Source organism: Perca flavescens, chromosome 6 (assembly GCF_004354835.1).
Source record: "Perca flavescens isolate YP-PL-M2 chromosome 6, PFLA_1.0, whole genome shotgun sequence".
In the NCBI taxonomy this organism is placed as follows: Eukaryota; Metazoa; Chordata; class Actinopteri; order Perciformes; family Percidae; genus Perca; species Perca flavescens.
Window position 1 is genome coordinate 27,283,510 of NC_041336.1, and position 144,179 is coordinate 27,427,688.

The 144,179-nt window shown below is 40.5% G+C and overlaps 6 protein-coding genes and 1 long non-coding RNA gene across 9 annotated transcripts in view; 3 read left to right on the forward strand and 4 right to left on the reverse strand.

The window, feature by feature from the left end:
- LOC114556664 (uncharacterized) overlaps window positions 1–1,285 on the reverse strand; it is a 4,626-nt gene extending 3,341 nt beyond the window's left edge. Inside the window, exons 1-2 of the long non-coding RNA XR_003692726.1 lie at window positions 1,066–1,285; window positions 53–107 (exon numbers count right to left, since the gene is read on the reverse strand). This is a non-coding gene — a long non-coding RNA (uncharacterized LOC114556664). The remainder of the gene's footprint in view (window positions 1–52; window positions 108–1,065) is intronic.
- The window catches only part of LOC114556662 (eukaryotic translation initiation factor 3 subunit H), a 95,949-nt gene extending 72,117 nt beyond the window's left edge, over window positions 1–23,832 (reverse strand). The window contains exons 1-2 of the mRNA XM_028579662.1: window positions 23,639–23,832; window positions 9,357–9,513 (exon numbers count right to left, since the gene is read on the reverse strand). Coding sequence (XP_028435463.1) covers window positions 9,357–9,513; window positions 23,639–23,740 — 259 coding nt within the window. The 5' untranslated portion in view covers window positions 23,741–23,832. The remainder of the gene's footprint in view (window positions 1–9,356; window positions 9,514–23,638) is intronic.
- A 5,626-nt stretch (window positions 23,833–29,458) lies between these two features.
- Window positions 29,459–41,457, reverse strand: LOC114557597 (double-strand-break repair protein rad21 homolog A). The gene is made up of 14 exons (XM_028581147.1): window positions 41,302–41,457; window positions 39,717–39,907; window positions 38,926–39,055; window positions 38,691–38,790; window positions 38,458–38,564; window positions 38,061–38,258; window positions 37,804–37,929; window positions 37,488–37,613; window positions 34,397–34,620; window positions 33,743–33,896; window positions 33,416–33,561; window positions 32,422–32,634; window positions 32,080–32,163; window positions 29,459–30,424 (listed from the first exon to the last, which is right to left on the reverse strand). The coding sequence occupies exons 2-14, from the start codon at window positions 39,858–39,860 to the stop codon at window positions 30,233–30,235; spliced, it is 1,944 nt and encodes a 647-aa protein (XP_028436948.1). The 5' UTR covers window positions 39,861–39,907; window positions 41,302–41,457; the 3' UTR covers window positions 29,459–30,232.
- A 3,392-nt stretch (window positions 41,458–44,849) lies between these two features.
- LOC114557177 (exostosin-1a) lies at window positions 44,850–90,250 on the reverse strand. The gene is made up of 11 exons (XM_028580535.1): window positions 88,326–90,250; window positions 59,445–59,538; window positions 55,846–55,953; window positions 55,295–55,414; window positions 53,285–53,417; window positions 52,521–52,639; window positions 51,215–51,310; window positions 50,186–50,275; window positions 49,867–50,027; window positions 49,581–49,752; window positions 44,850–48,139 (listed from the first exon to the last, which is right to left on the reverse strand). The coding sequence occupies exons 1-11, from the start codon at window positions 89,276–89,278 to the stop codon at window positions 47,954–47,956; spliced, it is 2,232 nt and encodes a 743-aa protein (XP_028436336.1). The 5' UTR covers window positions 89,279–90,250; the 3' UTR covers window positions 44,850–47,953.
- A 9,242-nt stretch (window positions 90,251–99,492) lies between these two features.
- washc5 (WASH complex subunit 5) lies at window positions 99,493–114,267 on the forward strand. Its single transcript, XM_028580357.1, has 28 exons — window positions 99,493–99,749; window positions 100,080–100,225; window positions 100,464–100,548; window positions 100,936–101,036; window positions 101,568–101,760; window positions 101,954–102,106; window positions 102,279–102,392; window positions 102,865–103,036; window positions 103,743–103,870; window positions 104,243–104,372; window positions 104,714–104,826; window positions 106,360–106,526; window positions 106,943–107,018; window positions 107,125–107,235; window positions 107,710–107,850; window positions 108,385–108,465; window positions 108,621–108,722; window positions 109,059–109,238; window positions 109,411–109,535; window positions 111,110–111,272; window positions 111,444–111,546; window positions 111,623–111,702; window positions 111,920–112,023; window positions 112,387–112,516; window positions 112,650–112,746; window positions 113,128–113,281; window positions 113,445–113,532; window positions 113,818–114,267. The coding sequence occupies exons 1-28, from the start codon at window positions 99,564–99,566 to the stop codon at window positions 113,872–113,874; spliced, it is 3,480 nt and encodes a 1,159-aa protein (XP_028436158.1). The 5' UTR covers window positions 99,493–99,563; the 3' UTR covers window positions 113,875–114,267.
- Window positions 114,268–114,361: 94 nt separating this feature from the next.
- Window positions 114,362–119,226, forward strand: nsmce2 (NSE2 SUMO ligase component of SMC5/6 complex). Of its 3 annotated transcripts, XM_028580359.1 has the most exons (7): window positions 114,365–114,433; window positions 114,737–114,893; window positions 115,891–116,003; window positions 117,187–117,340; window positions 117,969–118,060; window positions 118,298–118,404; window positions 118,867–119,226. In XM_028580359.1, exons 2-7 carry the CDS (start codon window positions 114,773–114,775, stop codon window positions 118,976–118,978), a joined length of 699 nt encoding a protein of 232 aa, XP_028436160.1. In that variant the 5' UTR covers window positions 114,365–114,433; window positions 114,737–114,772; the 3' UTR covers window positions 118,979–119,226. The 3 variants fall into 3 exon arrangements, with proteins under 3 accessions (XP_028436159.1, XP_028436160.1, XP_028436161.1); XM_028580358.1 differs by having other exon boundaries at window positions 114,362–114,893; XM_028580360.1 differs by lacking the exons at window positions 114,365–114,433; window positions 114,737–114,893 and adding an exon at window positions 115,006–115,105.
- Window positions 119,227–123,750: 4,524 nt separating this feature from the next.
- Window positions 123,751–125,821, forward strand: lratd2b (LRAT domain containing 2b). The gene is made up of 2 exons (XM_028580549.1): window positions 123,751–123,959; window positions 124,279–125,821. The coding sequence occupies exon 2, from the start codon at window positions 124,485–124,487 to the stop codon at window positions 125,313–125,315; it is 831 nt and encodes a 276-aa protein (XP_028436350.1). The 5' UTR covers window positions 123,751–123,959; window positions 124,279–124,484; the 3' UTR covers window positions 125,316–125,821.
- Window positions 125,822–144,179: the final 18,358 nt, after the last annotated feature.

The following is a 144,179-nucleotide window of genomic DNA, read 5'->3' on the forward strand; positions in this document are numbered from 1 at the left end:
ATCATTAAGTCAAATTCATATTACGAGTTGTCCTAATTATCACTTTACTGACCTGAAGAATTGAAAGGGCTGTCACAGTGACCATGAATGGTTGTCAAATCTTCTTCCTGCAAGTCATATCATATATCATATTAGTCACACATTTTAGCTGCATTTCTCCAGTTTATTAACAGTAGATTAGGCAGTTGTCACATGCACCATCAGAGAGGTAGTATAACACTGTATGTCCATATTTTCGATAAATTAATATGAACAAAAATTTATATTTTCAATTGGGTCTGATGAAATAATGAAAACTTTGAGTCTAAAGGGGCTTTCAACATTATACATCTTTCTTAAGCCATACTAATGCTCAATGTGTAATAAATAAATGTGCAGATTACAATACAAGATAAACCAAATAACACCACAAAACTTTCAAATATTAGTCCAGAAAACCTGATAGGATGTTTTTTTATATGGGAAAAGTACAATATATTTATCTCTCTGGAGAAAATAGTTCCCCAGCCACCTCTCCTTCTGTAGTCACCACTCCCTCTCACTCAACACCCCCCCCCCCCCCCCCCCACACACAGCACTATCTGATTCTGACTACAAGACACATGTTGCAGCACACTTCATTTCAGCTCAGTATCAGTGCATTTAACATTACTGCAGCCATCTCTCTTGATTTATACTTTTGTTTAACCCCCCCCCCACCCACACATACACACGTATGGTAAAAGTTGCAAAATGGCGACAGGTCACGGCATGTGCACGTTACTAAATGGCTGACCTGGTCCTGACAACAACACCTGCTACTGTCCTAAACTAAGGTTTCCATTTGACACGACGACGGCACAATTTACTGTAAACTAAGATGGTGTTGGTTTATAAACTGTAATGTTAGCTGCCATTAAACTAGCTAGCATTAACTTATTTGGCTGACAAGATATAAGTTAGCCTTCTAACATTTTACTTTCAAATTAATCTATAAGAGTTGCTTTACATGTGATAACAGTACAAATCTATTTTAAACAGAATTGTAAACGGTTTAAATGGCAGTAAAATCAATTTTAGACTCACCATCTCCCTGATCCATGACTCCAGCCTGCTCTCGTCCATGCAGTGAAGATCTGACGCAGAGTTCACAGCTTACGTGAGGGGAGGGGCTGGACACCATGGGGACTCCGGCACACACACTTGCCACATGGCCGGAGTGGGGGATGGGCGTGGTCGGGATGGGGACTTGAACATGACATACGTGTGTAACAGTGTTTTCTTTTAAACGGCGTCAGTAGCTCAATTTGAGACCGCAATCGAAACCAAACGAACCCTGAAATCTTTCAGCATATAAGCAGACGAAGGCTTTTGACTTAACTTGAAATAAAAATAATTATTTTTTAATTTATTATTAGTTAGTTTTTTTCCTCAAAATTAAGCCAATGACAAGTGTACATACTAAATGGATACATTTTTCCTCATTAGCAAAAATTAATAATTATAATAAATATTCATAACATTCATCAAAATATCTGTATATGCTTGTGCATGTCAGCGTGCTCTTATCTGTTCAGTTGATATTTGAGTTCACACCATGTCAAACTCACCTAATGTAAGGGGAGGGCCTGGACACGCAGGGGACCCTAAACACACCTCATGTTCGCCACATGGTAAAGGCATGGCCAGAGTGGGGGATGGGCGTGGTCAGGATGGGGACTTGAACATGACAGATTGTGTGTAACAGTGTTTTCTTTTAAATGTGGTAACATTAGCTCAATTTAAGACTACAATTTAAACCATACGCTACAAACCCTGAAAGTTTTTAGCATATAAGCAGACAAATATTTGCCATTATTTGAAATTAATTTCTTCATTATAATTGGGTTGTTTTTTATACTAAATTAATACATTTTTCTCCCCATCAATACAAAATTAATTAATAATAATTGTTATACATATTTTTATCTTGCATGTTCATAACATTTATCAAAATATATTTCATATATTGTAGTTCTGATTCTCAACTTTATAACGCAGCTCCCTCTCTTCAATCTCTCTCTAACTCGCTCCACCACAAACCCTGGTTGCAGCGCTCGTTGAGCCACCGTCTAAAACTGCCATTTCCACCAGCTGACAGTTTGTAACAGAAATAAATGCATTATGGATCATTTTATTTCTATAGTTTGTAAGCTCACTTGACCAGCTGACTTCTGTTGAAACGAAGAAGACGTCTCTAACGTTTTAAAACCAGCCTCTGGAGTCTTGACCAGCTGAGTCGCAGCAACACCATTAGCTGGTTTGTAGACTGCTGAAACTGCAATGTTCTAAAACAGTAGTGTCTAAATCGCCAATCTTTGGTCTAAACTCTTCTATAATATATTAGAAACTTCCAATTTGATAAAGTCAGTGTTTATTAGACCACAAATGAGACAATTATTAGAACAACACAGAATCTCTCACTTGTTACTCAAAATTGTCATGAAAATATGAAATACCATAAATATGTTAAAATACACTGAAAGGGGCCTTTAAGATGTCGTGTTTGATTTAGAATTTGAGTGAAAAAAATGTAATTGTGCTGAGAGCAAGCGAGCAATTCGGCAATTCTGAGAGGTGCATGATGCCAGGGGTAGAGCAGCGCCTGGTTGGGCGGCACTGCTCTCAATGGATTGGCCCGCGCAGAGCGATTTTGCCGGCTTTTATGTGTAGGCAGCTTTAAGCCGTCTGGACCATAGAAATTATAGGGTTTTGAGTATTGTTATTAATACATGAGCTTAAAGTTTTAAGAATTGTATTCATAGTTCCCTTTAGGCCTTACAGCTTTTTAAAAAGTTAATTACAAAAGTAACAATATATTCATCATCGTTAGCTTATACTATATTATCTATATGTAAATGAAATGTAGGGATAAGATACTATATTATCTATATGTAAATGAAATGTAATGGATAAGATGCAGATCTGAAGCAACATCAGAAGTATCCATGGTGAGAAAAAAGGGAGAATGGATGGCAAGCAATAAAGCTGAACTGCACCAAACCTTCAAATGAGCTTGAATATCAGGTATGATAGTCCAGCAATGAGGTGGCATAACTAAAATATCAAAACCATATTATAAAAAGGTTGCTCAAATCAAGCAAACTGATTTGTTCTGGTTCTTAATAGTGATATAATAACAACCACATACAAAAGCTATAATTAGAATTCCTTTGAACAACAAGTATCACTCCAAGTTTGAGATACATTACACAAACTGATAGCTGGTGCAACGGACAAAAGCTGTTCATCTGCACACACACTGCCATGAAACAGAGTTGGTTGGCGAAGTATCTATATACTGTATATATTTAGAATATTTTCCCCGCTTTATTTTGCCATCAGACAGCCCTTTACTAAAAGGAATTGAAGTTGTTGTCTATGCTCTCTTAAAAAGCCTTCTTCATTGATAAACACAGCAATTTTAATCTAGCAGAAAACAGGAGTTGCTCTTCTACCACTGCCGCCAGCAGTTAGTTGCTTGTCTAGTTCTGTCTCGATTGTTAAGTTAGTTTTTGTTATTGTTTGCCTTTTCATTAGCTTTATGTAAAAGAAATAGTCTGTGCAAAAAGTCTGTGCTAGGCTAACATTATCTGCCCTGCTATATGTTGTGCCTTTATCACAACATACTATGGCCTGTTGTAAGCTGTTACTTAAGTATTAAAATATCTTAATCATTTCTTAAATAACTATAAATATAATGAATACATATTTAATGCATTAGTCTTTATTGAACATGTATAGCATAAAATAACGTGAGGTTTTGTTTGGAAATAACCTCAAACTGAATTCATGCCAAACTGTCTGTTCCTCTGGGCCTCTCTGCTTCAGAGGTCACAACCAGGTCAGTTGAGACATTGGGTGGGGGAGGGAGGACTGCAATCTGCACCTGCACTACTGCTGCATTCAAGGGAATATGGAAATTGCAATTTTACTGACCCAGACTGGTCATGTTTTTTACTAAAATGGAGGACTGCTGATGTCTTTTTTTTTTTGAAGTTATTTTAAGACAATTTAGCTCTTGCTGAGTAATTCAATGCATCCTCTGACCTGGATGACTGAGAACACACTTTAAATTATGGATTTGACTTTTCTGTTTGTGAAATTTACCTCAACATGAAGACCCATAGTTCTGTAATATCCAGGCACACCTGAACACACAGTTAGAAACGTGCTTGTTTGTTTAAACCTAAACAGCCCAAGTTATGAAGGATACAGATGCAGCAGCATGATTAATCCATGTGAAACACATTAGATTTTTTAGCAAACTAGGTTGGGCTGAGTGTAAAAAAAAAAGAAAATCTGGGCTAGGGTAAGTAATGATCTTATCAAACAGAATATACAGATTTCTTTGTAAGCAATAGCAATAGCAGGGCTTAAGGTTAATAAGGGGTTTGTGGACTGCAGATGAAAATTAGCCGGTACGGCTAAATCTGGCACATTTACATGTTGGACATTGTACTCATGTTGATTAATGTGCACTGTCCCTTTTTAAATAAAGAAATCTAAAATATATATATATATATATATATATATATATATATATATATATATATATATATATATTTATAGTTAATGATGAGGGGTGAAACATAGATATGGTAGCTTTCAACCAATGATTGATTTAGCAAACTGGATAATGCAGCTGAGTCTGGCCAAGTCCTGAGTCCTGTTTAACCTTACCAGAAGCAGGAAGTATGCTCTTTCAGCCTTTTGCAGTGGTGTTGATTTTTGCATCCCACTTCAGATCCTGGGATATTGTGTATTCTTGAATGTGTGTCCCAGTGGTGACTACTGAGCCAAGAATGTTAAAGATGATAGGTAAAGGTCCCAACTTTTCCAAACTTAAATATATTACAGAAGTTATAATTACGAAATAGGCTATATATATTGATGACTACCTTTTATTTTTGCTCTCTATCAAAAGAAAAATATGTTGTATGCTGTAAATCAAGGCCCAAACGCACTGAAAGCGATAATTGACGCAGTTCTTTTGACCTGCCTTATTTGACCTGCCTCATTTGATGCTTCCATGGCGCACTGCAGGCATCAGATTTTAAGCGCCAACACCACAGAACCAGCAGTATTGTAGAAAAGGTCGCTATTTAGGCAAAGGTTTTGTGATGTTACAGATCCCCCATCAGTAGAGGCATTGTACTTTTTGTGCCATAACGGACATTTAATTTGTTATATTAAGAAATATTTAAGTTGCATTCATTCAATTTCACTTTTTTTTATAATGACTTTAAGCTACAGAACAAGTTTATAGTCCAGATTATGGATACATGACCAGAGGGACCGACCCTGCACTTACAAAACAGATGCGGATAGGGTTTTTTTTTTAATGACAGCGCAGGTCACTAAAAATTATTGTAAAAATGTATGATATAGTGCTTGTTCCTCATCCTCCACTGCATCATTCCTTCCCATTTTTTCAGCTCATTTGTAAATGCCATCACAATGATTACTGGGCTTTTAAGAGAAACTTTCACTCAGTTGCCGTGACATTTTTGAATGGTTTAGGTGCACAGAAGTATGAGCTTGATTCACACAATCATAAACATCCCCTCGTGTTTCACCATCAACAAAAATAAATAGAAGGCTGTTTGTAGAGCGGATCTGTGTGGCGTATACACACAACTATCATGCTGCTCTCACAGCTGGTGTGGCCAGTTTCACAGCAATAAACTATGATCACAGTCAGTGAGACAGCTAACAGACTAGAGTAGACTAACGCTTTTGTTGCGTATTGGCCATTTAAAACCTTGGGTGTACTTCCAAACGCGTGTCAGATGCTTTTAGTGCATTTGGAACTTTAAGCTCAAACTTTTGCCACGGAAGCTACTGTATTAGAAGGATACTCCTGAAAATTTAAAGAGTGCTGGAATGTGGAACGTCTGATACTTGTAGAATGGGATTATTATCTTGAACCTTTGCCTATCGTCTTTAAGGGCAGATGGAGGGTGCTCAGGGGGCTCTTCCTGAAGTCCGCAATCATCTCCAATGTCTTCTGAGCATTTAGTTACAGGTTGTTGTGGCTGCACCAGGATGCCAGCTGCTTGACATCATGTCTGTAAGCTGACACATCATTGTTGGATATAAGCTTTACAGGGGGTCCTGGAGGGGCAGTCAGTAGTGTATAGAGAGTAAAGCAGGGGGAGAGCACACTGCACTGTAGGGCTCCAGTGCAGAGAGACATGGTCAGTGATATGTGTGCTTTCTGAGCCTAAAATGATGTTTCCTATTCGTATTTTGAAATATGTGGCCAGATGGGAAACCCCATCTCCAGCATAACGGTTTTGGGTTAAATTCCCACTGCGATACATCAACCAATGTGTCCCTGAGCAAGACACTTAACCCCTAGTTGCTCCAGAGGCGTGCAACCTCTGACATATGTAGCAATTGGAGGTCACTTTGGAAAAAAGCGTCCTCTAAATGACATGTAATGTAATGGAACTGTAATCCACAAATCGAACCTTTGCAAGGTTACTAGGTCTGGTTATATAGTTATATTAGATGAATGAGGAAATTAAGATATTAGGCACAGGCGTTTGACATGATGAAGATGTTGCATGCATGGTTAGTAGCCTATATTACCAAGTTTCTAATGGTATGAAACAAAACTATGAAGAAATAACTGAGCAAGAACATTTAGAGATGCATCTGAAGGGCCAATATAGTGAGGTGTGTTTTTTACAGTTTCATAACCATTTGTAAATAGATTCATTAATTCACTAGTATAGTTGATGGATCATCAGGATAAAAAACATTTAGAAAATCAGTAATCCTATCTTGATAATTTAGGTCTATAAACAGGTAACTGGCAAAGTAAATACAGTTATAGTATTATAACAGAAAGATAAAATAGCTATCTGCAATATAATTACAGTAAAATGTAACATTTAACTTAACTAAGGCAACAAGATTTGTTCATAATTCTCTTGTTATGTTAGACAATGAATAGCCTCATTTTAGTTACAATTGCAAATTAAACAAAAAGAAAAAAAACACATTCTAGGAAATGTTTAAGCAGAGATAGCTTTTTCAAGTGGAATTGAATAGGCGGTTAAATTGATTTTATGTTAAACCACTAGATATTGATCAAATTGTAGGACTTTAATTTTAAGTATTCTGAGTTTGAGTTACTATGGCTGAGCTAACAGAAAGTTCAAATTGTATTATGCTGTAATACCATCTCCCACCAGGAGGGGCGCATCATTGACTGAGTTAAATTTTCATTATGCTGCAATACCATTTATTACCAGGAGGGGCGCATATGCATGAAAAGTTCACACACTTGCAATACCACCGTTTGCCAGTAGGACGTCAGCGTCTTACACACACACACATTTTTCTCATGAAAACCCCCCCAAAGAGGACTTTGGAGTTATTGATACTGGGCATATTAGGAAGCTGTTTTCTATGCTTTGAGAGGGGTCTGCCCGTGGGGACCCTGATTTTGGTCCCCACCGTGACACGAGTCCCCACCGTGTGAGTGTGTATTCCGGTCAAGGTCCTCATCGGTATAGAAATGCGAGTACACACACACACACACACACACACACACACACACACACACACACACACTAACAAGTGTAGTGAAGCGGCTCTGTTGTAAAGGCTAACAGTTCTCGGTTAGCACAATGACATCATGTTAGAAAGCACAGCCAAACGATTTATCATAAACTAGCTAGATAAGTAACAATGGTGTTAGCCACGATGCTAACGACATTAATAACTAGCTAAGCCAAACGGTGCTGTCACTACTATTTTAGTGATTTATAAGCAACCAGTTTCTCGCAGATTGTCACGTTACTAAGAATACGGCTATTAGAAGGTAATATATGAAGTTGAAGCTAACTGACAGCTGTAGGGCAGCTAACACACTTTGGCTGACTCCATGAAGCTCCCAGCTAAGCTCCTATAACTTGCGACGCAGTTAGGAAACAAGAATGAGCTAGCTAACTAATGTTAACATAAGGACTTTGGCTTTAAAGTCATGTTAAAACAATTTCCCACCCTTCTGATTTCCAGCCGCAGCCTGTCACTCCCCCCTGTACTAAGGTTATTCGGTACGTAACGTTAGCTTAGACCCCAATGCTTAGCTAGACCTCACAATGCCTTGCGTTTCTCACTCCCGCTAACTTAATGTTCATAAGACGTGACATGAGTGACACGTGCGGGTAGGCCAAGGCGAGAAGAGGGAGATCAGCTAACGTTAGCCAACATGTTTCCAAAAAAAAAAAAAAAAGTCACATTCGAATAGTGATTTCAGCATTGGAATAGTATTGATATTTTTACTATTTGAAATATTTTCGACTTTCGGTATTCGTTCCAACAGCCCTAATGGAGATTAACTGCAGGAGTGCTTTGAGTGGAAGGTAGATACTAGCTTAATAAACACGTGATTGTGCTGTAAAGTACTTGTAGAGACAATAAAAGCTGAGTCTGCAGTGTGTGTTTAGAGTACACCTCCGCCCCGCGCACAAAGACAGGCAACGAGAGAGAGAGAAAAAGAGCCTTTAATTTCTCTATAATCTTGTTTCACGCTATGGAAATCCCACTCCTTAATTTCTCAAGTAGCGATAGCAGAACCGATAACTCATTTAGAACCGGTTCCCATTTAGAACCGGGTTTCAGGGGGCATCCCTTTGTCTTTAAGGTCTGTGGCACCATAATGGGCCAAGAATGTATCTCTTAAAAATGTATCTTATGAACGAACACACAAGTTGGCACTATATTGCCTCCTGTCCAACGTTTGGTTTGGGGGTTGGAGGAAATCTTTGTTCTTTGCCACATTTTTGCTGTATTTTAAAAAGGACAATTTCCAGTAGAATTCAAGGACCAGTTGTGTGCAATTTGCAATCCGTTTGCAATTGTATTGCTTTTTTAATGTATTAGTTTGACAGAAATTATATTTTCAGTTTACCCGTCAAGGACATGGTCAAAATGAACTAACTAGCCAACCAACTACAAAATGTCCACACATTTTTACATAGAATGGTTCCAACTAATATGTTTAGGGCCATGTGGTATGTGAACTCAGGTACTCAGTGCTGATAAATAACCTCCGAATTCCATCATGGCATTCAGTCAAATTTTAATTACTAAAAAGCAGTCTTTCGTTGATTTTTATAATTTAAGAACAAGCCAAGACCAAAGCCTGTAGGTGTCTGAAGCATTCAGATATTATGTCCTAAATTTACCAGGCATTGTAGACCCCCGATCACCACAGATACTCCTTCCACAGTTATTTTGTGTGTGTGTGTGGTTGCATTTTTCCAGCCGCAAGAAAGGATGGATAGAATAAACAGAAAGGGAACACTGCTCGCATTTACCTTCATCAAAGTCTGCATCATCCTCGGTGTGCTGGGGGAAGGGGAAGCAGTTGGTGATCTCCAGCCGGTCCTCGACTACCAGGCCCAGCAGGACGCCCTGAACCACCTCACTGCCCTGGCCCTCTTCCTGGTAGTGCTTGATAATCTTTAGCACCACCTGTGAAAACAGAAAGAGCACCATCACTGAAGTATCACACTACCGCAACCAGTGTGCAATATTTACTTTTTTGTTCACCGGCCAAATGGCTAGTGAATTTTCACATTTTACTAGCCGCTCAATAGATGACCATTGTTTGTTATTTTTTTGGCTGGTGAGTAAAGCAAATCTACCAGCCACTTGCATATTTTACCAGCATTTGGCAGGTCGTTGGTGCTGATTTTGTAGCCTGACCACACCAGAAAAGAGCTAGAGAGGGACGAAAGGAGGCTTTACGCACTTTTAAATGACAGTTTCTGAAAAATGATTTCATTTTCTGAACCGGGGCTAATGTATTTATCGTGCCTATTGTGTTGTTGCATTCTGTGGCTGTTACATCATCGCTTGTTATTGTATTTTATCATCCTTGAATTTATGTTATTCAATACAATTGCTTGTCATGTTGATTTGTGCTTTTTTTTTTACAAGCCACTTGGGTTTTTTCATCCCTTCAGCTGCAGATTAGTGTTCCTTTCACTGGTCCTTTACACATTATGTTTTAGCACAGTACATAAACAAACTATTTCATTAATACCAATGGAAAACATAATATGGCTTTTCTTTCAGTGTGCCATAAAACTTCATATTCAAATGTATAAAAACATGATAAAGATAATAATGTTTATTTAGAACTTGATTAAAAAAAAAACATATGCGGGGATATGTGACTGAATTCAATAAGGACAATTTTTAATCACAAATATATTTTCATCATGAGTTTACTTTCCTCAACTCATTACACAGCCTAACAGTGACTTCAGGCCATGGTAAATATTACCACAACATATTGGAGAATCAAAATAATGAAAATATGAATAGTTAGGTGGGAGTACAAGTCATTACTATTTTATTTTGTGCAGTGGGAGGCTTAATCTTTCTTACATACTATGCGGTATGGAAGATGCCTTCTGGCGCTATCACAAACGTGTGAAGAGTTGCTCAGTATCTGGTCGCAAAAAGTTTGCTCACAGAATAGTGATTTAGTGACTAGTGAATGTGCAAATTAGATTTTTACCTAGAAATCAGTGTTTATCTTTTGCCTGTGTACAGCCCTTACAGGTGCTATTGCTTACATGGTTCAGCCCACCCATCACCAACTCCACTCTGAAAATTAGTATAAGTAAGTCATAAGTAACTCCTCCGCCACATCTTGAAGCTTTGCTTCAGTCACAATTTTGCAAAATTTCCTGCATAGTGCCCAATAGCACTGCAGCTGTCATAAACTGGACAGAAATAAGAGTTAATTTTTAAATCAGTATGTCCTTTATGTTTGGTCTGAATTGTGTTGAAATTGTAATAACCAAAACAAAGAAATGTAAGTTTTTTTTTTTTTTTTTTTTTTTTTTTTTTAAACCATGTACTGGGAACCTATGCTAACACACTACTTAGCCTGGCTTGGAGTACAAAGTTCACAGGCCCTCCTAAATGTTGAAAGTTGTAACGGACAGATGTCTTAAATCACTGCATTACTGTGGGTATTTTGTTTCAACGGTCATGGGCTACTGGGCTATGATGTGCTCCTGTCAGTAGCACGCCAGGATTGACAGAGTGTCTCCTAGCAACACTGGCCCTCAGATGTCAGTCAACTGCTGCCAAGGGCATCGTCCACTGAGGCCTCAAGCTTCGAGACGGCTTCCAAAAAATAAATAAATATATATTAAAAATGTTACGCACACTGGCTGCAACATTATGGTAATCTACATCTACATCTATGTCCTTAAACAAAAAGTGGTGGGAGGATTAAATCGTACTTCAACAGTTTTTCAGAAAACCTACCACATCAACAACACCCCTTACATTGATTTAAATTGCATAATAAATCATCAGCCACCATTCTGCACCCTTCACTGGTCACTAAGCTCTTATATAAAACCACAAAATTGCCACAAAAAAAAAAATCTGTTAAGAGGATATTCTGGGACAGGTTACTCGGGCAGGGGTTTAGTGGTAAGTTGAGTGGTAAGCACCACCTGCAGGCTCTAAACACCAGTTCATCACAATCTAGAGTGCATACAAAAGGCCAGTTAGTATTCAGCACAGCGTAGCAATCTACACTGGAGAGAGCAGAGGCGGCACACATCAAGAATAAAAACCTGAGTTTAGTGAAATTTTAAGAAAAATGCTACCCCCGTACTGCGGGAGGGTATATTTGGACTTACAGTCTGATATCCCACATCGCCGTGCCTCATCTGGACAGGGTGTCCATGCATCATCGTATGCGTTTAATATTTAACGCCAGATAAAAATGGGCCAATAGGACAAGCCTCCAAATGATTGAGGAGCTGGTTTAAGCTCTAATGCGGCATCACTGACACCGGACAGTAGGGCTCTCTCACAACACCCCCCCCCCACACACACACACACACACACACACACACACACACACACACACACACACACACACACACACACACACATACGATTTGACCAGCAAAAACAGAAAACAGACATGGCAAAGAGTAGAGAAAAAGGCAAAGTGTCTTAATGTGCAGGAAAAGGACACAAAGCTGAAAGCAGAGTTTGGAGGGGGAGAGCATAAATCACGCTGATAACAGTGTGGGTAGGTCACAGCCAGAGGCATTAATAATACACACATACACACATGCTCGCAGAAGCAGGGTGGTAGTCCTGCGGCCGTGCTCACAACAAAACACACATCACCATGAGGGAGCCCTTACTTGTCTCACTGGTGCACGCACACACATGCATACACACGCATGCATCTGTCTTGGGAGATGATTTATTTCAATAGAGTGCTGGACCTGTCATGCAACAAGTAAAAGAGCTACGGGTGGGAGAAGAGGAGATATGGGGTGGAGTGGGAAGAAAAACAAATCTCATTCCCTGCCTGCCTGTCTTTCCTGACTGAGAGGGGAGGAAGGTCTGAACAACAGGTCAAGGGGAGGGGGGAGGGGAGTTGATTTGTGGAGCAGGGCAGAGAGAGGAATGGAGGAAAAAAATGCAACTGTGAAAATGGGAGAGAGAAACCAGAAGGATAAAAGGAGATGATGGTAAGAGAGAGCAGGAAGGGGCCAGGTGAGTGCGAGCAGAGCAGCCAGGTGAACCAATGCCCGAGAGGGAGGGGATGGGGAGAAGATGGCTCCAGTGGAAGTCTAAAAAAATCAGCAGCACTGGCTGCTTTTACAAAGCCCCCTGCCTCTTTGAGCTTTGGCTCCTTTTTCTGCCAGCGAGTAGCCTTTTGTCGTCTTCCTCCATCAGTGAGCGCAGATAGCACAGATACACAATGCTCTATAACTCTTGGCAATATGTTCATCTCACCCTAAGATAGTGTCCGTCTGGAAAAGGAGGGGGTGATGGATGGACAATTGTCCAAAAACAACTCTAGGAAGGTCAAATAAATGAAGCTAAATTCAAGCAGAGCTTTAAGAACACTACTTAATCTACAGAAATCCCTAAAAGAGGGGAAGTGAAGAAGAGTCTGCAATAAAAGAAAGGGAGGACCAGGGATTCACTGGATTTGTTGTGTTGGCTTCCTGGTGCCAATTAAATGCCATCAGGTATTGTAAGCAAAGCCTTCACACACACACACGATTGATATGTGGACAGCGTGTTATAAATCAACAAGCTTAAAATTGAATTGTGCAAAATCAATTGCAGTCCAAATCCCACGTTGGCTGCCTTTAATTCTTATCATAAATCTTCTCTCTCACTCACACAAAAGAGCTCATATTCCTGCCACAACGGGGCTCAAGTTATGAGAAAGTAAAGGAAGAAAGACGATCCCGTGATGAGTTTTCTTTTAGCTCCACTGATGTGTAGACCAACTCTACACGTGGGCTGTAATATACAGTTTGAGAAATAACCTTATTTAATTTATTTTAACATTAAACATTCAGTGTGCACATAATGCAGGGCCAAGCAGATTTAACTAAGACTACTAAAAAATGTCAATATACAGGACAGTGGTTCCCAAACTTTGTCGGCTGGGGCCCCCTTTTGTAGATACAAACATTTTCAGTATTTAGCATCCCCCAGTTTTGGAACCAATGATAAAAAGGAGATTACATGGGATAGGGCTGGGCGATAAATCGATTTTATCGATTAACTCGAATGTGTAGCTAACGTGGATTTGTTTAAATGAAAAATCTATTTTCTCCTTAACATCCGCCGACGCTCCTCTGGGCTCCCGTAGCTCCGAACGGGCTCATCCCTCCCCCCGCGCGTTTGCCATAGAGATACACAAACAACATGGCAGCGATAGGGACTAACATTAATTATTTTCTTTACCAGTCGTTTCATTACTTACTTATCCGTAATCTCCGCCGAAATGACCGGCCGCTCGCGGTGCACTGTCCCCGGCTGAGAGTTACCTATTCTCGGTAACTGAACCACCAGCTACCGCTGACCTGAAGGAGCACCATGCGTTGTTGAGGATCTATTTTCCAGCGCAACACATCTACTAAATGCCGCCGATACAACCGAGCTGTGACGGAGGTCTGTAGTGGCTTAAACCACTAGCAATCGCCGCTCTGTAGCACGGAGCTCCGCTTCGACGTTTGTTTTTATCGCTACGAAGGAGCTTGCTACCAGCTTGCTACAGGTATGCTACATTCAAGAGACCATGGGATGTTAACGTACGTTACTCAGCAACAGGTGAAAATAGGGTTGCGTAATAACGTTAAAATGATTTGAACTTTTAGCGAGGAACGAGAAGTGAATTACCTGTATGTGTGAAAACAGCTTTATCTCATGCATCAGTTTTGTTGTTGTTGAATATATAACCCCACCCCCAAAAAAAAAAAAATTTAGGGTAGGGAAAACTCAAACCAATTTATATTTCCACAAAATTGGCATGAATAATCATAATGGTATACATGCCCCGTGTGTGTGTGTGTATGAGTCAAAACAAAATAAAACTTGTTTTGAACAATTTATTTGTCATCTGCAGATTGATTTTAAGTAGGGGTAGAAAAAAATCGATTTAAATCGGATTTTTTTTGAAAAAAATCAGGGATTTTATTTTTAGGCCATATCGCCCAGCCCTAACATGGGACCTAACAAAAGGACAGGAAGACATTGTGCATCATTATTGCATCACTTTTCTAGGGCTGGATCCAAATATCCGTTTGTTGGGTAGGTATTCGATATTCAATGTTGAGATTTGAATATTCGTTGTTTTTTTAAACGTGCATGAAGGCTGAAATTCACTGTAGGGACTAAGCTGCTAGCTAAATGTCCGCTACAAGCAAGCAGTCTGATGTGTGTAGAGGTCTGTATGGTTATACTGGAGCAGCCTGGCGTCGTTTCAGGCGACAAGGTGAAGATAGTACGGCCGTGTATAATGCCAATACAGCGAGGTACCGGCTGGCTGAGAATTTTTTTCACAAACACTGCGTCTGTCATCACTTGTCAGACAGTCCAGCAAAAACGCACGTCTTTCGATTTGTTTTGAATTCCTGCGACAAAAAGTTGAGTCCGATTCACCTTTTGGAGAAAAGAAACCCAACGTCTCCCTGCGGTGGACAATCATATAACGTTAACCGGCTACCAGACTCGTCAGCCCGTATCGCGGCGTGCAAGTCTTGTAAGGTTACAGTAACAGGAAATATCACAACCTCCATTGCTGCTCCAAAAAAGTGTTTTAAACACTATGCAGGCAAAAAAAACAAGCATTGAACTGCCCGGGATGACTGTGTGCTAGCTTCAGCTCTTTTCTCTCCATGAAATAAAGCTACCTTCGGTCGGAAATGTTGGTTTCCTCCGCCGCTGCCACCGAAGCGTTTTTTATATTTGCAGTTGAAAAGCACCTTTGGAGCTCAAAAAAAAAAAAAAAAAAAATATATATATATATATATATATATATATATATATATATATATATATATATATATATATATATATATATTCGGTACAGCCCTACACTTTTCAAACAGAATCGAGGCTGCTAATTCTTGTGAGCTGTTGCAGTGAGGGATTAATAGCATTTGATTGAATCTGATTACAGTATTGAAACCGCTTATTCAAATCTGGATACATTCAAATCCCTTAGCGTTCATCTTTTGAAGAATACAAAAATGACTAGGACTCTAAATATTCAGCTGAAATCTGTAGGCTGAGGAGGAGTGGCCTTAATGATGTTCACAACCTCTGGCTACAACTTGATATTGAGATTAGATCAAACTTAATACGTTGCAAAAGACATTTTTATGCCAAAGATGCTCTGTATACATAGTAAAATGTATATAAATGTTCATAGTAGCAGCAAATATTAAATTATTCTGTAACGCTTCGGTCCCCCTACAGGTTGTTTCATTGAACTACAGCTGCAGCTAAAAGTTACAGTGTTGCTTTAAAGGGTTGATTAAGTATGTATCAACTGATGTGTTACAGAGGGTAGGGCTGGGCGATATATCGATATAAAAAATATATCGATATATTTTTAAATGAGATATGGAATTAGACCATATCGCATATATCGATATAGTTCAAATGTGATCCTTGCTCCCATAGATATATACACAGATGTCACCTTGAGGTTCTAAACATACGTCAAAACCGCCGCCATCTTGGAACAGGGGTCCGAAGCATTCAGATCAACGCTAAAGATGCCGGACTTTTGTACTGCTTAATTATGTTCGATAGAGGAAATGAAAAGAACAAACCGCAATGAATAACATTTAACAGGTGACAATGTGTTTTATGATTATGTATGCCGCCTTCGACCAGCAACCTGAGCTCCGGCGGCAGCGGGAGGCGGAGAGCTCCGTGGCCAGCCGCAGCGTCTCTTCCCCCGGGAAAAACACAGCTTTGCCTCGCTGCTGCGCCGGTCCCCGCTGATCCAAATCGGACCAGCCAAAGACAGAGTGGTGATCGGTAGGATCTTACACGTAGTCCAGGGCGACCTGTATGTCGATATCGGGCGGAAAGTTCCACTAAGTTTGCGGCGGCAGGCGGACGGAGAGAAGCTACAGCGGGGCAGCAGAGACCGTCTGCGGCTGCAGGATCTGGAGCTCAGTGCCCGTTAAAATGACATGTAACGCATAAATACATACAGAAATAGATAGTGGAGGAATGAGCCTGGACATTTCAGTCTGTTTTAAACTTCACCTTGAAGCAGAAACTCTTAGTTCAGAAGGGTGAAGTTTCCGTTTGGACTCAGATCTGTGAACCGATCATAATAAATATTCTTTGTATTAACACATGAATTAGTTTCTTTGTTTTGTAGTCGATAGTTCATCTTTTAGTTTACTTAAGTGGAAGCAGTATCAAGTGGAAGAATGGGACTATAAACCTAGGCTTACAGGCATGAGGCATTACATTTTGAACAAAGTAGATTATATTAATATCAAAAGCTTAATTGACCTTTGGAACGAATCACAAATATGGAGCTTTGATTTCAAAAAAGGTACTCCTGTTATACAGTATTTAGGTTTACATTTTATTGTTATTTGAACAGCTGAGCATTTAATCATGAACCAGGTGAAGAAACCGGTTTATTATTTATTTGATTTTGCAACTGTTTCTATGAAACTACATGTGACATGTCATATTTGATTTTGGCTTTGACTGAACATTTGCTCTCACTTTGCGGAAAAAATATCGGGATATATATCGTATATCGATATTCAGCCAAAATATATCGGGATATGACTTTTGGTCCATATCGCCCAGCCCTAACAGAGGGGACGATGATCTTTGGCTGAGGCTCAGTCCTCGATGCAGCGGCTGCGGGTTCGATACCGACCTGCAGCATGTCATTCCCGCTCGCTCTCCCCTTTCATGTCTAAGCTGTCATGTCACAAATAAAGGCCTAAAATGTCACAAAAAAAAATAAATCTTTAAAAACATTAGAAAACGACACCTAGATTGGATCAGTCCACTTAAGTATGCAACTACGACTCGCGGACAAGCGCTTCACACCGCGAGCAGGTACGCGCGACACGGATGAAAAGTTGAGAGAAAGGAAACAGAGACTGTGCTGTCGCGTCCATCCGTGTGTGCGTGCGTCCTTTAGAACTGTAACTCGTATAATTTATGATGTCAGTTAATTGTAGCATTGACCGGCATGAAATCGGCATACGTCAGACTGACCTGCTGGTCATGGCAGAGCACATGAAAACCGGCCAATTCTGGTCACCGGCCGGTCTATCGGTGCATCTCTACATGTAATCCAGCGTTCTAGTTTTTAAATTGTATCTTATTGGTAACAGCCCCACAGTTTACTTTCCACTCTCCTAATGCGTATCCGAACTGTAGACGTTGCTGCTAATGTGAATCCAACATTTCATACGGCTGCTGCTTCACATTCAAAGCATTCAACTGGAGAAAATGTGAGCGGCTGTTATTGTGAAGTGGTCGCAGGAAACACAAGGGAAAAAAAAAAAAAAAAAGAACGGTAATTTTTAACATTTTCAAGGGAGTAATTGAAAAAGAAGAAAACGCAAGGTAGCCATTGTTGTGTGGAACAGTGCCCAGCATGAAATCAGATTGTGGATGCAATGATTTCCGACTGACTTACAAGGTGTTTGGCCGTGCTGTAAACACTCAGTTGCTTTTCTGTGGTATGTTTTTTTATTTTTATTTTTATTTTTTTTATTAAAGAAGCTGCTCCAGGAGGGTCTAATGAAGTATCCTTGGGTTTCACCAAAACAACCACGACTGATACAATCAAAATCTGAGGAGGACATGCTGTTGGATGCTGTCCTCCTCTTTCTTCAATGCTTAACAAATCTCTTTCTTTCTCTCCCAGTGACCCTGTCTTTCTGATTGAGCAGCACTGGTTGAAGCCTGAAAATACTGTGAACAAATTAATAACATACAGTGAGGAAAATAAGTATTTGAACACCCTGCTATTTTGCAAGTTCTCCCACTTGGAAATCATGGAGGGGTCTGAAATTGTCATCGTAGGTGCATGTCCACTGTGAGAGACATAATCTAAAAAAAAAAAAAAAAAAAAAAAAAAAAAAAAAAAAAATCACAATATATGATTTTTTAACTATTTGTATGATACAGCTGCAAATAAGTATTTGAACACCTGTCTATCAGCTAGAATCAAAGACCTGTTAGTCTGCCTTTAAAATGTCCACCTCCACTCCATTTATCATCCTAAATTAAATGCACCTGTTTAAGGTTGTTAGCTGCATAAAGACACCTGTCCACCCCATACAATCAGTAAGAATCCAACTACTAACAAGGCCAAGACCAAAGAGCTGTCCAAAGACACTAGAGACAAAATTGTACACCTCCACAAGGCTGGAAAGGGCTACGGGGAAATTGCCAAGCAGCTTGGTGAAAAAAGGTCCACGGTTGGAGCAATCATTAGAAAATGGAAGAAGCTAAACATGACTGTCAATCTCCCTCGGACTGGGGCTCCATGCAAGATCTCACCTCGTGGGGTCTCAATGATCCTAAGAAAGGTGAGAAATCAGTCCAGAACTACACGGGAGGAGCTGGTCAATGACCTGAAAAGAGCTGGGACCACAGTTTCCAAGGTTACTGTTGGTAATACACTAAGACGTCATGGTTTGAAATCATGCATGGCACGGAAGGTTCCCCTGCTTAAACCAGCACATGTCAAGGCCCGTCTTAAGTTTGCCAATGACCATTTGGATGATCCAGAGGAGTCATGGGAGAAAGTCATGTGGTCAGATGAGACCAAAATAGAACTTTTTGGTCATCATTCCACTCCGTGTTTGGAGGAAGAAGAATGATGAGTACCATCCCAAGAACACCATCCCTACTGTGAAGCATGGGGGTGGTAGCATCATGCTTTGGGGGTGTTTTTCTGCACATGGGACAGGGAGACTGCACTGTATTAAGGAGAGGATGACCGGGGCCATGTATTGCGAGATTTTGGGGAACAACCTCCTTCCCTCAGTTAGAGCATTGAAGATGGGTCGAGGCTGGGTCTTCCAACATGACAATGAGCCGAAGCACACAGCCAGGATAACCAAGGAGTGGCTCTGTAAGAACCATATCAAGGTTCTGGCGTGGCCTCGCCAGTCTCCAGACCTAAACCCAATAGAGAATCTTTGGAGGGAGCTCAAACTCTGTTTCTCAGCGACAGTCCAGAAACCTGACTGATCTAGAGAAGATCTGTGTCGAGGAGTGGGCCAAAATCCCTCCTGCAGTGTGTGCAAACCTGGTGAAAAACTACAGGAAACGTTTGACCTCTGTACTTGCAAACAAAGGCTACTGTACCAAATATTAACATTGATTTTCTCAGGTGTTCAAATACTTATTTGCAGCTGTATCATAAAAATAAATAGTTAAAAAAAATCATATATTTTTTTTTTAGATTATGTCTCTCACAGTGGACATGCACCTACGATGACAATTTCAGACCCCTCCATGATTTCTAAGTGTGAGACCTTGCAAAATAGCAGGGTGTTCAAATACTTATTTTCCTCACTGTAACTAATTACACTGGTCGGACCGATACCTCCGGTTCAGGTTGGTCCTCATCCTCAACACGTGTCTTTTTCAGTCTTACTACTAAGTACTTTTCCATACTCATCTGGATTGAAGCAGCAAACATTCAGTGTAAGAAGAAAAAAAAAAAAAAGACATTTATAATAAGCTTATTAGATTCACAGCTGCTACATATAGTGCTTTGACCTCGACAACCCAACTGCATTTTACCGCAAACTTGTGACTAGTTAACTTTCTAAAGCAGGCGCAATCGCTTGTTTGCTAAGACTCGGGTCAGGACTCCATTAACACACTGACAACATTGTATTCAGAATATAAAATATTTTTTTATAGGACTTTTTAATGTGTGATTGTGTAAAGGTTTTCACGAGATACCAACCTTTCGTGAACTGCAACTCATTTTCATAGAGACAGACGCCGACAGGCTGTGTGTGTGTGTTTTTTGTTTAACTACATTCGTGGGGTCCTAAAGCCAGGAATACAGTATACTTGTGGGATCCGGACTGCTTTGTTGTGCCAAAATGCTGGACCCCACAACTTTAAAAGGCTGTTTGAGGGTTAAGACTTGGTTTTAGGATTAGGGTTAGAATGAGGGTAAGGGTTAAGGTTAGACATTTAGTTGTGATGGTTAGGTTAGGGTAAGGGGCTAGGGAATGCATTATGTCAATAACGGGTCCCCACAAAGATAGTGAGATGCACTATGCGTGTGTGTGTGTAAGCAAGATGAAAGTTCAGAGAGACGGAGGAGAGCAGGGAAAGGAAATGCAGCTGAACGAATACGCTGTGTGTTTTAAATAGCGCTTAAAAAAAACGAAACGCAATGTGCGGCGGCCGGTGTTGATTGTGCGGCGCACCGCCACAAATTAGTCTGTGTGTGGGGAAACACTGCTGATATATGATCTCGACGCTAGATGGGAGAAATTCCTACACATTGGACCTTTAAAGGACCAGTGGCTACTGCTAACATTTTTTTTAAATAAAACTAATTTACACATACTATACTATCTGCATTTCCCCAGAACTTTCAAATCACAATGCCAAAATGTCGTGTAAAATGTGCTACAACTGTTCCTTTATTCACAGTACAGGACTAAGGCCAGCGTCTGACGTAAATCATACATCAGAATAAATGAATAAAGCCTTTTTCAAACATACAGGCAGTCGTGTGATCTCAGTAGGTGTTTAATGGAACCCTTCGCTGTGCAGCATTCCATTCTGGTGGCAACAGCAGCCACTGAAACCTCTTCAAAAGCAAGGAAACAATCCAATACTACCACACAGCAGTGGCGATGCTGTCTGTGGGCAACCCTCCAGCTAAACCTCTGACAGACGGGTCATGACGCAACACAGCAGCAACTGCTGCATATCAATGCATTCAGGTGAAACGTCTTTCATAACTCTGCCTGCAATAGTCACCTGAATCCAAATGAGGCCACACACTAAACAGCTCGCGACTGTTTTTAATTTAACTGCTGCGATTAAAAATGTTTGGTTGATAAGGCTGAGAAAATTAATTAAGAAAATCTCATTAGGAGGTCTAAATAATACACATTGAGGTGAAATATTTAGATTTTAAATTAGAGCCCGAGACTCTAGGGCAGCTTTAATGAGCAAGATAAAAAGGAAGGAAGCAGCTGGCAGGTTTATGTCCTGCTACTGCGTTCAGGCACACCAGGCAAATAGGCTGCTTTGTGTCCAGTGCAGCGTAGGGCAGGTGGAGGGACAGCATCAGTGCATGGCAGTGAAGCAAGTTTGTCCTCTGCTGCTTATACTGAGGTACTACATCCTATAAATACCACAATGTGTAGGCTGTGTGAAGTTAAATTCAAGATGTATTACAATTTACGTGTTAGAGATCACTGGTCAGAGATTAGGAACTCATAGAAGCAACAATCAGTTTAAAAGTAAAACAAGATCTGTTGAAAATGGGTAATAATACAAAAAGCAACAAACCATTAAAATTGTTTAAGAACAATAAATCCAGAGACAAATGCCTCACGCATGTATTTGTTCCTAACTGCCAAAAATAGGCTGAAAGATATCTTTGGCAATAATGTTTTACAGATGAATTTTACTAAAACAAGAGGAGTGCCATATCAGCAAAGTTGTCAGTTGTCCTGTAGTTTGAAAACATCAAATGTGACCAGGTGGGGGGAAATAAGAATCCAACCTTGTTTAATATAAACAGAGGGCAAAATTCACCAACAACCTGACAACTCTTTCGAAGTGGAATATCTGACTGAGGTAGATATCTTCTAGACTAGAGCATCAAGTACTTTTCGCCTGAAAAGCTAACGTGACACAATAGACCAGAGAACAGGAGCGATCACTGAGAAGAATGGGTTGGGTACCGTTTGGATTTTTACAATTCCAAACTGGTACTTTAAAATGATTCAGATTCCTAAAAAACTGAAAAATTACATCAAAGAAAGCCTCTTTTATGGAGTTTTTTTTTAATTATTTAAATTTAACAATATATTAACGTTTTAAAATACTTAAAAATATATATATAATAAAAATACAATATATAATAGACTTGCAGAGCAAGTGTAATATGTTTACTAGCGATCACATGCAGTGAATGGTTAATATGTTTTAACGTCCGTTTTTGTGAGCTGTCTATCAGCAGTGATTGTAGAGTGCATGTCGGACAATAGCGCGGACAAGCACTTCACACCGCGAGAGTCCGGAGCGACAGTAGGAAAATATTTCAGTCAGAATGGACAACCTGCAAACTCAGAAGGGCTAAAAAAGGTGACACGTCTAACAAATGCCTCCTATAAACATTTTTCTTTCGTGGTATATAACACTTAGGGCAGCATCGTTAATCTACGGTGCTCCCTTAGAAAATTTCACTTTGAGGTTTTTTTAACAATAATATGCGTTCCTCCAGCCTGCCTATAGTCCCCCAGTGGCTAGAAATGGTGATAGGTGTAAACCGAGCCCTGGGTATCCTGCTCTGCCTTTGAGAAAATGAAAGCTCAGATGGGCCGATCTGGAATCTGCTCCTTATGAGGTCATAAGGAGCAAGGTTACCTCCCCTTTCTCTGCTTTGCCCACCCATGAGAAAGACCGAGACATCATGGCTGCAAACAAGCGAAGCATGGCAGTTGGTCAAGCCCCCCCACCCTCCTCTCCTCCTCAATAGCTACAGACACAGAAATGGCACATCCTAAGGAAAGCTCATTGTGGGACTGGCTCTAGTGCCTGTAATTCTGCACCAAGGCTGAATTTCTATAAAGAGACTTCAGATACAGTATTAAGGGACCACTAAGGCCTAGCTATATAAAAGCATCCAAAAAGCACCATGTCATGGGACCTTTAATACAGACAAGGTCCTGGTTTTAAAATGAAACGTCCCAAAAGCTAGCTTAACACCAGCTAACTTAGCTAAAATACAACCACTGCTAGCCTATTATTAGCCGGTTGGGAGGTTGTAAACAGGAAATATGATCCGTTTGTTAGTAATGCATTTGTTTGAATAACGCAATACGTAGCTAGCTACTACAGGCATCGGCTATGGGACTCAACAGTAACGTTACAAGACACCGCTTCAGATTCGTGTCCGCCATGATGATGCTCACGCTTTAGCTGCTAGCATCCACCTCTGGCAACACTTTGGAACCAGTTTCTCCGCCGGCCGCCACCGGAATTCAGTACGTAGCTAGCTACACAGCACCGTAGTAACACTTACCAGTCCCTCGATTTGAATCTGTTTGACAGGAGAGTCCAAAGTGCCGCTTGTAGAAGCCATCACGGCGCTTGTTGCTGTACCAGACTCTTTACGTGAAGCCATCTTCAAAACGCCGCACGCGGAAAAAGGGAGGAAAGTGTTCGTTGACGGACGTTTCCGGTAAAGATGCGTCCGTTTTCCTGTCCGTATAAAAACAAGGGCTACGCGTTAAGTTCCCTCTTTAGTTGCGACCAAGGGGGTAAGCTTCGCTTGCGACCATAGACAGGATATAAGAATGCGACAAGTGGATTGCAAAAACTCAAACGGTTTGGTGGGTAAGGAGTTTATATTGATTAATTAATTAATTGGCATAATACAACAAGAATTGTATTCCATGTCAACATTCCAGTTGTTTGTGAGACATTTGTATTAGTGAAAATAAATCACGGACCACAGGAACACACAGAATGTATCCAACATAACACCTTGTGTAATATTGCTTAATTAAAGGTGCTCTTTAATTTTTTAGGCTACAACATTTTTTGTCACATACAGCAAACATCTCCTCACTATCCGCTAGCTGCCTGTCCCCTGAACACACTGTTAAAAAAAAAAAAAAAACGGTCTCTATAGACAGCCCAGGGTCCATAAACGGCAACAAAAACAAACTGCGCCAAACTATGGCAAGGCTTTATAACATTTAACAGCTAAACTGGATATGTGTTGCAGATATCTGTAATTCAGTTTTGCCTAGTCAAAAATAACATTTCAGATATCCGCAACTACATTCTTACTATCCATAATTGTCATTTCAGATATCCACAAAGACAATGGCCTCATTCACCAATATCTTCCTAAGTTTTCTCTTAAATATGTTCTTAAGAAGGTTTATAAGAAAAGTTTACGCCGGATTCATGACGTGTTCTTAAACAGCAGATTTTTTCGCACCTGTGTTCTTAGGATTGATGAATCCCACGTCTTCGTAACTGAAAGCGCGTGCCAGTTGTTCCTAATTAGCATAAGAAAACCAAAAATTCCCATATAAGGACATGACACTTCTTGTGCACCTCCTGAGAGACAGCTTGTCGGAGCCGCGGTGGAGGAAGTACTGAATCTCAGTACTTAAATAAAAGTACAAATAACCAAAGACATATTTACTTTAGTAAAAGTAGAAGGTGTCCACAACCACAAACAAGGCCTGGCTTTTAAGAAAAGTTCCTATCCTAACCATGAAACGGAAATATGTTGTTAGAATCGGAATGCGGTTGGTTTTATTCATGGATGTATTTCATTTTCTTTAACCATGCAAGTAAGCAAATAAAGTGTGTGAAGCAGCGCAAATGGGGAGATGTGAATAGGTCCAGCCAAATAAATAAGATATGAACGCGTCTTACACAGCCTGGCGGAGGAGTAAACGACGCTGTGGAGAGAAATAGATATAGCAACTTTGATTTAAAAACGGGAATAATAAAAAAACAAACGTTTTCATTTTCACTTTTACCGGGGCTGTATTACCGAGGGTCAGCGGCGCTGCGCCCGGGCTTTGGAGCACCAGAGCCGGCTTGGATCAGCGGTGCCCCATATATACAGTATCTATGGCAACCCATTTATACAGTATCTACGGCAACAAAACTTCACTGGTGAGACAAACGTGTGACGGTCAGGAAGACGTTTTGGCAGGGGGGAAACCTTATATACTGTCTATGGGGGAAACTGATCAGAAAATGTAACGGAACATTGTAGAAATGTAGTGGAGTAGAAAGTATAGATCATTGCTGCAAAATGTAACAAAGTACAAGTCAAAAGTAGGCTATGCACTATTGAGTCTACTTAAGTAAAGTACAGATACGTGAAAAATGTACTTAAGTACAGTTACGAAGAATTTGTACTTTGTTACATTCTACCACTGCATTTCGGCCGTATAAATAGCGATCAATCACCAAATAACGCAGGATTTAATCAGTTTAATTGCTGATGTAAATTGCAGTGTTAGTGTCGTTTTTGAATAATATGATTTTTTATCAACAAATGATCAGAAATACATTACAGTACAATACTATCATTGTAAACGACTGTAGAATTAAATAAAATGCAGTAAGCAATCATTTGGAGCAAATTGTCATCACTCAAATGTGCGTAAGAGTGCTATTCAGTGTTCGTAGATTTTGTTCTTAGCTAAGAACAAATCCAAGTTAAGAAAATTTTAGTGAATGCCAGAATATTCGTAAAGAAGTGCGTAAGAAGGGTTTAAGAACACATTTCTTCGTAAGAACGGTTGGTGAATGAGGCCAGAGACTCTTCCTAGGACAAATGACGTCACTTTTGACATTCATTTGTATGGGTTTTATCATTACAGATATCTACAATTCAGTTGCGGATATTCTCTATGTGAATTACGGATATCTGCAACTGAATTGTAGATATCTGTAATGCCAGTTTGAGATATCTACAATTTGATTCTGACTAGTCATAACTCCAGTTCAAGATATCTTTAATTCACCTCAATTCAAGATATCTACATCTTCATTTTGAGATATCTTAAATTAAGTTTTGACTAGGTGAAACAACGTTGTAGATATCTGTAACTGGAGTTATGACTAGTCAAAATGGAGTTGTAGATATCTCAAACTGCAGTTAGGGAAAGTCATAATTTAATTGTAGATATCTATTATCAAGTTATAGATATCTTGAAATTAATTTTGATTTGAGATATCTGTAACTTTCATTCTGCCTAGTCAAAATGTAATTACAGATATCTAGAATTTGAGTATTGACTAGGCGAAATGACGTTGCAGAAACTGCAGTTAGGGATAGTCATAATTTAATTGTAGATATCTATTATCAAGTTATAGATATCTTGAAATTAATTTTGATTTGAGATATCTGTAACTTTCATTCTGCCTAGTCAAAATGTAATTACAGATATCTAGAATTTGAGTATTGACTAGGCGAAATGACGTTGCAGATACCTGTATGCAAATTAGGCCCGCATCCCTCTAGGCGGAGCACCTGTTAACTTGTAATTAGCACTGATTGATATCTAAAATAGAGCAACGTCATGCACAATAATTTGCACTAGTCACAATGACGTTTGAGATATCTTTAATTTTCATTCTGTCTAGTCAAAACTGAATTACAGATATCCGCAATTGTCATTTCAGATGTGTGACGAGTTGAATGTCGTTTCCAATGACTTCATTGCAGATATCTGTAATTCAGTTTTGCCTAGTCAAAACGAACCACAACAAACACATTTAAAGATACAAAATAAAGACAATTCCCTCACTGGGCTCCTACTGAATTAATGGTAAAACTCCACTTCTACTATCACCACCAACACCACCACCACAGAAAAACATATAACAAGTGTTTTCTATAAATACTGGCAATTCTTTGTACAACTGCAAGATGGGCTTGAGGCCTTTTTCCGAACTACTGTGCAATCAGAACCACAAATACCACCTTAACCTCCATTATTACCAATGTTGGCCTCATAACAATAAGACCTGTATGGCTGCGCCGGCGGGAGTTAGCCTTATATATATATATATATATATATATATATATATATATATATATATATATATATATATATATATATATATATATATATATATATATATATATATATATATATATATATATATATATATATATATATATATATATATATATATATATATATATATATATATATATATATATATATATATATATATATATATATATATATATATATATATATATATATATATATATATATATATATATATATATATATATATATATATATATATATATATATATATATATATATATATATATATATATATATATATATATATATATATATATATATATATATATATATATATATATATATATATATATATATATATATATATATATATATATATATATATATATATGTATATATATATATATGTATATATATATGTATATATATATGTATATATATATATATATATATATATATATATGTATATATATATATATATATATATATATATATATATATATATATATATATATATATATATATATATATATATATATATATATATATATATATATATGTATATGTATATATATATATATATATATATATATATATATATATATGTATATATATATATATATATATATATATATATATATATATATATATATATATATATATATATATATATATATATATATATATATATATATATATATATATATATATATATATATATGTATATATATATATATGTATGTATATGTATATATATATATGTATGTATATATATATGTCAATGGAGTTAGCCCTAGACACAGACAGTAAAATTAATACTGTCTGTCTATTTGCACCCCGGTAGCAAAATTACGAATCTTACTATGACCACGCCAAGACCCACCCTACGAAGCAGCTTGATTGGTTTGGGTTAGGCATTTCACCTCAAGAGTTTAAGGTTAGGGTTAGGGGATTGGTCAGGCGATAGGACCTGTACATGTAAGCATGGACGCCTGACCAATAGTAGTGTGTGAATGCTATTGAAGGGCGGGTCTTGGCGTGGCCATAGTGGGATTCGTAATATCGCCCCCGGTACGAATAGCCTCGGCCACACAGCTGAGCTATTTACACCCTGTGACGTAACAACAAAAAAACGTCGCTCGCGTGCACCGAAATCATGGCGGACGTTCATCTTCCATGGCCGCAGAAAATGGCATATTAGGGAAGTTTTGTCTCTAAAGTTTATAACAATTGAATTTCTAGCAGAAAATGGATACTACAGTTGCGCTTTCTGTCTTCAGTGAAAGCATACAACCGTTGGTTTGTTAGTTAGTACCTATTTTTTTGTATACAGTATGGTTACCTAGCAACCGAGGCTTGAAGAAACCAAGTGGTAAACAGTTGTTCATTATCCTGAAAGAACTGCTTGGTGAGTGGTTAGTACGTTTACCTTTGGTATGGGAGTTTGGAGTTCGATTTCCCTGCGTGGTGATGTTATTTTTTAAAATTTGGATTGGATAATTTTTTTTTGCAGGGTGGTAGGGGAAGACTCATGAATATGCCTGCTCTGGTTGGGTTGGTTAGGTTTAGGCAAGAGGAGTGGGATTGATTATGGTAAGAATGTCAGGGCGATAATATCCCAAAAAGGTGTAATACATGAGTAGTATGGATAACTGTGTGTAAATATATGCCAAGGTACTGTAAATGCACAGGGGTGCAAATAGCATACATTGATATTTGTACCAGACGGGGTACTGTGTGCACCGGCAAGCACTTCTAATTACACCAGGGTACAAATACCATACACTGCTAATTGTACCAGGGGTGCAAATAGCCTCACCCAAATTAATATCCAATTTGGCTCTCTTTCCTCTTCATTTTTCTCAGCACCTGCTCATTAATGTTACGGCTGCAATTACACAAAATTTTTTGAAATGCAAGCAAAAATGCTTACTTCCTCCATAACTTTAGTACAACAGCGTGCTGCATCTGATGTCATTGTTATTGTTCTTTTGCGCATGCGGTTCAGTTTGAAACCGCAAACAGTTCACACTGGAATCTCATATAGGCCACATTTTAAAAAGGTATGTGAACAGCCACAACAAAAAGAAAAGTAAAATAAATCAGATCTGAGCAAAAAATCCAAAATTAAGCATTAAGACTTGCGGTGTGAACGTAGCCAAATGAATTTTGCACGTGGCCCTAATCCTCTTCCGCAAGACCTGCAATGAAAAGGTGACTGGCTTTAAACTACAGATCTGTCATTAAGTAAAAAAGGTGAATTTAAAAGCTATATAAACCATAAACAAAAAAAACAAAAAAAATCCAAGTACTTAAAACACTTTATTTCAAATCTTTACAGATGTATCACAACTAGAGGTTACCCGAAGACTAAAAAGGTGGGATACTGAACTTAACTGAAACAAGAACATTACCTAGTTACATAATGCAAAAAGTTGAATAAGCAAATGTAAAAAAAAAAAAAAATATTACATAAAACTTAATTGATAAACGGCCTGAATTATACATCTGAAACATGATATTTAATGCCAGGTAAGATTCACCAATAATTTGACAGACTAATCGTTTTGTTTATCATGAAAGAACAAGTGCAACGAGGAGAATACGGGAGAGGTTACACTTCTGAGCAATAAAACAGTACCTTTCCAGAAAATGTACAGAGTCAATACAGGATTCCATGTGAAAATACAGGGCTCTTTATCTAAAATCTGCAATAATTACGTTGTGAGGGGCAATGGTACAAAACTTATGGAATAAGCAGACAATGGAAATTTAACTTACAAGACAAAATAAAGAAAAGCTTACAAATTGGTGACTGAAAAAAAGGTTGATTTATAAATATACTTGTTAGACATTCTTCCTCACTCCATTTCAACCAATTGAATACTGCATGATTCCATCTGTAGTACAGTAAAATCGTGTTTTGTTTTTTTTAAAATTCCAACCCGTTCCCCACTACTCCCTCCCCTTCCCCAGAGAAAATGGAACAGGAAAACACAAAATAAAAAGGCAAAAAAGTTGAGTAATTTAAAAAGTATGTCTGTTGCAAGCAGAGTGTTTGTCTGTTCTTCCAATGTCTAAATAAGGTGGAATCTTGGTCCAGCGGTGGCAATGATGTCGCTGTAGGGCTCAGTCTGGGTGACCTCGATGGCTTGCTGCTTCTTGAGGACGAGGAAACTGTAAAACTTGGCAGCTGCCTGCTTCTTGTTGTTGTTCCGGCACAATTCAAGCAAGCTAACTGAGTCCGCACCAGTCTTAGCCATGACGCGCTTTGGGGACAGAAGCACAGTGTCAGTTTAAGTTCATGTAAAGTCAACACGTTAACATGGAAGAGGAGAGGAAAACAATACTAGGCCAGGATGCTGGGTTCCCAAAGACTGTGCTTTTCGGATTTTAACTTTTACATTAAAAAACTATTTTGCACATGGTTATGAGAGTGGAGGAATCAAAAATTAACTGGTAAAAATGGAGGGGATGAAAATTTTGCGTGAAATTTGCATGCAAATACATTTTAATTTTTGTTATTTAAACAGTGTTGCTCTGATTATCAACTGGGCTGGGTTACTGTCTACATTCACAACACCAAACCAACATTTATCCTCTCAGTTATCGTTTCTGCAGCTTTCTCCAGCACTAGTCTTGCGTTGCCAGACCTTAACAGAGCTGCAGAGTAGGGTCTGGCTAGTCCACACAGCATTTGGGATAGGAGAAAAACATGCTCTGGTTTATTGGCATTTCTTTAAACCAATCCCAATCGTCTTGGGCGGTGCTAAGTGCCGGACGGAGCCACAGTGGCGCTTTAAAATAGCCTCGGGAAGGAACTTTTTTTTGGTGGAACATTGTTACTCAAAAGTTGTTTTAGTCTTGCAAAAGAAAAGTCAGATTGGACAGATAGCCTAGCTAGCTGTCTGGATTTACCCTGCAGAGATCTGAGGAGCAGTTAACCATAGTCCTCATACTGTAAAATCGACTGGAGTTTAAAATCCCAACACAGAGAAAAGAAAAGGTAACTGACATCCGGCGGAATTTCCGCCGGCACCGGAGCAATCCCGGAAGTGGAATGTTGTGGATATAGACTACTCCAGCACCGACAGGCCGCTGTGGAGATACATCTGGCTATGAGAGACTAGCTGCTGGCTGAATTTGAGTTGCTACAGCCCAACCAGAGATGTGCTCCTGACTGCGGTTTTTGATTAATATTTAAGTGGGAGTAACAAAAATTGTGTGAATGATGAATGGTGGACAGTCACACAGCCCAGTTGATTATCCTGGCAACACCGTTTAAAATAAAATGTCAATCAAGTTTATCAAATCACTTTATACAAGTTTTCACTCCATTTTTCAATTCACATTTTCAATTACTTTGTTACTTCCACCCTTGAGGCCACTATCATTTTATGATAAATGGCAATTTTGTGTTGCGAATGATGAACAAAAAAAGACAGGAAAATTGATGAAACACGGCTCTGTACTCATATCACGACTGGTTTAATCAATTCGGCTTTAAATTAATTATTATTGTTTTTTTTTATTATTTGCATGCATTTTTTTTCTTAAGATTGTTTTGGGGCATTTCAGCCTTTAATGGAAAGAACAGATAGATATGAAAGGGGAGAGAGAGGGTGATGACATGCAGGAAATCATCTCAGGTCAGACTCAAACGCTGGACCTTCTGCGTCGAGGTATACACCTCCTCATATGTGCGCCTGCTCTACCAACTGAGCTAACCCGGCCACGCGTTTCAATTTCCATGCGTTTTCATCTCCATTTTTATCAGTTCATTTGTTACTTCCACCCCTTATACATGGCAGATAAACAAATCTAGTGTTTAAATCTCTGAAAGCAAAATTAAATCTGCACACATATCTGATTTTATTAGACAAATCCTATAAAAACTTCTGACAAGTAATAGCTTGTTTTGTACCTGGAGGCCATGGAGCATCTGCTGGGTTCTCTTGTTCCATCTCTTCTCCTCCTGATCCTGGTCTCCACCCTGACCTTCCTCATCCTGAGGACCAGAGACAACACAGTCATCAGCATCAACCGGCCCAGACACACGTACAATCAAATGAAAGCTTGTCTCTACAGAAAGGCATTTTCTAGAATCTGCTGAAGTTTGCAATTGCTTTTTGTCCTCTTGTTTTACTTACGCGTTAGGGATTTCTCCGATTGCACTATAGGCAGTTTTTAAACTAAATGCACACGGCTATCAAATGGCTACTACAAACTACTGTGTATCAGAGAAAGCAGTCATTTTCCCCCTCACCTCCTCTTCATCGCTATCATCCTTCTTGTCTTTGCCCTTTTCACCAAGCAGGTCAAGCTCGGGGACAAGCTGGGTGAGGCTGAGGCTGCTCTCCTCTGGGGGAAGATCCACCTGATGCATGTCTAACCTCTGAGACAAGACCGAGCGGTCAGCCACCTGCTGCTGCTGCTGCTGCTGCTGCTGCTGCTGCTGCTGCTGCTCCAAGGGAGCCATCTGAAACAGGGAAAGTCGGGGGCACCCAAGTTAGGACACTAACTAAGTTTCCCGTTTCTCCCATTTGATTGTTGAGCATTTCCAAAGTTTACTGCTTCAGCATTTAACAAAATAAATAAATAAATAAATAAATAAAAAAGTCATTAGATAACATAAGAGCAATGTGACCAGATTGGATTTTTAAAAATCATCAAATCTGCTCTAGACTAGAGCTGGGCAATATCAATATTATATAGATATCGTGATATGGGACTAGATATCGTCTTAGATTTTGGATATCGTAATATGACATAAGTGTTGTCTTTTCCAGGTTTTAAAGGCTGCATTACAGTAAAGTTATGCCATTTTCTGAACTTACCAGACTGTTGTAGCGGTTCTATTTTTTGCCTATACCCACTAAGTCATATCCACATTACTGATGATTATTTATCTAAAATCTCATTGTGTGAATATATTGTGATAGCACCAATAGTCAACACTACAATATCGTTGTGGTATTGGATATCGAGGTATTTGGTCAAAAATATCGTGATATTTGATTTTGTCCATATTGCCCAGCCCTACTTTAGACCAGCAAGTGGTTTAACAAATGTGAACCATTTTGTCATGAATTATGGCGCTACTGTTTAAAACACCGAAAGCAACTACCAGTAGGCATTTAAACCATAAATCACTTTTCTACATTTTGCCGCCTCCACATAAAGTGCTGAGGAAAATGTATGCAACCTCAATTCCAGTGTCTTGACAGAGAAAAAATAAAATGTAGATGTGAAGTACTCACAGGAAGGGTGCCCTCTTTGTCGAGGGTCTTGCGTTTGACACCTCGAGGGGTTGATGGAGGAGGCATGACTGTTTCATCCAGGGTCGTCCTACTGCCCTCCATTGCAGAGGCTGCCAGCATACTGGGCTCCTCCATGATAGTTTGGTCTGTGTGGTGGATAAGAAAGAATTCATAAAATGTAAAAAAGAAATATGAAAGTGAACATAGCCTTATTCAGTAACTGATAGTGTTGGTCAGATTTTCTGCTTCAAGTCTCTTTCCCGATCACACAACTCATGACATGTCTGCAGTGGGCTATGACTGCTCATCTCTTCCTGCATGACTTACCAATAACATCTCTGTTCTGACTCATGACCTCCTCTCTAGGCACCTCTGGGTTCTCCAGCTCTTTGAGGAACTCATCCAGACTGTCTGCTTCGCCGCCCTTTCTCCTCTTCCTCAGCTCGTCTGGTACCAGGGGTGTCAGGCAGCGTGTGAACATCTGACATCAGGAGATTTATTTAGACCGTTAAACTTGAAGGGACATTTTATTAAAACAAATTACCAACTATATTCCAAGTCAGTAGTACAATAACCGGGAACAGGGAGGATTGATGCTAGACAAAAGGAAAAGTAGTCTACTAAATTATGCATCTACACGTTTTCCATTCAGCATTCTGGAGGGGTAATGTGTGGGTGTGAGAGGAGAGAGAAGAGAGACAGACAAAACCAATCACGTCCTCCACCTTCTGTTGCTTCAATTTTTTCATTTTAAATCCCACAACCCAAACAGACTGTCAATGAAAGATATTATAAAGTCTACTCTCTTCTCTTCCATTAAAAAGTGCCCGAGTCGACCTACTTGGAGAACCAGACCACCGGTGTGGCTTGCTTATTATTGTTCCCCAAGTGGTAATACTGCTTGTCAGGGATTTCTGTGTCGGCAGTCCTCAAATAGTTAGGAGTGGACATGTGTACATATTTCTAACAAGCTTTTCTCACCTTGAGCAGCCTGGTGTTCCAGAGCGACTGAGCAGGCAGAGAGAAAAGCTTCTCCACTCCTCCAGTCTCCTTCCACATCATAAGCTTCTTGGTGGGAGGGGCGAGGTCCAGGGTGGTGACAATGTCCGAGTAGTCAGACAACTGGGCCCTGATGGTCTTACTGTCCAGCTCCTTTACACTGTCCACAATCAGCTTCCTCTTACGCTTTGCCTTGGTCTCTTTCACTGGAGACAGGAAGAAAATAAATGCTTCATGACTGCTTCACTGTAATTTCTCCATCGTCATTAACAGGGTTTCCGCTAGGGCTGCAACTAACGATTATTTTAATAATTGATTAATCTGTCGATTATTTTTTCGATTAAATCTCTTCGTATTTCCTCTACCCCCGCTCTGCTCTTTTTTCCTTTTCTTTCGCTCCGCGCTGCTCCTCTCTGCGCTCAACTCAATTTTTTTTTTATCTCCGCGACTAGGTTGACTAATAGTTGCGCGACACAACGTTGTTGCAGCCCTAGTTTCCGCTTAATACATTTAGCAGCAGCGCCGCTCCTTCAGCCATTTTTATGAAAAGTCATAAAGTTGTAATTACACGACTGCGGAGCCGTCTGCTCTACTGAACTCAAGCAGACGGTCATCCGCTCGCTCTCCCCTTTGATGGTGAGCAACTGGAACAGTGACGGGACGTCATCACGCACAAAGTCATAGCAACCAAATCAACAGTAGTGAGTAAAGCAGTTTCCAGGGCTTTTAAAGGGGGGACTTTATTAAAGTACAGTATCTTCCTTGAACATACGCTGCAGAAGCACCCGGCTCCCTCAAAAATGAGGCACCAAGTGCTAAACGACTTCCCGTCTCCACTATTACTGTCTATGGTCTCCACCCTTTTCCTTGTCCTCCATTCATGCCCAGCGCCATTTGTTTTCTCAACTAAAGCTGTATCTACATGCTCCAAGTTTGATAAACTTTGCCTCGATTTTTTTTTAGCCGCGTTACCATGGAGACCACACCGCACTCTTGCTTTTCGGCAAAGACCCGCCCTACTTTGCATCTGATTGGCTAGAACTCGTTTCATTGGTAGGTGGAAGTTCGAGGTTCGATGATTGGTTAAACCCAGCACATCAAAAACAAATCCCATGTGGACTTTTTAATTTTTTTATTTTTCTAAAATATTCATGTGCCAGAAATCCGGCACCAGGCCCTGCGTTAGTTAGTTAGTTATATGATTGGTATGTGAAGTCAATTGACTCGAAAATATTAAACCGCATGCAAGTTATTGTCCCCCCCCCCTTCACGGCCGCACGCCGGAGATCCGGCAAGGTGCCGGAGATACGGCAAGGTGCCGGAATACTTTAAGCTGAGTTTCTCAGTCAGAGTGACAAACAGCAATGAAAGCCTCGACATGAAAACCGCACTCACGCGGGCCCCGTGAAATATGTCAGCTACAGTATGTTGGAAAACAGCATTGTGGACGAATTTACGGTTTATCAGACCCCAGATGAGACAAGAAGCTAATGTTAAAAAACGCCGCGGTCCATCTGACTTCCCGCTTTTTTTTTTTTTTTTTTTTTTTTTATAAATGTAGTAGGGATGCACCAAAATGAAAATTCTTGGCCGAAACCGAAAGAGGAAACCAAGACCGAAACCCAAAACAAATTATGCCAATTATTAGTACCATTGCATTTATGGCTATGACTGTGTACTAACTTTACTAAAATCAAGGCATTGCAATTGTATAAATTAATATTAAAGTTTAATAAAAAAAATATCTTGCAGAAATATGGCTACAATCTGATAGTCACATACAGTATATAGTAGCCTAAGAACAGAATAGCTTACCTATTATATTATTATTAGAGGCACTTTCTTTGAATTTCACTGAACAAGACAACGAGGGTGCATGCCCCTCATCTGGTGCAGAGAGACAAGTCTTTATTTCTGCGCTCTGATCTCCTGCGCTGGGCACTGCTCCGTGCGCACTCCGTCTCAACGCGGGTTCTCCGCATCCATCGCGGCCTGGATCATTTCTCGTGCGCCCTGCTTTACTTCTGCATCCAAGTAATGGTCTTTATAACGCGGATCAAGTACAGTGGCGATGAAGTGCAGAGGATCCGAATAGATCTCACTGAAACGTGTGCTGACTCTAAGAGCGTACTTTTCATTTTTTTCACTCCGTGGTCCGTCTCAACCTCTTTGCTTAGGAGACCCTTTGCAGGTGGAACGGGTACTGACACACGTGCAGGTCGCGGTTTTGGTTTGCGTCATCACAACATTTCGGCTGCATTGTTTCGGTGATAAAAGAATTTCGTCCGAAAACGGAAAATGCCCTTTTGGGCCATTTTTGGCTGAAAATTTTCGGTGGTCGAATATTTGGTGCATCCCTAAAATGTAGTTCTGTTCCCTCAGCATTTTGTTTTGTTGCTAAACTGTGTGTAAAATGAGCGGTGACGTTAAATCACCCGTTTCAGGTAACGGTATCCTAGGGTACTGTCTATTTGCTGGATTTTTTGGAGGTAAGGGTTATGTATCTGGAATTGTTTGTTAGCTATGTGTGATATCTGTAAAGAACAGACTCGCGGTAGTACCATTAGGATAAAACAGATTTTATTCTGATCTTAAAACTCTTCTGTGAGAAAGGACAGATAAGGCACACAAACATTATATCCTGGAATGTAATTGTAAGACGTGATGCTTTTGAGAAACGATTGCAAATAAATCAAACATGTTGCTAAAAAGGAAGTACACAATGTTTTCACTTAGGTAACGTTACTATTGACGTTGATCCATCAGCATTAAATATTAAAATGTTCATAGCTACCTTGGAAAGATATAGCAAAATCTCCCCAATCATCTCACAGTGTAGATTTATTGTCTAATCAGCCAATCTTAGTCATTAGCATTCAATATGCAGAGAAATGTGTGAAGGCACTATTTCCTATGAGTGCCTTCCTATGGTGAAGCATTTAGAGAATGGATACTCTGAAAAGACTTCCTGCAAAAAATGCTAAAAAAGAATTCATTCTTAGAATTTTATACAAAAATAGAAAGAATTTTGAAAATACAGTCATCTCGACAGAAAGGTGAGGGAGTGTCTTACCAGTGATGTCAATGGGCTCCAAGGCAAAGGCCTCCTCCTCATTGTGAACCAGAGTGGTCTGTTCTGTCTGGTCAGCCATTGCTGGCAGTGGCTCTGCTGGGCCAGAGTCTGGGCTGTCTGGACCCGCTACACACAAACATGTCATTGTAACTCTCCCATAAACAGACAAGTAATAACACAACGTGACACAAGTCAAGGTAAATGCACTTTATAGAAACGTAGCAACACTATTAGAGATGAATGGAGACAATGTACAAGAAAAATCTGAATTTCCTGTTTCATAGGCTTTGCATTAAGGTAAACAAACTTTACTTACGTGACTGGAGGTTGTCAAAGTCATCCTCATCGTCGCCAGGATCTCGAGGCATCATGACACTTTCTGTGATGGCTGGAGGGTCATCAAAAATACCTCCTCCATCTTCAGAGCTCAGTAGCTTATCAACTGGGAAATAAAATATAGGGTGATAAAGTTATTGCTTACTCACACATATCTTGTAGAACAACTTCAACAGTACCTCTATATTGCTAATGCTAAGATAAACAAAAAAAACAACATAGGACAGAACAGCTCACCCAGCATTCCCCCATCACTGTTGCCCATTGAACCGTCCCCAAAGTCATCATACTCCATGTGGTTGGACTTGTCTGGGAGATTGGCTGGGCCAGGCTCAGCCTCGAGCAAAAGGTTAGAGGCTGTGGCACCGTGCATGATATCCTCCTCAAATGTGCTGGCATCACGCATCATCTCCCGGTCATCCATACCAAAGTCAGCTGAAGAGTACAGGGTAAGTCTTTGGTCAACCCAACATTTCTATTATTCTGACAATGAAATGCTATCTCTAAAATATATACCATTTAAAATTATTCTGCAATATGATACGATAATGTTGAAATTTACAATTACATTTATCCACTCATACATATGTAGCGGGTGGTACCAGTGTACATGTTAGTATATGTAGTTTCCTACCAAAGTCATTGTCCTGCAGCAGGCTGAGATTGCCAACATCTTCCCTCATGGTGATCTCTTCTACTCTGCTCTGGTTCAGGGTGAACTGTTGGGCCACATCTATGTCACTGTTTGAAGAAGAAGGAAAAAAAAAAAAAACAAACAAGACATTAAGGATGAGTACATGACAAACTCACAAAAAAAATAAAATTAAAACGAGGGGATGAAATGAGAGCAGTAAATGTAGTACTTACTCCAGATCAGGAAGTGGCTGGTCAAAGTCATGGAACTCCTCGGGTAAGGTGATGGCATTGTAGGCTGCCTCTCTATTTTCCTCAGGTAGATCCACCACACCTGAATATAGATACAAGCAGTAATGATGTCATAACACACAAATGTTCTCAACAATCCTACAAAGACCAAGTTTGAATAACTTTTTTTTTTTGGGAAAACTGATCACATATTCAGAAAGATGTTAATGTTCCTTACCTGGCCTAAAAGCCATTTTGATCTTGATGAAGGCTTCATTACAGTCAGCAAGCAGGTACTTGGCCTTCCTGTGGTAGATTCTCACCACCCCGAGGAGCAGGTGGCCTGATGTACGCAATGCCATCTTCACCTAAGAGAAAAAAGGCACGGCAAAAAAAAACAACACAGAACAAACAATGTCATGTTACATTTTTCTTGTAAAAACAAGACTGAATTGTAACATCAGTAAACATTGTACAGCAAAGACACTTTGTGAAGGAACTACACTTTGTTGTTTCAAATAAAGCAAAACACTTTTGTTAAACTGTGAAAGCTGCAAGTACTTACTCCGCTATAATAATAATAATAATTTATACTTTATTAATCCCGCGAGGGAAATTACAATGTTTTCACTCCTTTAGAATACACATTACACACAGGCCTGAAACACACACACATGCTCAGTACCTATACATGCACTAATGGAGAGATGTCAGTGAGGGGGCTGCAGCTGTCGATGGACAGGCACCCTGAGCAGTTGGGGGTTTGGTGCCTTGCTCAAGAGCACCTTGGCAGTGCATACCCAACTCCCTACGGACTGCGCTACTGTCACCCCTATAATGAGTTTCCATTTCTTCTTCTTCGGTAGTAAACATTTTCAATAGTAGTGCTCATAATTATTGGGAATCAACAATAAAAGCAGAACAAAGCTTTGAAACAACTCAGGATCTGTGCAAATCAAATCTGTACAGTAAACACAAAGCCTGCATCACGACCACCAGAATGCAGAGGCTGCACTTTTGTCTTGTTACCTTGGGTGAGATGATGCTCTCCACACTGCTCTCCAAGTTGCATTCAAACACATGGGCCTTGGTCAGCTTCTTGTCCCAATGGGCCGCTAGCCAGATCTTGGCCAGCGGCCCACGCTTGCTGAGGACAAAGTGGGCGTAGAACATTGCCCTGGTTCCCCTGGCTCACACAATCACACTGCTGTATGGTCCACCTGCAAAACATCATCGATTAGGTTAAGTAGAGGTAAAAGTTATTCTAAAAAAGGTCAGGACAAAAGAAAAAAAGTACCAAAATGCAAGACACAGACAGGCAGCACAGTACAATCCCTTAAAGAAGAGTTTGAGAAACAATGTTTTCAGCCAACTTCAGTAATAATACCCTCGATATCTCCGACAGCTCGTGAAAAGGAGTATGGGGCAGAAAATGTAACTTGACTGCTGCACAGAATCAATGCGTAGTAATTACGAACAGTTGGACGTTTTCATTAAAGTTCTGAAAAATAACAGACATCAATCTTTACTGAATATCGTGCTCAAAAATGCCAGGGGGCAGTTATAAGCAATCCTGCCGGTCCAACACGTCAGAATAACCAGGCTGTCATCACGTTATCTATAACGTTAACTGGTTTTTGAAAAATTACTGATCGCTATCTATGGGAAGTCAGGGATCTTTTTCATCTTCTTAGCAAGTTAGGCAACGATACTGCAAAGATAAGAAACGTTAAACCAAATCCCCACGGAGCGCGGATTGGTTTTAGCCAACGTTATATCAGCTAACGGTTGGGTTTTAGTAACTATTTTCCTGCTAATTATTTGACAAGGGGGGGGGTGTCTGTTCTGTTGTCTCTCGAAGGAACGATCAAACTCCCTCGAAGCACTTCTTTTGTTTCTTGCTAAGCTTAATTTGATTACGTTAACGACAACGTTAACTGTGGCACATTGCAAGTAAAAAATAAATTAAAAAAAGCAGGGCACGATATTTAGAAAAAAATATATATGTTAATCAAAACAAGCGCTTCATTGAAGTTCCGCCTATTTCCCAGTCAGGGAGGCAAACACTGGAAATGCACATGTCAGCCTAACAGACACTTTTCCCGTAAGTTACTCTACTTCAATGACTCTTGCATTGTTAAATTGCACAAAAACACTAGTTGGTCAAAAAGAAAATGTGCGTGATTAAGTAGGCACTTAATACGGTGTAATACGTTAAGAGCGCCAAGGGGTTGGTCAACGCCAGTAAATAGTCGGCGCCATCAAGTGGGATGAACTAACTTAGCCGCTAGCTTACTAACGTTACAGAAGCAGCAATTAAACAGATTTGTACAGATTTCAGTTCCTTGAAGTAAAAGTATAGCTTTTGTAAAACGGCCGTCTAAAATACAATTCGCCCATGAAAAGAAAGTGAAGCGCACCGGAACGAGGCGCCCATCCAAACCTAGCTACTCATACTTGTTTCCCTCTATCAGCACAACTGTGTCGTTAGCTGGTGGCTAACGACTCCTTGTACAGTGTAGGCCGCAGAAAGCCCACACAAACGTGCATCCTTATTTCGTCTCGTAGAACACACCAAACCACGAGCAAATATTTCTGCTGCAAACACACTTACCGACAGTACCCCTTTTACAGTGAAATTCCAAAAATTATGTTATTTCTCCCAGCGAATCCTCCCCTGTTGTACTCATTAAAACAGCCAAGATGGCGCCAGTCGCCTTCCTCCCGCTCACCGCTGTCCTTTTAAAATCGGCAGGATGTTTACAGTCAAAAATGGCGGAGGAGGAGTCTGCTGAGGCCCGCTGTGAGCACCATGCAGAGATAGGGGGCGCTGTGGTACAGTGCTTCCTAGCGCCCTTTATATAGATATATCTATATAAAGGGCGCTAGTGCTTCCCATGAGACAGGCGCTTGACTAATACATCAATAAATAAGATTATGAAAATAGTGTGTCACAAAATACGCATGCAAATGATTATAAATCCAATGTATTTATTAATATTAGTATTATTACATTGTTGTTGTTGTTGTAGTTATTATTGTTGTTGTTGTTGTTGTTGTAATATTCCTTTAATTTTTGTCATGGTTCACTTCCCACTGCACTACTCAATGGCTGCTGTATGCCTGGTATTGAATTTTTGTGGATATGATTGTCTGCCTACTCTGTTCCCATCCCCAACTGTCCCATCTGGCCCCTAATCTTTTGAAAACAACACATCCCATGTTGTAACGCTGGTTATGACCCAGGCCCATTGTGACTCACATCCGGTAAATCAACAGAGTGGTCTAAAACAAACTGTGGTCTCCTAATACACCTTTTTCACAGCCATAGACTGTATATCATTAGGCTCTGTCCATTAATATTAACAGTCTATGTTCACAGCAGACATTTTGACATGTCATAGCAGGGGTCTCAGTTGCAGGGCCCTGCTGTTGTGTATGCTCTCTTACTGGCTTAATGGCTTACCAGGACACTTAAATGGAACAGAGCCATCATCAAAGTTAATTAGGTACACCTGCACCTAATTTCTGTTATAATAAGTCAAATGTTTGATGTGAGAAAGGCCTAGTAATGACCAATTCAATTAATGTTTAATGGGTGAATTCATCAAGGGATAATTTAAATAGGCTACACAATACTTACATGGGGAGAAAACACTGAAATGACCACAACCTACCAAACAAATTCATGCCTTTGAACAGAGTACTCAGTATGGAACTGGACATTCATGCCGACTACAAAAAAAACAATTTCCAAACAGTATATTAGATATGAGAGAGATGAGGAGCATGCCTGACAGAGAGACCGAATCATCTACAATCAAATTGCAAAATTGGTATGCAGTAAAGCGGATTTGCCTCATAGGCTACAGCATCTGCTGCAGTAGAACTGCTGCCAGTTGAGCATGTTTATGATTTACTAGCAGCAGGGCTCCATGTCACTACATGGGGATGGTTGGTAGATAACTGAGGTAGTGCTCACACATCATTATATTGATGTTAAATTTAGTTCTTATTATCAGCATGGTTTGAGAATTAATTTATCATTTTAAGTCACATTAAATGAGCCCATGCATAGCTGGATATCTGCAGAGACGGTACAGATGGAAAACAAGGTAAATTCACAAGGCCCTTGAGCTGCGCGATAATGCATCCTAATCACTGGATGATAACACTGGCAATAACTATTTATCATGTTTAAGTGAAGAAGTAGTTCTCTAAATGTATATCAATGTGTGCAAATATGCTCCAAAATCAATCAGATCATCGTTCTCATTCACATTTAATCATTTCACAAAACAGGCTCATTGTGAGATGAATGAATTATTGATCCAGGCCAAATTGCTAAACATGATTCCAGAATTGAAAGCTAACAGACGTAAGAAAGACAATAATGCATTTAAAATGTTGTTTAATATTAAACTGGATGAAGCTTTTTGAGGAGTGGCCGATTTATGATCAAATTAAACAAAGCAATTTTTCTATAGCCATGTAATGTCTTGTGCAGCATACGCAGAAATGGGTATATGCCACATTTTAACACAATGCTGCAGAGCCTTTTCTAGATGGTGACACAGTTTTGGGCTGCCATCTGCTAAACCAGATAATTTGATCCAGATAGCTAATTGCTGGCTGCTGTTATCATGTGACAGACAGATCTAAACAGCCTTAGAGAGACCAGCCACTTCTATACTTTACTTTACATGAGCTAATATAAGTAAAAGGTGTGAGTCACAAAGCCTCATCTGATTATCTCTACATACCAAAACAGAAGTGCATTATTATGGGCACAGCTGTATGAAATAAAACATCTTGTGCTTTGGATTTTATGAAGCATTCTTGTATGTACACACAAACACACTCAGAGGAGATGTAAGCTGACAGATTTGTATGTAGGCAAAAACTGATTGAAGAATTAGATTTCTCTAATCCTGTGAAATGAATTATTTTTTGGCTAATAGTGCCATAATGTGCCTAATCTTACACATATTCAATTAAATCGCCACAGGGATCCCCTTTCTACTCTTCTGTAACATAGCTGCTTTTCTATGACATTCTGTTGTAGTGTCACTGCAAGGTCTCATTAAATATCTAATTTATTGGTGTATATATTATTAGATATGATTAGTGATTTTATTTTAGTTTATTTATTTCTCTTTCATATGGCCAAGTGCAACATGCAGCAATAATATCTGACGCAAAGCTGATAGATAGGGAAAGGCATTTGTCAAATTTGGCATAGAGTCACAAGTATTTAATCCAACAGTAGGGAAGAGCCCTGGCTGCAAGCATGCTGAGATCCATCTCAACTGCAGATACACATCTCATCAGCAGGATTAAGAAACGGATTAGCATACCGTTCAATCATACAAGCAGATTTTTGGCAGTGGATAGACACCACTGGTGCAGTAAAAGTTTCACTTCTTGGTTTTGTCGAAAATCACTTATTTCCTCTCACTGCATGCAACAAAGCATCTACACATCTGGATCTCTTGGGTTTTTTTTTCTTCCTGATTTGGTCCACAGAGCATTCAGAGTGGATGTGGTCTCGGTGTAACTGTCCACATGGTTTTCCTTTTGGTGTGTCACTAGATAATGTATGATGTGCACTAGGCACTGTTCCATACTGCACAGCTTTTTGCTTTAAGAGTTTTGCTCGGTTTGGTGTCTGTCCGCTGTGCGTGTGCGTGTGTTTTGGGGGTAGCAATCTCTCCTGTAGCTGTCGGTGCAGCAGATTTGGCAGCTCTCATGCACCATGGGATCATCCTGGATAGATGCTGTTATTTATGCAGCGTGTCTAAACCGATCATCCTGACACAGATTTATGTAAACACAGCAGTTTCTTGGCATAGGATGAGGTTCACACACGCACAAGGAGGAAGCTAAAGGTATTATTTAGTTTGGCTCTCCCTCAGTGGGCGCAGTGCATAAACCCAACACGCAAAATATGTTTTGGGAAGCCTGATGGGTTGCCAGCAGGTCAGAGAAGAAGAGGGATGACAAAGTGAGTATGTATACTACAGCAAAGTGTAGGTTCTAAGTATGTAATTGTAACATCTGAAGTTTGATTCAGTATTTGTTTGAAAGGCAGACACAGCAAAACATTTTTAAAAGGATGATGGTAAACGGTCAGTAAAAAAAACACACTGACAGTAATTTTATATCAAACATTTTCTTTATTGTTTTTTTTATAAACTTATTTTACAAAATCGTGATTTTTTTTCCCCCTCTATCTTTCCATTTTAATCTCTATAAAATTAGGTCTGCAGTTACGGAAGAGAGGGAAGGAAGCAGGCAGAGATTCAGCCGGGACACAATCCTGTCTGATAAATACTGTGTATGAGAGAATTATTTGTGTGTTACATGTATTACTATACTTGTGACAACCAGGAGAAGGGGCCCTCTAATGGCCCCTTGCAAATATAGTAATACAAGGCAGTACGTAAAAAAAAAAAAAAGTTCCTACAAGAGAAAAGGCAGGAATGTCAGTATCAGATGTGTGGTGATAAGTCTTAGTAGCATTCCAGTGTTAAACAATATCATTTAGGGAGTCATTCTGTGAATATTGATAAAGATAAAAAAAAAAAAAAAAACTACTATGAAATGAAAACATGGACCTGTTTTTTGCACAAGGCAGATGAGAAAAAAAAAAACTAATACGTGTATTTCTTCTGAAGGCACATAAATATATAACCCCCTGCCCTCTGAAACAACATAATGAAGGAGAAGAGAAAAAGATAGAGAAAATGTCATCTTAAATATTGCACCAAGTTCATTTCTGAAATGTGATTCTGTTTATGACCGTCTTCACTTGTCTTGATAGGACTGTTTATTTGCTCTTGAGCTGATAGCACATTCTCAGAAGTGAAAAATACCATGCAGTACCCCTTCTCTCACACACACACACTTTTCTCCCCTCCCCCTCTCTTTCTTACACATTTTACTTTCTTATATAGAGATGACATGCTTTTAATTAACCAAATATAAATGTGAATGCATGACATTCCATGTATCAGATGAAAAAAAATACAAAAGCAAAAACATATATGATCTATTGGCACATACTGTGGTGAAGGGTACAGAACAGTAAAACCTTCCCATAATGATAATTTATCTTCCTCAAACATAAAGCTGAAGCTACCAAAGGAGGTGTCAGGGCCGGTGTGGTTAGATTTCTAACGAAAAGTTGCTGGCTTTACAGGAATACTTCTTAGACAGATGCACTGTGATTTAAAAACACGCGTGCACATTCTAAATTCATCAAATTCTGTTAACATTTTCAGATAACCTGATATGACATATCGAGGCAGAAAAATAAATGAAGCTGTGATTGTTAATGAAACCAAACATTTAGAAATTGTTCAAGTAAATTAGCCTAGTGAGCCATCTGGAAGAAAAAAAAACACTTTCAATGTACCGATTTACAGTAAAAGAGATGCAAGTCTCAGATTAAGAAGACTAGCATATAGAAACTGATCAAACTAAATTCATGGAACATACCTGAACATCCTGGTTTTAAACGTTGCCTTGTGAATCTGGCCAGAGCACAATAGCACATTGCCAATCTATATCTCTCCGAGATGAATGACATCATCAATGACATGAATTAAATCTGTGATTATCAGAGATACAAATTGCCATTCTGCACATATACTGGACACTGAAAGGCTTCTAATTACATGTATTTATGTTGAAGCAATACCACAAATGAGAGATAATTAACTTCATAGCGCATATTTCCATATGTTTTCCCTACGCCATTTAACAGTGTCACAAAGGCTTGGTGAAAATTCTTGTCAATCTGGTCATATTTGTTCAAAACAAGTGGGGAAAATACAGTAGTCAATTTAGTATGATGCCAACTCTGACTCTGTAAGCATCAAGCACTACACTATATGATGCTCCTAGATGAAAGCAGTGTTAGCCCATGCCAAGTCAGCCTTCTGCAAAACTTGTCACTGGACAAAATTAAATTGGGTTTATGGCATAAAGACAATAGCCATATTTAAATATCCTTTGCTAACCAAGCCTAAAAGATCCCTAGATTTCACAGGGGTTTGTGTTTCAAACAGACCATTGCTTGACTACCTTAACCAAGGCAACTCTTGTGATCTTCTATGGTTCTTCGGGACAGCATACAAGTACCAATCGTAACTTGTCATATACGCCTTTACAAATGGAAGAAAAAAAAAAAAAAAAAAAGACACATGAACAAGACTTTTGCTTATATGAAAATAGAGAATTCCATTGAACGTTGTCTGCATGTCTATTCAGTTCCTGTGGATACCTATTCCCACATAGCAAATTTAGTAAACTCTAGCTAGTTGTGCGACACTGTTGTAGTTTTACCAGGAACGTGTTCAGAATGGCACGATTATTTTGTTTGTCAATTGAATACAAATCATTTTCATTATACTTCAGCAAGGAAAAAATCTGAATGCTGACCTGAAGAATTCACTACAAGATCCATTATCCCATCAATCATTAAGCAAATTATGAAAAAAAAAAAGAAAGCAGCTAGATCAAGGTGCTCATTCTGCACCATGTCTTTTTCTCAGACTCCAAGATCCCAACGCCATTAGATAAACATGAGGCACTGTGAATATCAGATCAACAATCAGAACTCAGTTCTGTGGTCGAGGGGTTGTCACTCCTCTCTTCACCCACCCTGCTATTGGTTTTTAATTAAGACAATACAGATAAGAGTAGTGCTGGCCATTCATTCACTGTATATATATAAAATACCTACACACAATCCCAAAATAGTGTTATCCTCTTCATAGTCATAATTATCAATACTATTCTGTCATCAAAAACTTTCATGGACCTGTGCAGAGTGTACAGAGCAGAACAGACAGGTTGGGAGTGGTTAACCACTGTTGGGACACAGAAGCAGCGAGCTAGGATTTCCAACTCCATGACTTTAACCACTTGAGTGGAGCAGTTTGAAAGTCCTCAGGTGTCCTTCAGTTGGTGGTAGTCATATGTGTGTGTATATACCGTATAGTGGGACCTGTGTGCTCAGCAATCGCCCAATACACATAAGAGAAAGGGTAGACGAGAGAAATGGACACGGAGGAGACCAATGAATGTGGTGTCCTCCACATCTGTTCCAGTTTCCTTTTCCTCCTCTCTCCCTGTACCCGATCCTATTTGCTTCTCCATCGATCCGGCCATGCAATCATGAAAAGGCTCTGCGTTTCTCTGTGTGTCCGCCCCCTCGCTCGGTCTTTGTTGTGTCCAGAGAGCGGGGGGGCTTTGGAGGGTTATAGCCTCTCGATGTCCCTGTACTTCTTCCGAAGTATGGACACCTGGTCTTTGAACAGGACTGGGTCCAGCCTCATCTGAGAATGGACCAGAGGCATGGTGCCAAACCAGCTGGCAAACTTGTTCATGCAGGTCTGACGCTGGGCAAAATGGTCGGGGTCAGCCCAGCGAGACGCACGGGAGCTCTGGGGGTTGAGGGGGTGTTAGGAGGAGGAGAGGGAAAGATACAGAAGACAGACAAAATAAATAATGCATCACAAATTATCTATAATTATTACCTTCCAGAGCCTATTGTAATTATTCATCAGTCTCTCTTTTTTATTGAAGGCCATATTGCAAAAAAAACACCTTTTAATTTGAATTTACAAATGTGTGTCTAAAGGCCATCGGCCTCGCCAATAATGAGGGAAAGCATGCGTCTCTGTCTGTTCAATACTGAGCAACATTGTGAAAAATAAAATTATAATGTGGGCTTTTATAATTCAAAGGCAGGTGTTGGCATGTTTAAAAAAGAAGCTACCAGAATTTGCAGAAAGAGAAGAAACACCTCGCTGGATATCGCCTCAAAATCGAGTGAAGTGTTCTCTCCTAACAGTAACCCCTCAGTCACATTAGCTACAAAAAACAGCGACAAAGCGGCAGGCTGCCATTCATTTTCAATGGGAGTGGCTGTTTGCCGGCAAGCTCATCGCTTGTCGCTGCCACGAGCAAGGCGGGGCCAAAATAGACAAGAAGTCTATTTTATGCAAATGCTGAGCGATGCGACAAAGTGACTGCCTATCGGAGTAAAGGCAGCGTGAGGGCAGCGTGACATATGTACGTTGGTTGCTCGAGTCGAAGAAAATCATTCAAGATGGCGGAAACGCTTCAGGACATCGTATTTCTGTATATATCGGATATGTTTGGCATTTTAGCTCATAGATTTTGTTACCCCTATCAAGAAATAAATACTTTTAAATCCAAAAACATCGTTCTCTTGACTTGACAATACCTCTGAAGTGACTTGTAAGACCTCGTGCAGATACTAGGCAACAGCATGCTACTATCGATACAGAAGCGTCACCGTAACTTTTGCCAAGCAACCAGGAGTAGGCTAGGCACGCCCAGGAACTCCCATCAAGCGAGTGCGTGTCACTGTCTTTTGTAGCTAATGTGACTGTAGGGTAAGGAATGCCTTTCATGTTTTTGAATAGCTTCTTCTTCTAGTCTAGGTGTTAAAATTGCAACTGACTATCTGCATCCTTCCGGTGTTGCACTCCACGCATCACTTCAAGAGTGTGCTTGCAGTCATTTCCCCACAATCAGTGAAAGAAAGGCAATCAAAATGTACCTTCAAGTAGAGACATTTCCACTACTTTGGCTTTTTATTGTGTATAGGGACTACAATCATTTTAAATATTAAGACCTTCGCTAAACCTGATTATGCACACGTGATGATCACAGAAGAAAACTAAAACGTAGCGCAACCATTGCGTGCCCCCAGAGAGCCGTGAAAGAAATGAGTAACTGAATTGTTTCTCTTTGAAATGGTGCCATCAATAATCCCTAACACAGTGCATGTTCTACCTTCAGGCATGATATAAAATGAACTACCGGTAGTTATACAGGATAAATATTCTGCCCCACCTGTCCCATCATGGTCTCCTTGTATTGTTTCTTCTGGGTGACTTTGATGGGTGGTAGTTTAGACACAGAGGACACCAGAAAATTCATCAGAATGTCCTCGCAGTTTGACATCTGGTCAACCATGGTCTTCAGGCTGGCTGGAAGGTAGGTGGTGTACAAATAGTGGTAGTATCTAAGGGCGAACATAAAAGAGAGTGAACTGTCTTAGTATTGAACTAAATGGAAACAGAATTGCAGTGAAGAGGAGTTAAATACAATAAAGTAGCAGCTAGGAGCGGGTCAGTACTTGTGATAGATGGCAGCCCCAGTCAGCACCATGGAATATTCGTTGGTCCATTTGGAAGTGTAGCCCCAACGCTCCTTGTTGATGTCCCAGAAGTGACTGCGGGCTGGGTAACCAACAATGCGGTCTGGGAAACTCTGCCACACTGTGAAGGCGAAGTCCACCTGGACCGGGATCAGAGAGAAACAAAGAGACAGAAAGACATGAGGCCAAGAAACCAGCAACACTGTGTCAAAAACGATACATAATAGTGATTATACAATTATTAAAAAGAAGTTCTGCAGCATGTACTCTTGATTCAAATTTAGTTTAGTAGTCTGACCTCTGTGGTGGAGAGCACAGTGTCCTCATCCAGACTGAGTACAGCATCAGTGGGGATGGTGTCGTAGGGCAGGAAACGACTGCTTATCACCTGGCATGATTTGCAAAACACAGACACACGAGCAAAATGTGATTGGTTGCTAAAAGAGAGTAAATAGTGTTACTATGCATCTCAACAAATACAACAATAGGTGTATAAACAGGCCCATATGAGCACAAGTGAGGTACATCCGCCTGACAAGCAACGCTACCGGTGTCTTAATGTCTGTCTGTGCTACAGAGTTGTTTCATCTTGCTGCGTTAACAGCAGAGTAAGTCAAATAATACAAGCTGACATAAGCCCAATGACAGCAGAAATACAGCATTTCACGGAAACCTCAGATAGAAATCTACAAGCAGCGGAGTGTGCTTTCCTCCCCCTGCTTTTTGGCATGCATCTAGGCCAATAACTAACTGGATAACAAGGGCTTATAAAGTGATTTTCAAATAATGAAATATGCGCATGTTGTTTTTCAAAATATAGTGTTAAGGGTTTCTATCCCTGACAGCACCAGCCTTGTTAGCCACATCACCATTCAACCTACAGAGCCTAGGCTAAATAACAAACACGATGAAAAAGGAGGTTAGATTTAATGTAACCAATACAGGATTGCAATCCCCGGCACATCCCTGACATATTAAATACTTCTGCAGTATTTCAGAAACTAGCACAGTATCAGAGTGGTGATTGGCAAAAATGTTCTACTGCTGACAAATGCTGTTGATTGGCAGTGACACAACTTTACAGCAGCTTTTGTAATTGTGCTTCAATTCCCATCCTTTTTGCCATTGGTCCACTTAAGAGATGGGCTGGAAACAGCAGGATACAACGTACACTTTGACCACTTTAACTACTTTGTAAGGAACTTTAGGGTGCCTGCAGTTTTACATTTACATCTTGAATTAAATTCCGCTGAAGGATTCTAGTGCCGAATGTCAAATGGTTTTAATAACATTACCTAATGAGAGAACTGACGCCATGGTTCTTTACCTTGCTTTCGCCTTCTATAACAATGACAGGGACTGAGGTGACAGGCCAGCGGTGCTTTGCAGGAAGAGGCTTGTCACAGTTCCACACAACTATCACCTGTACAAAGGGAAAAATAGGTCAAGCTTAGCCATCATCCAGAACACATGTTCATATTCATCTGCATACCTATGTATGGACACCTAATGAGAAATATGTTAAAATAGAGGCCTACTGATGTTTGACAATCAATGTCTGACTTGTCAATATATGTACAGTATTATATGTACATGTCTTGTTTTCATTTAAAGCTCTATTTTTATTTACGTGGAAGACACCAACTTCCTCATTCTACTACAGATCTATTTTCAGAACTGTCCCACCACCAACGGTTAACATGACAGCGACAAACCGTATCACTGTAAATGTTAAAAAGAAAATGTGCTGACACCTTCATGCAAGCCATGCAGTTTTAAATCCAGAAAAAAAACTGAACTCCCATGTTTGATGCATTTGCAAAATGCCAGAATAATGGGTAACATGAAAACCGCTGCTCTAAAACACAGAGTAGTTAAAAGGCTAACTACCATAAACTCATCACAGTCACCATCAATATACACTTACTGAGAAATGACAGTTCATTTTGTACACTTTTAATGTTTGACAGCAGAACAGTTGTGCATTAAATGGTTCTGCAGGTTTCCTTTATTTCCTACAGTGTGCATTAGTATAGTATACAAGTATCTGTAGAGAGAGGGTGGACCTATTGTGGCAGGAAGGTTTGAATATTGCTTGGACAGCTTCCCTTCATCTCCAGCAAGAATAAAAAAAAATTCAGGTTTAAAAGTTTTTTTTTTTTTTTTAAGATAATTTTTTGGGCATTTTAGGCCTTTATTTGACAGGACAGCTGGAGACATGAAAGGGGAGAGAGGGGGGGGGGATGACACGCAGCAAAGGGTCGCAGGTCGGAGTCTAACACGGCCCACTGTGCCGAAGAGCAAACCTCCATATATGGGCGCCAGCTCTACCAACTGAGCCATCTGGGCGTCCTTAAAAGCAGTTTTAAGCAAACACTAGTAATGTGATAAACCTGAAAACTGACACTGACACGTTGCTTTCTGTTTAAAAGCTTAAAAACACTGTGTTCGAAACTCTCAGAGTTTAATCCGTTAAACATTTTCCTCATCGGATAAATTAGCTCCATTATAGTTCTATGGAGTGTCCACTAACCTCGCATCAGCATCAAGTAGTAACCACTGCGGATCAGGTCAACCTGATCACAACGGAGTGAGGTGAGTAATATATTGTAATGTGTTGGGTGTTGAATTACCTGAGCACAGTACTGGGATTTGGCCACAACCACGAGCAGCTTCATGACTGGCTGGGACTGGGAGACCAGTGGGCTCACCACATGTACGATCGCTGTAAACTTGGTGTATGGCTTAACACCTGAAAACAGCCGGTACACATCAAAGGTAAGAAAAGAAGCAATCCAAATCTGTCAGGTAAAATTTCAAGCATGAGAATCACGACCACTGAACTGCACTAACCCTAACCCTACAGTTATATGTTCTATAAAGGAAGTAGTATTAGCATCGTTGTTTTTGGGCGTCTTTAATATCACTATTTCTAAACTGAACTGCACAAAGTAGAACTTCATCTATGAGTACTAGCTGTTTGACAGCTTTGAGCGTCTCTTAGTTTACGCTTGTTTACTTCAAGCTGTGTTTACTTGGCATAGAGTGCAACTGAACAGGTCTAATTAGGCTTGTAAAGTAAAAGGTTCCTGGTAACCAAATTCCAATGTCAACAACAAGCCCCATGTCTGCCCAATTAACCAAGCACAAATACAACATGGCAACATGGCAGGTCTAATTGGTGAGCTTCTCTGTGACAAATCATGAATTAATAAAAAGATACACAGCATAACTTGTGGCAATGTCACTGGTTCACGTTAGTTTACGAGTATTCAACAGCTGCCACGCACCAGCTGTTCCTGTGTTGTGTCATAAATGAAAATCAGTCTCTCAAAGCGTATGGAGTACCATTAATGTGGTTCTTAGCACATTGCATGTGCATGAATAATTAACTGACCCAGCTTAGCATAGTAGAAGGGGAAGTCTCCCAGGTATGTGGAGTACTGAGGCAGGGTGAAAAGGCCTCCAGGCAGACTGTTCCACATGAGGTTACTCCTCGAGGTATGCTGCAGTACCCGGTCCTGGATGATCTGCACAAACAGAGGAGCGGAAGAGATCCAAATTTATGTTCTCTGCAAAGTTGTCAATTGATTGCAATTGGTAAATATCAATCAACTGTTCACAATCCTCCTTGTTCCCGTGTGACTCATAGCAACAAAAAAAAGATCACAGGGCCAAGATACAGTATTTGTACAACTAGTGTGAACGGCAGTAAGATGTCAGCAGGAAATTAGCTTTGAGCAAAGATCTTCCATGTTTATTTACTTCAAATGAAACAATAATTATGTCAGTCTTATGTGCTGTTTGGAAATAGCGGGTAGACGCAGATCCTCTGGCACTTCTCAAGTCACTTCAAATAAACCCAAAACAACTGCAGACTACAAATGAGTGGTTTTTCTTTAGGCTGTCATGGTTTCTCATAGACAAATATAAATTCAAGAATATAATTAAACAGCAACATCATGTCAGCTGTTCCATAATCCTAAACCAAATTTACAAGTTTATTGGTTTGTTTAGCCCGATATCAATGTGTCCTTATGCTTTACGGGCTCACAGCATCAACTGTTTCCCGCTCCACCAAAGCTCTAAGAAGACTCTTACAAAGGGAGGGGATACCTTAATAAAATCTCAAGAGCCGTGGGCTAGATACAGAGCAAAGTAAACCCATTTTATTTCTTGTAGGGATTGTGGTAATAAACAGATTATTGAGGGGCAACTTACCTTGTTTAAAGTAAAATATCTAAAATCCCTTGCTAATGGCAGCTCACTTATGGCCAAAACACTGACCTCTTACCAGCCTTATACTATGGCATGTGTTGGAATAGGGTTAAAGATACTGAGAGTGTAAACAGATCGAAGATCAGCTTCTTTGTGGTGTAACGTTACCCTGACAGAGAAATCCCATCCCTGCCTTCTAGTGCCCTGACTTCCTTCCTCTTGGGACGAGGCCTCTGTAACACTATCTGTGGTGTAAACTGGAGGCATCGATAAGGGTGACGTGTAACATTCCTTAAACAAAATTAACATGATACATTTATCTTCTCTACATTCTGGTCGACCACGAGGTCCACTGTTGATAGTAGCTGGTGAATTTAGGGATGCACGAAAGACTTGGAATGCAGAGAAACATCCATCCTTACACACAGCTAGTCTTACACATCCTCTCGGTTTCTCTGTCTTGCTCCCTTATCCGTTTCCATTCCTCCCTGCTCTCATCCTTACTTGTTTGTTATTCGAGCCCAAGAGCAGTAAAAGATAGCCTGCTACTCACTAGGAAGAATATAGATAAATGGAGTCTGACAGGAACAAACTACTGACATGATTGATAGCAAAGCCACAGCAAGAAACACCCTCAAAAACATGACAGCAGTGTTTAACAATGTATATCATCCCTCTTGGTTTTCAATCTACTGTAGTCCGGAGCGGTTTCATTGTGGTTATTATGTCTGCAACTACAAAGTCTCCACTTGTCAATACAAAGTCAATAACTGGGATGAACAGAATTTAGTGACTTGAAAAATGATATGAAAAAACAATCATCAAATAGCAGAATCACAGCACGACCATCTTATATTTCCAAATTACTGGATACAAAATATACAAAATTTTTATTGTTGTAACGTGTAAAAATACTGATGCACTAATTAGTAACATTTTAAACAAGCAGACAAATTGTGGGCATTGGAATCAGATTCTGTTTTCGGTTTTGAAAAAGGATGAATACAATTCATACTAAATAGATTAACAACTTGCAAATCGTGTGTGTGTGTGTGTGTGTGTGTGTGTGTGTGTGTGTGTGTGTGTGTGTGTGTGTGTGTGTGTGTGTGTGTGTGTGTGTGTGTGTGTGTGTGTGTGTGTGTGTGTGTGTGTGTGTGTGTGTGTGTGTGTGTGTTTGTATTGTATGTACCTCCAATGTGGTCAGTACTATCTTTTCCACAGAGTTGAAATAAGCCTCCCATAGGAACTGGGTCTGGTGTCTAAGGGACAGGATCTTATCCTGGTGGATGGAGCGCACTGTTGAGGGGATCTGGGAAATAAAGAAATACACGTTATCCCAGACAGAACAAGAACAAAACCCTGTAGTCTTGTAGAATTACACTGGGTATTGTCATTTCACCCACAAAATGCTTTGTCTGCAGAACAAGTGCAAGATCTGCCTCAGCTGTCATATACAGTAAATCTGTTACACAGCTTACAGTAGCTTTAGGAGACAGTGGTCTCTGTATGTGCTGGGTGGCAAAAATGCAAACTGGAATAAGAAGCAAAGAGCACCTGCATACTGCCATTGGGTTACCAATTTTAGTTTTTAGATTAAGCCAGATAAGCTTCTGTGGTCAAGAAAATTGTGAATACAACAGCAGTGCACATATGTTCTCTTTATTTTCTTATTTTTTTTAGCAGTGTTGGCTAAACTTTAGAATACCGTTAAGTTTCTACTGTAGGAGCAGCTGTACCTACCTGTAATAGCAGCCTTTCATCCCCAATCACGGCTGCCGTATTCCAGTCGATGATTTCTGAGAAGGGCAGCTCCCAGCCATTACTTAGCATCACTGGCACACAAGCTGCCTGTAAGAGTAATACACATCATCATCATCATCACACACACACACAAAATAGATAATGATATTGTCTAAAAAAAACAAAACAAAAAAAACTGTGATGCTCATGACAGATATTGTAATTGTAAAAATGCAAACATAAGATTAACTAGAAATAAAGCATTAATAAATACATGTATTAAATCAGTGGTGTGGATAAGTTGGATGAGAGCACCATCTGTTTGCCAATGTCACGTCCCATGTGACGTTAGTCTTGAAATATTTATATTCAAAGGGAACAACCAGACATCACCCTTGTGGTACAGGTTGTATTTCTCTGGGCAATGATAAAAAGAGTGGAGAGAAGAGATAACTGAAAAATATTACTAAATAGCTTACGATCTGCAAACCCATGTTATCGCTGTACAGGGTTCATTTCCCAAGCAATCAAATCAGGCAATTTAACCAATTGAGGCAACATATCTTCCAACACATTTCCATTAAGTACAGAACTGCTGCAGTACCTCGATGACTAACTCTCAAAGTAACTAGGCAGTGCGGCTTCATAAAAATGATCATTATGTTCAGTGGAAAGGAAGATACACTTCAAAACATACTTGAACATTAAACCCCTGTGTCTGAGAGATTGAGAATGCAATTGCATTGAAGTGTGTATCCATGTTTGTAAATGTCCATGTGAATCCATTCACCCGTTTGTGGGTGTGTGCAAAACGTAAGAGCATGTTTGCGCTGCCAGAGCGCCCTGCCTGCAGTGGCCGGCACTATAATCTGTTAAGCGGTGTACTATTCACCGCCTGACCATGGTCACTCACTACACATGCACGTCCAGGCACAACCGCTCCTGCCTCAGAGTGCTGCAGTGCTCGTGTAATCTCCTTGGTGTCATTAGCAAAGACAGCAATCTGCTGAAACGCTGCCATGCTTTCCCCACCTATCTGCTCTCACAGACTAATCAACTAGAGCTCAATCTCTCTCTCTCTCACACTCACACTCACACTCACACACACACACACACACACACACACACACACACACACACACACACCCTCAATGTGACTCTACTGCTTGTTACGGGATCTGCAATGCACAACCTGATCCTACCAGATTGCACTCTACATCATCTGCCAAATCAGTCCACCCCTCCCCTCCATCCCAGCACTAGCTCAATCTCAGCTCTTGACTATTGCAATGCTTCTTCACTTGAGCCAGTGTAACTAATACAGCAGCCCCATTCTCAAGTGTCTGCCTGCCCTACTACTGTGCTCCTGCATACGGCTGTGAGTGAAGAGACACACTAATGCCTCCAGGCCATGGTCCACCCTTACTCTCTAGCCAAAATCTGCATGTTACCTCAACTGCAGCTGCACTCTCTTCCTGTGTCAACCTGGTCATCAGTCCACTGTCTGACTTTGCCTCAGTCCTGGCTCCCCAGTGGTGCAATTATCTCCCCATTCCAGCCTACTCGCTCAAAAATCTCTCTCTTCTTCTTCTCTTTCTCTACCGTTTCCCGAGGACTAGTGCTTACAGTACTTGACACAAAGCATAACTCACACAGAGGAAAGTAACACCATGACTTTGGTTGCTTTTGAAAGCCTACGCGTTAGGGCTGGGCGACAAAAGAATAACGATAGGTCTCGCGATAGACACGTAATCAATATCAATAGAAAATGCGTTTGATAAAACGTTTGATAACTTGTTTTTCTTCATTGGAAGAAACCAGAGGTTGCGAAGCAAGTTTCTCTGGTAACTTAGCAACGTAGGGAGTGACACTCTAACAGCCAATCATGTAACAGTATCAGGTTTTGTTGTGCCACAAAATCGCTGTCTCGTGTTGGGTTTATATTTAACACTTTTTTTGCACCTTAATGTTAAGAGATAATTGTTAAGTGTTCATTATGATTTTAGACTTATGTTTACATTTTAATTATTTGAGTGTTTTCCATGGTTGTGTTGACATTTCTGCTTTTATAACTGAGGGGATTATAATCAGAGGAAGGTTAAGTTTAAGATAAAAAATGTTTAAATTTAATATATTTTTCTCCTGGTCCTTATTTTAAATAGGTCATAAAAAATATCAATAATTATCGATATCAACCGATATGAAACACTTATATTGTGAAACAGTTTTCAGCCATATCGCCCAGCCTTACTACGTGTACACCACCTGATGACAACATATGTCATGCAGACCCTTGCACACAGTAAAATTTGGGCTTAAGTGTAATGTTAGAGGAGAGGATGACTCAAGGAGGGGCATGAAGAAACCCAAAGAAATGGAAAAAGCAGAACCAGAATAAAAAGTAGAATAAAATCGAGAAAGAAAATATGGCAGGCCCAGCAGTGAAGACACTGAGTCAGAGGCAGTTGTAGCAACACTGGCTGCACTTTAACAAAATGACGTGGGTGAGAGAGCTACTGGAAGTAACTCAGTACATCACTTTTTCCATTCTCCCCACACTATTAATGGCTTTATTGTTTGGTCGCCACAGCTTCAGGGCTGACGCACAGATCAACTTGGGTTTGGCCATTATGTTCAGCTGCCAACCCAAATTGCCAAAAACGTACCTTATTGATATAGACACTTCATCAAAACTGAAGCACTTTAAGCGCAAGGATCTATGTGGGTCAGACTTTGATTCAGGGTTTAATCGGGTCCACATCTTGCAGCAAATCCTTCAAAAATATTTGTGACAGATTAAGTACAGACACAGACCCAGATGTACATTGCCAGGATAAGCCTGACAAGCTTTGCCCCTCCCCTGCTGCTATCTGTGTATTAAATCCCTTCGCTACGGGAAAAGACAAGAACAACCTCAAACTAGCAACCTAATGTTACACTCTGAAAATGTAAAGTTTTGATAAAAAAATTTGGATAGTGCAATTAGGCTGGCCTGCTTGTTTATTTTTGGTGAATGACATGGAAAGATTTACAAAGAATATGTCTACGGCATTTACTATCGAACTGGGATGTTTCGGGACACATTGGTGGGATCGCTATGGACGAAGAGCACACGCTGATAGAGCAAATTATGTTTAACCATGTATCCAGTTAACTTAAATCGCATCAGCTCACATTACTATACGTTGTGAACAGTTAACTTCATTAATTATTTGATGTGTTTTTTTCTTTCGTGGGGTGCAAATGTTCCACCAAAATATTTAGCAGAGCCACCGTCGACCAAGACGATTGTGATTGGCAAACAACCCAAGCATTTATTTCTCCTATCCTAGAACGTATCTGGGGTGTAACCAGACCTTACTCCACAGCGCTGTAAAGATAGGTCTGGCAATGCGAAACTAGTTCATACCAAGCAACAGGAAAGATATGAGAGAGAGAGAGAGAGAGAGAGAGAGAGAGAGAGAGAGAGAGAGAGAGAGAGAGAGAGAGAGACCGATACATTGTATGCATCTTCTGAGTCACCATAATGCACCTACTGTGATTCCGATTTACTAACAGCTGAGCCTAGCAACAATGAGCCGCATCTGTCTGTCACTGACCTGCAAAGCCTCTAAGAAGCGAAAAGAACCCAGCCGTCGTCCTCGAGGTACCAGACAGAACGTCGAGTTGTACAGCATCTCTCTGTAGTCATACCTGTAGGATGATAGCAAAGAAGAGAAGACATTAGCAACTAAGAATGTGTACTCAAATGTTCAGTATACTAGCAGTGTCCTTCCACCAATGCATTAATGTACACATTGTGTGACGTCTCATGATAAAATCCTGACTTTAGGAACCCAGCCAATACCAGGCCCGAATTTCCTGAAACTGTCTCAGTGCAGCAGCAGAGGACAGAACAGAAAAGGTACCTCTTTTTAACGATGGAATACCTGGAAAGCACAAGTACTTTCAGGAAAAATCTCATACTTTGATCTTGACTCCTCTCTCTTCCCTTCTCCCCACCCATTTTTAAACCCCTTGCCCTCTCACCTGCTCATCTCAACATCTCTCCCCCCCATCCAATCTAAGCCTCAGTCAGCACTTGCTTGGATTAAGGAGCTGCTTGAAATTCCTTCAGTGTCAATATTACATGTGTGCGTGAGAGTGTGAAAGGGTGTGCATTTCTGTGTTACCTGGTTGTCATGCATTGGACCGGGTTTCATTAGATAGGACTGGAAGTGTGCACATTTTATTTCTCAGTGTATTCATGCAAATGTGTGCTTGTATTTAAAACCATGCGTGACCATATTTGCACAAGAATGCAAATATGGATGTAAAGGTGAGTGATAATTTGTGTACGCATAGTGTGTGCCCGCCTGGGGCTATTTTCCTATACTCCCCTTTATTGTATATAGATGTATTATGCTTAGGCTGTACTCCTGTGTCTCTAAGTATACTGCTTAATGGCAGTGTGGCAGTGCACAGCAATATAGATGTAGTTCCCCCTTAGTACATTATGATATAAATAATGACACTTTTCCATGTTATGCCATTGTGCATCAATCTGAAACACATTCTAAGCCAAGTAAAATGTATCCCAAAAAGGTTTCTGATCAGTATATACTTGTCTGTTTTTTCAATGATTCAGGTCATTTACAGAGCAATGAAGAGAAGGTCCATCTTAACCCCAATATTTTAGGGAATACTACAGACAAACAAGCCACAGCGATGTAAATGTATAATATAGAGGAATATACATAAAGACATAAGACACAATTGATTCCCTTTCATAATTTCTGGTCCATCTTACAATTAATTTAACCATGGTTGAAAAGCCTGCATGAACTATAGAGCTGTCTTTACCACATACTTCCATGTTCCATATTTAAATCAGCTGGGGTTCGTTTAGATAACGAGTGCTTGCCAAATGTCAAGCAAAGTATTTTAGTATTCATCTGCTAACAAGTGGCTCCATCTATACCTCCTTTCATTCAGCAGAGATCACAGGATGCCAAGCCAGCTGGAAATCAAGTTCTCAATAGCTTTTACATAAATAGCGGTTATGCATGATTAAACTGAGTGAAATAACGCTGACAAAAAGTCTGGTTCTCTTGTTCTTGTTCTTTTACAGAATACAGTATGGAGGTCACAAATGAACAAAATGTAAAATATCAACTGCAATGTTTGTTGAATCAACGTTGGTGTTCTATTTGGATAAACCCACTTTAGATACCATTTACAATTATCAGCCACTACAGTAACTTTAGAGATTAACAGCCATAAAAAGCACAACAGTTAAGCTTGCTGCCATCTCTAGTAATACAATGTAATGTACACAGCAATCCATTATCCACAATGCACATATTAGTAGGTTAAAATAAAGAATACTAAAGGCTAGGTAACACCACAGATGCTGCTTTGATCTGTGCATCCACTATGAATCAACAATCTGATTAACCAGATACTCCATCACAGATCATTAAGGATGATAAACAAATAATCCAGCCAGAGGCACGTAATAACTGACCGTTTTTTAAGCCTATAAAAACAAAAGTATAGGTCCATATCTGGGCCTGGCTGGGTGTAAATCTCCCATCCATCCCATTTCCTGACAGTGCAAACTCAGAAAAGAACACAATATGTAAACATTGTAAGAAAAAAATGCCGTATACCGCGGCTAACACGAGCACTATGCAAAAACACTTACAGCACCACCACAGCTCTCTACTAACTACTGCACCTGCGTAGTAGTACGGCATTTTTTTCTTACATTGTTTACATATTGCGTTCGTCTGGTCTGTCACTCTTTCGCCGTTTATTTCCGCAGGAAAACCAAAATGTTGCCACACAAATGATTTAAAAGTGGCAGGGGGATCTTCAATAGTAATTTCACGCTCCATCACGCTGACATCACATCGCCTCACGAGACAACTTTTCACCTCGACGAGAAATCTCGTCACGTTTTAATCTCGCGATATCTCGTACAACGAGATCTCGTCACACCCCTACTGCATACCTCCATTCTTCTCTACTCTTCCAGATGGCTGCCTGTGGGGAGGAGCAGTCTCACAGTATGCTACCGCATGTCAGTGGAAATGTTAAGGATGAGTGTTAAAAAAATATCTTCTACATGAACCCAACTCCTGTGCATTTTCGGTTTTATTTTCCCCAGATTTTAAAAGTGCACATGCACGTAGGTGTTCAACAGATCGGTCTCATTGGAAAGAAATCAGGATAGATGTCAGCGAGGAGTTAGTCACAGCAACGTCCGCTATTAACTCGACATGATAAGAGGTAAATCCTGCCGAGTCCCATATTTCCCATAACATGCAGATGGCTGCTGGTGAGCAGTCTCACAGTAGCAGATTGGTCATCACTGGATAATCACACCATTGAGCTTGAATATTCTTTTTTTGCCACCTCCCTATAATGATATAGTGCAAAATACTAGAATAAACTTGCTTTACTATTAAAGTTATTATTAAAACAACAGGACTAATATGGAGAAACTACTGTCCAACAAAAGGCTTTAAAAATGGCACAGCACCATCATACTCTACTGTAGCATCGTCATTGCCCTTGAAAAATAGGGTATTTATGCACATCATCATGAATAAATAAAGTGATCATCTCAATCTCATCTCAATAAATTAAGATCTAAACAGCCAAACTGCTAAACAATGTATCCTCCTGTAGAGCTGTGCACTAGAGCAGCTTCAGCCCGAGAGAATGTATGTAGTGGACACATTCACTGAGGATTTAACCTCAACCAACTGTTCAAACAGAGTGACCACACTGTTGACATTTCCTGACCATGCAGTTGCTCTTGGTTAGAAACTACCATCTTTTAGAAATTATGGTTCTTTTATTTGACCACTTTATGCAAACCCTGTATGCGTTTGTAAGTGCGAGAGTGAGGGAGAAAGATACATTGAAACAACTAAAAATAACTTTAAAGTCCTCTGTGTTTTAGAGGGGTAACAGCTTTTAGGAGCTTAATTTCCAGTGGCATAAGAAAGTCATTCTCATACTGTGTTGACTGGAGACAGTGACTGGAAGAAGCGGGTATCATTCAAAAACTTATTCCACCAACAATATCAATTGTGCTCAGACTAGTCCAGAATATCTCTATAGCAAGCAAGAGAAACTTCAGCCATAAACTCTTTCCATGCACCCTCTGCAAGTCAAGTAAAAGTTGGCAGGACCAGATCACTGTCAGCTGGACCATGTATCAAAGAGGAGATACATATTGTACATTTTAAGGGTATATTTAAAGTCCATTAGAGGGGCTACGCATGGCATTACTCATAGAATTGGAGTTACTTAGATCCAAGTAACATTTTGGCATTATGACATTGAGATATGACCATGATGAAAAAATGGACGCTGACTCACTGCGACTTGTTTGCTATAAATTGCAACATATTTTCAACTGACATGGGAAAAGTATATAGTGACCACATTCTCATTTAAATGCAAATCTACAAGAAAAGGTTTGAGTGAATAATATGTAAGTGTACTATCGCGTGCATCATCACGTCAACACCACAACGCAGATCAATAATAAACCAGTCTATTCTGGTATTCAGTTTTCTAGGTCTCTCATTGGGGAAAAGAGAAAAGACAGTAAAATGGTAAACCATCACCTTTTGTTTTGGTGCTGTGTGAGATCTACTGTTATGCAATTCTTATGTAAACCTATTCATTCATGGATATAATTAAATGGCATTCATTAATACTGCAGGAAAGGAACAAAGTATGAATCACCGAAAGAGAAAAGGATAACAAGAAGTGAGTTGGGTCCTAAAATAAAAAAATCAACCAGTCTCCTAGCAACAAGAATGGATGGCAAGACTCAGAAGAACAGCCTAAGTCTTTGCCTCCCATAATCTGTGTGGACCACACACATTTACAACATGACACATCATAGAGAGGACTGCAATCAAAGGAGGCATTGCTTCAGCTGCTCTATGACAGGCCACAGTACTCATGTAGGTCTTCTGTGCTGGGATAGCGTGTCTATCAGGGACTATGGATCCATTTTATTTAATTCATCCAATTAGATTAAGTTTAAGTGATACTTTATTAATCCCGCAAGGGGAAATTACATTTTTCACTTTGTTGTAAGTTATTACACACCTTCATCTGCTTTTTGTTCTTAGAACATCTTGTCCTGATTTCTTTTTATACATGTTACAAATTATCCAAAACAAGAGGGATTCTAACTAAAGGTATTACAATGATAAGATAAAAGAATGTCAATGTAACTTTACTAAATCATGATCAAAACAAACTTACACCAGAATGAGGATACTTGGTAGTTATTGTAATTCAACAAAGATTACATCATACAGCAAGCTGGACTAATTATTGGAAAAAGAGCAAGTAATCGGACCCCGTGCGGTCAATCATCATCAAAAGATTACCCTCTATGAAAGCTCAGCTGTGGCCTTATTGCATGTGCCTTCCTCTGTAACCGGGGGGCCTAAGTACTTTAGTTGAGTTAAACATTATGCTTTTTAAACGGTCACCTGAATAATCCAAAATGCATACTTTAAAAATATTGCCTCCAGTTCATTGTGTAGCCATCACTCATCTTGGTCAGAATCCTCAACAACCAGGAATTCCCAAACATGAGCTTCAGAGGGGAAAACATGGCAGTATTGTACTATCCTGCTCTCTCACCCTTCTCCCATCCCTTACTAACTTCATATCTCATTTTCTGCTTCCTCTTCTCTGTCACAGTTAGGCCGAGTAGATCGGCAGTTGGCTGTTGCCAGGACTATGAGTTCAAGCCAGAGGAATTTCAGCCTGAAAGGCACCGAGTGAAAGTGACTGTCATCGGATGAGAAATGGAAAGATGAAAAAACTGCAGTTGACAACTGCATGCAGTATTAAAAAGCCCCACACAGCCAGAGCCACCCATGGCAAGAATGTCACACAAACATGCACATAAAGCCCGATTTTGATCTCGACACACATCAGAGCGAATTCAATAGGTCAAGACACTGCCAGACCCTCTTAGACGCAGCTGCTTTCTTTCCCCTGACATGACAGCGCACCAAGAGGTAGACATGTACAACACATAGTGACAGGCCCAAGGAGGGGATGCTAGCATGTTTTACTCATGCTGGCAAACCCCCCAAAAAAAAAAACACTGACATCAAATAAAACCAAATACACTCTTTTTTGGAAGACCTGCATATGTAAAAATGAACACACATACAATGTGTTTTCAGGCATGAGCGCAATCATTACATGCCTGTCTTGATCGCCAAGAGGCAGCCGCTTGTAATGTGGGGTTAATGAGCACCCCTCATATTCATGGCCATCGAGATGAATATTAGAAAGCAAAGTGGCCTCTGGTATAGAAGGAGTTCATCAGAACTCTGTGGAAAGTGATCCTGGAGAATTGCAAGATTCCCTTCAGAGAATGTTAGATTTCTCACTCTGTGTGTGTGGGGCCAATCACAGGTCATTTCAGAGAGGGAGAGAGAGAGGGAGGGAGGGAGAGAGAGAGAGAGAGAGAGAGAGAGAGAGAGAGAGAGAGAGAGAGAGAGAGAGAGAGAGAGAGAGAGAGAGAGAGAGAGAGAGAGAGAGAGAGAGAGAGAGAGAGAGAGAGAGAGCATTCATATTGGCTTTTCTGTGCGACAGAGGGGAAATCTGCAGGAAGAGGTCTCACTCTACTTCAAATCCTGGCGTTTTGCTTTCAACCCACCGCAGCTTTAAGAAGCACCACCTGCTCCACCCTGAGTTATTAGAGCAAAGATGATGTTTATACCAATACGACTTTTTGAAAAACGAAGCCTTTACTTATTTCCCCAAGGCACCTTTGGCTCACTCCTCTTCCTCTGGTTAATGAGTTCAAAGAATGCTTTATAAAACATTTACAGACACACAGAGGGGGGTCTCAAGTTCTACCACAGTTCTATATGACCTCAGGTTAATTCACCTAATTACTATACTTTGAATCTTACATCACACTTCTTTTTCTTGTTCCCCTTCTGTCTCCTTCCATTTTAAGCCCTCTCTCAACAGGAGAACCAGAAACCTTTTATCTCTACAAATGTCCCTCCTCAAAATGGAGTCATGCACACCCTTGACTTTGTTCCAGCAACAGTACTGATCCAAACACAAAGATTTATCAACATCTATCCAGAAAATGTTTGTGTCATAAAAAAGAGCTGCTGAATTTCAATGAATCCTTTAAGAATTTGGAAGAAGCTACCGACATCTCTAATCAGCCATCCGTCAACTTGATGAGGTTGATGGGAAGGATGCTTTGAAGTGCTCTCTCAGGATACCAAAAACCAGAAGAAGGGAGTGTTGGAGATAATGAAATGACTGTTGTTAATGGAACAGCCATTAGCGCTGGAATGTCAAGGCTGACTTGACAACACAGGCAACATCAAGATGAAAGATCAGACAGTTCAGGTCAAATTATTTGACTGCAGCGACCAGGGAGAAACTTGCCCTCTTTTGGCAATAGCGGTTAATAATTGTAAAGGGTTATACATTACTTAGAATGAAATCATGTATTCCCAAACAGGTCTGAGTAATATGGTGTAGTCCTTAATGTTTTTATAGCCTGCCCTTAGCCCTGCTCCACCTTTGACACAACTTTTGAATCTCTCCCTTGACACAGATGGAATCACCTTTGCTTAGAGTTTTTAACCAACAATATTTTATCTGATTTTCAATCAGGTTTTAGGAAAAAACAGCACAACTACAGCACCATTAACAGTAGTAAACGATTTTATCTAATCTTTAGACAACAAGCAACACTGTGCTGCCATTTGTATTGACTTGTCTAAGGCTTTTGATACTGTGGGTCATGTGATACTGAAACAAAGACTTGTTAGTAAAGGGCTGTCAGAGCAAAGTGGTTTGAAAATGATTTATCAGGCAGATGGTTTCACTTCTAGCTCCCTTAGTGTATCAAAGGTCGTGCCCCAGTGATCGGTCCTATGACCACTACTATTTTATTTATTTATTTATTTATTTATTTATATAAATAAAATATATATATATATATATATATATATATATATATATATATATATATATATATATATATATATATATATATATTTTTTTTTTAGTTAGTTATATTTTATTTCTGTGTCATGCCAAACATCTTGGCCCATCCCACATGGGATTACAAGACACCACAAATTCACTTATTTAACAAACATCTTCCCGTTGCATATACAAATCCTTCGAACAAATACATGAATACAAATATATAGACATACACATACATACATGTATATACACGTACACACATACCACACACAAACAACTAGTTCTCATCGACACTCGATAAAGAGCTTTTTTCCTCTTCTCCCAGGCTTTATCTAAATAATTAGCCAATCTATATGTTTCATATGTGAACAGCCATCTCAATCTTTGAGCATCATCCATATTTACCAAATCAATCTCTGCTTTTATCCTACAAAACAAACAAAAACAAAAAATCACGCTGCTCACAATAAAAAGGACAATAGAAAACAAAATGGAACTCATTTTCTACATCATTCAAACAGCACATAGGACAGATACGTTTTTCCTCTTCTACATTAACATATCGTCCTGTTTCAATAGTCAAAGGCAAAACACCAGATCTCACTTGAGCACATAAGGATCTTTGCCTTTTTGACAAATTATAACAACATAATTCTCAGTGCCATATTCTGGTTTTATCATTACAAAAATACGCAATTTTGGCTTAGCCCATATATCATCAGCCCACTGCTTTTTGTCTTTAGCAAACACAGATTCTTTAAACAAACCGATATTCAGCTTTTCATTATTAAGAAACAAATCCCCAAAACCATAATTACAAAACAATTTGCATATGTCGTTAGACCAAAGACCAAGAATGTGTTCATCCCAGAGAAATATTTTCCTTGACAACCTATTTGCGTCCATATCTAATAGACGATTCCATAACTGGGCCATACATATCTTCCAGCGAGCCTCACATGATTCCCATCCCATGTCTCCCACTATCGCCAATGTAGGGGTATACTTATGCACACCCAGAAAATATCTTATAGCACTATTTTGCACTAATTCACAATTAGATATATTCCTAAGTCCTCTAACACCCACAATATAATCAAGTATAGGGCACACACAGGCTTGAAACAATTTAGAATACGTTTGAAAACTTATGTCTTTCAGATTCCTGCTTTTACCAATAATTCCTCCCAAAGCTCTACGTGCTGAATCAGCAAGAACCTTAACACCATTTCTAAAATTCATATGTTCATCAATATAAAAACCTAGATATTTATGAGTCTACAAAGTTCAGCTTGTGTGACCCAATTTTAAACTCATAAGTGCTGCGAGTAGTTAAAGGTTTTCTAAAGTGAATTATTTCCGTTTTCTTTCTATTGATGAACAATCTCCATTTATTACACCTTTCATCAATATAAGAGAGCATGCGCTGCAGATTATCTTCAGATGGAGACAGTAGCACTATATCATCCGCGTACAAAAGAATACTTATTTCATTTCCACATCTTATCCCACAATTCAATGCTTTAATTTCCTTTGCCAAATCATTTATTTAAATTGCAAATAATGTGGGAGACAAAGCATCGCCCTGTTTTACCCCTGATGATGCTGGAAACCAGTTGGTATGGAGTTCATTCAATCTTACACATGCTATGGGCTTGTGATAAACAGACTTTAGTGCCATATAAAAATTTCCATTTACCCTATAAGCTTATATGCCAACAGATTGCTATTGATCATATCAAAAGCTTTGTGAAAATCGATAAAGCACGAATATGTTGGCATAAAAAAAAAATATATATATAAGGAGCTGTCAATCGATTAAAAAAATTAACTATTTAATTGCACAATTTGCTGTAATTAATCACGATTAATCTCTTTTTAAATTGAGACTGAAGCTTGTAATAATGGATATTTAAATGCTAAATCACTTAACTTTGCAAATATGAAGAAAAAAACAAACAAGGAAAGGTTCTGCTAAGTTCAGAATGTTTAACATCTTTCAGAACAACAGCAGCAACAATTTGGCTTATTTAGTCCTGCTGAAGGCTGCTGGAAACGGCTAGAAACTGTCTGACTTGAGGGCAGATTTTTGTCACCGTCCCCGGCTGCTGTCGCGAGGCGCAGTTCATCTCCAACGAGCCGAGAGTTCAGTTCATCTCCAACGAGCCGAGAGTTCAGTTCATCTCCAACGAGCCTATGTTCAGTCGCCGGCAGGGGAGTCGGGACTCACCCGGAAATGGCGAGCGGAATGAGGTGACTAGTCTCTCAAAATCTGACGAAAATCTTCTAAACTGACCTTTGTTGAGCTGAAATGAAGACAGATTCAGCAAATGCACTGCCTTTTTCTCGCTTAAAATGTTTTCAGAAACATGTTCAGTGAACTATTTTAGTACAATATGAGATCGTATTCTGAACGGCCGCCATGACAGTTTGGCTCTCAATATCCGGAGAAAACAAACCCATGTGACGCGTTCGTCCAATCAGCTGCCGGTTTTTATTACTTGGGCAACAATACAGAGTAACGCCGCCTGCTGTTATGTAGACATATTACGTTTCTCAGCCGCCACATGAAGTAAACAAACACAGCTGCGTTAATTTCGTAAATTTTTTTTAACGAGTTAAATATTAAAAAATTAACGCAAAAATTAACGCAAAAATTAACGCGTTAATTTTGACAGCCCTAATAAATTTTATATATATATATTAGGGCTGCGCGATATGGTTGAAAACTGTATCACGATATAAGTTTTTCATATCGGTCGATATCGATAATTATTGATATTTTTTATTACCTATTTCAAATAAGGACCAGGAGAAAAATATATTAAATTTAAACATTTTTATTTTAAACTTAACCCTGCTATGATTATAATCCCCTCAGTTGTAAAAGCAGAAATGTCAACACAACCATGGAAAACACTCAAATAATTAAAATAATTCAAATGTAAACAGGTCTAAAATCACAATGAACACTTAACAATTATCTCTTAACATTAAGGTGCAAAATTAAAGAATAAGTAAGAAGTGCTTAATAAAGTGTCATAAAATAGTGCAAAGTGTTAGCTAAATATAAGAAACCTGAGAAGGAACTATTTTCTGCAGGTTTAGTGCTAGGTTGGTAACCTGGCTTCTGGACAGTGCTCAGCATGTCTGCCTCCGTTATTTCTTTGTAGCGTTTAGTAAGGCGCTGATGCAGAGTACCTCTCCATGGTGCTCTGCTGCTTGTGCCGTGTTGCAGCTGCAGATGTTGTTGGACGTTGATGGCGAATACGGCTGTGCTCGAAAGTGTGAGCGCGGCTAAAGTGGTAAAACAAGTTTATGGTATTACCAGTGTTGGTCTGATTTATTACATTGGTCTGACTACGGTCAGACTTATAAAATCCCCAAAACTGCGATACTGACTTTTCCTGTTTTATCAACGATTTCCTCGCTCGCTGCGGCACTCACTTTCCACTCCATGCCGGTTCTGTTATTGAAGAACACGAGACAGCGATGTGGCGCAACCAAACTTGATACTGTTACATGATTGGCTCTTAGAGTGTCACTCCCCACGTTGCTAGGTTGCCAGAGAGTGAGGGCCTTTGTTCATGCAACCAAACTTGATTCACAACCTCTGGTTTCTTCTGATGAAGAAAAACAAGTTATCAAACGTTTTATCGACCGCATTTTCTATTGATATTGATTATGTTTCTATCGCGATACATATCGTTATCGTTTTATCGCCCAGCCCTAATATATATACATTTTTTTTTTTAACAGTTTGGGTGAAAATGTTTGCAACGCAAATTTCCACTTTAATGCAGATGACACTGTATTATCCTGCTCTGCATCGACACCAAACCATGCTTTTTGTCAGCTACAACTTGCTTTTAATATTGTACAGCGTACCCTGGACTATGGCGATGTTGTATAAAAGCATGCATCGTCAAAATGCCGTCACATGCTGGATACCGTCTACCATGGAGCACTGAGATTTATCACAAATCTCAAATCCCTTGCTCACCATTGTTCTTTGTATGCTCGGGTTGGATGGTCGGCCTTGTCTACCCGTAGACTTAACCACCAACATATTCTTATTCATAAGGCTGTTCTCGGACTGCTTTCTTCCTACCTACTTGTGACACGGTACACATTTAAAGTGATTCTAAAGGACTTGGATTCTGGCACATCTGGCTGTTGAGGTTTTGAATGTTGAAGAATGTTTTTGATTACTTATACGTCCATCATTTTGTGTCTTCATTTAAAAAAAAGATTTTTTATGTCTGAAAGCATGTAAATTGTGCTGCTGTCTGTCTTAACCAGGACACTCTTGAAAAAGACAGATGTAATCTAAATGAGACTTAAACAAAGGTTAAGTCTTAAATAAAGAAAACATTTGTTTATCATTTGGGATCCATGGGGTCACCAACCAACTTTTCTGTAAAACAACTTTACAGATCTCTTGGTCCAGCTATCAACTACATACAACATGGCTCTGGTCAATGACTTACTGAATGAATGCATAAATGAATAACACGTTACACAAGTCTGAGTAAGTGCGTTTGATTCTGAACAAAGTTGGAAGTTGAGCAGATTAATTTGAGCGGTCCCTGAGCTTGAAGGAATGCTGTCAAACAGCCAGTAACTGACTTCTGTTGGAGATAGAGCCTAGCTGGTGCGGCTGTTACCATGGCTGTTCTGCACGGGAGATAAGTCCAGGTCAGGAATGTCTCTAATCCTGGGCCAAGCAGGGACAGATGAAGGAAGATATGGAAGGATGTGAGAAGGCAGATAGTGATGAAGAAGAGAGAGGGACTGAATGACACAGACAGAAACAGGAAAGGAGTGATGAATGGGTGAGAACTGAGGGGGGTGAAAGGGAAAAGAGGGTGGGATGTAGGGAAACAGGAGCATAACAGAGGCAAAGAAGAAGGAAACAAAGGAGAGAACGGAATAGAGAAGGAAATGAGGTCAGCAAAATGAGAAACAAAACAATGAATAAGATAAAATGAATTATTATGTGCATCTGTGCAAGTATCAGTATACCTGTGTGAGTTTTGTAAACATATCAGATTGTGGACAGCTTTTTCAAAACACCAATTTGTTTTTTACCGGGGCAAATAACCCTGTCAGCTCACAGACAGCCTCCCCCTTTAATGGCAAAGCAATGTGACAATAGCCATGACAAGGGAGAAGGGGGCTTTGTAATGTCTCTCTTAGTTCAAAATGTGGGGTGTTATCAACTAAATTTGGTATCAATGTCTGATCTAATCAAATCCATCATGCAGAGAGAGGGATTTAGATGAAGCCTGACTGCTGAGACTAGCAATCTGCCTGGACTGAGCGGTCTGTTTTGAAGCATTTTGTGTTTGTTTGTGTGTGGGTGTGATTTGGGACAATATCGGAGGGGTAATGCGTCAGCTAAACTGGACCATGTATAGGAGTGTGTGCATGTGGGAATGTGTACATGCATAAGGTTTTTTTAGGACATACCAGGGGATAGCCTTATGCAAGTGTTTCATGGGAGAGAGAAGGATAGAGAGGGAGTAGTGAGGGGAAGAAAAAGGAGCGAGTTTGTTGTTTACATGTGCTGGCCGTTTACATCTCGGTTGGTCTTTGCACTTTTGGACCATAAGTCACACCACCTTGCAAGGCAAGTCAAAATGTGAAGTTCAAGCTTGTGAAAAGGAGAGCTGCTGATGTTGAGACTTCAGTAAAACCATCTTAAAGAGCACTATTTCCTCAGAAAGTAAAAGTAGATCTGATGGAAACAAACGTTTAACACACTGGTGTTCAGTAGATATTATTATTATTATTATTATTATTATTATTATTATTATTATTATTATTATTATTATCATCATCATCAACCAAGACACTGTTTCTGGAAAGAAGATATTGCTGCCAAATACTTTAAATGTATTTCTTTTCACAAACAAAATACCATTTACCTTTATTATGTTGGGGAGTAGGCAGAAATATCAGAGACCCATATCTCGAAGCTTCGGCCCTGGCACACCAAGCCGACGGCCAGGAACTAGTGGTGACAAAGGCCGTCTGTGGCGCCCTTGTCTTGGTCAAAAAGACCACAGCCGACGGCCAAGTACCACGTACGTTCTGCGCCTGCGTGAGAGGAAATTACTCTCCATACCAGCAGGCGGCGGTAATTTTTTTCCAACAACGGAAACCGGATATAACGTTGCTATGATACCCACAACAAACAGCATTTGCATGAGCAGCGGCAGAACCGAAAATAGCCCACGGCCCCTCTGCTTCACTCCCCGCCAGGAAGACAGCGGACACTGGGAGATGGCTAACCAGACTGTCCCTCTCCCGGCATGTCATCTCTTCTCCCTACTGTACGTACACACCGCCGCCGACTTGGGCGTCTAAAGATACCGGAAGTCATTAATTTTCAATGGAAGCTGGCTTCTCTCAGCTGCAAGGAGCGTCAAAACTGTCGGCGTCGCGTTTTGGGCGTTTTGAGCGTCAATCAGAAAGTTGAACTTTGGTCAACTTTATGGTAATGAGCTATGACGCGGTTCAGCGGCAAGCAGCGGCAAACGGCAGCAACCAATCGGAATATAGACGTCCTTCTCGCTGGCTGATTCTGGAGAAACATACGATGTAAACTTTTGTTCCTACCAAGACATTAGTTCCATGAAAATGGAGGGAAATCTCATAATCGCCGTTGCTGGGTTCCCCTATCATTTATGATGTAACGTTGTTTATGTATAGGGACCAGTTAACGTGCCGTCACATGGTCTCTAAACAGTCCGCTCACGGTGAAGTCCTGCACGGGTCAACAGCTGGCGGCTGCTCGCTCTGCCTGCATTCTGCTGCGGTTCAGCGGCTAACTGCTAACAGACACCGCTGTGACCAACAAACAATACAAATGATGTCCTTATATATGTCATTTATAAAAGGTTTCTAGTGTCAGTGTATTGGCCGTGCAGTGGCTGCTTGTGCTTTTTCTTCAATCGTGTGTTGCACATGATCGAAGAATGCTCCCACGTCAGAGCGGCCAAAGCGTCAAACAGCTTCCTCGGACTTTTTGACAAGCGTCCTCGACAGGGCGTCCAGAGCTTCTTTGCAGCTCAAGTCGGCGGCGGTGTGTACGTACAGCTACAGTGGGAGGGGAGCGACCAAACGTCTCGTTAGCTTGCTAATTCACCCACCCAACCTGCCTGCCTTCTTCATATACTGGTTACAGAAAATTTGCCAAAAACAAAACGGTCACTTATCTGGCAATAGCAATGTGCTTTCCTATGATGTGACAAGAGCATGTGAATTAAACATTAAGTTGTTAACATTTTACTAATTTACAGGCTGACCGGCTGCTAGTAAGCTAGCTTGCTTGCTAGCGGGCTAATTGTTTAGCGGTGCAGAGAGAGAGGCAGGTCTATTACGGTCTTTAAATATCTCGGTATAGGATATTAGTTTATTAATGCTAGTTTATTTTGTAATGTGTAGGTATGTAGAGATCTTTTAAAAGACATGTTATTGTTGAAATAAATATACCTACACAAGTAGTTATGTATATCTTGTTGTACGTTTGCCATCTTATGGTCAGAATGTACAAAAAAAATAGATATTCCAATTGTTCAAACCGGTGTGTTTTTTAAGAAGGAACATTCAAACGTCATTTTTGACCAAAAAAAATAAATAAATCAAAAGGAGCCTCGCGCTGTCAGTGTTTCTTTGTTTTCCTTAGTCTCATTTTCCAGCCAAACGGCCAATCGGATGAATTGGCTGTACGGCCAATCGGATGAATTGGCTGTACGGCCAATCGGATGAATTGGCTGTTCGGCCGACAGCCCTGTTGAATCGGCCGAAAATAGGCAGACGAAGGCCGACACGTGGCAACGGTGCGGGACACAACACACAAACTTGGACCGATGGCCGACAGTTGCCTTGGTGTGTAAAGTGGATGGATAGATACCACTAGAGGTAGTTCAGAAAAAAAATATATTTTGTAATTTGGGTAAACCAACCCTTTAAAAATGAAAAAGAGAAAAAATTTTGTAAATCCAACCTGCTGATGACAACTAGCCTCAAATGCACTGGGAGAAGAATGGATATAAGTGCAAAGCCAGTGTGAAGTAATGAGAGAAGCAGCTTCATTCTGCTGCTGAGAGAGTAAACGTGTCTCGCCAAGTCGAGCCGCCAAAAACGAAGTGTAAACACAGTCTTTTAGCTCTCAAGAGGCAAAAGATGATTACCTCATAATTAGGAGACCACAGAGGCGAGAGAAGCCCTACTGCCTCAGTGACAGAAAGAGAGATTGCAGGGTGGCGGCAGTACTAATGATGATGGGGAAGGGAAAAAGACTGCAGTTTATCCCAGCGGATACACAAAATTGCTGCAACTAGCAGAAATGTGTGGCACTTGGCTACAGCATTGGCAATGCTCTTCAAAATAAAAGATGAAGAGGGAATGCCTCATTTGATGGATGTCGTCTGCTGCAGAGATCTTTTTCTCAACGCATTAAGACCTCAACATCCATAGAGGCCTTCAACAAGTTTCTATTTCAGTAAAGCAGCACAGTGTTGCACATTTCAGTTCTACATTATGTGTCTATTTTTTTCCTGGCAGGCAATACTACCAAGTCTGTCAAATGATTTAATAATCAACCAGCTGATAAGTTAAACAAACACGGTAACCAATACAAGTGGCCGAATACAAACACTTTTGACTTTATGACGTAGCATTTACGACCTGCACTGACATATCTGTACCACAGTCCATAAAGGCTTGAAGTGAATGGAGGGGCCAGCTTTGCCACACGCCTATCTAATAAATCCTCACTCACTAATGTGATGACCATGGGGGAGGGCAATCTAATCCTATCCCAGTATCACCTACACATCTACTGGCCATCACTGAGAACAAATGAGACCGTGCTGAGTGCACAAGCTTAAGTCTTAAAAACTTTTCATACACTGATTACAGAAAGGTAAGGTAAACTACTGAGCAGAGGCTGGCAGACGTTTTATTATTTTACAGATAATCCCAAAAATATCTAAAAAAAATAAACATGGTGAAGTTAATAATGTTTTATAATACATCTTAAAAAGAAAACGCCTAAGCTGTTGCTCAACAGATGTTAAATGGGTGATAGTGTCAGCCTTAGAAAGCACTTGAGGTCAAAGGGAGGGCAGAGGGAGGACAAGATTAGTTGACATGGGTGGTAATTACTGTAAGTCACTTAAAGCGCTGTCATTCCCTGTCAGTCATCACTTTTTATTCACCAGGACACGCACACCACATGTAACAAATTAACACCATGCAAACAATGCAGAGTTCCAACTGCTCGTGGTCAGTCATGCTTCAACTCTTTGAAAGACTGCAAACGTCTGCCATAATCAACTATTATTTATTTTCTCCCCTCCATCTACATACAGTAACCTATTCTGTTACTCAGGTAATTTATTTTACCAAACTGCCAACAACATCTGGAGGCTTTTCTTTTTTCGACAATCTAACAACAAAAGCCATTTAGACCAATGCAAGTATTACTTTTAGGCGAGGTAGCAACCATTGTTACAACCAAGGACAAATTAACCTGATCTCAGAGAGGAATGCAGGCTACACAACAGTACCCTCTCTGAGGCAGCTGAATTCCTCTGTATCCTCGCAGACACACTGGCCCAGAACAAAGCTTTACCATCTGTTAATGAATTCCGTGGCCAGCAGTGCTTGCTGCTGCGGGCAGGTAATTAGTTTGAACAGTGGGAAAGATCAAAGACAACACTTCCTGTCTTGCCCTCTGGTTATGACCTCGCAAGGGGAAGTCACAGATTTCACCGGGTGAGAGAAGGAAAGCAACTGTATGAAGCTTAGCCAACAGGCACTAAATCATAGCCTAAGTCATTTCAGTTTGAATCACATACCCATTTGATTAAACAGAAAGTGGTTTACAAACTAAACAGCTTTGAGTGTCAATATTTACTTGGTTGCCACCAATGCCACATTTTTCCCTCATTCAGTTTTGTTTTCTTCTTGACATAAGTTGGTGAGTTTAATGGGAGTCTAAATGGACACTTATTCTTTTAAAGGCTGCAACAAAGAACAGGTTGAATAAGGCCACCATTTCATGGACGAGTTAAGACTATCACATACTGAGGGTTATCATCATGTGCGCAGCAGCTTCCCTTCCTCTCACAGTGCCAGTTGAAGCCCTTATCTGACAAAGTGGAGTCCAAAGAGGACAGCGAGAGATACCATATCTGTGTGTGTGCCAGTTTTATCTGATGATCCAAGTCACTACCCAGACAAGCTCTGCAACATGGTGGCTGGTAATTTCTCGATGCTGCCAAGTGTGGTTACGCAAACGCAGCACAACATGGTTCCTAACGGTGATGATGATGATGATGCAATGCCAAAGTACCTTTGAGAAGATACAAGGACAGTCACACTCCTATGGTCCAACTCTTCGGGACAAATCAGTCCGCTCCTCTCTCCAAATCAGAAATACTTAGGCTATGTATTGTACTGTTATCCCTCCTCTATTCCAAAAACAATACATGAAATATAAAAAAAAGAAATAAGGCACTGAGTCAAGAGTCAGACATTTAGGGTCTATATCCGTGTGCTTGGCAGGTCTATTCTCCACATTGACTGAAGGATTAAAAGCCCGTAGGATTTGGATGGCCTTGATTTTAGAGTACTGCTTAATTCTGCATGTAGCTCTCACAACATAATTCATTGTACATGAGTAATAATTGAGAAAGACCCTGTCAAAGGGACTGTAAATGTGCCTAATTCATCACGCGAACACTGGCTTAGCGAATGAGGACTAACTTCATAAAGTTACGTCTTTGTTTCTAGATGCTCCACCAGTGGCACTTTATATTTTATTAAATCTACTAGTCATTTCTTAGCTTCTTTATCACATTCTATATCACTAAAAAGGTCTTTTCAGATCTGGTCCAAATTATTTTCATACACAATCAACCAATCACATTATTCACATCAGCGAAGGTTTCAGGTGGATCGGTGAGCACTTTTATGCACCTTAGTACAACAGCAGCTATAATACTTAAGCATATGTACCAAAAAAGCTGCCTGAGGTCCCTTCTCTAATCAGGTGAAAGCGTCAAGACACCATAAAAATACATTTTAGATCAATTCTCTGTTACTACCCTTCACAAAGGTCCCCGTTCATCTCCATCACGATAAAGGGCTGCATGTGTTTCATTACCATTCATGTTTCATCTTTTCCACACCCTTAGATCCAAGTTTGTTTGGCAGAACCCCCTGCTACTACCACCCCCTGCCTTCCATCTTATCTGTCTTGGTGTTTGATCAAGCCCAACTTTATTACTGTCAAGGAGCTAGGAAATGGTGATGTGTGCCTCCACATGATGACAGAAAAGTGCTTCCTGGAATGGACCACACTTTGTGCCTGGCATGTGGACATCACATTCCTTATTCCACTCTCCCAGCATTCCAAGAGGAATACATCACCTGTTCACGTCTGCCAAGGACAAGACATACATCATGCTGACAGGACATAAGAGAGAGGGTGCATAGCAAACAAATGGTGCTGCCCTCAGTCCTGAACAAGCAGCCTTAAAAGGGAGGGAGAGTGCAGCTAAAACGCATTCAAGCAAATAAAGCATATTTGAATTTGAATCAGAGAAAGAGTGTGAAACTAAGAAGGAGAGAGGCCACTCAAGCTCAATGCGACTATTATCGCCATCACACCCCCAACCGGCCCCGTCAGACACCGCCTACCAAGAGTCTGGGTCTGCCGAGGTTTCTTCCTAAAAAGGGAGCTTTTCCTTGCCACTGTCGCAATAGCCACCGCTAATGCTTGCTCGCTAGTGTGGTCTAGACCTACTCGATCTGTAAAGTGTCTCGCGATAACTCGGTTATGATTTGATACTATAAATAAAATTGAATTGAATTCAAGCACATAGGACTAAAATGACGATGATTTCGACTATTCTTAAATTAGGTTACACCAGGTCATAACAAGTCAACAGCCAAGAGCTGAAGTCAAGGTAGAGCTAGCTACTTCACAGGCCCTGGTAGTAATTAATGAGTGATGAGATGTGAACATTGATGGTAATACCTTCTGTACACCCTCGACCTCCCTCTCTATAAATCATGGCAGTGAAAAATGAGATGGCAATCAATTGAGAGGCGAGTAGACTGCATGCTTCTGGGAAACGGTTCACTTTTGGTAGTCTCTTGGATTAGGCATCTACACAGCACACAAACACACTTCCTGTATAAGAAGACAAGAGTCTTTCATACAAATACACACATTTAATACAGCAGGCCTAAAAACATTCATAAAATGAATTTGGTTTACTTACAACTGATTAACATTTCAATAATCTAAAAGTAGAAAAGTTCGATGGTTTTATAGGACATTCATTCACACATAGCATCTCTTCTTCTACTAAAGTACATTGAAAAGTGACAGGACTAAAGGTGATGACATTCTGCACAGCTTGACTCAAACTAATTATGTTGTGGGTAAACAGGATTAGCTTCAAAATCAATAGGTCAGCCCCATGGGCCCATCTTTACTCAAAGTCAGAGTCAGCTTAGTCATTTTTGCATGACATGACACTGTTATGAATAACAATGCCGGCCATGTGATAGCCTGGCTGCTCAGTTATCTGCCTTCATGCATTTGTTTCCATAGCTATCCCTTACCATGAGCAGATTGTAATCCCCTGGCTCTATAGGAAACTGTGTATAATCTATTGAGATTATCCTTTTACCTCCTTAACACAAAGCTATAGACCATTAGACCTATAGGAGAAATAACACAGTAATCATCAGGCAGAAGCTGTATTATGCACATCTTCTGGTTGACGTAACTTATGCAGTTTGCTATTATTAAAGAACATCAAACATCCAACTATCATATAAATACGCAAACAAGCCATTCACCAAGAAGAAAACAACTGAAACCGCAAAAAATAGAACGGTAGATAAAACTCATCATTTTCTGTTCTATTGTCCATAATCATTATAAGAGACGAACATCAGCAGACAAATATATGAAAGGTGTTCCCATTCACAGCATGCAGAAGAGCTCATCTCAATCACTGTCAGTGGCTGATTGTGCCAGCATTTTTCTCTGTGGGATTCAACCCGTTTACAGCCTTGGAGACAAGACACGGGGAAAACGAACAGCCAGGTGTGAAATTCGCAACATAAGCTAACCTGACAACACAATGTATTGGAGATACACATATACTGGAAAACGTAGTCCAACAGCCAGTTCAATATTGCTTGTTTGATAGGCTACGATACATTATACTCTTGAGGAAAAGCTCACTGGCAAAAAATGCTGATATATAGATAATCTTATCTTCACTGTAAAGATGAATGGAAGAGAGAACATAAAATGAATAAGTTATAGGTGGAACTGAGTGACAGTAAGCACCATAGAGAGACCAAGAACAAGCTTAAGAGACTAATGCAACTTCAGGGATAAGGGAAACAGCATGAGGAACTTGAGTTAACTCTGCAAAAAGAGTTGCTGCTGGGCTCTCTCGTACCTAAAGGCCTCTCAACTGCTCCACCGCCTGTGATTTCACTTTCATACAGAAACTGGTCAAACACGTTTAAACAATGACCATTCCAAAATTATTGTGTGGTCATGTAAGTGTTATTTAGAGGCCTGCGTCGATAGAGCGCAAACATATAATCTGCGTGGAATGGTTTTGTGGTTTACCAGCCTCCTTCACGGCCTGCTGTATCATTCAGGACCACCTGCCGATGGTTTACTGGCAGAGCTGATTTATAAAGGATGGCAACTGAGCCTTCCAGAAAAAGCAATCTTTTCATAAACTGAAATCACAGAACTACTGCATCGCATTTTTGCAATGAAGGAAGCCAAACCCACTGCATAACAGAAACAGAATGAACATGGTAAACTAACAATTTGAACATTTTAAAACACAGAAATCACCAACATAAGACACATGATCTAACTTTTTTTTTTTTTCAAATGACACCTCAATTTCAGTCCAGAGAAAACACACTATCACAATGGGAATACTGCATCACCTCAGGTACCTTTATTTCACAGAAGCTCATTGGTCTATAGCCACCCTAAAAGGATAATGTATTGTAAACCAAGCAGATGGAAATAACACATAAAAGAAAAAACTGAATATCCCAACCATCACTCAGTGATTCACAAACATCTCCCGCAAGCCTATTTTTCAATCTAGCCAGAGGGCAGATAAAGGGCCATGACACAACCGCTGGGCAGAACAAGGCTGTCGTTATGTGAGTGGGGCCGAACATGGCCTACAGTTGTTGCGATGTGTACAGTGAGCAAAGGGTTAGTAGCAGAGGCAGTGAAGGAGCTTTCGGACTAGTTTTTCAGCATTTACTGAATCAGGCATTTCACCGTTTTAGTGCGATTTGATGTTTTTCCTCCCCTTCTCGTTTTCTTTACCAAGCAAATGACATGGGCTAAAAACCCCAATGCAACACAAACTTTTGTCAAACAGTGCCATTTGTAACTTTTTGTCAGACATATCCGATAAAATAGCAGTCTGAACATAGAACAAGACCTTTCAAAAAGAGTTGTAGTATGGCCACAAAATGTTTGGCTGGCTTGACGTTTTTATTTTTGTGACATTTTTGGAACACAAACTTCACCCATCATTTTCTCATACATGCACAGAACTGTCAGCGTCTGTCAGCTTTAGCATTTGTACTATATTCAAGTGCAACTTTTATCTAGAAGCAATCGGAACGAAAAATGTATGGCAAACTAGTGCGGTACTTACACATGCTATTTTGAGTGCATAGTGCAAACTGAGAAGTATGGCAAAATTCTGGCAATATGAGTGAATGGATGTTGTACTCTGCGAGTATACTATTTTTTTCCAAGCCGGCATATAATTTGGTAATGCTCCGCCGAGTTGCAATTCCCAATTAAAAAGAAGAAGCGGTCAAATGTTGCAATCATCATTTTAAGTGCATAACAGCCGTGTGCGATTTGAGAAAGCATTACCCTGTCGAAATGCAGGCACTACTCAAATTAAGTATATAGTGTACACAGTGTACTACATGTAAGTGTCCTAATGGAAGTACCTGAATTCATGCACAGTATAGAAAATATTCAGTTACTCAGAAAACAAGTTAGGCTACAAAATAAAGAGTAAAGGGCATTTAAAGTTAATGTGCAGGAACTCAGAGATCGGCCATCCTCCCCCAACGATTATCCTTTTCCCCAAGCTCTGTAAAGCCTGCGTCAAGTTGGCTAGCAGCCCTCTGCCAGGGGCTTTGGCCAATACCGAGGATTAAAACCCTGCAAGTCTATAAATACACCTAGCAGACCAACGTCAGCTTCCAGCCAGCTATTGCACTCACCTCTCACTGCTGGATGGCTGGCATGGGCTTTTCCTTTCCTGCTTCTCGCTTATTACTTTTACCCCTCTGTCTTTCACTTTCTCAGAAAGTCACTACTCTCTCTTTGTGTTCTTATTTTTCCCTGTAACTCACTCTCTGTTTCCCACTCTTCTGTCCCTCCTGCTTCCCTCAGCTCTCACTCTATCCATCTTGTACCCTCTCGCTTGGCAGGGCCTCTTAATTGGAAACAAGCTGTGAGAGGGCTTTCAGTTTGAGGTTAAAATCGCATCTGACCTGCCTCCTGCTGTATCTTTTCTTCTCTCCTTTGGCTGTATTACAGGCTTGTACACAGTGCACTGAGCGTGCAGATGTCTGAAGGACAGAGTGTGGTGAAGAGGGAAGAAAAACGTTGACTCTACCCACTGGCTGGAAACAACAGGGACTTGACAGGCAAACAAGCAAAATGGAGACCTGCTGTAGTTTACTTACAACACACAAATAAGTGGAATATTACATGACATGACATTTGTAATCCTCTAACGACATGCCCCATCAATCCAGACATTTCAACTAGGATGTGTAAATACGAACAAGGAGTCTCGCTACACCACACGTTCATTTTAGGATAAGAGAAAAAATTGCATTTCTTTAAACTAATCACAGTAGTTTTGTGCGGCGCTAAGCCCCATTTTCCACCACCTTTTCACGGTACGTCCCAGAAGCGTGCGTGAAGCAGCTCTCTGCTCCAGGTCTATTTTCACGCGAGCTGTGGGGCATTTGAACTGCCGGGCGGGAAGCGAAACAGCAGAGTATCCAGTCAATTTACCAAAAGACACCCCCCAATATTTTATTGTCTCCTCGACAACACCATGGATGACGAGAGATTCATCTCGGAGGTGGAAAAACATAGTTCGACACCACAGATCCTTTTAAAAACGACATAGACAGAAAAGAGAAAGCATGGAGTTTAATTGCAGGAGTGCTTGGAGTGAAAGGTAGATACTAGCTTAATAAACACGTGACCGTTTTTTCAAGCACTTGTAGAGACAATAAAATCTGCGAGTCGGGCGGGCAAGACGCTCTGCTCCCGGTGTGGTCTTGCGCCTGGCGGAGAACGGAACAAAACCGCGGCGCAGCCGGAACGCAGCACAGACAGACCCAGTGGAGAATCTGGGTAAGCTCCGGATGCAGCGACGGCGGCTCTGGAAAATAGTCTCGGGAAGAAACTTTTCCGGTGGAACAATTGCAACCCGCAAAAGAAAATGCCACATACAAAATTCAAGGAAGTTAACTGTTCACACAATACAGTAGCGTAAGCTATTTAAATTAGCTGGATACATGGTAAAACGTAACTTGCTCTAACCAGTGTACAGCGATGTGTACTTTGTCCATAGCAATCCTCATCAAAACGTGAGTAAATGCTGTAAACATATTCTTTGTAAATCTTTACAATCATTCCCCGAAAGAATCAAGCAGGCCTGCCTTGTTGCACAATCCAAGTTTTCTTTAAAAACTTGTAATTTTCAGCGTGAAGCTTGCTAGCTCAAAGTCTGTTGTTGTTTCCCTGAAGCTATGGGATTTTGAGAATGGCAACAAACAACACACTCCGTCGAAGCGGAGGGATGTGGCTGATGTCAGGCGATTATACTGTCAATTTACTTCCATTTATCCCCACATATCTAACGTACAGGTATGGGGAAGTGCCAATTCCAGAGAGAAAGAAAGAGAAACTAAAGTGTGTCATGCAATGCACTGTCCAGATGAATAATTAACTGATGTTCTTCCTTCAAACAGGCAACACATGTATACATTACACAGTGCATCAAAACCCATATAAAGTCAAACCAACATCTGGAGAATAAAGTCTAAACTATTACACAAAAATGACATGGCCATTACATGGTAATTATGGTGAGAGGCTGCATTCAGTCTTTCACAACTTCCTTGTTGTCAGTGGGAGAGGATAAGAGGGATTTGTTGCACAAAGGGCCACAGCCAGGCACAGAAACTATTACTTCCACCCAGTTAGACCACAGACTGTACTGTCTGACCCATAGGGCTGTGTAACGGGACAGTGCAACTCACTCACAATTATACAAGACAACCTGCATAGAGAGCTCAGTACTACCCACAGTATATTTGCATTTGAGCAAAATCTGAGGTTAAAATGTTGATTTCTGCTTCATGTAAATGAGATAATACTGAATGGAATAAGCATAAATGTAGTACATCTATAGCTTTATTAAAATATTTAACACATTTACAAATTGGCTAATGTCCACACCAGTCTAAATCTGTCCAACAAACAGCTGCTTAATCAAGGAGATATTTATAAGAGCTCAGACCATTTAATATCTTCCCCATTTGCAGCATGCTACAACCAGCCTACTTTAACTAGTGTGTTAAAAGTACAAGTCAGAGACACTTTTTATTTGGAAGAAAAACAAATATTGATCTCCTTGGCAACTGGTTTCCTTAACTACTGTTCCACAAATATCGTTGGCCCATCAAAGTCTCACCCCCTTGGATAACTCTGTACAGCTGGGTGCCAGGCCAGGGATATAGCACAGATCTGGGTATGATTATCAAGTGAAAATAATTCTGCTTTTGGGGACTTATGAATCGGTCCTGTCATGTTAACCATTTCCCCTCCCCAAAAAAAAGCAACAGGTATGACACCAAAAGTCCAGTGGAGGTAAAATTAGGCTATTATTACATACACATAAAAAAAGGTAAACTGCAATAGATAGTCCCAATAGCCTCAAACTGTGTTCTGCAAAATCACAGTACACTGCAAGATATTTTTACCAGATCCTGTCCAAACAAACATCTCATAAAAAATGTATAACTGGTTCAGAGATGAAATTTTCACTTTGCCTCTTTTATGTACACTACCCAAACAAATGTGTCTATTAGGCTGCATTCACACCAAATCAGGAGTTGTGGCGAAAACGCCAGCCCTCCCATTAAATTTAACATGGGTGGTGCGTTTAGGCTGAGGTGGTGGAGATGCCAGGGAAAAACGCAGTAGCCTGTGGTGAAAAGTTAAAAACAGAATCAATTTTGGGAGAAACGCAACCCCAACGTCACACTGCTGTGGCCAATCATGTAACCTTCCGATCAGACAAAACACAATGGAAACACAAATTTAAGTGACACTACCACACTCTCACACACGGCTTTATTCTATCTGCTAACATATTTTAATGGTGGAAAGTCCAAAGACAGACATTTAAGAATCATTGCCCTAGAACAAGGCATGTGGTGCATTAGATGCAACAGATCAGAAGTACCCACTATCAACACTTTACACTTCAGTGTAAACCTGCAGAAATCTGAGTTTGGTATTGTGATCTGAAAAAGACAAAAGATGTACTTCCCATGATGCGGACATTAACATGCCAAGAATATGTCCAGTTTGAGATTCAAACAACACAAGTGAGACTACTTCAGCAGGTGTTTAGGCTAACTGGATCATAATGTGAGCGAGAGCAGACTCCAATCCAGCTCTGTGTCATCTTTGTGTGGGCAATGTGTTTAGGTGAACAGTGTGGCTTCCCTCCGTGGCACCACTGTTCGGAGCAGCCGAGGTCTGCTGAAATCATGGCAGGCCTCGGCTGCTCAGAGCTCTGAGCGCTGTGGCCACGGCAGGAAGCCACACACCGTTCATCTGCACACAGTGCCTACACTGCCATGACACAGAGGTGGATTTAAATCACGAAATCACACTTTAAGTGCAAGAACTTTTTGTAAGCATATAAGTTTCAGTGACTATACAGAGGGCCACCAGCACAATGAGAAGGTAAAGTAAATTAATTTAACAGGAATTCTGCAGTGGACTGGGGATCAAGCCACTTACTGAGGATACTGATACTGCCTGAGAACCACTGAACATACTTTAGTGTAGCCATGCAATGAAGCTAAGCCGACGAGAGCTAGAGAGATACCCCAAGCCTGTTTCTCCCCCAATGCTACTTAATGACAGGAGGATTCATTTTTCCTTTGGGTTATGGCTCGGATGCCACCCGTCTCACTGTGTGAAATCACTCCCTGGCAGCGCTTGGCAGCAAGCAGAGAGCTGGCAGAGAGAGAGAGCAGATAGCTCATGTCTTAAGAGTGATATGGAGAATGTTATTCTGCTGAGCCAACGAATGAACCTCATAAGCTGATACCTACCTACACAGGCTGACACGAAGATGAGAATCCTCTGAGGATCAATGCTAAGCAAACACATTAGATATCATATGAAAACATATCCGAAGCAGTTTATGATTTGGCAACAGAAAGAAAACACCTTATTCTCACTGTAATCCATGTTGCAGCCAGGTTTTATAGCAGACCCCTTAACGTACATTGAACTCATCTTTTTCCCAAACTGAACTGACAATAATTCGGTAAAGAGTTTACATGGGGGTCAATCACAACAGGCCCCAAACAACGGAGGGGTCACGCAGGACACGAGATGGGGCCAGGGCATTCCTGGCTGATGCAGTTGGGTTTGTCTGGGAAATGACTGAGCAAACAGGGGCCAGAATGGCTTCCCCTTACTGGCACCAGCGCTTTGTCCCCACTAATCCACTCCAAAGAGCCACAGTCAAACACCCAGCGCCATACAGTCACCAGTAACAACACAGCACAGTCTGGGGGGACACGAAATGAATCCCACTGGCCAAAGTAGGGAGACAGACGCCAGTTTGCTCATCAGATTTGGGCACAGAAAACAGTATAGCTTAACTGTAGGACTGGGTGATGATCACAGAGCAACTTTTTGAGGTGATGGAGCCTGTGCAATATTGCCTTCTGCATGAATGAGGACTAGTTACAGGGACTATTAGGGACTTTATAACTTTTTAGCTTAGAGTTGTAGCAAATTTACCCATTTATCTGTGTGCATCTGCATCATGATAACTATTAGCTCAGTGTGTGCATTTTTGTATTGACAATTTCATTAGGGTCAGGACTCATAATACCCTGACAGGGCAATAAGGTGGAAATGTTGAGAGCATGAGAGCAGATTTATCCCCAACAGCAGGCAGTTTAGACAGATGGGGATATCAATTGAATTATGTTAATACAGTGGCTCTTGTGCCTGACATTAGAGCAAATCTACTTATCTGTGCCTCGTGATGAGTAATTTGGTAAATAAAGTCATATGATATGACGACTATTAAAAGCAACAAATCACTGTTGTCCACTAAAGCGTTTCTATTGCTGCTGAGTTAATTAGATGTGCAAAATGAAAAATTAAATCAGGGAAAAGCGGGACCTAGACTGCCCTCCGACCAAGATGCATTTATAAATATGTGTACTGCCTCATCTCTGGGAAGTTTAATGAGTAATACAGCCCTAAACAAAAACAGGAAAGCAAAAAATTCAACAACAGCATGGCAACACTATAATGTATGATCCAAAAACTGAAAAATATTTACCAGTGTAATGAATGGGTGCTGTAGGAACATGGCTCTGATCAGAGCCATGCCAAATTTATATATAGCACTGTGTGAGTTGACTAGGCATGGGCCGCTATAAGATTCTGACGGTATGAAAACCTTCAGCAAAAATATCCCGGTTTCACGGTATTGCAATTAGAGCTTTAAAAATGTATTATTTTCAAAAATCTGGGTAAAAAAAAAAAAATGTAAATACAAATTCCATTGAACATAATGTATTTTATTTTTAAACACACTGCACACTGGCAGGAAGATGGATTTCAAAACTGCACTTCCTGTCCCTGACAACTCATAATAAACAGCTCATACCACAGGAACGGTATGATGGAAAATTTTAGTGGTTTTGAAACTGTGACTTTTTCAAACCGCGGTATACCTTGAAACCGGTAACTGGCCCATGTCTAGAATTGACTATAGTATCCAATGGTTACAGAGCCCATCTTAAAAATCTAAGGCTCAATCCAAGGAGGATTTCTGTTAAAACATTCATGACATTAAACACTTACCTTGTCATTACCAAGGATAGGTAGAGTGGCTTAGAGTGTGAGCTGAAGCAGTAAAACATCATGTAAAATACTGACAAAACATTAGGACAAGATGAAGAGACAAGCCAGAGTGGGAGAAAAAAAAACACCCATACAGAAAAGTATGGTGTAAATTAAAAAAGGAAAGACATTCTTTCTGTAAAGTTAACAACTGGATAGTACTTACTTGTCATACTCTGCGTTGTCTTTATCACAGCGTGCGTCTTTGTGCTTCTGCCAGTCCTTCCCATGCTTACAGGTGGTGAGGAGGACCACATCCTCTGAGTTATGGACGTGATATAAAGCATTCCTAGTGTCTGAACCTATTCCTGTGAGGTACCTCTTCCCCTTAAAAACAAGCATGTACTTCCTATAAGGGGGAATGGTGTTATGTTTCAGGTAGCCCCTTTCCCCTCCTGTCCTAGGGTGGTCTTTAGAGAAAAGAGGGATAGAAACGTCAAAGTTGGGCCTAAAGTTCTCAGTGCTGATGCTGGCCTTGGCCAACATGGCGAGGCCGATGTCAAAGCCAAGGTCTTCTGTGTAGTCTGGCCAGGTGCCGGAGTATAAGTTGAATATGATGTGGTTTTTGCCCCCATTCCACAGGTGAAGGCTCTGGACTTTTGCTTTCAAATTGTGTACATACTGGGGTGAAAGCTGGTCCCGGTCCAGAGTGTCCAAACTCAGGACAAAAAGGCATGCCTGTCCTGGGTCAGGTGTATATAACATGGATCCTTCGATAGAGGATAATATGTTCTGATAACTCTCGGACATCTTCTCCCCTTTCTGCTGGGGGTAGACGTAAACTTTAAATCCATTCCTCTGACACAGGGAGAAATCAAAGCAGGACTCCATTCTGCAGCGTTTTCCAGTGTAAACGCCTGAGTTAGCGTCCCTCTTCTGTCTGGGAGATATGTGTTCATTGGGACTATCGCTCTGGTCATGCTCCCAGGGGCTGAACGGCTGCAAGGACGCCGAGAAGCGACGCCACCGCGCCCCGGGATGATAACCGGCGAGACTGCGGTCATCACGCCGGCTGGGACCCTTTCTGGATAGCGGGACTTGGATCCCTCCAAAACAAAACAACAGAATGAGACAAGCACCGGCGGAGAACAGAGTTAAGTACCGTTTTTTGGCCTGCATGTGTCCTACGATCTGGGATAAGATAACTGGCGATAAATCCAAGAAGTCCCCAAGTTTTGGTTTCACCACCTCCTGCGGGAACGCTCCGCCATCTTCCCCTGGGCTGCAAGGGTTGTGCGCTCACGTCTCCCACCTTCTGCTTCAGATGCCTTTCACAAGTCCGGGAACTGATCCAAAGCATGTGGGCGATTTATAATGTGCATCCACCTCGCCTCCTCGTCAATAGTTGTATCGACTAACTGACATCAGTTTATCCTATACAACAGAGTGACCCGATCCACTTAAAAATGAGGATCTCACATTAAAGTGGCACCCTACTTTTCTTTGAATAACATTACCTATACTACTTTGCAAAAAACGTTCATTTTCACCACAGAGTGCTCATGTTTAACTAACTAGAACCAAACGGTAACTAATAACAACATTGCACAATGAGTACAAACTTGAGTAACGTTAAAGCAGCAGTGCGTGCAAGACTTGTTGCCTGAACAGTTAATAACTATTGTCCCTACTGATTTTAGCAACCAAGCGGGCACTGAATCCCTAAACATCCAACATACCCAGTTTGAGACGTTGCCATAGTTGTTCACTTAGCCAATGTACCGAAAGATAACTCTAACTGTTTGCTGAATCTATACAGAGAATTTCTCCATCCGATTTAGCTAGCTAGCACGCTAACAGACTGGCTAGTTTCTGAAAACATTCCCAGTTAGCTTGTAAGCTAAGCGGTTACATCAAAGTAGCTTTAACGCTGGTTGGAAGTAAAGACGGGCAAGCAGTCGGTCTTCTTCCTCTAAAAACAATGTCTCTTCATTTATCCACAACTTGTCCTTAGCTCCTTCCACAAAGCAGACAGGATAATTTATCCGTAAATGTCTCCAGTCGTGTAAAGTGTTTAAGTGGTGGCTCACGCACAAAAACAAGAGGTGCTGTGGAGACTGCAAGCCAAGCGGGCAGAGACGGCAGCGGCAATCCCACCAGAACGACGGCTGATGATGTGACGTTCTTCCACAGCGCACGGTGCGTTGCCATTGGTCCGCGTCACATCCGAGGCGGGCGGGGCTTTCAGTGCACCCATTCACATCCAGAGAACCGAACAGGGAAGGGACTGATTTACAACAGGGAATTATGATCTGACATATGTGGTTGGTTTGCTTGTGGTTTAATGATAAAATTGAAAAGTATTTCTAGATGCAGATTTTTTGGCAGTCCATGATAGTTAAGTGGGGAGCCATCAGAAGTCGACTTTTAATGTATATAATAACTATAGCCAACTACATTACATTAAAATACATCGACTACAGTAATAATCTCACCTCAATGTCCAGTTAATAGCTGCCTTGGAGCTTTAGATCATATCACACAATCTTCGTGAGCAGATGGAGTTTGCGCAGTTATAGCCCAACTTTCCTTTTTTGCAATTGAAAGATATTCTCATGCATATTGTCAAGAATGAACTCTTACATAAATTTGTCATCCAAAATTTAAAAAAAATCAGTGTAAATTGAATTGCTCTACTATAATACGCATATGTTTATGTTGCTTTTGAGGTTAACTATGGGTAACTGCAGGAAGTGCCTTACAAACACACAGGCTACACTTCTAAGGAATAGTATAGGCCTACTGGTTATTTTTCATATAAGGTAGGTGTGTATAGTAAAACATTTTTTAGGTATTACTTTAACCTAAATTCAAACAGCCATATGGAGCCAACTGGAGAAGAGGGTGTCAAAAGTGTTGTGCATAATGATGCAGGACATACAAACAATTGTGTCTAGCTGTCTCATACTACTGTATTCCAGTGCTTGTTGTTTATTGTTTGGTTTGTTTTACTTCTAAGGCAGATGACTATAAGCAGTTGCAGCACAACCCTTTACTGTACAGTCAGCATCAACTATCCAGGCAGAGGACTGGTGGCCTGAGACAAAGAGATTTAGGTTTCCCTGTAATAAGAAGTGATTCTGCAGCTGAGAGATTGGCTATGTATGTTGAAAAAAAAAAACAGGATATCTACAACATTTGGGTATTGGATTCTGAGACCTTCTGATGCTTTCCTGGTTCTTCATCAGCATGTTTGGCCTGCTGAAGTGCCCTTGAGCAAAACACTGGATCCCTGAGTCATACCAGTGTTGCTCTTTAGCTGAACATGAACTCTGACCCTTCTGTTGGCAGGGTTACGCAAGAAGAGAAATTCATAAATGTCAGCCTAAATAGAAAAACAATGATAGAAAACATTAGGTAAGAATAGTTTGCACTGAGAGGAATTGTACCAGTGAATGAAAACCAGCAGGACAATGGCACTACAGTGTATTAGCCAGGTCTTTTCTGGCATGTAGTAAGCCATGATGTGTTTTCACAGCTGCTGTGGTCTGAAAGACTACAAGTGATTTTGCAGAAGCGGGGAAAGAGCAAGGAGGAATGTGAAGCTGCGTTCCTCAGGAGCTGTGGACCAGCTATCTGCACTGCCTCAGTTTCCCATGGACCACTGATCAAAGACAGGGAGGGATATGATGGCCACCTCCTCATTCTTTACCTCCTCCCTTTCTCTTTGTCTCTCCTCTTTCGGTCTCACTCACCCCACTCCTGCCTTTTCCCTCTCTTACTCTCTATCATCCCCTCTGCTGCTTTCTGGCATTCTTTCCATCTCTTCTCTCTTTCATCCCTTTAACTAATTTACGAGGGGGGGTGCCGCTGGTGACTGATGTGAATAGATAGATGTTCCTCAGCTTTTGCCACTAGAATGATCAGATGTGCTTTGTTTATATGTCACTGGATTTTAATTCAAGCTCTTTAAAGTGGTCTATCCATGTGTAATTGTGACAGTCCCTCACTTTACAGTAGGGAATTTATTTTTGCACTTCCAGTAGGCTTATTTGGATGCCTCACTTCAAAACCAACGTGATGACAGTGTAAGGACAAATCAACAAAAATGTAGACAATTGGATTCAATGGGGGAAAAAAAACATTTAAAAAACATCTGTGGGGTTCTGCTTTTGTCTAACTATTATCTGCAGCTTAATGAGACTGTGGAGATGCTGTCTCCCTGCTGTTGCATTGTGTTTGCTGAGCTGAGCACTGGCCAGATTTAGAGCAGCAGGGTGACTGAGCCAGAGCAGCACTCCCACTGTGTAATACACGCAACCATGCCAATATCTAATTTGGATGCACCCAGGTCAGCATAGTTTTCCCAGACAGCCAGTGTGTCAGCCAGCCAAGCAACTAAACAGCCAAATGGAGATTTATGATTTCCTTCTGAGTAGGTTTTGAGGTCATTTATTTTTGTATATAACTGCAATGCATTGCAAAATTCCACTCACATATTCAGATAAAAATATGAATGTATGGTATGTAAAAGGGCCGTGCAGACATATGTTTACTAGACACAATGCAGGCAGACAGTCAATTGTGTATGAATGCTATGTATGTGTGTGGTTCTTTCATAGAGCACAGCCTTGGATGTGGTAATTTAATGTTCCCTACTGACGGAGCCTCATCCATCCGTATTGATGCTGAAATGTACAAATCCCATTTTAAGTGTATCAGGACTCATACATTCATGTGACAAATGAAAGTGTCAGTGTCCCGATGCGGAGAGGGCCAGTAGGATCACCCTCAAGGATTTAAGTGGAGGGCTACCATGCATGTATTATATAAACAGGATTGATATACTGTAAATCTGGTAACAAGTAAAGTGGGAACAAGTCATGGAAATGAATATTTTCTCAAGTCACAGTCCAGTAGCCTCCCAAAATTGTTTTTATTTAAGGAATAGTTTGAAATTTGAGAGAAAATGCACTTATTAACGTTCTTGCTGAAAGTGAGATTATAAAATCTATACCACTCTCATGTTTATGCATTAAACATAAAGCTGCAGCAGCCAATTAGCTTTGTTCAGCCCACAACCCCCCATAACTTGTTGTTTTAACACTTTATTGGTCCACGGTTTATGTAGGCCTACGGATTTAACAAACTAGGTAGAAAGTGTTAAATGTTGTTATGTTTGGATCATAGACTGTACATATGATTTGGACAGAGCCAGTTCTTTCCCCCTTTTTTCAGTTGTTGTGCTAAGCTAACCAACTTCTGGCTGTCACTTCACATTTAACGGACAGATAGAGTGACACAATCTTATCATCAGACCCTCAACAAGTGTATTTCCCACAACAACAATTCATTAAAATGTGCCTTTTACTGATTTCAAAGACAGGCTCTGAGATCTGGCTCATTTACAGTTGCTTTGCTATTGATTAACGAGCATTGTCCCTGTTAAATAAATATGTAAATGAATTCAAAGAAAGAGTGATGATTGCTGCCAGTCATCAATGTCAATAGAGTTGTTCTAAATTAATAAATTCTCACCTTATAAGGTGAACTTTATGTAGATTATAATTGTGATTACTGGTCATTTCAGGGATCAGAGGGTAAAATATTACATAGTAGAATTTAGTAATTCAATAAGGCTTTGAGGTCAAAACAGGATGGTTGCAAATTCATCTACATGAATGTATCACATTTAGCTTACTTAACCAGTAAGCTAAATACTTTGCCTCTTATAAACAATATTCTAAAGCTATGCTAACAGCTTTGAACTAAATGCTAATGCCAGCATATCAATATGCTCACAAGGACAATGCTAACATGCTGGTATTTGGCAAGTATACTGTTTACTGTGTTTACCATCTTAGTTTAGTTTGTTAGCATGTGCTAATATTAGCACTAAAGACAAAAGTATAGCTGATGATGTAAATGCCATTATTTTGAAGATATTTGGTCATAAATTATTAGGGAAATTACAAATTTGACTGACTGGTGTAATCACATGAAGGGGATCAACAAAATAAGTAGGATTCTTCCTCTGGGGACCATGAATGTCTGTACTATTGGATGGATTGCCATCCAATAGTTTTTGAGATATTATAGTCTTAGTGTCTCACTTTGAATTTCATTATAACATATCTACAAAAATGCCAATAAGGGTCACAATAAAAGGTTGACTAAATTAGATTTTGAAAGGCTGCTACTCTTGCTAGCAATAATTAATGTGATGTCCTACAGTCATAAGCAGCCCTTTAAAGCTCCCACACACTATTATAACCCTGTTAAATCATTCTTGGTTATGAAAAGAATACAAAGACATCATTGGGCAGAAAGTGATACAGAATATTTGTTATTTTCCTTTTTCATTTGCATCCAGTAGTTTTGTTAACATATGATTATTTGCATTCACATTACTCTATATTCATCTGTGAAGAAGTTGATTTCAGGATCACATTCAAGAGGGACAGAGATATATACATCTATGATGTTGTTTAATGTAGAGAATAACTACAGATTTCATCATTTATGTGTTATTCGTAATCAAAACTGTGTTAGAAACAGTATGCAAGAGATTTGTGTATTGTGTTGATCAATTCCTATTTTTCTTCCTCTTCTACTTTCTCTGTACTTAGAAGAAAAGGATTGTGACTAAATGAGAAGAACAGAGAAATACACAACCAGCTGGCGGAGTGTTTGTGTGTGCGTGTGTGTGTGTGTGTGTGTGTGTGTGTGTGTGTGTGTGTGTGTGTGTGTGTGTGTCTAAGTGCAATCATGCACGGCAACTTGTGTGTGTTGGAACATCTCAATCACAAAGCAGAGATCATGCATGGCGACTTGTGTGTGTTGGAACATCTCAATCACTAAGCAGAGATCAGGTTCAATTACACATGCAATAACTTTTAGGTCTCCATAGGCCTAGAAACCATTTGTATGCTAATAAGTATGACAGCAGTAATGACTTGCAATAAACCACAATCAGTCTTTGCTATTTGTCCTGAAACCACTTGTTAGACTCAAATCTCCTTGTGGGAAGTGTATCAGCATCGAGCATTGGTGAGCATTGGTAATAACCCTTCTCCTTTCTTGTCTTTCTGCAGTGTGTGAAAGTGTTGTATTTGCGTTTTAGCTTTGTACTCTGTGGGGAAATTGAACATTCTTTTACGGTGTCAAGTGAAGTCAGTCTAATTTATTTGGGCCAAAATTACAAATTTATCTTAGAGGTCTTTAAAATCTAAACAATATACCCTCCACCCTCAGACCCTTCGGATAGGGAAAAGGGACGAACCTCAAGAAAAAAAGCAGAGGAAGGGTTAATCGCTCTTCCAGGATGGACAGACATATAGGTGTCATATGTATAGAACAGAAGTAGTAGTGAAAAACAAAATGATGGGTGAACTTAGATTCCAGTCGAAAAGTGTTTTAGCCATGCTAGCGGCTTGGCTTTAGCGATGGCAGTGCTGGCCTGTCGGTCGGTCCACCTCTTTAATCCAGACTGAAATATCAACAACAATTGGATGGATTGCAAATACATTTTGTACAGATATTCATGCTCTCCAGAGGATGAATCCAAATGACCTCGGTAAATTTTCCACAAGGTTGACATTTGTGGTTTTGAATAAGCAACTGTCATTTGCCATTAAATGTGGTACAGACATTTATGTTTGTCTCAGTAAAGTTTTAACCAAACCTGCAAAACTAATGACATTCTTATCAGCCTCTTTCCAATCAGCAAGTGTTAGCATGCTAACACGCTAACCTAAAATGGTAACCATGAAGATGGTAAACACTACACTTGCATTGTCATTGTCAGCATGTTGGTGTTAGCATTTAGCATGGTTTTAGGCTCTAATCTCTGGCTCCAACATTTGTTCCTCTTCAGTTATGTATCATAAATTATAAAGGTCAGCACTCTGAGCACATGTAATTTATAGAATATTGCTTGATATGCAATCATACATACTCTTCAACATGATGGAGCTTAATTCAATTCCTATAACAATATCAAAAGAAAAACAACACAGTTAATCACATAAGCGTTATTAAATACCAGCCATACATGGCAGCTAATTTGAGCAGTAATTAGATTTGATACATGTCTGTGAAATATTTCCTGAAATGAGAGCAGTGAGACAGAAAGTGTAGGGCATGGATGGAGTATGTAGCCTGTCTTATTCCAATGAGAGGAGCCTGCTGCGTGCAGTTCTCCCTTCAAGGGCCTGAAAAAGATCAATGAGGAAGAATAGCAGTGGGACTGGACTACAAATTGAGCAGCCTTTAATCACCTCACACAGTTCACAGCGGTGTGAAAGTTCCTGTCATGAAAAGGTTTAATCACTAGTCAAGCTTAATAGAGTCAACTTGCTGCTAATAAAGGGCACACAGGGCCTAAGGAAACACATGTACACAGGCGTGCGTTTGCTAATGCACCTAGGCACACACACACACACACACACACACACACACACACACACACACACACACACATGCACACATACACACACACACACACACACACACACACACACACACACACACACACTACGTGGATGCCCTTGTATTTGTGCATTCACATCATTTTTAGAATACATGCACACACAGGACTTTAATATCATCCACTTATGGCTGCTGAATACTCATAATAACCTCCAGTTATTAAAACTCAGAGTCAGTCTTTCATGAAAATGTTATCTAAAGTCCTTAATTTGGGGAGTTTGTTAGCACACAGAGTAGCTCACAGGTAAGAGGCAATCTTCATTTGTCAGCCAACTCAAGCGTTTCACTGACGAATGATAATTACCTGACCCAAGAGTCAATGGCCGCCAGGCTACTCAGGGAGGCCGAACTGAGATCTGTCAGTGTTCTTAATGGGCAGAGGGTCATTTGGTCACTGTTCAGTCAACGGTTAAATGAATATATGTGTTTGGCATACTTCCCTATGGATTGCACTGTTGCTGTGTGTATATATTTGGTGCCCTGAACCTGCATAGCATTGTATTCATCACAAACAATTTAGTATTTTGCAATAAAAACAATTCTCAAATGAGATTCTTCAAGGACCACTCACGATAACAAGAAGAGAAAATCCTTAAGGCACCAGAAGGTTAATAAAGAAGTTGTGTAGTGAGAGACCTCATAAGTGCAAACCTTTCATGATGCTTCCCAGGAAACCCATATAGCTGACCCAGGTGCCGCTGAGAATGTGACCTTGGTGTGATGGTAAACGGGTAATAAATCCAGCGGCCGCAGGACACAGTGTGTAGTTTGTGGACGGCCGGGTCAACGAGGAGGCGAGCTATGAATCCAAATTGCACCTGTCTGTCTTTCTCCCTTGTCCCCTCTATAAAATGAATTGAAGTAATGGTGCTCCAGCGGCCTGGCGAGATACGAAGCACGTTATTCAGGACGTTACAGTAATCGCAGCTCACCTTGCCATATGGCACACCCTCTGTCTCCCAGTTCCTTGTTAATCACCACTCTTTACTAATGACTAAAGGAAATGTGTTATGAAGATAATCTGTAAAAAAAAATACTCTGAAGCAGAGAATCATTTGCATATCAAAGATAAAATGCAATTAAAATAATGCAGCAGTGGTGTATGAAAAGATAGTGTAGCATATGAACATTGACTGATGAGGACAGACAATCTGCTACAGCACACCGAGACATTAACTGGTTCAGGATTGAGATGAAACCTCGCTCTGCCACACAGATATGTGGCAGGTCAAACAAACAGCTCTCTCCATCTGACTGTTATTAACCTCTGGCTCACACTGCTTAGAGAAGTGCCTGCCAGCCTGTTAGACTTATTGGCAATAAAAGTCCAATTCAATCAGAATTTAAAGGAAACATGAGGGCTAAGGCTTATTCATCCACGTTGACCACATGTTGGTCGTCAGTTTTTTCAGCCGTGTCAGACACAGTGGGTGGTAGACTCCAGTATTTACAAGCAAGGTCCATTATTTCTCCAGCAAAATTGATTTTCATTGTATAGATGTTTTAAATAATGAATGGTTTGCTGTTAAAGTGACCACAAAGTCCCTTCAGAGGCCTCCAAGAAAACCTGTCAGCTGAAGGCTACAGGCTGTTACATATCTTAGCTGTGGATTTATCTCTGTGGTTTTACACAGTAGGCTAGGTTGGTTTAATTTCAGTTCAGGCTTATTCTCACTAGTCGATGACTGCAAATCACTGCATCCCTGTGGAGCCAGAAATCTGCACTCACAGACCGTCAGTGGAGCAGCAGTGAGAGAGATAAACTGAAGCTATAGTGGATCTCTGTCGCCATCTAGAGAAACATGTACCCATAACTGAGTTTCAGGACTTGAGTGCATCGCAAAATCCGAGTTCCGAGTACAAATGGCACGCACTAACCCACTAAACTCAGCACCTGACCCATTTTGTCTTTGCTGAATGTAGTTTACAGTGATTCAGACTAATATAAATATATATGATTTACATTAGCAGGTTGCATCACTGCGAGTCAAGTCACATCAAACGGTTTATTGGGATATGATCGTTTAAAATAAGGAAATAAAAACACCAAATTCCAAAATATAGAACATTTTGGTGGTGAGTGGGCCATACTTGTTACCGCTCTCCTCCGGCGCGCTGAGGGAACAGAATCAAACACACCCAGTGGAGTCATGTGGTTGGTCATGAGGAAGTAAACAGGGAAGAGAAGATCTAAACGATCTAAACAGGCAAGTCTTTTTTTCTACAATCTAGGACTTTTAAAATATGTCGGGCTATATAAATTAAATTACCAAGACCTAAACGAGTTAGTTTACCACGATTTGTTTGCATCTTTTCATGTGCTGTCGTCTGCAGCATCAAGGCGAACGGTAATCAAAGTAGCTAGCTAGCAGACTAGCCTATATATATATATATGCTAAGGTTAGCATGCCCCTAATAACTAACGTCACATTCCTCAAATTGTTCCATTCAACGTTTAACAACCAGTCTATTAACAGCTAAATGAGTGCTTGGTAATGCGTGTTGATGTGTCTTCAAGAAACATGGGACTTCGAAACCTTGGTGTTCAAATGTTACCAACACAGACATTATAGGACTGACATTAGAATTAGTCAAAATTATTGCAGTGCATTAGAGTAATTTAAATGCTTGTCGCACTTTATTTCCGGTGAGAAAACCTCCATCCTCCCTCAAAGTACTCTGCTAATAGTACTAGACATTTGCTAGGTGATACTAATGTAATAACCACCACTTGGGAGAATGCTCTTTTAATTTGCCTCTTTCAGGAGGAGTCATAAGCAGAACCAGTCGGGCATTCATTGTCTTGCTCAAAGACACTTCAGCAGGGCAGATGACAAAAATAAAAACGGCATCAAAAAGTCTTTTGAACTACCTGTTTTCTTTCTCTTTTTTTTTCCCAGCTGGAGTATTCAAGCAGTCAGTCAAGAGGTCAAGGGGTGGCTGTTTTGTGCATCCTCCTCTTCCTCCAGCCGCTATGGTGGACTTCCTGGCGGAGAACAACCTGTGTGGCCAGGCCATCCTCAGGATAGTTTCTAGAGGAAATGCCATCATTGCAGAGCTCTTGCGCCTCTCTGACTTCATCCCTGCAGTTTTCAGGCTCAAGGACAAAAGCGAGCAGCAGAAATACGGAGACATTATTTGTGACTTCAGCTACTTTAAGGTATGGATTTCATCAGGTCAGCAGTTCTAAGACATGTTTAGCCTTGGGCGATTAGTTATAGTCTCACCCTTGGGCCAAAGCTTAACATACAAGCTACATTAAAACCTATTTGTACATGTATATTTTGTAGACCTAAGGAAACTGGGCTGCTGTATTGTTTTCGTAGAGCTCAGGACAAAAACAGTTTAGCTCTGAAAATAAATGCCTTAGTGGAACAGCTCTTCAACCCTGTCCCCATTATTAGGAGTGGTGTGTACCTTTTTTTTATTGGGACAAAAGTATAGATTGAGTATTGATTGGTCTTGTTGTAAGATATTGCTTCTTCGCCAGGGTCCTGAGTATTACGAGGGGAAGCTGGAAGCCAAACCTGAGCTCCAAGACTTGGATGAAGAGTTTCGAGAGAACAACATTGAGATTCTGTCGAGGTTCTATCTGGCATTTGAGAGTGTCCACAAATATATAGTGGATCTTAACAGGTAAGACAGGACTGGGCTATTTAGTTTTTTTTTTTCCAGTTCACATTAAGTTCAGTAAATTTAGTAGTAAAAGTTCTTCAGAAAAGGATAACATGTTTTGAGCTGTCCTATTGAAATAAACAGCTAAAACAGAGTCCCTGAACCCACACACCCTTCCTCTTCATCGCCGTTTTAAACCACAAAACACGATGAAGACTATTTTACAAGTTGGTATTCTATCATTCTCTCCTCTCTTCAGATATTTGGATGACCTAAATGAGGGTGTTTATATTCAGCAGACTCTGGAGACAGTGCTTCTAAATGAGGATGGGAAACAGCTTTTAGTAAGTAACAGAAATGGATACCAGTTTTAGTGTTGTAACATTACAGGAGCAAGCTAACATAACATCTTCTAAATATCTGTTTGTGATGAGTTCATATCAGAATGAATTGGCTGTGTCACTGATTTGCTGATTGATTTATTTTCATCAGTTACTAGGGCTGGCCGATATGGAGAAAATCAAATATCACAATATTGTTGACCAAATATATCGATACCGCAACAATATTATAGTGTTGACTATTGGTGCTTTCACAAAATATTTACACAATGAGATTTTTGATAAATAATATGCTGTCAATATATTGCCCAGCTCTATCAGTTGCACATTAAAACTAACCAAAAAGACACCACTGAAGTTGATTGTGTCTGTTTTTTTTCCCCCACCCAGTGCGAGGCTCTCTACCTTTATGGAGTCATGTTGCTGGTTATTGACCAAAAGATTGAAGGGGAGGTCAGAGAGAGGATGCTGGTTTCCTACTATAGATACAGGTGCGCTTGTGACTCACGCACCCACACACATTCACATTCATTGCTCAATGCACTTCTTAGGCAGAGCGCTCGCTCACAGCTAAATTGAGTCACGTTACTTGACTCATACGTGTATCCTTAAAATATTAGACAGAGTGAACATTATAGGTGGTGTACCTGATCTCTTTTTCTCACTCTCCTTCTCAGTTGCAATATCATCGCTTTATGTAAATATGCTTGAAATGTGATATAGTGAAAATGTGGATGCACTTGTGGATTTCACATCAAAATATTAGTTTCTATAGAAACATAACTCTTACATGTTCATATTTGAATGACATATTAAAATCTCATCTTGTCAGTTACAATAACAGCAATGTCAGGTGTGCAGATAATACAGAAACAGAAGCATGCTGAGTTGAACTAAATTTGAACATTTGAATTCATTATGGCTAAATGATTTCATATTCAGATTATGCTATAACTTTTGTCCTCACTTGACTCAGTCTTTAAATTGTCTCCCATTATTTAATTGTTTCACATTTTCTTCAGTGCTGCCCGTTCGTCAGCCGACTCCAACCTGGATGACATCTGCAAGCTCCTGCGCAGTACGGGCTACTCCAGTCAGCCAGGAGCCAAACGGCCAGCCAACTACCCAGAGAGCTACTTCCAGAGAGTTCCCATCAGTGCCTCCTTTATCAGTATGGTTCATGGCAGGCTGCGCTCGGACGACATATACAACCAAGTGAGAAACATTTGGTCGAACATCTTTTTGAACTTTTGGTAAACCAAAATGACAGATTTTGTCCTTTCTGATTAGAGTTAAGTTTTCCCTCGTTTGAATTTTATGAGACTGTTACAACTTGAGTGGACATATATTGTGTCAAATGTCCTGGGGCTGGACCTAAAAAAATCACATTTCTCTTCCTGTCCATCAGGTGTCTGCGTACCCTCTACCAGAGCATCGTAGCACAGCGCTGGCTAACCAGGCAGCCATGCTGTATGTCTGCCTCTACTTCAGCCCTTCTATACTGCACACCCAGCAGGCCAAGATGAGGGAGATAGTGGACAAGTACTTCCCTGACAACTGGGTAAGACATTTGTTGTAGGGTGAGATTGTTCACTGGTCACTGCACCAATGGCGTCATGTCACAGTCAATGTTTTGGCATTCACTGTGATCTGTGTTGGCATTCTATCGTGCTTTGTCTCAGTTTTTTTTATTGTGAATGTACTGAAGTGTCTGTGTGTGTGTCTGTCTGAAGGTTATCAGTATCTACATGGGGATTACTGTGAACCTGGTGGAGGCCTGGGAACCATACAAAGCTGCCAAGACTGCGCTCAACTACACCCTTGACTCTGCTAACATCAAAGAGCAGGTATTAAAAATGTTTTATTGGCTTCATTGTCACACAGACCTCAGCATTGCCAATGTGTCTTTCAGTGTGGCACCCTTATTGTATGCAGGTACTGATAACTGCATCTAAAGAATTTGCAAGTCATCCAAGTCGACTGTACAGGATCTCAATTGATACACAAGGTTATTAATCTAATCAGTCAGTTAGAAGGCTTTTGTAAACTTGTCTTTAAAAGTTTGGTAAAAGATAGTGAATGTACACAAGCTCAAATTGACGTACGGGTACTAACAAAGATGTGCAGCGTCGTAGTCAGGAAAAACTGCAGCCGTAGCAGGGGGTGGCAACTGACTAATCCTTGTTTAGTGGGTCATCTGCAGACATTGCCATGCTTCCTTAAGGCCATGAATGAATGATTTAGTTATCATCCAAGATGAAAGATACTTTTAACCATATACCCCCCCAACCAACACGGCCACCATCACTGTATGTTTAGGCCACGCGATACGCAGCTAGAACGGAGAGCCTGAGGCCTCAGGTGCAGCAGCTGCTAAAAGAAGGTTTCCTCAGGGAGGAGATCATCCTGGACAACATTCCCAAACTACTCAACTGTCTGAGGGACTGCAATGTTGCTATCCGCTGGCTGATGCTGCACTCCGCAGAGTCAGGTGAGAATACTGGGCAGATTTTTCCTTTAGAACACAGGTGGAATACATAATGTCTCTTGTAATGCTTTAAATTACTTCAGAATAATTGTAAATGGGCAAGGTCAACGAATAGAAAGAAATTGATGTTTTTTTTTCTTTCTTTAATTAGCCTGATCCTCATTTTTGCCCGCTCTGTGTAAGATGTATGTATCCGTAGAAAAATAGCAAAGACAACTAAATTAATTGGCCATGAGATAAACAATGTGACTATCGCTTAGCTGTTGTTTCAGGACAGGACAGTGCTGTTTGTTGTGTGTGCGCCTGTAGGTGTGGCGCTGTACGTAGCGCTACAACGGAGACGGGGAGAGCGATAAACAGACAGGCAGACTGCTTTTGACAGAGAATCGTTTTAAATTCACACGTTCTTATCTGAGTGCTGTAATTAATACATGTATTGCAAAATAGCCTATAGACCATGATTTATTAAGAGAAACCAAGCAATTCTATGTAAAATCAGACATTCAGCACCCCCAAATAGCCCGAATGGAAGGATCCTTTGTTTCATAATCACATTTTCCCACCACTGTGACGATTCGACTGTTGATACAGGCTCCTTAGATCGGATTGCCGATTAGTCAATTATTCGGGATCACCCCTAATAACAATAGGTCTTTCATTTACAATGAACGAATGAAAATGAATTAATGAATGAGTTATTTTCTTACAGCCTACGATCCAAACAACAAGCGACTGCGTCAGATCAAAGACCAAGTTCTCAGCGACTCCAAGTACAACCCCAAGATCCTGTTCCAGCTGCTGCTAGACACTGCTCAGTTTGAGTTCACACTCAAAGAGGTGAGAGTGTCTCTTCAATACTACATAATATGAATGAAAACATGGAAAAACAAGGAGCCAATTGTCATTAATACTGTGGGAGATGCTAAACAAAGGAGGATGGACTCTGGGTTATTAAGTTGCTTTCAAACAAATTGGTCTCTTCCCTTTTTTTTAGCTGGAGTGAAAGTGTGAAATGAATACCAGAATAATCCATGATCCAGCCAACTGTGTTTCTCATTAGGTGTGTCTGCTCTGTTGTCTATTAGCATAGACAGCATATGGCTATCCAGTCTGTCATTTGGAGAGGACACAAATGTAATGTTCTCATTACACATCTCCTCTGACTAATCCCTCCACATTGACTCAGCGGCTGTGCTGTCCCTCTTCCAGATGTTCAAGCAGATGCTGTCAGAGAAGCAGATCAAATGGGAGAGCTTTAAGAAGGAGGGATCAGAGAGAATGACTGAGTTGGCCGAAGTCTTCTCTGGCGTCAAACCTCTTACCAGGGTGGAGAAAAATGGTGAGTTACACTGTGAGTGTGGACAAGGTGAAAGGATTACACACACAGCGATGCAGGGGTGCTGACTGTTTCATGCTTTGAATGTCATAGATTATTTCAGTGGAACACAAATGCTTAAATGCGTTTGAGCTTGAAGCTGTTCAGAGAAAAATGTTGAGGCAGAGAAGAAACATAGTGGGAAAATGAATTAAGGACACACATGCAGGGGGAGGCGGATTAAATTCACATCAGTCATACTTACTTCTGTCGTTGTGACTGTAGCTCGAGTAGCAGAGACCCATTTTCCTTAACCACCACTTGTAAAAAAAAAACTACTTTGATAACATTCTTTCTCCTCACAGAGAACTTACAGGCCTGGTTCCGAGAAATCTCAAAGCAGATTGAGTCTTTGAACTATGAGGACTCCACAGCTGCTGGGAGGAAGACAGTTCAGCTCATACAGGCTCTTGTTGAGGTGAGCAAGATAAAGACATTTCATCCTGGCTTCACATTTTCACATTAAACTGACAGTGTTGGTCATTAAGATTTTTTTCTATAGGGCTGGGCAATATATCGATATTATGTCGACATCGATAATATGAGGCTAGATATCGTCTTACATTTTGGATATCGTAATATCGTGATATGACATATGTGTTGTCTTTTCCTGGTTTTAAAGGCTGCATTACAGTGAAGTGATGTCATTTTCTGGACTTACCGGACTTACTTACTGTTTTATTATTTGCCTTTACCCACCTAGTCATGGTATCCACATTATTGATGATTATTTATCAAAACTCTCATTGTGTAAATATTTTGTGAAAGCACCAATAGTCAAGCCTACAATATCGCTACAATATCAACATCGATGTATTTGGTCAAGAATATCGTGATATTTGATTTTCTCCCTATCATCCAGCTCTAATTTTCTAAAACTTCATTGGAGTCTTTAGACCTTATAATTTGACAACATTAGACGAATAATGTTGTACTATTTAGTTTGATTGCCTTAGCTTCATGCGTATAACTACAAAGCGAATCCAGTAACAATGTATGCAAACGGTAGCTAGTGTTTCCACTATGTTGATTTGACCATGGCGGCCCCGCCATGGCAACATTTCTGCCACCCACGGTATCAGAAATAGCTGCATTGTTAGAGTGCATGTCGGAGAATACACCGAGCAAGCACACGCGTCACTCGGCAGAAAACAGGAGAAAGGAAAAAGAGACGTTGTCCGGATGATAAGCCAGTTGAGATTGTGTGTGTACGTTCTTGAGAACTGTAAGTCTTATAACTTATGTTGTCAGTTCATTTAAGCCTGGTGTTGCAAATTTAAATTAAGTTAACTGGTGATTTTTGTTGTTTGTGTGCTGAAGTAGTTACACTGCATTAAGATAATGTAATTATTAGCGGGTTTATTGTTATATGCTACAGAATGCTTAGCCTATATGTCAAGATCAAAGTTGGCCTATATAGTAACTCAAAAAATACAGTTCAATCACAACTAAAAATATGCCTCATTGTGTGTGTGATTAGAGGTGAAAAAATTTGTTTGTGTTGCAGCGCAGCGTCAGTTCTATTTCATGGGGGTGGGGGGGGGGACCTGCCCCCACTGCTAAAAAAAAATCCTAAAGGAAACACTGGTAGCAGAACAAAGAGACAAAAATAACTGCCATGAAATGCATATAAATAGAGACTCGTCGGAATACATAGAAGTGTCTCGTTGGCTCAGTGGTTTGTAATGCCATCATTTGCTCCTGTCTGTCCTGCCACGCTCTGTTGTAAAATAAGAAATGTTACACATGATTTTCACAAAAATCACTTCTGTCATTGATAACTGTTTCCACAATTAGCTAGTTCAGTTGGTTCAGTCTTCTGAGCCAGCACCAAATGATCCTCATGAGCCAGAAATTGAATGAACGCCAATGGAGAATGAGACTGCCAAGCGAGTGCCTACAATCCTTGGATACAGATACGTGAATGTGGTGTCGTTTGTTTGGTCTTCAGGTCCAGGAGTTTCACCAGTTGGAGTCTAACCTACAGGTCTGCCAGTTCCTGGCTGACACCAGGAAGTTTCTGCACCAAATGATCCGCACCATCAACATCAAAGAAGAAGTCCTCATTACTATGCAGATAGTTGGAGACCTGTCGTACGCGTGGCAGATAATTGACAGGTACTGACTTACCGATAAACATTAAAGCCATACAAAAAATACTGGTAAAGAAGAAGATGGTAAAGCAAACATAAATAAACTGAAAATGAATCTTTGATGAGGCAGTTGCGACGCAGTTTAGTTGAAAGCCATATTTAGTAACTCATTTTCTGGCATATTTTGATTTTCACTGTCATTCACATTATTTTCTGTTAGAAGCGCCTCAATAACATGGAGATAGTAACAGATGTTTCTTTCACATTGTCAGCCGAAGACAGGGAGACACTCTGCCAGCCTTTTTTTTTTTTTTTTTTAAATATATAAACCACAGACCACAGTGCTGCAGTTATCTTGACTTATTTAGCTTAGCTGTGTTTAGTTTTTGTCTGTACAGCAGAATTCACCTGTTCTTTCGGGCTTTACGTTTTATTCTGCAGCTTCACATTAATGATGCAGGAGAGCATCCGAGTCAACCCATCCATGGTCACCAAACTGAGAGCTACATTTCTGAAGGTGAGGACTAGGCCCACATGCTCACACAAAGACCAAAAGAATAATAACAATTGAAAAATGATTCCCGTAACTTTAAGAATTCTTGTGTGTTTGTGTGTGTGAGCAGCTGGCATCTGCGTTGGACCTTCCGTTGCTGCGAATCAACCAGGCCAACAGCGCGGACCTGCTGAGTGTTTCACAGTTCTACTCTGGAGAGTTGGTGGCTTATGTCAGAAAGGTACACTACATTAAAGTCACGTTTTCACCTGTGATCTTATAAAGTTATGTAGCAGAGAGGACGTCCGTCTTTGACATTTCCTGCGGCACTCACAAAGGAACACTTCGCTTTCCAAAATGGTTTCACAACTTTAACAGAAGAGCCCTGCATGCTGTAAATTATTTTTCAGTAGCCGCAGTAAACACCCGCAGTCATGATTAATGTTTCTCCAACCATCTGTTTGGCAAATTTACCCCAAAAACAGCCACTTAGTAGATGTGTACCTAAAGCTGCTCTCTTACCTTCTGGTTTCATCAGACACATGCCATATTACTTTATGTTAGAGGATTTGCTCCCACTAGCTGTACATAAGATTTTTCATCCACAGCATCGTGGACCATCTGCTTTTGAAGACTAATCTCCACTCTTCTGTCTTAACAAAAAAACCCTCAAAGGTATTAAGAGATGAAAGATTATTTTGATTCTTGTTTGCAGGTGCTGCAGATCATCCCAGAGAGTATGTTCACCTCTCTGGCCAAGATCATCAAGCTTCAGATCCATGACATCATGGAGGTGCCCACGCGGCTAGATAAGGACAAGCTAAAGGACTACTCCCAGCTCGGGGCTCGCTATGAAGTAAAACAACTGTTCACTTCACAATGTGCATGTAGCTCCTGGAGTGTTGTTCAGAATGTGATTGAAGTAATGGAAATAATCCTTTGATAATATATGACATGAAAAGCAGAAACAGAGGCCTAGTCTATTGTATTTGATTCGGAGGTAATCATACTAGCTGGCATTTCTGAACATTTTTAACTCATTTACAGCTTTTGATGCAATTACAAATTCGAAAAGAAGGTTCAGAGACTTACTAAACTAGAATTTGCTGTTATTGAGAATTTTGAAATTTTGTCAAATGTCTTGAAATCCAACGTGATTAATATACTTTTGACTAGAATTTCAATTTTAACCTTTAAACAAAACCGCCTGGCAGATGTCTTTGTACAGTATGTAGTTCAAGTACAATGTCTGTTGGCATTCATCTCTCTTTATGCAAATTATTGTAGAATATTCTTTAGCGTATCCTAATACTTTGACATTGCAATGATTTAATTTGATTCTATCTGTCATTTGTGTGCCTAAACATCCTTCTTCTTCACGTGTTAACAGGTGGCTAAGCTCACCCATGACATCTCCATTTTCACTGAGGGGATCCTGATGATGAAGACCACTCTTGTTGGGATCATTAAGGTAAAATTTCTTACTTTGGCATGATGATAGAATAGTAAAACACATTTGTTCCAACATGCAGGCAGGAATATGGTGTGTCTTCATCAGCCACAGTGCAGTTGAAGAATAAGTTACTGTAGTTGATTTTACTTTACTAACGCACTGTGACGCTTTAGGTGGATCCTAAGCAGCTTCTGGAGGATGGCATCAGGAAGGAGCTGGTGAAGAGGGTGGCTTATGCTCTGCACAAGGGATTGATCTTCAACCCCAAGGCTAAGGTCCGACTTCAGATCGGCTATCTGTTGATCGCTGAATATTTTTATCTTTATATTTTACAGTGCGTTATTGTGTAACATCAAATCACTGAATTAGTAATAGAAGTGGAGGAGTTTCTCCAGGACACAAGACCAAAACAGTAAACCATTTACAATTACAGGTTTTGCCCGGAATACAACTTAGAACATCTTTTTACTGGCTCATGTATTTAAAAAAAAAAAAAAAAAAAAAAAAAATAGTGATCTGATGTACATGTCCTCTCACCCTGTGAGAATCAAGGATAACAGCAGTGAGAACTTTTAAATATGAGACTAAACAGAAATCTTCTACTCTCTCAGCCTAGTGAGCTGATGCCCAAGTTGAAGGAGATGGCGGCCACCATGGATGGGTTCTACAGGTCGTTTGAGTACATCCAGGACTACGTCAGCATTTACGGCCTTAAAATCTGGCAGGAGGAGGTGTCCCGTATCATCAACTACAATGTGGAACAGGAATGCAACAGCTTCCTCAGGGCCAAGGTCAGGCTCAATGCAGTCACATGCTTTTTTACAGTTTCTGATCCCATCCCTGAATAGTGCACCGACATCAGTTTGTCCCTCTGTAATCAATAAGAAATGCTCTGGTTGTTTGTCTATTTGTCAGTAACGGGAGTTGATTGATCGTTTTTCTTTTTTCCTTGCTTCCGATCAGATCCAGGACTGGCAGAGTGTGCACCAGTCCACCCACATCCCCATCCCAAAGTTTCCCTCAGTGGATGAGTCTGCCACCTTCATCGGGCGTCTCTGCAGAGAGATCCTCCGGATCACTGATCCCAAGTATGTCTCCTCAAATATAACAGTGGAACTGCTTTGGTCATATCTGTAGATGCTGAATCATGCAGTCTTTATAAGCTCCCTAGTCTGGATTAGAGGTAGACCGATTAATCGGTTTTGCCGATTAATCGGCACCGATAGTTGATTGGTGGAACTATTGTTATCGGCAAAAATCCATACCGATAGTTTTCCTGGTTGCGTCCGTTGCTGGAGCGGCTGAGAAGTGCGCGCTGTAATTCATTACACAGTACGCGAGAGCTGAGAAGGGTCTGCTGGCATCATGCATTACAATAGCGGCCTCTAGAGGGTCTTTCTAGTCTTTACAGGTGATCTTCTATCCAGCCTGGAACTTGTGCCTTTTTTCGGGGTTGTTGAGCATTAAATCCAAACTGTTACATCCAAGATTTATCCACTTGAGGGCCATAATTCATCACGTTTTTGGTCATTTCTGCCGCTAACTCCGTGCTACCCATAGACAGTAGGTGCTACCGACAAGGGAATCTCCCATGATGCCTTTGTTTATGTTTTCAACCAATGGGAAGGAAGGTCCGTCACACATTACGCCTTATATGGACATCCAAGCGAGAACAACGAGGATAGTGGGAAAGATAGATCCCTCCAGGTCAGAGATCGTCTGTTACTGTTTTTATTTGTTATTTATTACTTTTTGTTTCAGTTTGAATGAATGTCTTTTATTGACTTCAATATTTATATTTATTTCATTTAGCATGTTTTCATGGTTCAATACAGTTTTTTTGTTTTTATAATAAAGTTCAGCACTGTTTTACTTGGAGTGTCATGTTTGTTTTTATCAAGTATCAATTGTAAATACTATAGGTTGATTAATCGGTTATCGGCAAATACGGCCCAACCTAGCTACGATATCGGTAAAATCCACTATCACTAGTACATTTCCAGGATTATTGCTTGGCATCGATGCCCCTCACCTTCCACTCTCTGCGTGTTGCTCTTCGCTTCGGGAAACAACAACAAACTTTGAGTTAGAAAGCTAAGCTACACGCTGAAAATGGCACGTTTTGAAGAAAGTTTAGTTTGTGCAATAAGGCAGGCCTGCTTGGTTATTTCGGGGAACAATTGTAAAGATTTGCAAGGAATATGTTTAAGGCATTTACCCTCTAACTGGGATGTCTTGGGAACGATTGGCCGGGATTTGCTATGGACAAAATACCCACGGCGATACATTGGTAAGAGCAAATTACATTTAAACATGTATCATGTATAATTTAAATGGCTTACGTTACTGTATTGTGTGAAAAGTTAACCAAGTTACTATCTTATGTGCCGTTTTCTTTTGCGTTGTGCCAATGTTCCACCAAGTTCCTTACCGAGAATATTCTGCAGTGCCACGGTCGCTGCGTCCGGAACTTAAGGCCGGCCAAGACTATTGTTATTTGTTTAAAGAAATGCAAACAACCCAGAGTGTTTTTTTTTTTTCATATCCCAGAATGTATGTGTGGTGTAGCCCGACCTTACTCCACAGCGCTGTGGAGATCTGGGTCTGGGCTCTGGCAATGTGAGACTATAAGCTCCCTGACAAACATTGGTCCTTTCCACAGGGTAACGTGCTACATCGACCAGTTAAACACCTGGTACGACCTGAGGAGCCACCAGGAGGTTACCAACAACAGGCTGTTCTCTGAGATCCAGAACACCCTGGGTACATTTGGCCTCAATGGACTAGACCGCCTGCTCTGCTTCATGATTGTCAAGGAACTTCAGGTAATTAGCATACAGTATAAAAAAGTCTCAAATAAAGCTACCATAAGGCTCTAATTGGTGAAAAAAAAATTAATGAATTCAGGTCTATAAGGGCCTTTATGGTATATTTAATGCTCATAGTAGGCATACCTGAATATATTTGCACTGTTAGCAACCTGTTTCTCCCATCAGAACTTCCTGATATTGATTCAGAGGACCATCCTGAAGGACAAAGCTGTGGTGGATGTTTTCAAAGCCATGCTCGGGGCTGTCAACCCAGTCCAGGGTATTGTGGGTAGGTATTCATTTAGGAAATCCTACAATCTGCCAGGAACTTTTTATTCCTTATTGATATTTCTTTTGTGTAACAGGTAATGCCAGCAAAGTGTATGCGAATGCTGTGGCCAAAACCCAGAAGATGTGGGGTGCATACCTGGAGGCCATCATGAAGGTACTGGTCCATGATATTCTCTAATGTTGTGAATAGAAAATATGTTTTGATAAATTGAAACTGATGTTCCGGGGATGTGCATTCTGTGAAGATAAAACCTTTAATGCATCTTTAATAAACCCCTCCATTCTGTATTTTTATGCCACTAAATCACATCTGCCAATGCCAATAAAGACATGATGCTGTAAAAATAATATTGAATAAATGTTTGTTGTAGGTTGGTCAGATGCAGATTCTCAGACAGCAGATTGCTAATGAGCTGAACTACTCCTGCAAGTTTGACTCCAAACACCTGGGTGCTGCCCTGGAAAACATCAACAAGTCAGTCAAGTCTCACCACCTCTCTAATATAACTGTAATTGTGTAATTATTACCATAGTGTTGAGGGGAAAGTATTGCTTTGTTTCAGTATCATAAAGAGATATGTGTTTATATTTATTTAGACTCATGATACATGTATATATACAATAATTATTAAAAAACTTTTGCAATGTTTTTTGGTAGTACTAGTAGAATATTAATGACTCGATGTTAATGCTCTTGCTGATGAAGAAAATATGTGATGTGACTTAGAATTTTAAGCACAATTACTAGTTGATACCTGATTATTGCTCTCATTTTAAATTTGTCTTTAAACTCTTGTCTTCATCTACAAAACGTCATCTTTTTTTGTGCCCTTGCCAGGTCTCTGCTGGCAGACATTGAAGCTCACTACCAGGATCCATCCCTACCCTACCCTAAAGAGGACAACCCTCTTTTGTATGATATCACTGCCTACCTGGAGGCTGCCGGCATTCACAACCCACTCAACAAGGTCTAGAGATTATGGCCGTTGCTTTCCACACAATGTGATCAGTGTTGACAGATTGATTTTCAGAAAAGTTTTCTGTTCTGTGTGGTTATGCATTTCAAAACGCTTTGACCCTTTACACGTTTGTTTCTCACAGATCTACATCACCACAAAGCGCCTACCTTACTTCCCCATCATCAACTTCCTGTTTATTATTGCTCAGCTGCCCAAACTTCAGTACAACAAAAACCAAGGCAAATGTTTTTTTATTTGACTATATTACAGCTTTTATCGTACTGTTGTTGGTGAGTTATTAAGTTGTATAATTGTGAGTGCAATAGGTCAGACCAGTGGCATAACCACATGGTATAACATCCATTAACGGCTGCTCTATCTCTTACAGTTTGGATGTAGTTTTAACTGGGTAGGCTACTTACTGTATTGCACACATAAAGCATTATACTGGGAAATGAAGAAAGACACTACCTGGACCAGGAAGGTTTAAGGATCGTAAGCAAATCCAATTTGTGTTATAATAGTGACAAATGACGTGGTGGCCAGTATGCTAGAGTTGGTATGTAAGGCTGCATCAACATGTAAATGACCGTACCAACTGATGTCTTGTGTTTTCCCAGGAATGACCTGCAGGAAAGCCACAGATCCAGTTGACTGGCCTCCACTAGTGCTTGGCATGCTCACCCTGCTCAAGCAGTTTCACTCAAGATACACACAACAGTTCTTGGCTCTCATTGGTCAGTTCATCCGCTCTATCATGGAGCAGTGCACAAGGTAACAAAACAGACTTGACTACTTTGGAATAAAAATGTAATATTTAGTTTTAAATAAATGTGTTGTTTCTGTTTTTGTTTGCTTGATCTGAATACTTTTACGAAATGTATCCTGTTATGGCTTTATGTACTCACGTTTGAGTTTCCGTTTGACCCTATCATAGTCAGAAGATCCCTGACATGCCTTCTGATGTGGTGGGAGCTCTGATGTTCCTGGAAGACTATGTGAAGTTCACAAAACTATCACGCAAGGTAGGTTAACTTTGAAATTAGTAATGCTGCTAGTAAAAATAAGTAATAATTTACATTAACCAGGGGGTAGCTTTGATTTCTGATGATTCTGTGCGGACATGTTTAGCAACTGTATTGTCATACAGTAAGATATAATACCTTTCAGCTGGAAGAAATGGTTAATCACACACAACATGCCCTGAATGAGACCATAGACATGTTTTAAGCACTGTGTCTCTTATTTTTATTCTGTGTACTGCGGCATAGTATGTTTATTATTCTCTTTTTTTTCTCTGTATTCTTAAGGTGGCAGAAGCCCATGTGCCCAGTTTCATTTTTGATGAGTTCAGAACAATAATGTGAAGATCTGGATGAAGCATTTCATCAGAAAAGTATGCTTTTGTTGCCATAGGCTTTTTTTACTGCAGACATTTTGACTTGTCATATTAGGAAAAGCATAGGTGTGTTACTAATAACATTGATGTTTTCCCATAAGCCATGACAAGACCCTGAAACTGAAGCAGCTAAATGGATTTCAGTCTTCATTCATTTTATTATTTACACCAATACTTCAATGTCTACCATGAAAAAGCTTGTTGAATGGTTTGCTTACACAGTTCATTGACCATTAATGTTTAATGCACTAATAATAGATTGTATATAGATAGAAAATTGAAATAGCCTAATTCCGAGTTTTGTATGATCGCTTTGTGCCATTTCAAAATGAAATTGAGTAATAAATACGATGTATCATAATATGTTGTGTCGTTTCTCTTCAGTTGATGATTGATCGAGCTAGACCCTGCTGGATTGATCTTTTAGTCAATGCTTTTATTTTGAAAAACAAACAAACCCGGAAGTCGGCCCTTAGCGATAGCAAAGATTCTGTATTCAGAGTTGTACTCAAATAGCTAGCTAGTGTGTAAGTACAGAAGTGCGCGATTTGAGACACACCGTACGTGTTTCGCGGGTGATTTAGGTGTTTTCTTGTAACGTAGCTAATGTATTACACATTTGGCTCTTATCTTCTTCATAGCATTAGTAAAACAAACTGACACAGATTAAGACATTGTTTACTTCACACTGGTACAATAGCTTCTCAATTAGCTAGCTAGCTAGCTAACCTACCAGATCAGAAGCAGGCTTCTTATATACTGTCTATGGAAGCAGGTAACGTTAGCAAGCTAGGCTAACGTAAAATAGCTTAACTTTGGGTTGTTTGTAGTGTGTTCTCCCCAGAGGATAAAAGATATCCACCGTGATGTCTCTTAGCGCTGTTCACGGAACACTGTCGAGCCTGCGGTCATGTCAGACAGACATCGGAACGGGAATGGACATAGTGTCAGATGTGGCTATGGACCTGGTGGAAACCCAGGGTCAGGGTAAAGTTTACAAGCTATCTCAGTAACGTTATGATTTGCTGTTCTTGGTTCAATCTCCGTTTTATTCTTGGTATACGTGCAGTTTAGTGTCCCAAATTCCCCATACAATGTCCTTAATTAGCTAATCATGAATCTGCTAAACCACCTGTGCTACCCTAACCCTAACCTTAACCTGTCTCAGATAAGACCCTCCGCATTTGGGACACTAAACTGTACGTAAGCCTTTATTCTTTGTGTCTAATTTAACGCTACAGAATACCAGAATTCCCGGGTATGAGGGTACTAGCTATTGATCTAAAATGTCTATTTCCAATAACTAAGTAGTATATTTACTCAAGTAACGTTACAGTAAGTTGACGTTAGTTAACGTTACCTAACGTTGGCTACAATTTTGAGCTACTTGTACTTTACTACTACGTTACGTTACTTGGGTATTTGCATTTTATGCTACTATACAGTATAAAAAGAAATTAAAATTAGCTCCACCATAATCAACTAACGTTACATTTAAGTATCACTTGCATGTTAACCAATGAGCATGATCCATTAATATAATATTATACTTGCAGGGCTAGGGCTGGGTGATATGGAGAAAATCAAATATCACGATATTTTTGACAAAATACCTCTATGATACCGCAATGATGTTGTAGTGTTGACTATTGGCGCTTTCACAAAATATTTATACAATGAGATACATAATGTAGCATATAAAACCAGGAAAAGACACCACCTATGCCATATTAAGCTATTACGATTTCCAAAATCTAAAACGATATCTAGTCTCATATCACGATATAGATATAATATCGATATATTGTCCAGCTCTATGCAGGGCACATGCTGTACTTTTGATATGTCTGTTATTACTTAAGTTTTTAACAAATGCAAGATTTGAATGCAAGACTTTTATATAAGTATGTTTATAGTGTGATATTGCTACTTTGACATAAGTAAATGATCTGAATACATCATTCTGCGTGCTGTTGTGTTACAGATGGAGAGGTGAACCCTGGCATCAAAGAGATGGAAGCCATGATCCTGGAGTGTGCCAAGCTGGACAGAGAGATTAACTACTTTGTTGACATTGTGCAACAAGTCACAGCAGAGGTGAGAGCAGCCTGGCATGGTCTAATCGCATAAGTGGAAAACATCCTTTCTCCCTTACTAAATTTTTTTATTTACATTTTTTTATTTATCCAGGTAAGTCGATTGAGAACCCATTCTCATTTGTCACGATTCACACAGTTACACATTCATACCTGAATGAAATTAACAGGTCAGCCTCAGTATGCATTACTGAGATAAGGGCTATACAAAAAGTACATATAAACTTAGGACAAAAAGTAAGGAAATTTGTGTTTGGTAGATTATTTCTCTGTGGTAACAATGCTTTTTGGCAATGAATCTTATACCATTGGAAAGCCTGTTTAGTTCCCTTTCAAATGGTGCCCCATTTGTAAGGAACATGCATTTGTGGGATGATCAGCAGCACTGAATATGTGGGTTGTGCCCATGAAAAATGTGCCAAATCTTCTCTGCCAATTCCAAACAGCTTATTCTGCCATTGACTCGTTTTGGTGTTTGGTGAATTGGATGTTTGAAGAAACAAGACATATTGGCAATTTAACAATTTATTCAATGGAATCCCATTCATCCGTCAGCATTTGTTGCAAGTCAGCCAACGTGGTTGTGTTAGTCACTCTGGCACAAACAGCACGCCCAAGCTGATCCCACAAGTGTTCAATGGGGTTGAGGTCAGGACTGCTGGCAGGCCATTCCATCCTCTCCACTCCCACATTCTGGAGGTAGTCTCTGATAAACATCATCTTGGAGGATAGAGTTCAGTCCCAGACTGTGGAGATATGGGATGGCCACTGGTTGAATCTCATCTCTATATCTCTCTGCATTGAGATTGCCTCCAATGATGACTAGCCTCGTTTTTCCAGTGAGGGAGATGCCATCCACACCATCACACTGCCAGGCTCTTGTGGCTGTGTATGATTCTTCCAGGCTTTCCAACGGTATAAGCTTTATTGCCAAAAAGCATTGTTACCACAGAGAAATAATCCACCAAACACAAATTCCCTTCCTTTTGTGCTAAGTTTAGATGATTGATTTTTTTGGAAGGTCAGCACTCATTGTGGCTCCTGCTCCGCTGTGCACACCCAGATTTTTTTGGAGTGGCAAGTCTTAATGTCAAGGTGTTAGTCTTGAATGTCAGAGAAAACATTGAAGTTGACTTTAATTGTATAGGTCGAGGAAATAGTCTAACCTATTACCATTTCTGTAGAATACCACGCAGCAGCCAGAGGCCATGTTCAGCCTGTCTGCCAAAGTGAAGGAGAAGTTCACAGAGAAAATAAACGGGCTCTCTGACGCTGATCTGCAGAATCACCAGAAAGTAGTGGCCTTCAAGGACATCATCAAGAACTCTCTCAACCAAGGTAAGGCCCAGGCAAATAGGAGAAATAATCAAAATTTGTGCACTGCTCGACTCAATGTATTCAGGATTTATAATAGACATTGATAATAGCTGTGCTTGTGGGATGGCTTCTCAGCCAAGGAGAGAAAAAGAAATCTTGGAATGTGTCCTTTTTTCAGGATAATTAGCTTCATTTTTAACACAATTCCCTTTGTTTACTGCTGAATAATTATATTTGCCTGTCACCCTGTAGAGGTAATTATCTGTTTTTTTTAATTGTTCTTATTACACCCTTTATTTAAAAATGCGGCCACACTGAGACAATGCCATAGTTTTAGGTTTGTCATGTGTTGGACGTCTGTGTGCACTTGCGTGAGAGGGTGAGATTTTTGTGTGCATGTAGGTAGGTAAAATTTGTTTTGTAGGTAAAAAAAAAGTTTGTGTAATGTCTTAAGGATATGTGTGGTACAATAAATGTGTGTGGCTGTGTGTCTTACGCCAACGTAAGAGTTGGGGAATGGTGGTAAAATGTGGCAAATAACAAATCCTTCATGTGGACAGCGGCTTATTTTATTTTTAAGCATTTAATAACATTCATAGTTAGCTCTGACTGTATAACCACCTAAGTGGGATGTATGTTGTGTTTTCAGCCAACCAAGAGTCAGCAGAGAACACGGAGGAGCTCGATGAAGACATTGCAGTTACACAGAGCCAAGTCAACTTCACCTGCCCACTCACACAGGTAGCATGCTGATGTGTCATTCTACTAATTTACCTATTCCCATTGAATTCTTTTTTTCTTATTTCAAAATATTCCCATCTTATTACATATCTACCTAATTCCTGATAATAACCTATTTAGTTTCAGTATCAGCAAAACATAGAAAACCACCTTGATATGATGTTTTAGCAGCTAAATTGTGTTTTATTTTTTTATTTGTTTCATTATATAAAACACCACTGTGAATTTCTATTCAAGGTGGAAATGGTGAACCCGATGAAGAATAAGAATTGTAACCACCACTATGATGAAGCAGCCATACTGGGCCTGATCAAAGCGAAACACAGCCAGAAAAAGAAATGCCGGTAAGACACTCTCCCCTTGGAGAACTGTTAGAAAGTTGAGTCAGGTTTCGCAGCAGTAAACAATTGGCGAGCTGGCGTGGGACCAGCAGTCTGCCTTAAATTACATTTTCTTTATTACGCTGCTTTGATGTTGGAATGAAATTAAATGTGGCAGCTCCTAAAGGAACACTGATGAAATCCCAGTGCCGGCCTATGCTTTTGTTAAACCTGCCTATTGTCTTGAGTCCTGACTCAGGTCACTGTGCACACTATACATGCACATTATAGCAGCAATGCTCAAGAAGACTTTCCTTATTGGGATTAGGTGTATGACTGATGAAACTTTCTTGTGCCTGTCGGTATTAATGCAAGATTATTTTTTTTACCTTGTGCTTGCTCACTTTTTTATGTTGCATGTTCTATTTGTGTCTTTAGCTCCCTTCAAACATGTTAAAAGTTTCCTTGTCTTTCTCTGTCATCTAGCTGTCCTGTGGTGGGCTGTGGCAATACAGATGTGAAACAGTCAGATCTGATTCAGGACGCAATGCTGAGAAGAAAGATCCAGAGCCAAAAGAGAAACGGCAACCGGACATAATATTTTAAAAAAAAAAGAAAAGAAATTAATGTTAATGATCAACGGGTTATGTTGTTGGCAGTATTTTGAGACTGTTGTTTTCATCAGTACTCTGTTGTAACTAGCTGTTGGAAAATGTACTTTTTACCTCAGTAAAACTGAATTCCAATTTAAGAAGTGATGACTTGTTTGAATTTCAGCTGGAGCATTTTTTGCATACTCCAGTCCTGTTGAATGTAAATAAAAGACGCAGACCTTTCATAAATGTATGACCAAACTTGTATTTGTAATTGGGAGTATGGGTAGATAGTTTTTCCTCATTATCTTTGCACGATGCAGTAATCTGACAGAACCACAAGAGAGCAGTGTCTGCATGAGGACACAGGATTTATTTATTTTAATTATTTAGAAATTAATTTTTCATCTCTTGGTTTATACATTTATATTTATGGAGGATTGTTAGTAGAGTTGTGACCACAACTGGTATCTATAAATCCAGGAACTGCTCATTTGAGTCTTTCTTTAGGTTGGTAATTGGAAATGTTGGAATCTTAACTTGTGATCCTCCTTTTTAAAATGAGACGACTTCTTCTAATTGTGGATACCTGAAGTAGCACACTTGTGTTACTAAATTAATTTCCTCAAAACACAGATTTGTGAGTGAGCCATAAACGAACCATTCTTAGACATCTGCGGGAATGCATTTTGCGCTTATGTGATGAAATCTCTCCCTGCGTGCTATGCTCCTTGTGAATGGTCTTTGTTCCAAAGAGAAACAAACAAAGCCTGTGTTGAGATCAAACTAGGTGAAGCTAATCTTTTAATAACCTTGCATCAGGCACTTTCAAAAAATCTCTAATTACCCCTCCAAAGAGTGCGTCACGCAGCACTAAGAGCATTTTGCCAATAAAGATATTAACTGGCAACAAATGATCTAGACTGGTGGCTCATGCGATTCTCCACTCTACTTCATTTTGAATTAGCATTCTGTAAATCTAATCTTGTTTACTGCACAACATGTGAAGTCACAGGTAATTTCACAACAACCGTTCAATTTGTGGGAAGGAAGTGCACCCAAACATGCATCAGCATTGCGTTCACCATATCACAGGCAGAGCCATTAAGCGGTTTCTTTGGAGGGAGGCAGAGCTGTAAATATCCTCAGAAATTCAATCATAGCGTTGTACAGACATGCAGTGCTGAGATAGATGTTTGCTTTCTTCTGGCGAAGAATGTTTGATCTGGAATTCACATTCGTCTGTTCAAAAGCTCCAAGCAGTAGGTGTAATGGCTGACTGAGACACTGTAAGCCTCAATGTCTGGCTTGTCCAAGGAAGATTTTACCTTTTGGCAGGAAGTGAACATAGTCTCACTTCCTGGCACAAGAATCCCGGCCGGGCCAGTGCCAGAACTGGATGGAGAGAGAGAGAGAGAGAGAACAGCAGGTCTCGGATCGGATTGGTGTGTCCTTGACCAACTGCCACTTTGCTCGTTTGAAAGCCATGATGTCTCTCTCTCGTGGGTGGGCCAAATTCTCTGGGCGGGCAAAGCAGAGAAAGGGGAGGTAACCTTGCTCCTCATAAGGAGAAGATTCTAGAATGGCCCATCTGAGCTTTCATTTTCTCAAAGGCAGAGCAGGATACCCAGGGCTCGGTTTACACCTATCACCATTTCTAGCCACTGGGGGACCATAGGCAGGCTGGGGGAACTCATATTAATGTTAAAAAACCTCATAAAGTGAAATGTTCATGCCATGGGACCTTTTTAAAGACTGCAATTCATACCAGAACGTTGAAGAAAGTTTTGTGAAAAGTGCACAAACAAAACATTGTTTAACACTACTGCACTTGATGTAACTCTACTACTGTAGTTGCATGATTATCCTGTGTTAGGATTCCTGTGTTCCTACTCATAAATTGCAAACTTGGAATATGCATTTTCACAAACATTTTGACAGTCACAGTATTGAAAGCACAGGGGCAAATAATACAATGAATGATGGTTGATTTACATTAACCTTAGCTTCAGGGTCCTGCTATTGTGCATGCTGGCTCACTGTCATTCTGTCATGGACTACTGGGACATTGGTATAGAACAGAGCCATTGTTCATGTTAATTAGTAACACCTGTGTTTTCCCTGCTGTGACAAGTCAAAATGTCTGCTGAACAAAAAGGTCTTCTGTGAAGTTTAATTTAGGCAGAGTGCATTTCGGAGATACTTACCATCACTGTTTCGATATCCCTGCATGCATCAGTGATGTGTACATCTTTATAGGCAAAATGCTGCAAACTTAAAGGTGCAATATGTAATATTTTATGTAATACTGGCAGCTAGCAGTTAAAATAGTTAATGCACTACCAATTCAAAATACTGGAGAGTTGTCTCCCCCGCCCCCTCCTTCCCAGACTCGAAGTTCATGGGGGTTGCCAGGCTGAGACCGCAGCATTCACAACAATGTTGCTAGACGCTTTTCTCACATAGCCAGACATTACTCCACAGCACAGCGGAGTAGCTAACGGTAGATGCTAGTCTCACATAGCCAGACATTACTCCACAGCACAGCAGAGTAGCTAACGTTAGATGCTGGCTATATTGACAGTCATAAAAGCCCGTGCTCACGCGGAGCTCTGTAACCAACTGAAAGACACACTTTTTCGGCTTAAAATTACAGTATGAACCGCTAAAAACACAACAACCTCACTGTCCTCTCCACACGCCAGTCAGGCACACTTCCTCGGCTTAGAATTACAATACAAAACGCTTAAAATACCACTACCTTGCCGACGGAACACACTTCATTGGCTTAGAATTATGGCAACAATTGCTAAACACACTGCAAACTCACAGTCCTCTCTTTCCGATTTACAGCCCCCCCTCTCGGAGGCTACACGCTGTAAACAGCCATGGGCTGCTTGCCTGGTCCTCCCGGTAACGTTAACAGTTAGCAGGGTTAGCATAACGTCGTTAGCCAGGACCAGTTGGGATCACTTTACTGGCTATGTTTCAATTGTTTTTGCGAGTAACCAACTCGGGTACTCTAGCTATATAATTCAATGTGAGTACACAAATGTTGAAATGACAAAAAATGCCCATCCCTAGTAGCTGTGATAAATTAGCCTGAAGCTAATGCTTAACTGTTCAGGAGGAAATAAGCCAACTCTGCGTCTTTTTGGGATCTAAGCTGTCTCCATCTTTCAAATACATCTCCAATATTTACCAGGGGGTTGTTACGTCTCTGGTCACGCCACTGTTAGAAACATGCTGTTTTCTTTTTTTTTATGTCATGTAGAATCTATCTCCGTTGATCCTGTTCGTTTGTTTGCTGCTTTCATGGCTGTACTACCGTTACAGCTGTAGCGTGCTGGGTTTACGTTTTTACAGGTATATCTGGCAACCCGGCCTGCCTGTCAAACTGGGCCGTAACAACACACAGATCAAAACATAAACATAAATTCCGTCACGGAATGTAAATTTCAAAAAGAAAAAATACTGACATTAGCTTTGTTGTCAGAAAAGATAGTATTTCAGTTTAACATGTTTCCTTAATATCTGATGAGGCATTGGTATCATTTTGGGATTTATTACAGTACAAATATTACATATTGGACCTTTAATATACACAAAGAACCATATGACATTAAATAATCAGTTTGGATTTGATTGTATAAAGCTATGTCTGGTTGTTTAGAATGACGCAACCTTAAGTTCAATGGAACACTGTTATTGACTAAAATTGTATGCCCTCAGTTTTGCAGCACATTTGATTTGATCAAATAAACCAACTTTGGTAATTTAGTGTTTGAAAGAATAAAGAGAACTATAGTTAAAAGCATTTGGTCATGATTAGTAGTGTATCGCAAATCTGTACGATAATAACCCTTGAATTTCATCACAAGTCTCTGTACAAATTGCCAAAGAGGTTTCACTTTTACACCTCATTTCAACATAGCACACAACTGTCTGAGTATGGAAATAATGAAATAATGAACTGGTATACTATGACCGACTAATTATCAAGTGTTGTTTACAAAGGACCCCTTGAGGCGGATGGGCTCCACCAGCAGAAGACCCCACCGGGTACCACTCATCTCCACTAAAAATAGGAAAATGAGGCTACAATTTGCACGACCTCACCAAAATTGGACAGTTGAAGACTGTAAAAATGTTGCCTGGTCTGATGAGTCTCAATTTCTGTTGAGACATTCAGATGGTAGAGTCAGAATTTGGTGTAAACAGAATGAGAACATGGATCCGACATGCCTTGTTACCACTGGGCAGGCTGGTAGTGGTGGTGGTGTAATGGTGTGGGGAAGGTTTTCTTGGCACACTTTAGGCCCCTTAGTACCAATTGGGCATCATTTAAATGCCACAGTCAAACATGGGGTCAAACACAGTATTAGTAGGGTGTTCCTAATAATCCTTTAGGTGAGTGTCTATATGCTGTATGTTTATATGCGTTTGGGATTATCCTCCCCCTGTGGACTCATATGGATTTTGGAAGTCCATATGTGATTAAACCCAGGTGAGTTATTTTTTTATTATGTAACCTATCCCTATACCATTCGTTCGTACTATACCATAAACAACAATGGAAAAAAAATTGATTTGTGTTTTATTTCCATCCAATAGTATACTGAACATGTATTAAACCATATTGATTAAATGAATTGATTACAGTATTTTACTTTGATAAACTCCTTGACATAATCTCATAATAATCTCACTTTGTAGGGTAAACTGAATATGTAAATGAGGCGTAAAGGCGTACTGTCGCTTTAAATGACAACACCTCCCAGCAGTCACTGGGTCCTGGGTGAGTTTCGTTGCAACAAGCGCTGTGGTTCAGACTACAGACAGAGCAGGCTGTGCAGCAGAGCGAGCCGCACAACATCACAGCATACAGGAAGCAGCCGCCCGCCAGCACAGTCTCAAACCCTGCTCCTTTTACCGATGTGACAGCAGGAGCGCGTGAAAAAGCTGCTGCCACGAGCTGAACCCTAGGTGAGTCCGTCCGCTCTCAGAGTTTATTGAGCGCTGAGCTGGAGAAAATGACCAGGTGCAACAGTCAAGTAGTCTTGAACTGAGAAATATTAACACGACAGCGGAAGAGTAGGTGATATGGTACAGTACTACATGAAGTAATAAGTGAAAAATAGCGGTTATATCGGTGAGTAGGCTATGTGGAAACTGTGAACCAACAGGTGTGTCTCGTCACACCTGTTGGGAATGTATGCTTAGTAGCCTAGTTTAACTTGTAGACTGGCTGCTAGGCTTTGAACTCGTTGTTTTAAGCTCCTTTTTCTTGTTTCTTTATGTGCAGGTCGGCGCAGTCGGTGTTCATTCGGAGGAGAAACCGCCTACAGCCGGACATGGATTATTGGTACCCGTCTTCACCACTTTGGATTTAGTTAAGACCCCGCGCGCCTCCCTCTTGTCTCTCCTCCCCAGGTGAAGTGAGTGCGCAAAGAACAGGTGGATCCTGTTTCTGTGTTCAGCTTTATCCTCCTTCATCCGCCTGTCACCTTTATGGGGAACCAGGTGGAGAAACTTACGCATTTAAATTACGCAGAGGTGCCAACGGCGGACCCGAATGGGTTCGACCCGGACGACGACGGACCGCGGATCGGCGTCTCTTACATTTTCTCCAACAACGACGACGACGACGAGCAGGACGAACATTTGGACCGCTTTTCGTCGGACAAGCAACGCGTGGCGAACCATGAGGAGAAGCCCTACGACCCCGAGGACGAGCTCGAGTGTGCGATTTACTACCGAGAGGAGTGCGTCTACGAGACAAACCGCGGAGCCGCGGCTCACTCTGCGGAAAGTCTCCTGAACAAGTGCAGACCGGGAGACCTGCTGCAGTTTGTGGCAACTGGACAGTATCCTCACTGGGCTGTCTACGTCGGGGACTTCCAGGTGGTTCATTTGCACAGGGCTGAGATAAAGAACAACTTTCTCACCGATGTGAGCCAGGGCAAAAAAGGCAGGATAGTGAACGGCCTCTACAGGTACCGTGCGCTCCCGCCGGAGGTGATCGTGCGCAACGCCCTGGACCACGTTGGCTCGAGAGACAGAGAGCTGTACTGGAGAAACTCTGAGTGCTTTGCTGCCTGGTGCCGCTTTGGCAAACGGGAGTTTAAAATCGGAGGGGAGATAAGGATAGGAAAGCAGCCGTACAAGTTAAAATTACTCTTTTCAGAAAAGAAGAGTCACGTCCTGGAGTTTCAGAGCCTGGAGGACGTGATCATGGAAAAAAGGAGGAACGATCAGATCGGCAAAGATGCTGTGACGCAAGAGCTGGCCAACCACCTGAACGCAACAAATGAAATCAAAGAGGAGCATTTCGTCAACTGATTGTGGATGCTGGGTAACCAGGTGCGGATTGGAGTTTTAGGTCAAAGGATGTGTTCAATGAGCAACTCTCTAATGCTGAAAAACAGAGCGTGTGTGTTGTTGAGGGAGCATTTATCCCTCGCAGTCAACCAACAAGAGCTTTGTCCGTGGGCTTGGGTGCATGAGCCAAACAAAAGTGCGTTTTTAAGAGGGAGTTCCAAAATGATCCAAATGAGAGGAAAAGCCCCTGACATCTGGGGTGACACTTGTTTCATTCTCAAGTGCATTAGCAGAGCAGCTCACAGGGGAGGGACAAAATTCCCAGGAAACAAGTGAAAATTGCACACTGTCAAATATCCTTCCTCTTTTTGAAGAAAAAATATTTTACACACCCAACCCAAGATTAAGTAACTTGATGGATCAATTTGCATCTAAGCTGCACCTGCATTCTAATCATTTGGGGATGTAGTCAGAATTGAATTGCCCATAATTATCTTCCTAATCCAGTGACTATTTGCACAGAGAACAAAACCTCTCCAGTGTATTTGTTTGTACCGGACTGCTAAAACGCTCGCTCCTGTAGCCTACAACTCAGGTGATGGTGATCAATACAGATTGGACGAGAGACTTGCTGTATTATTGTGTGTCAACCTTGAGGATTTGCGTTGTGTCCAATCATCACACAGCTTTACCCACTCAGACTGCTTTGTAAACACAGCTATGACAGCTGTGCACCTTTACTGATTCACCCATTTCAACAGTTTATTTTTTTGGAACAAAAAGATGTTTGTATTAAGGAATATGGAAATAAATATATATTTGAACAGTAAATCTTTATTTTTATTTATTTATTTTTTCTATTTATTTTTTCAGTTAAGGATTAAAAATGATTTATGGCAATGCTGGTTCAATACTAATCCATGTCAAACCGTGAATCTCAGGAAATAGGAGAGGTTATTCTATATTCTAACCAAACCAAGCATCCTAAACACCAGCATTGTTTGCGCTGCACAGACTATAATTGATAGCAGCCACATTCTCACCTTCCCAGTTCACACCCCAGAGGAGTCAGCGCTCTACCTGTTCTACCAGTAAGATCCCAGCCCTTGGTCTGTTGTTGGACTGTCCTACAGTTAAAGCACTTAATGCTGCCAGTTTTGATCTTAATACCAACTCTGCTGGACATTTTGCTTTGTTTACACCTCTGCTGGCTGAAGATAAGTCATTTTTGAAAGTTTAGCCGCAGGCTAAGAATGTTTCTCACCCGTATTTGGCTTTTTCTCCTTCTGCTGAAATCACAGCATCAATTTACATTTTCGGTCAAAGGTGCAGTTCTGTTTGTTTACACCCAGAAATAGGCTCAATTTTAACTCTGCCAAATAACATTCCCATTTTGCTTATATAAAGATACAATATAAGAGGATAATGTGCAAGGTTGTGCACCTGTTGTAATCAGAGTTATCATTTTTATTGAGATACCTAATAGTTAAAATGCCACTGTCCAAATAATGTCAAACCATAAAAGCTTGTGAAACACTTCACAGTATGTACACATACATACACTGCAATGGAAATTACAGCAATCTCTGAGGTTGATTTGAACTGGAGACATCTTTTTTTTTTTTTTTTTTTTCCCCTCTGTGTTTCAGAGGAAGCACATGACTTCCTTATAGCACTCTGTAGACAAGTTACTTTGCCGGTTTGTTTTCCTCTGGTAATATTTGCATGGAGATAATACCGTAGTCATTTTGCTGCAGGTAAGGTCCCACCGGACCCAAAGCAGGATCATCATCAGCACTGGTACCAAGTAGGGAAGCTGCCGGACACATTAGCATTTCTTCAATCCGCTGTGGGCTACCACGGTTATGAGGAAAGTGTGTGTGTGTGAGATTCATATTCATGATAATCTGTCATATTTTTTTAGCACCAAGAAAATCCAAGCAGCATTGGGTAATGCACACTATGTTAAAGCAGCTGCCAGTAGAGTTGCGCAATAGTGAATATTAACTCACATTTTTCATCATGTGTGACAAAGCTGAAATGGAATTATACTTGCATCATATATTACATTCAATTAGATTTTTCTCTCCACAAATTTGTCTGCATACGTATACTGTACCATGAGCTATAAAAAAAAAAAAAAAAAAAAGAGATACAAAATGAACTCTTGGCTAAGATAAAGACATCAAGCTGTCAGCTGAGTTGTTCTAAATCTGAGTAGGGTTTTAGTGTGCAGCTTGTTTGTTGGTGAAAGCTGCTCTGGGGAACTTTCTTGCAAACATTTGTTTACATTTAGTGTTACCCCACCAAAACATATAGTGCGTATCTTTGAGGTCTAGCATCTACATCTACATGTTGAATGTACCATTTCCTCGTTTTCAGTTAGTTATACATTTGTTATTTTCTCATTTAAAATGATGCATTGTTTCCTAGTTTGTCTTCTTCTCTGCCTTTATTGATGCTATGCTGTGCTTCTTTGTACGTTGCATCATCTGTTAGATAGATAGCGAGATAGATAGATTCTTTTTTCATCCCGAGGGAAATTTTAGGCATCCAGTAGACAATCATAACACAACAAACACATATATCTCACATACATAAAAATCACTCACAGAAATTTTAAGAGTTAAAGGTGCTAAGGTAGACTGTGTGCAATGGTGGTAGTGCAAAAGAGAACAGTGTAGGGATTGATCAGTGCAATAGCTTATTAAATATGAACTATGACAATGAAAAGACAATAATGTAAACCTAATATAATTAGAATTGCTTGACAGAAAAAAAATAATATGTTAAAGGTCCCATGACATGAACATTTCACTTTATGAGGTTTTTTTTAACATTAATATGCGTTCCCCCAGCCTGCCTATGGTCCCCCCCAGTGGCTAGAAATGGTGATAGGTGTAAACCGAGCCCTGGGTATCCTGCTCTGCCTTTGAGAAAATGAAAGCTCAGATGGGCCGAACTGGAATCTTGCTCCTTATGAGGTCATTGCCCGCCCAGAGAATTTGGCCCACCCATGAGAAAGAGACATCATGGCTTTCAAACGAGCAAAGTGGCAGTTGGTCAAGGCCACACCCCCACCCTCCACCTTGCCCCCCAATCCAAAGAGCACCATGTCATGGGACCTTTAAGAACAATATATAACAGGGAATAAGTTGTAAGATGTATATGTTATGACCAGAGTCCAGATTGTGTAGGAAGGCTAATATAGCCTATAAGACCGTCAGGTGTACAGCAGACAGAGATATAATGGTGGTAGGTGTTGATCAGCAAAATAGCGTGAAACTGGCCCAACAAAACCCACTTATAAAAACATTGCTCCATCATGTTCCTAGTAGTAAAAACTCCACAGAGTAGCTTTAATTAAGCTTGTCTACACAGATATTAAACAAGTTTCCCATTTCCGTCCAACAGCCCAAGTAAGCTGAGCCAGTGCATGCAAATTAGCCTTCAGAAAAAGAAAAAGGCCACCCGTGTGATCTGTAACCAAAGTCGATCCGATGCCACTGAGCGTGAGAGCCGTCTTTTATGACACAAAACGTGTGAAACCAGGGGAAGCTTTGGGTTTGACATATTGGCTCATTCACAACAGCCTTTTGGCCAGCAAGTCTGCCATGTTTCCTTTGGAGGATTGGAGGAAAGCCCACACCCTTCAGGCAAAACTGGCAACATTACAGAAGTTGGGGACGAGCCAGAGCTCCAATCAAACCCACCCCATGTTTACAAAATGTCATTATCTACATAAACTTCTTCTCACACGCAAACATGTCTGAACTTTAGAGGAGTGTGTGCTCTTGAGGAGATTCTATCTGACAGGCCTACAGGAAGTGGGAGTGTATTTTAGACGTGGCCTTGAGCCACTGCGAGATTGTTATCCATGTGGGACAAACACCGTGTAGCTTAAAGATGGATAGTTTGAGAACATTTGACAATTTCAGGTTATGCGCTACACTATTTAGAATATGAATATCACCTCAGGGGTTTTATTAGTTAGCCAGTTTTATGCCACTTTTGCTGCTCAAACAGTGTCTGAACTGCTAAGGTTTTTGCCAATAGATAGGATTCCTCTTTAAGCAGCAAAGATTGGGATTTATGAATGGCTGTTGGGGAAAGAGAGTGTGCTTGTAAGATAAGATAGTTAAACAGATGACTAAGATTACACAAGCCTTTGATAAGCAGTGCCATGTTGAATGTTTCAATTATTCTTTTTATTCAAATTTAGCCAGCACTGATGTGAACAGTAGTCTGATACTCTCTAATAACCAGGCCACTTTACGGTCATGTTAATAGTTAACTTATACATATACATACATATACTAACATCTGCTATAGACATTAACAGAGTGCTGTTTTCAGGCAATTTTCACTGCCCACTCCCCTGAATCATGTTTATGCTTGTGTTTGAGGAGAAACTTCCATTTCCTGTGAATTAGAGAGAGTTTAGTGAAACACCAACATTAACTACACTGCATTCATTAACAGTTATTGATCCACAGTGCTGCTACTCTTTTTCTTTACATTTTACTGTAAACTTCCAGCACCATCCACCTGCATTGGGTTAATAATTTATACGGGACTCCAGCAGCTTGACTTGGCCTGAACTGTGTTTACTGTTGGTTTCAGGCTGTGATCCTTTCTTGTCCCGCAGCAGGATGACTGCTGACCGTTGTTTTTTCAGCCGCACAAAGGCAAAGTCCATTCCCTCTCAGTTCCATGGAGTTCTAGTGTCCCCCCCTCTTTTGCAAAGCAACATTCCCATAGCCTAGTTTCACACTGCTACTTTTCAACTGAATTAAATGTAGTTTGTATGCTACCACACATACAGGCGGGCAACCAATGTTCCCTTCCTTCCTTTGTGGTTTCTTTCACTCTCCTTGACAAATGTGGTTTCGTACTGAGCAGTAGGCTGTGAAGGTAAAGCCTCTGTTAACAGCTAGGATGGGGAAATTGCTGAGCTTAGAAATGATCAACTTAAAAGACATCATGATGGTTCAAAGGAAATAACAAGGAAACACGAATACTAAATGTAGCAAGTCAGGCCGGGTGAAGATACAAGACATGATGTGAAAGGATAGCTTTGTTTTCATTTTGAGACAACTGCAGCTGATGAGGAGCTCATCAGAATGGAATCAGGCCCCATTCTAGTTTGAGCTGTTGTGTCCGGTCAGCCAGGGCTGTCTGGTTTACATAAGCAGAGCCAGACAACAAGAAAGGGCCCCGAGGAAGGCTTCTATAAACTGACCCTGTTTCTTTGGATGGTGATGGATGAATGAATGAATAAAAGAACGGAAGAAAGAGATGGGAGGCTTGAGTTATGACCTGAGAGAGCGGGAACAGAAATTACAGTGATTATTAAACCCTTATACTATATACTAATATAGGATTGTTGCCTTTAAGCACTCTGACCTGTTTGCCACTTCATTTATTTATGACAGGCTGATTCAATAGCTATCAACATTTTTTTATCCTGAGTCATCTCAGAGAATCCTGGCCGGCATCGTGCGGGTTAACAGAGGTTAACCCGCAAAAATTACTATTTAATTATGCCAATTATGTCAAGTATACAACTGTAGGCCTTTTGAAAAATCTCCTTTTATTTTTCTCACTCAGTTTTATTCTTTCTCTGTTTTTTTCTGATCCGCTTTAGGATTTGACAGAGAATTTGGCTTGTGTTACATTAAAATCCTTAATCTCTAGAGATTAAAGGAAATACTTTTATATTATTTATAACCCAATATCTACTATAGTCCCTAAACTGCTGGTGTTTTAGACTTTAGAAATCAAAAGGAGCCCCACAGTTTTGGAAAAGTGTCAGTTTTGTTTGTGGAGTCTGTTTCCCCTTGCAGCAAGAGTCCTAACCCCCTATCAGTGTCTTTTAATAGAGCGTCTCTCTTTAAAAAAAAAAAGAAAAAAAAACTTCCTCCAAAATCCCAGGGAATCAAATTAGTGCTTATCAACATTCTTGCTCTTCTTTAATTTCAATTCCACGTCTCTGCTTCTGTGCAACGGTGTCAGTTTAATTGTCAGGTACAGAGCTTGGTTTTCTTATGCCCTTCACCGATAAAATAAAATAAATATAAATCCAGTAACCCGTCATGTTCTACCTTTCTTCCTTGCCTCACTCTTTCTTCGTTAGCTTTCTTGTTTATATTCTGCTATTCTTCTTATTTTGAGTGTCACGTTGATGTCCATGACTCAGGCATTTTCCCTTTTTCTGCTAACTATGCCCCATTCTTTCTAATGAATTGCAGATTTGAGATGACTGCAGGTGGTTTAGTGAAGTGCTGTCCCTCCTTCACGCCACACAGAAAAAGCCGAAGCAGTGGAGCAAAAACTGCCACAAAACACTTAACCGACCACAGAGTCCCGGTCATTATCAAGTGTCAGCAGGAGTCCACAATGTTCTACAATAGCCTTAAAGGAATAGTTTGATATTTTGGGAAATACGCTTAGATAAGAAGATCGATACTACTTTCACATCTGCGCCGTACATATACAACCAGAAGACCGTTAGCTTAGCATAAAGAAACACGGAAACAACTGGCATGACTATGTTAACTAGTGATCTTAAAGTTTAAGTGTGTAACTTTTTCTATATTAATGAACGTCCGTTACATTCAATGATGTTGTCATCAACCTGCATGTTGTCATCACAAAACATCATCGCCACCCCAGATCGGATTACCCATTCCATCTCCAGCTGATGAGCATCCCATCATCCTTTGCTGGTGTCCGCTATGAAAGCAGGTGGGCTCAGTCGCAAACTGAATATCCTGCTGGCTTAATCAAAGACATGGAAATGGAAGTATTAGAGTGTGAGACACATCAATAACATCCCCAAATGTGTGTGCTCGTGCATACCTGTGAGTTCAGTGCATGCGTGTGTGAGTGATGTGGAACTAGTGGGTGGCAGAGTAGCAGAGGTCTGGCCCTGCAGGCTAAGATGTTGGCTGCTGATAATGAGGCACTGTTGGAGCTAATGGAGGCAAAGCCAATTTAGACTCACTCAGTGGCCGTGTGATATCACCACATCGACCAGATTGACAAGAACTCGAAGATGAGCTGTTGTGTATCAGCATTTCAAGACTTGGGATTGGAGAAACAATATACTGGATAACTGGGTACCGCTGGTGTTTTATTGGGGGAATGATTGAGCCAAATAAACCATTCAATCCTTTTGTTTTGACACATTTATACATCCCATGCAGTTTTCAAACACAAACCTGAACTAAGCCTGTGTTGTGCATGTTGTTTTTAGCGGAACAGTGCAGAGCTCCACTTTGCTTCTGGAGATTTGTCACAGCAACACATCTTAGCAGGGTAATTGCAGTATCCCAGAGATGGATCAGTCTCCCATGTGTACTGCAGTTTATTGCCTCATAATTATGAGACTAATTACAAAGATGTATTACAACCCCCCATGTGTACACGGATATATGTGTGTACACACAATTCATACACAAACTCACGCATCAATCAGAAATACTGTAGCTGATGATTAAAATCTCAATGTGAAAATGGGAGGTGTAATGACTACCCCACTGCCTTCTAGAGCCCGGGTATTTGCTGTGAAGCAATACTAATGCTTCGCTTTAAGGTCTGAGTTTGAGATGTGTTGACAACAAAGAAGCAATTTAGCTGCATTCAAATTTCTACACCTTGTCCATTTATTCTTTTTTTTTGCAAAATCGCCCACACTGTTATCCATACATGTACAGAAAACTACTTAATTGGTATTGCACTTATTGTATTGTGTCACTTATGAAAGTTTTTTCTTATGAAGTTCTAGCCAAGTCGTTTTTTTTTTTTTTTTTTTTTCCCCACGTAAGAATAATGTGATGTACAGTGCAGCCGCAGAGTACAGAAGCAGAATAATTGCAACAAGGCACTTCTGTGTGACATCAATCGGGATAGAAGAAATACAAGAAATTAAACATCTTCCCATACAGAGCTTTATAATCTTTGTTCTTCAGGCATATTACGTAAGGTTATACACTCTACTGTATGTTTGTTCAGAGGGCAGCGAAAGAAGGGGCGCACACACACACACACACACACACACACACACACACACACACACACACACACACACACACACACACACACACACCCTTCCTGAGGATCTCAGGGGATCTCTAAGGACAATGGTGAGATACTGTACACAAGGACAAGGTGTGGCTTCTCTGACACAGCAGGACACGAGCGCTGTATGTGTTTGCACACAGTGGGAGGCGCGGAATCAGTGCACCAAAGGATTCATTTGCAAAACAACTTGGATGTGAGTCGTCTGGGCATACTGAGAGCAAAGTCCACGCTGTGAAGAAGAAAATAAGCGTAAAGGCTCCACGTAGGGTCTTTTTCTTTTGTCCTCAGACGTGACAAAAATCCATGAAACTGTATATTTATTTTATGTATGTCTGAAGGATCAACACACACAAGCAGACTTCCTTCCACGTCTCCATCCTTCTCTCAGCCATCCGGTACCCACAGACTGAGATACCGCTAAAGGACGAGCCAATTCCTTACTGTGGACGCAAATTTACTTTCATTAAACTTTGACTGAAGTTCATCAAAGACCATTCTGCCCCTTCAGCACAACCAGTTCTGCTCTTGATCTGCAGCAGCAAACCAGTGATAAGTAGTTAACTCTTTCATGATAAAGATTCCATTAGTGCTACACACAGAACTCAGTAGACGAGGGGGAAGATGATAACTCCATGTTCCTAAACAACAGGCAGACTTATCTCCCCATGCCTTCCTGTCCAGGATATTGGCTCAGGGCAAATCATCAAGTCATTATCATGGGGAAATGATTCACAGAGGTATTTTTAAGTTCACAGATTGATACGATATTCTGCAAACTTTCACTTCGGCGTGGCATTTTCCAAAATCATATTAACACCGTGAGTTTGTCTCATCTTTGGTGTGTTGTGAGTTACTGGAACAAAGGTTATCTTGGTGTCAAATCCCTGCAGTGCTTGTGTAGACAGGGCGGTGGTGCTGTGCCTATCTGAAGGCACGGTCTGTTTATAAGAAAAATAAACTCAACAATTTCCCTTTTAGAAAACAAAACACAGCCTTGTGGCCCCTCAAAACACCCCACACCGGCATCTGAATGCAGAATTTGATACCTTCACGTATCCCGGCAGCACACCCACACGCATACCACAACAAATACTATGTTGTTGTTCCAGTGTATACTCACACAAAAAGCGTAGAACTATTCAAATACATGTTTGGCATTTTCACCACGACTTTCAGATGAATAATTCAGGTCTTATCATCAGAGGGTGCCATGAACTGAACATACACCCATCAGCGGTGGCCAGCTCTGTCTGGTGTGCTGTGTATAATGTTGAATGATCAACACACAGGCAGTTTGCCTCTTTGGTCCGGCTCTCATTGACTTTTAATGTATCTACGTGGAATGTATGATCATTAAAAATCTGAGTGGCAATGTGGGGGGGGGTCAGGCTGAATAAAAGTAAAGACAACCCCCCCCAACCTTCTCTCTCTGTCTCTCTGTTCATTCATTAATGATATCTATAGCCCTTTAAGCCCTTCATGAGTGTTGGTGGAGTGTCGGGAAGCTCTCTAATCCCCGCGTTGCTCTTTATTCTGCCCATGACGCTCATCCCCTCTGTGTCAGATCCTGAAACCCCGCTAATCCCCTGGTGGCATTGCGCGCGGGGCCCCAGCTGTCGGCTCCCATGCTGCGTCGCGTCTCTCTCCAGCTAATTTGTGCCCCTGCTTGTGATGCTGTTGATGTCACCCTGCCCCATCTAGTCCAAGAACTTTTCTCAGTCTGCTCTGCTCTTTCCCACTGTTTCCTTTCTCTCTCACTTTCTCACTTTGCCCTCTCTGTCTCCTAGCTGATGATGAAACTCCCAGCTGGCACCAAGTGAACGCTTTTGTTCCCTCTGTTGTATAAAGAGTCAATGTCCTTTGCGTCCATGCCCGCCGCACATTACAAGTCTGCCACAGAGCCCTTCCTCCCTTCCACCAAAAGCTGAATGGACGTGCGGTGGAGGAGGTGGAGATAAATGCAGCACAGAGGGCAATTTGGACTAAGCAGCCGAGAGCGCGCAGACTAAGCATTTGAATGATGGCACATTAAAAATCCTCAAGTTCAATTAAGAGTGTTTAACAAAGCATCAGTATGCAGGCTAGCTCTCTCTGACTTATTTTAATGAGAGGAAGGAGGTGGGAAGGAGCAGAGAGGAAAGGGAAGGGCGGTGGGTTAGGGTGTGGGTAATGATTAGCACTGTTTTCTTTCTTCCTAAGCTCCACTGTGCAGCTCAATGGAGCAGAGGGCTGCAGAGAGATTTTGGACACCTTGGTGTCGCCCACCCAGACTAATGCCACCCGCCTGGCACTCTATGAGAGAGAAACAACACAGGTGTAGATAATCACCAGTGGTGTGAAAGAAGTTTTAGTTAAAGTAAAGATAACGTAATACAGGAAACACTCTGCTACAAGTTAAGATCCTGCATTCATAACTTAAGTTTTTAAACAACATTAAAGGTACAATATTTAACATTTCTGCTTTAAAATGTCTAAAAACGACCATACCTATGTTATACATTTTTATGAGTTGTGTTCTTACACTATCCCAAATGTTTCCACCAAATGTCAAACCCAGAGAAATCTGTTATTTTATTTTCAGACACGGGACGTTTCCTTTAGTCGCCCGTCAGTGGCGTCATATAACCTTTCACTGTTTACTCTAACTTCCGTCAGAAGATGATACGTTCAGGAGTAATTGTAAATCATACAATGTCACAGAAAAAAATTACTTGTAACCGTAATACCATTTTTTTTTTGCCATACAGCATCATTCTGTGATTAATTACATCCCACTTTTTATCACAGTAATACAACAGAGACCTTATTTATTTTGAAAGTTCAATATAGATACCAGCTTAACGTTACTAATGTGCTAGTTGACAAGTAGCTAACGTTGATGCTAATGCTTTGTGGGTAACATTATGAGGTTACAACATCGTTCAACACGCTAATAAAAGTTACTTTTAGTATGACTGTTTCGACCACAGTTAACAGGACTGGGCTAACCCACGAATAACTTCACTAGTAACGTTAACGTTAGCTGTATAGATAGACGATTAATCTAATGCTAATTTAGCCAGCTAGCTAGCACACCCCGGTCTGTCTGCCTCACTCCCCCGGCGCAGAGAGACTCAGTCTGGATGACAGCTGACAACAGCCCCGGGACATATAGCTAGCTAGTTACCGTTAGCCCCCAGTCAGCTATCAGTCAGCTACTTTCATTACGGCAACCCCCGGCCAGAACTTATCTCCAGTGCCTGGTGCTTACGACGCTAACGGCAGTTTAATTAAACGTCGGGAAACAGACTATATCAGACCCAGCACCGAGTCACAACAGCGGCCATCCATAGAGTTAGCTAGCTACATCTCCGTAGCGCTACCGGTGTATGTGCTGAAAATCTCCCCCCTTTGCGTTTAGCTGTCTTTACGGTTAGCTAAATTAACCCGACAAAAGGTGGGTTAAGCACCAAAACGAAAAGTTAAGATTACTGAAAAGTGAAGGGGAGATAATTCCGGGCAGCTGGGAGATGTTCTGCTGCACAACAGGCATTGAACGTCCTCGCCGTTGTGGAGATTTCCCCGACAATCCGACAAAGTTTAATTTAATTCGAACACAACCCATGTAGCCAAACCCTAAACCCTGTTGTAGCATGAACCTTATTCTGTTACGGTGTCATTAGTGACATGTCGCTGTTAAACAGTAGCATTTTTTACATTAGATTACAAATTAGATATTATTTTAGAATAAAAAGCGCCAGCCCCATCCCATAGCCTATTATGTGTGTTTATTTAGCTTTACTTGGCTTTAAAGGGGCCTTGCCTTAATCCTGGCTTAATTCCCTTTACAAGAAAAAGTTTAGAATCCAGAAGATAGAAGTGAATTGTTAATAGTTCGGAGAGATTCAAGGACAGGGGTGACAGATATTATTTGTGTCCATTGTAGAAAGTGTAGAGAAGTGGAGGGAAGAGTGAAACAGAGGCAGATTAGGGGAAAAAAAGAAAAGATGAATTCAGAGATAGAGAAAGACCAAACAATGATAGCAGTAAAAAGTTAGAGCCCTAAGCTGAGATACTGGGAGACTGGTTGTGGAGCTGACCCCATTCCCAACTTCTCTTGGCATGGCCTCATCGATGTGACATGCATTACCATCGCAGCGCTTGTCACTGGCCCCAGCGTCCCTTTCCTTCACTGTTGTCTCTCTACTGCCACTCATGATCACAGCCTCTCCCTAACACGCAGGGCCGACACACCACACCGCACTCTCTCTCTGCCATCCCCCATCTCTGGACCCACTGTCACAAAGATAAATAAGAAAAAGAAGTCAGTGAGAATTTTCCAACAGTCACTCTCTCGCAGGGGATTTTTTCTACACACTTTCTCCGCTCTTCAGCGAAGCTGCAGGATTATCTCAGAGGGCTGACAGGCTATTCGAGGTCAGGATAAGTATTTACAGGTCTTGTACGCAGTGGCAGTGCAGTGGGGAGGAAAAAAGTCTTCGCTAAGTGACACAAATCAAATCAGCACGCATCGAGTTTGCAACGAGTGTGAACCCTGGTACAGGTGTCAGATCCCATTCTGCTGAAATAGCTTTGTGTGTACTGTAGGCTGTAGAGACACAACAATAAACTCCAAATGCTCCCTCTCTATACACAAGCGCCACAATGTATTCCTGTGCATAGACACCATGAGTAATAAAACCAATCATGGTGCTTGTCTATGAAACTTGCTCAATGAATAGTAAATTATGTCTCCACTTCTCATTAAACTGCAAGACAGTAATTTCAGCCATCACTCTTTGACAGATTCCTTTGTTTTCTTTTGTGTCACTTTGTTGGAGGGACATACTGTATATCATATACATCATTTATATCAGGCACCATGCATCTGTTGTTGTTTGACAACCAAAACCCTGTTACGTTGATTTAAATTCAAACCTTTCAAACCCTTTATAAGGGCCAGACACGTGTAATTACAACAATAACTGTTTGCCTTTATTCTCCCAGTTATTAACAAAATGTATCTATATAAAGTTGGATTTTTAAACTATTCTGGGAATTGTTTTTGTTGTAGGACTAAAAGCACATGTAATGTGATCCACCTTAATCTCAAATCAAACACAATGTGTGAGTGACTGTATGTTTGTCTATTCTTCGTATACATGTACCACACACACCTGCCTATTTTGAAGAAGCTCCACTCACTAGAGAGACTCCTCCCCTGCTGCCACAGTATTAGGAAATCACATATGGAAAGAAAATCTTCCAAACACTGAGCAATTATTTGCCAGTTTTTGCCACAAAGACTCGCATAAGAAACTCTGCTTTGTGCTATTGTTCCACATGCCGTTGACTCCTGAATGAAGGTATTATTTGCACCAGAGTTCACACGAAGTTTGCAGGAGAGATTACGGAGGAGCCTGGGAGCTGCAGTGCACAAGGTTATGAGCTAATTCCTCAACAACAGTGAGACTGATGAGTGTTATTGATGCCATGTAAGAAAGCAGACAATATGTGTGTGTGTATTTGCATTTACACAGCACATGATTGTGGATTTACAGTATAAGTACATGCACATGTACACGTATGTGCTTACTCCCTGCTATGTGGTTTCACCACACACTCAACTTTCCACATTCCAACAGCGTCCTCCTCCACCTCCTGTGCTCTCTGTATGGCATTTCAGCAGCCGATGCATAGCAACATTTTGCATGTTGAAATAGCGTGTTGACTTTCAAAACAGTATGCTTTGTAAAGTGTGTTTGTATGTGAATAAAATAACGTATTGAATTGATAAAAATATTCGTTTGACAAAGCAGCAAATAAGCAAAACATTCAGGATACACTCCGCTTGTCAACACACCATAGATCTGTTTTAAGTGAAAGAAATATCAGCTCTGGCATTACTTTGATTTATTTATGTGAAAGAGAAAAGATCTTTCGCACCAGAGCACTAATAATGCACAGAGGTGTTGCACCATCGCTGGGAGAAAAACCCCGGGGCAGGCTTATGCCCAGGATTTCTATGGAGATCTCCAGTGGGGTGCAATGGGTGATTTGCATCGCCCCCTCCAGGCACTTTCATCCTGACCCGGCTGCGCTGTGCACGTGGCGGAACGGTAGCCAGGGCTGTTGCCTGGACAACTGATCACAGGATTACAGGTTGGGAGAAGGGGGGAAAAAACAAGAGAGAGAGAGAGAGAGAGAGAGAGAGAGAGAGAAGAGAAAGAGAGTGTCAGTCAGTCAGTCAGTGTTTGTATCACTGGTCTTCAAACGCTGGTCCTGCTGGTTTTTCATTTTGGCCAACTAATAAAGGACTGCTTTAGGCCTGGGACACAAAGACAATGTAATTAACTGGCTGGTTGGAGAGAAATGCTCTGTGGGGCTCTGATGTGGGCTGAAAATGGGAACCAGTGGTTTAAATAGGCTTTCTGGGTGTTTTCTGGACATACATGAAGCTTTAGTCCGTTTCCTACATTCTTAAACCCTTATTGCTAGACACCATATTGTATCAAGAGTTCCCTGGTTAGTTCCTTCCGTATTCAGTGTTGTCAGATTAGGCTGTTTTCTGCCCAGTCAAGCTTCTTTTTAATTGACTGGGCGGTTACAATTAGTTTTGGGTGGATTGTGATACTTTGGGCTACTGTTTGGGGTGGTTTCCCTTAACAAAAAGTTGGACTACGTTACAATATTCCTCCTCTCTTCTGAGTAGTATGATTGAGATTGACAGGGCAATGACTTCAGCCGGCTCAGCTCGACACGCAATAAGTAATAACTGATGAATGTCGAAACCAAATGTCATTTCAGTTTATTACAACTAGACTTTTTTCCCCCCCATTTAGGTTATTATTTGATAATAGTTCTGCAATACAGTAAAAGACTTGCAAAAGCTTACATCTGCTCATATAAGTGAAAACTTTTAATGAGTGATTTTTTATTATTGTGGTTTTTAGTCCACCTAAACTTATGCTAATAAACATCTGACTGGAAGTGCGTCCCAGGACCCAATGCTATCTTTTTGATCAGCTACATAACTTAAAAGGGAGCCTTTGAGGCTCCCTCCCAGATCAAATTATATGGTGAGAAAAAATACCTAGTCTAAATGAAAACAAAAATGGGCTATATGGCGAGCAGTCAGTTTCACGGCAACATTCTTCTATTTGCTCCCTGACTAAAGGTGTGCCATTAAGTGAAATCACATGGTTTGCAATTTGGTTGAATTCTAGGACATGACTGCACACATTTGGTTTAAAACCTGTACAGTTAACAGCATAAGTGGCACATGTATGAAGACAGCATGTGGGAATATATAGACATGAACTGTAAAAGTATACTGGTCTGCCTCACTCCACTCCACGCCATTCAACAACGGGCCATCGCACACACATCTAATGCCTTCAGGGGAAAGAAAAGTTTCTACTGCTGCTGCATATTAAAGCATAGCTATTTTCTGTGAGTGTGGCACGTCTTTATTCAATATCAGGGGCTCCACAGAGACACGTACAGCTTTAGGCTGGCAGCAGTGCGGTGAGAGTGTGAGTTGCAATCTGACTGACTGATTGTTTTTAATAATGCTCACCCTCTGTGCTCACATTTGTTCATATTTAACAGAGGAGATGTTAAGGTGGACCAGTGTTGCTCTGTTTTTCTACTCAAAGAAGGACAATGGTCATAATTTGTTGCAACAAGGGGGAGGCCTTCCTCTTTCGCTGCCTAAAGGACCTCTCACGATAAAATGCCCTAGCCACTCGTGGTCGCCCACGCAGGAGGGAGAACCTCACAGTACCAGAACATGTACTGTTTGTGCCAATTACTTATTGTATATCGTACTATGTTTAGTATGTATAAGCTGTCTCTAGACACACATTGCCAAGATATGTGACATGTATGTCACATATTTTAGGCAGGAAAACTGTAGACCTCTGTAGTCAAATTAGCGTTGTGTGCCTATATGCTTTACTACAGGACTTTGCTAACCTTGCTAGGCACTGGACCTCAGACTTGGGCTAAAAATGTTCCCGTTACCTCGCTCCAAATTGGGCTGGTGGTTCACTGCCCTGGAAGCATGCATCCCAGGGTGTCAAACACCACTTGATCAGCCATCCATAACCCACCTCTCCACCCCCAGCTACAAATCTCAGTGGACAAACAATGCTGTACTGATTTCTACTACTATGTGTTCAATCAAATGTATACCTTAGCATTTATATTATAAATGGCCACACTTGAAGACGTAAAAATCCTGCTCTCATATTAGAAAGGGTTTAGCAGTGTTGTAGTACTAGAGATTGGTCTTGGTCTCAAGACCCCTTTTTGAAGGTTTCGGTCTTGTCTCGGAATCAAATGCATTTTTACTCGGTCTTGTCTCGGTCTCAAATAAAAAAGACCCAGGGTTTTATTTCAAGACCAGTCAAGACCACAACTTCCTTTCGATACATTTTTTTTAGGCATTTTTCATGATACACTTATGGCAATAAGCCTATGGTTAGCATTTTCCACATTTTATCGTGTCATGCAGTGTGGGACTCGCACTGGTCTTGTCTTGGTCTTTAACTCGGTATCGTCCTGCCTCGGACTTGGTCTTGACTCGGTCTCAACCCCTCAAAGTCTTGGTCTTGACTTGGTCTCGATACTCTCTGGTCTTGGTGATGACTTGGTCTCGGTTTAGGTGGTCTTGACTACAACACTGGGGTTTAGCCATGAAAGTTGTTCAAGTGGGGATAAGCGTGTACACTTTCGGACAATCTCTCAAAAAGTTCCAATCCTGCATTCCTGGCCAATCTTTGGATGAAAAGTGCGGCTTTATCAGTTTGACTGTTTCGGAGAAGTTACAACGTTTTTGGAGTTGGATCCACCCCTTCTGACGTTGGACAGATAAAATGTCTCGCAACTTGCATCACTGGTTTTAAAGTTTGTAACGTATTTGTACAGATTCCTGGACTATCTGCCTCCTCAAAGAAATGTGAAAAGGTTTGTCTATCCGTCTTCTGAATCCTATCGTTGACTCGGACATTGATATACCCTACACTCTTATCCAGGTTCAGCCACCTGTCTTCCACACACTTATTGACATGGTTAACCACATGCAAATCTCCTCTAGCCCTGTGGATGATTTGCCATCGCATTTATAAAAAGAAGCATTGGCCCAAGGCAGCATATGATTACTGAGCTCTCTTTCCTCTGTTTCTGTATCTTCATTTATTATTTTATTCTGTACTTTTTATTTAAAGCATGCAGGTGTTCATCCATTTTTAAAGAAACCAATAATCTTGACCAACAGCTTCACAACAATTACAGACCCATCTCTTGTCTTAGAAAAAGTGGATTCAAAGCAATTCACCTATAATACAGTATAATACAATATAGTTTTTCTTGATTGCTAAGACACATTTCTTGAAACCCCCACCCATTTTCTCGGCCCTCTGAACTGGCTTATAGTCTCTACAATTGGCTTTGATCACCTCATTAGAAACGTGTGTGTACAATTTTGAGTCGTGTGTAAATGATGACAACTGTGTTGTAGTTGTGTTTAACGTTTGCTGCCTGTGTTAACCCTTTTGCAACACAAGTGCATCACAGTGTGAAATGTGTTTTAGCGAGTGAGAATGTGTTGATTCGACAAATGGGTTTAGGCCACTGAGCATCCTTCAGATTATGGGGTTTAGTGTTTTAGCAATTCAGAAAAACTGTAACAAAGTAACAAAGGTATTCAAAGTTTTCAATCAGGTGGTGTTAATTCCAAATGCGGCGTTCAACATTGTTGATATATAATATTAACTAACAGACTCGAGCAGTGGCTCAGAGCCAAGGTTAAAATGATGATGATTTTCTTTTTTTTCTCTCACAGGAAGTTGTGTTGAACTGTAAGTATTCCTCATCTGTCCACCCAGTATTGTGGAGTTTGTGTGGTTCAATTACTGTATGTTTATTTTATGTGTTACCCTATATTTTTAATATACCCAGTTGCAACTTTATTTTAATCCAAAGGATCTCAGCAGATCTTTTTTTTTTTAAGATTATTTTTTTTGGCCATTTTAGAACTTTATTTGTATAGGACAGCTGAAGACATGAAAGTGGAGAGAGGGGGGGTGGGTGGGATGACATGCAGCAAAGGGCCGCAGGTCAGAGTTGAACCTTGGGCTGCTGCGGCGAGGAATTAACCTCTATATACAGTATTAGTCTTGCTTTTCACATAGCATTCAGGGATGGTTTATTGCTATTTCTTTAAACCAATCAGAATCGTCTTGGGCCGTGCCAAGCACCGGAGAAAAGCTGCGGTGCCTCTGCAAAATAGGCTCGGAAGGAACTTGTTTTGGTGGAACATGTGTACGTTTAAAAGTTGTTTTAGTCATGCAACAGAAAACTCAGATTGGGCAGATAGTCTAGCTAGATGTCTGGATTTACCCTGCAGAGATCTGAGGAGCAGTTAACCATAGTCCTCATAAATCCACCGCAGTTTAAAATGCCAACACAAAGGTCCAAAAGCCCAAGGCAGTGGATATCCGGCCTAAATGAGTGAAATCTGACGGATTTTCTAGCGGCAACGGAGCAATCCCGGAAGTGGAATGTCAAGGATACAAACTTCTATATATGGGTGGGTGCTCTACCAGGTGAGCTACCCAGGTGGCTGGATCTTAGCAGATTTTTTTTTGTAATATAATTAGTACAAGTTTAAAGTCTGTACAAATCACCGTTTTGTTTTTCCCATCGATCCACCCAAACAACTCAGGATCTCGGCAGATTTAATGAATTTTTTCATGACATCAAGGGATGGATGGCCCACAACCTTCAAGAGATGAATGTTTTATAGGCCCTAATGGG

What these genes read in the sequence shown, in the direction of transcription:
- nsmce2 (XM_028580358.1), top strand. Translation starts at nt 114,773, where the DNA reads ATGTCTCTTAGCGCTGTTCACGGAACACTGTCGAGCCTGCGGTCATGT. An exon ending in GGTGGAAACCCAGGGTCAGG is followed by an intron (nt 114,894 to 115,890) that starts GTAAAGTTTACA and finishes GTTGTGTTACAG; the next exon opens with ATGGAGAGGTGAACCCTGGC. An exon ending in TCACCTGCCCACTCACACAG is followed by an intron (nt 118,061 to 118,297) that starts GTAGCATGCTGA and finishes TTTCTATTCAAG; the next exon opens with GTGGAAATGGTGAACCCGAT.
- lratd2b (XM_028580549.1), top strand. Translation starts at nt 124,485, where the DNA reads ATGGGGAACCAGGTGGAGAAACTTACGCATTTAAATTACGCAGAGGTG.
- washc5 (XM_028580357.1), top strand. Translation starts at nt 99,564, where the DNA reads ATGGTGGACTTCCTGGCGGAGAACAACCTGTGTGGCCAGGCCATCCTC. An exon ending in AGCTCGGGGCTCGCTATGAA is followed by an intron (nt 107,851 to 108,384) that starts GTAAAACAACTG and finishes ACGTGTTAACAG; the next exon opens with GTGGCTAAGCTCACCCATGA. An exon ending in TTCACAACCCACTCAACAAG is followed by an intron (nt 112,517 to 112,649) that starts GTCTAGAGATTA and finishes TGTTTCTCACAG; the next exon opens with ATCTACATCACCACAAAGCG.
- LOC114557597 (XM_028581147.1), bottom strand. Translation starts at nt 39,860, where the DNA reads ATGTTCTACGCCCACTTTGTCCTCAGCAAGCGTGGGCCGCTGGCCAAG. An exon ending in CAGTGATGGGGGAATGCTGG is followed by an intron (nt 37,930 to 38,060) that starts GTGAGCTGTTCT and finishes TTTATTTCCCAG; the next exon opens with TTGATAAGCTACTGAGCTCT. An exon ending in ATGATAGCGATGAAGAGGAG is followed by an intron (nt 32,164 to 32,421) that starts GTGAGGGGGAAA and finishes TCTGGTCCTCAG; the next exon opens with GATGAGGAAGGTCAGGGTGG.
- LOC114557177 (XM_028580535.1), bottom strand. Translation starts at nt 89,278, where the DNA reads ATGCAGGCCAAAAAACGGTACTTAACTCTGTTCTCCGCCGGTGCTTGT. An exon ending in ATGAAAGGCTGCTATTACAG is followed by an intron (nt 55,415 to 55,845) that starts GTAGGTACAGCT and finishes TTTATTTCCCAG; the next exon opens with ATCCCCTCAACAGTGCGCTC. An exon ending in AATCCCAGTACTGTGCTCAG is followed by an intron (nt 51,311 to 52,520) that starts GTAATTCAACAC and finishes CCCTTTGTACAG; the next exon opens with GTGATAGTTGTGTGGAACTG.